Raw genomic sequence first — 121,896 nt, 5'->3', positions numbered from 1 at the left:
CTACATGACAGACTCACCCAAGCCATGAAGTGGGCGGGGTAGTCCAATTCCTGGAAGTCTCCACCCCTTCCCCCAAAACAGCTGGAGTAACCCTCCCACTCGTTGGCTTGTGGAATTATGCAGCCCATAAAAAACTAACCACCCCAGATTTGGGGGAGCTCTCATTTTCCCACTTACCCCTGCCCTGAGGCCGCTCTCACCTTCTGAGACAGACCAGGCAGACTGCATGCTGCCTAGGGAATGTGTACGTGCGTGCGTGCTCAGTTGCTGAGTCGTGTCCAACCCTATCCCGTGGACTGTAGCCCACCAGGCTTCTCTGTCCATGGGATTTTTCAGGGAAGAATACTGGAGTGGGTTGCCATCTTCTACTCCAGATGGAATGTGTACCTCTCTCAGTAAACCTACTTTCATTTTACCGGGGCCGCTCTTGAATTCTTTCCCGCGCAAAGCCAAGGACACTCACTTGGGGGTCTGACCCAGAGGCTCACCCAAGCCTGGGACATGACCGTCTCCTTGTGCCCCATTTTCCTGCAGCAAACTGGCCAGACCTTGGTAACACACCAGAGGGCAGTGGGGACTGGGGAAGAGCTGAAGACAACTGTTTTCCGAGGGCACAAGTGTCTGGATGGTGGTGCCCTTCCTGGGCTTGGGGAGCATGGAAAGGTTCAGGTTAGAGGGTGAAGACTGTGAACTGTAGTCTTGGGAATGCTGAGCTGTTTTGGCTCCTTCAAGGTTAACGGAGCTGTGGTACATTCGGGGAGGGGGAGGTTAGGGTGTGGCTCTGAGAGAGGGCAGCACAGATACAGGAGAGGAAGCCCTCAGCTGAGAGGCTGGAGGCAATGGCAGGGCCGGGAGCTTCCCATAGCGTGAGAAGGGAAGTGGGCTGAGGAAGGGACCGGGGGTGAAGCTGGGGGAAAAGGCTCCCACAGCAGGATCTGGAAGTCACTGCCAGCGGGGAGGAAGGAGAGCCTGGATTTGCAGGAAAAGAGTGATTCAAAAAGGAGGTCCAGGGGACTTCCCTGCTGGTCCAGGGTTAAGAGTCTATGCTGCCAATGCAGGAGGCCCAAGTTCAATCCTTGGTCAGGGAACTAGATCTCACATGCCGCAACTAGAGATTCCACGTGTGGCAACTAAGACCCAGCGTAGCCAAATAAATTAAAAAAAAATTTTTTTTTTTAAAGAAAGAGGTCCAAAGGCCCCGGGAGCACTGCAAAGTGGTTGTTGGATTTGGCAGTGAGGGAGCCAAGTGACCTTGGAAAGAGCAGAGTCAGGGCAGGGGTGAGGCTGGGGTGGAAGTGGGGAGGGAGGAGGAGCCCAAAGGCAGGGGCTGGAGGCAAGTGGGAGGGGAGGAGGGGGAGAAGGCAGGTGTAGGCTCTCTTAAGGGAAGGTGGCATCTAGAGGGGGACACAGGGTCAAGGGGATGTCCTCTGGGGACCTTTCTGGCAGGATGAGTGAGTGAAAGCAGCAGAGCAGAAACTCCTAGGAATTGACCTTTCTGAGAGCCTATAAGCCTCTGTCTGCAGCAGCAAATAGCACCTAAAGGCTGGGTACCTCTGTCACCTGCTGTGGTAGTGCTGTGCTTAGTCACTCAGTCATGTCCAGCTCTGTGACCCATGGACTGTAACCCACCAGGCTCCCGTGCCCATGGGATCTCCAAGCCAGAATACTGGAGTGGGTAGCCTTCTCCAGGGGATCTTCCCAACCCAGGGATCAAACCCAGGTCTCCCACATTGCAGTTGGATTCTTTATGGTCTAAGCCACCAGGGAAGCCCAAGAATACTGGAGTGGGTAGCCTTTCCCTTCTCCAGGGCATCTTCCTGACACAGGAATTGAACCGGGGTCTCCTGCATTGCAGGTGGATTCTTTACCAACTGAGCTAGCAGGGAAGCTCTACCTGCACAGTAAAAAGTGGCTAAAAGTAAGACAGCCTGGGTGAGCAGCTCGCGAACCATGAGAACTTGGGCTAGCTAATTTCTCTACGCCTCAAATTTTCGGTTGTAAAGTGGGGACCATAGTAGATAGTAATCATTATGACAACTCTTCCATCAGATTTACGCCAGGGACTGTGGTAAGTATGTATATTTACTCTGCAGTCCTCACTGCAGGCATACTGAGGTAGGTGAGATGAGAATTAAATAAGCGAATATACATAAAGCGCTTAGAATCATGCTTGGAACTCGATGAACGGTGTAGCTAGCCCTGTTATTGTTATTATTATTCTACATAAATGTCAAAGCCCCCAGAAAACTGTCTCCTGTTTCTAGCCAGCAAACATCTCTGGATGGCCTGAGGACATGCGAGGATTCAGGCTTGAATGATAGTTCTCAGCAGAGAGCGGTACAGCTGTGAACATACTCCTCAGAGCCAAGGCCACTGTCTGGTCCATAGCGGGCCCTCAGGAAAGTTTTTTTTTTTTTTTTAATTTACTGGGCTGCAATGAGTCTTAGTTGTGGCATGCAGGATCTTTTAGTTCTGGCATGTGGGATCCAGCTCCCTGACCAGGGATTGAACCTGGGGCCCCTGCACTGGGAGCATCCAGTCTTAGCCACTGGACCACTAGGCAAGTACCAAAATACTTGTTAAATGGGTCAATGAAAGGAAACTCCCTGGTAGTCCAGGGGTTAGGACTCCATGCTTTCACTGCAGGGGGCGTGGCTTCAATCCCTGGTCGGGGGACTAAAAGACGGCTCAAGGTACGTGGTGTGGCTAAAAAAAAAAGGATCAATGAAAGGCTTGAAGTATTGGGGCCATTTACCCCAACTGCCCATCTGCAGCATCAGTTCCTGCTAAGACATCCAGACCCAGCGACCACCCACCCTCTGCTTGCATTATCTCACATGGTGGGGTGGTCACGACCCCCCAAGGCACCTTTCTCCTTCTGGACGGTTCCGACAGACGGCCCTGTCGCTTCCACCCCGTGGTCCCGGCCCTGCCCTCCTCATGCGTGGCAGGTGCCGAGCCTCTCTGAACCTGCCCGGGACCACAGAGGGAGGATCTCCAGGCTAAGTGCTGAGTCACTCAGTCGTGTCTGACTCCGTGACCCTGTGGACTGTAGCCCGCCAGGCTCCTCTGTCCATGGGATTTCCCTGGCAAGAATACTGGAGTGGGTTGCTGTGCCCTCCTCCAGGGGAATCTTCCCGACCCAGGGATCGAACCCGAGTTTCTTAAGCCGCCTGCCTTGGCAGGAGGGTTCTTTACCACTAGTGCCAGCTGGGAAGCGTCTCCCTGCTGCCACCCTTTACTCCCTGCAGCCTATTCTCAACTCTCCACCAGAGGGATCCCATTAAGGTCCCTCTGATCTTGTCCCACCCTTCAGTCAAAGCCCTCCAGGGGCTTCCAGCTCAGAGGACAAGCTAAGGTCCCCTCGTGGCCAGCGAGGCCCTCTACAAGGCCACAACCATTCTCTCTCCATCCCAGAACGAGACACACTGACAGTCCCTGACACTTTCTGTTTTTATTGATCAAGAATTCTTTACAAAATACACATACACACACACACACACACACACACACACACACACACACACACACACACACCAGATACCTGCCCTGGTTTGGTCACCCCCCTGCCCACTCTCTCCTGGGATCAGACTTTCCTGGCTTCATCCGGGGACATCACCCTGTGGCCTCTTCCCCTACCAGCGGAGGAGCACAGAGAAGGAACTTCCTTTGTTTCCCTGATTAGAAACACAGCCTGGGGCCCCACCTGTGGGGGAGCAGGTGGGAGTGACAAGGAAGCATCACCCCCTTCCCTCTTTCAAACTCCATGAGTTTCCAGGTTAGTCTCCCAAGCACCACAGCTGCTAAGGCTTTGAGATCCTCTTCCATTCGAAGCTTCCCCATCCCCATGTTGCAGACTGAAAACTGGAGGTCCAAAGAGGGAGGAAGAGCCCCTCTTACCCACCCCTGCAACCTCCCACCCCCACCACCCACGCCCAGATCACAGCATTAGTTGCTATAGTAGAACAGGGACTGGAACACGGTTCTTCCCAGCTTCCGGGAGATGAGAAGGAACCCTGCTTGACAGCCAGGACTCGGGGCAGGAGGGAAAGTAGCCCCAGGGTAGCTGAGTGAGCAGCAGGGTCTGTCCAGCACTATAAAGATTTGCCAAGGGTGCCCTCTGTGACTGCCCGTGTGGCTTGCTCGGGTATACAGTCTGGATCCGTCAGGATGCTGGTGGATGTACTCAGCTGACGTAGGGAGTTCAGAACAGCTGGGAAAAGAGAGAGAGAGGGAGAGACACTTTCGGGGGTCAGGGGTCAATCTACACTTGGATGCTAAAGACAAAAGGATCAGGGGAGGAACTAGTTAGCAAGACTGTCAGTCAGCCCCTCCTAGGAGCTCTGTCTGCGGGTGTCCTAGTGGTCCACCCCGGAGCGTGGTGGGGGATGGACAAAAGTCTAGGCTATACTGAGGGCAGGCTGGACTGCGGTCTGAGCAGGGTGGGCCCCCCGCCCCCTGCTCTGAGGCTTGGACACTCTGCTGGGCAGGCACATACTTGGTCGGAGAGCAGGCAGGGAGCAATACTGGTCCAGCCAGGCCAGGGAGGTCTGGCGGAGGCTCTGCAGGCTTGCTGTAGACACCATCCCGTTGAAGGACTCAAACAGGGGCCGGATGAGAATGCTGAACTGGAGCCAGGTCAAGGAGCAGGCCTGGCCTCTGGCTGGTACCCTCACCCACTTCACATGGAGCCCTGATCTCCAACCACTGTCCAGCCTTGAACCCCAAGGACCCCTACTGAAGCCGCCCTCCCGTCTGCCGAGGTCCTCCCGCAGCTCTCTGCTCCCTCCGCCAGCTCCCCCATGGCCTTCCCTGGGCTAGCCCCCATCCGTGGGCTTCCTGCTCTGGCTCAGTCAAAGGCTTGACCAGGTAAGGGAGTGAGAGATTTGAAGTCTTCCTGAGGGTCCACCCCAGTCATCTAACTCAGAGTCTGGGCCTTCCCTGGTGGCTCAGATGGTAAAGAATGTGTCTGCCATACAGGAGACCTGGGTTCAAGCCCTGGGTGGGGAAGATCTCCTGGAGAAGGGAATGGCTACCCTCTTCAGTACTGGGTTCTCCCAAACTGCCCCTAGGACCTTCTGAGGGCAGGGCTGTGGTCCTCTCACCCAGTGGCTCCTCTTCAGTTTCCCTCCACTCCCAGCCCATCACCAGGCAATGCTGCTGGCCAAGGTGCCAGGGGGCTGGCAGGAGAGGGTAGAACTGGAGCCTCTTCCTCCAGGAGCAGCCCTGAGACCCTGCCTGGCCTGGGGAGCAGGGACTGCATCAGGTACAGCTTGATCTGGCTGCAGCACACACCGGACTGCTGGCCCAGTAAGGATACTACCCAGAACTTCCAGTTGTGCAGCGTGCGGGTCCGGACATAGTCATCGAACATGTCTCGCATTTGGTCGAACCGCTGGTGTGTGATGGGCACCCCGGTAGCAGGCAGCTGCTGCTGGCACAGGCTGGGGGCACGGGGTGGGTCAGGGCGGGGAGTCAGGCAGCAGGCCCCCTGCTGGCCCTGCACACCCTCCCTGCCCCCACCTACTTAATGGCGGCATTGAGCTCCTCGATCTGGTCCCGGAGCTGCTGGGCCTCCTCCTGCTTGGCCGCGCGCTCCTGCTGCAGCATGGCAATGTACTCGGCCGTCTTCTGCAGCGTGGTGGCCTTGCTCATCTACGGCGGCACCAACCAGGGTGGCCTTGGGTACTGGGGCCCCGGGGTGAGGCACTGGGCAGGGCGGAGGCCAGTAGGTGTGTGGAGGGCCTGGGGGTTTGGCCTTGGGTGGGTGGGTGGGGGTCCGCGTGCGGCTGGGGGGCCTGGGCACTCACCTTGAGGTTGGGCTGGGTGCTGAGTGTGCTCACCAGCCCGTGCAGCGTGTCAAAGCCCAGCTTGATGTTGAAACGCCTCTTCTGCTCCGCAGAGATGTGTGTGATGCGCCGGTTTTCTGTCTGGCGGTTGGGGGAGAGGCAAGAGAGCCGGCGTGAGCCTGGGAGGGAGCACGGGAGGGCCTGGGGTAGAGCAAACAGACCTTAGGGAAAGAACGGGTGCCACCTTGCTGTCTGGACGGCCCCGGCTCAGCATGGGTTGTGGGGGAGAGATACAGATGCTCAGGGCCCCCGGGCCCGGCAGCGAGGTCAGCTCCGCAGACAGCCGCCGCTCACCACCTGTGCCGGGGACAGATGGACTCACAGACAGACCCACACAGGGCAGAGAGTCCTGTGGCCCTGTCCCTCTTATCCTGGCCCCAGATGTCGTCCCCTACATCCCCCTTCCCCTCCTTCCATCCCGCAGACCGCCCCCCCACCACCAGCTCCTTCAACCCCTCTTTACCGCTGGGCGCTGGGGGCGAGAGCCGCTCCACTTTGGGGACAATCAGGGGCCTGGGAGGGGCCGGGGTGGCCGAGCCCGGAGGCAGTCGGGGTGGTGTGGGGGCCGGGGTCGGGGGAAAGAAGGTGCAGGGGAACTCGGGGAGAGTGTCCTGCTGAGGTGGAGAAGGGCAGAGAGTCGGGGTGAAGGCCTGGGGTGCAGCCCCACCTCCCAGTGCCCGCTGTCTTACCGGTGACCCTGGGGGCCGGAGGAGAGCGCTGGACACAAGCGGTGGCTCCAGGGCTTGCTCAGGCTTGGCTGTGCACAGACAGCATGCTGGGGGCCCCATCCATCATCTCCCAGGCCCCACCCCTCCCTTCCTAATAGCCCACACCCCTTTCGGGTTCAGGGTTAAGGACCCAGGACCTCCGGCTGAGCCAGCCCCTCACCCCCCACCCTCTAATCCCACAGGCTCTCGGTGTCCGCACTGGGTCCCCATCTCGCCGGTGGCCCCACTCACCGGCTGTCAGCAGCTGCGTGAGGCAGGGGTTGTTGCTCCCGGCAGTGGCAGTGGGGCTAGCAGTGGCAGGGGCCACGGCGGGGGCGCCGGGCTTCCGCCCTCTGGGGGACGGGGCAGGGGGCTTGCCTCTGGGCCGCGTGCCTTGGGGTACCGGGAAGTGAGGCCCAAATGGGGTCTCCGAATAGCCGGAGGGTAGCAGGTCTATGGGGAAGGGGGCGGGGCCTGGGCCAGGCTGCGGGGTGGGTGGGAAGGCCGTGGGAGCAGACAGCCCGGACACTCCCGGGGCAGGAGGAACGGCAGGGAAAGCGAACCTGGGCGAGAAGAGGGGCTCTTCTTGCAGCAGAGCAGGCGGCGGGGCCATGGGAGGGAAGGGGGGCGGGGGACAGGGCTCCAAGCCCAGCCCCTTCGCAGGGCTAGGGTACTGGAGGAGGGGTGGGGGTGCAGGAGTGGGTGGGAGCTTGGGCTTGGGGTCTTCAGGAAGGAGGAAATCAGAGTTCAGGTAGGTGCTGGAGTCCAGGGAGCCAGGGCAGCTGCTCCGAGCCTGGTTGGGGGACAAAGAGCAGGGGAGAGAGCTGGCCTTTTGGGGGGCCTCCCAGGAAGCCTCCTGCCTGGCTGAGCTCTGGATTGGGCACTGTGGGAGTTGAATAGTCCTTGGCCTCAGACACACACATCAGGGACATTACAATCTAATGAGGGGAAAGAGTAGGGCGCATTTATACACAAATTTAAGCACGAGAAAGAGCATCAATCTTTCTGCCTGCTCATTCATGCACTAAATTATTTATCAGTCCATCCACCAACCCATCCATCCATCCACCTATTTATTCTCTCATCTATGAGCTAGCTTGTCCACCTATATTTCCACCAGCCCTCCAGGTACTAACCCATTCACCAATCCATACAACCACCTATACTTCCCTCCATCTATCCACCAGCTACATATCCATCCACCAGCCCATTTATTGATCCACCATGTACCACGTGGTTGTCGCTCAGTCGTGTCCAACTCTTTGCAACCCCCTGGACGGTAAACCCACCAGGCTCCTCTGTCCACGGGATTCTCCAGGAAAGAATACTAGAGTGGGTGGCCATTCCCTCCTCCAGGGGATCTTCCCTTCCCAGGGAATGAAGCTGGGTCTCCTGCATTGCAGGTGGATTCTTTACCATCTGAACCGCCAGAGAAGCCCTTTATTGATCCACGAAACTACTTATTCATTTACGAATCCATCCACCAGCACATCCACCCAACCAACCACTCACCTAGCTATATATACACCAACTGTACAAGCATCTACCCCCATCTACAACCCAGCGATCTATTCTCCAACACACCCACCCATTCACAGACTCATCCATTCACCGACTTGTTCAATCACTGGGCAACCATCTTTGCCTGCTGTGAATGTGCTTATGAACGGTGCTCAGGACGGGAAGACGCAATGTAGCCAGTGTGAGGATGTGGTGAGTGAAGCAGAGCGCTTCCAGCAAGGAGCCCACCATCTAGTCCAGTAGACAGACCTCCAAACAACAAACCAAGACAGTGCTGGGAAAGTCTGATGATGGAGGAAAAAGGCAGCTACCCTAGCATTGGGGGGGGGGGGGGGGGGGGCAGCACCGGATTTGGGCCTGGAGGTCCTGAGCCAAACTGACAAGAGTCATAGCTTCCTAAAGGCATGTGCCCAGCTTCCGTCTCCATGAGTTCACGCTTCTCCTCATATCCGGCATACCGTCTACTGGTCTCTTCTGCTCAAACCTGACTCATTCACAAAGCCCAGGACTGCCCCCTCTTCCAGGAAGCCCTCCAACAAGCAGCCCAGCCCCATGCTCCTCTGTCCTCAGCCTCCCCCCCTTAACCATCTTGTCAGCCCTGCTTCACGAGGGTCTTTCCTCCCCAGCTGAACCATGCCTCCATTCTCTCTTGATGGACCAAGAACATACCCAGGAAGTACCCTGAAGGCCTCCTGGGCATGGGCAGGTGAGCTGGGCAGGGTGGGGTGAGGCGGGTGAGCTCACCTGCAGGCGGTTATGCCCTGAGAGGTGGGTCATGCCCGAGCAGGCAGGGGGCACCTCCGAGCCCAGGATCCCACTGCCGAGGACGGGGTCAGCCATGGGCCCGAAGCCGTGGGGCTCTGGGAAGTTTGACGGTGTAGGCGTCTGTGGGGGGCGGTAGTTGGTGAAGAAATCTGGAATTCAGACGCACAGGGTGGCAGCCGTCAGGGCTAAGGCCGTGGCTGGAAGCAGCGGGCTGGCCCTGTCCCCGGGCTGGGTTGGCGGTGGGGTGGGGGCCGGCAAGAGAAGGGGGCCTTCCAGGGGAGATTGTGAAACTGGGAGAGTTTCTGTCTCACTCAGGGGAAGCAGCGGCAGAGGCTTGAGTGGGATGGGCCTGAGTGGGAGACAGCTGAGGAAGGGCGTGGGGGTGTCAGCAGGACCCCAGGAAGCAGCCCTCCCACCGAGCCCCCAAACTGGTCCCCAAACTGAGGACCCCATTCCACACCCCCAGACCTGGGAGCCCCAGGCCTTGTCTGCGCCTGCTGGGGACACAGAAAGTGTATTGGGGGAAGAGGGGGTGATTACAGATTGCCAGGGAGAGAGAGGGCGAGGTCCCAAGGGGAGGAGGTCTACGATGGGGAAGGGCATCATCAGGGTGTCAGGAGGTCATGGAGTGAGTCGGGGGAGACAGAGGTCAGAAGGGCAGTGGGTCTGGGACAAGTTGGGTCTGTTGGAAGATCAGTGGGTAGGGCTCCAAGGGTGGAGGCCAGGAGTCCGGGGTGAGAGGCCTACAGGGGTCTGAGCAGGGTCAGAGGGTGGGCTCAGAGCGGGGGCAGGGGTGAGGGGGCGCCAGAAGGCCTGAAAGAGCTGGCGGGGTGGGGGAGAGGCAGATTGTTGGAGGTGGGGGTTGTGTAAGCCCCAGGCTATTCTGGTTTTGGGAAGCAGCTGTCCGCGGCCTAACCACATCCCGGGCCTGGTCGCCGCCTGCCCACCCGCTCCCTTCCGGGCACCTTTCTCTGACCCTGAGCAGCCTTCTGTCTGCACCAGCTCCCAAGGCCTCCTGGTCTGGTCAGAGGCGACCCACTGGCCCCAGCCACCCCGGCCAAGACAGCCGGTCAGGCTTTCTCCCAGGGGCCCCTTGAAGGAAACCCAGGAGTGGGATAAGCCGGCATCAAGCTGCGAGCCCAATGGGGTCTTATTTGTGCGTCTTACTGGACGGTGGGGCCCAGGTGTTGCTGGGCGGCTGGTTCCGCCTGTGTCCGTCTCACGTAGCGTCTGCCTGTCTGCCTCCTGCCGTTGGTTGCTCTGTCTGAGCCTGTGTGTACCTGCCCTGGTGTGACTTGGCGTGTACATGTTTGCCCCATGCTCGTGTCTGTGTTTGGCTGCGTGTCTTTCTCAGCCACGAGATCAGGATTCTCCAGCCTCCCTTCAGCAGAAAGACTAGGAGGTGGAGGGTGAACGCCCACAGACCCCGCACCCCCAGGCCCACGGGGACCACGGGGATGCTCAGGGTCTCAGAGCAGCTCCCCCTCACAGCTGCCACCCACTCCCCAGAATCAGGCGGGGCTTACAGACCAGCAAGCTTAGCCCGGCCCGAGTCACCAGGGTCCCCTGGCCATAGCCGGTCCCCACCCTACCTAGGTTGGCAGAAGTCACTTCCTAGCCCCAAGCCACCCAGGGAACCCTCCCTGGCCTGTTCCCCTCCACTGACCTGCCATCCCCCGGCTGAGCACCACCCCCCACACCCCCCACCAAGCCCCTTCCCTCCAGAGAGTTATGGCTCCCTTCCTGGGTTTCCTCTCAAGTGAGGAGCTCTTGGGGGTCAGAGCGGCAGCTCTGAAGGCCCTGGTGCTCCGGACGCTCCCTGTATGACCCAGGCCCCCTATGGCAGGTCACCCCAGCTAGACCCCACTCCCGCAGCCACCCTGCACTTCCTAATCCGACGCTCAGATTTTTGCCCAGAGCCCCGGGGTGGGGGCCGCTGGGCTCCTACCTGTGGCAGGAGTCTGTGGGCCCCGATGGGGCCACTGCCCTCCCAGGCGGGTCTGCTCCCAGGGCACTGCCATCAACACGGCTGCAGTCCCTGCAGTGCCCCCCCACCCCGCCCCCAGGCAGGGGTGGGGGTGGTTCCTCATTCCCTCGTCCCCGCCCCATGGGCCTCCACCTCTCAACTGACAGGCCGAGGACCCCGCCAGTCAGGAAAGAGTGGAGCGGTCACCAAAGCCAAGCCTTTATGCCAGGAACCCCTTTTGTGTCCCCAAGGCCTCGGCTGAAACAGGTTGGGCCCCAGAGTCCCCTAAGCGTGTGACCATCGGGAGCAGTCTCCAAGGCCGAAAGCTGAGTGAAGAAAGCAAAGTGGGAAGAAAGCTGCCGTGAAGACCAAGAGACATTTGTCCACGTGTGCTGTACAGGCGGGATGTCTCTGGAGGGACACGAGACACCAGTGCCCGGTGGCCCTGGGGCTCAGGAGAGGGAGGTAGGGCAAAGGGCTACTTTAAAGAATGCTTTATAAGATAAGATTCCTGGGATTAAAAAAAAAAAATTACATAGGAGGAGAGAAGTGGGTGAGCTCTAGATGAAAGAATGGCCAAGAGTTGATAAATGTTGATGTTGGTGAGGGTTCCATGGGGATTCTCTCTCCCTACCTGTGTGGATGCTTGAAATGTTCTTTAATAAATAGTTCTTAAAAATGAGTTATATAAATACGAATAAACAGGCTCAAACAAAGGAGAGGGATCAAAGCCCTTCTCTCCCTTGAGAGAGTCCATGCTTTCCTGTGTACTCCCCAGAGCTTGTGGCTTCAATGGACCTGATCCCCTGTCCCCCGCCAGGTACCCTGATCTCACAGGAGGCTACTCTGGCTGTATCCCAAGGCCCAGACAAAGGGAGACCAGGAAGATCCCTCAGAAATCACCCAGATCATCTACCCTTTCAGAGGGGCCTGGGACCAGCCTGAAGTCTCAGTCATACTGGGGCCTTCCTACCACTGATCTGTGGCCGCCCACCCAGGGGGCGGGGCCTGGCCCACCTGAGATCTCCATGAAGTCATCCAGGCTGGGCTGCAGCGGCGTCAGGTCTGGCTGGATCATGTCAGCATTGCCCACGTAGGCTGGAAGGGGGCAGGGATGATGTCAGGAGCATTGGGCAGGGTGGAGGTACCCATGCCTGGCCATCTGCCCCTGGCTGCCTGGATCCCTTCAGGCCTCCCTTCCCTGGTGCAGGCCCTCACCATCCTCGGGGGGCAGCTGCAGGGGTGTGGGGGTGGGCTGCGTCATGGTGAAGAGTGTGTCAGAGATGTCAGACAGAAAGCAATTGAGATCCAGAAGCTGGCGCCCGCTGGGCTCCTCCTCTGGGCCCCCCAGCAGCACGGGTACCACGCTGGTGAAGAGCTGCTCGCACCATCGCTCCGGTGGCTGCCACCCCACTTCCGCCTGGGGAGACAGAGCCGTCAGCAGCCCCAGGAGACCCCCCCACCACCACCCCATTCCTTACAGGCCTGGAGACCCAGGGCTCTCCTACTGCCCCTGGGTCTTCCAGGTTGCCCCCTGCCTGAGGGGAGGGGGTGATCAGCCATCTAGACAGGCTGCTCTACTCTCCTCTCCTCTCTCTGGTGGACTCAAATTTGCTGCCTGAAAGGCTAGGGTCACCGCACTGGCCTCTGACAACTCTCCCCAGGAGATAGACTGAGATGGGCTTGCCAAAAAGCTAAGGGTCCCCTCCTGCCTCCTGCATTTTCCCCTACCTGGGACCCCGGTTCTTACAGCCCTCTGTTCTCCCATGCCTCCCCACCACTTTGCTTAGTCAACCAGAAGTCTTGGGGTCTTCCCACTACTGCGCTCCAAGGCTGCCCTCCCATGGGAAGAAGAGGTCGATTCACCAACCACAGGACAGCAGCGACGCCCACTCCCCTGCCCTCCCTCCCGCATCCCACTGCCACTGCCTAGCCCACCCAAGGGCAACCGTCCATCCTCTGGGTCCAGGGAGCACCCACCTGCTTTGGGGCAAGGAGATCCCCTTCCCGACTGGACTTACGGAGCTGCGGGAACACACAGAGGGGGACACTGAACCCTCTGCCCCCATCCATCCCTCCCGGCCAAGGCCTCCCCTACTCTCGGGCTCCCCCCCAGATACACCAGATCCCTCGCGGCCCCTCAGGAGCTCTTTGGCGGTAAGGAGGCTGCGAGGAGGTCCTGTGGCCACGCGGTGGCACTGTCGGCCTGGGTCTTAGTGGAGGGCCGGTGGGAGGTGGGTGGTGCAGGGTGTGTGGGAGGAGGGCGTTCCCCCAGGGCTCTTGCAAGCGACGCGGTGGCAAGGGAAAGGGTCTTCCCCGCCGCGCCCACTGACCCGCTTCTTGTAGTAGATGCGCCACTTGTGGTACTCGCGCATCACCACCTCGATGCGCCGCTTCCAGTAATTTCCCTCCAAGACGACGGCCTGGGGAGGGCCGAGAAGGGGCCTCAGTGCGGGGGTAGCACTGACCCCACCCTCACCCCAGTCTCCCTCTGGCCCAGTCCCCTCCCGCTCAGCACGAGGAGTGATGGGCAGGAGGGGGCCCGGTTTGGCAGGGCGGCAGGTGATTGGTCCAGTTGGTCTCGGCTACCTGCGGTTTCCGGTGCTCATCAGCCTCAGGCCCCTGCAGGGGGGTCACGAAGCCACACACGGGGCTCTTCCTCCGCTCCACATCTGAGAGAAGGGGGCCAGGTCAGGGGTGCCCAGCTCCCTCATCTGCCACACTATGAAATCCTGCCAGGCCTTCCATGCTCAGATTAAGTGCCACCTCCTCCAGGAAGGCTTCCAGGCTGCTCTGGCCCTCCCAGATCTCCCTTTTCTATGAGACCCTGTGACACAAACTTCCCACGCGCCATCTGCTCCTTTGAGAGCTTAGGAGGTGTGCAGGCAATGCTTGCTGAGTGGGAACTGTGGGGCCACAGGGAATGAATTGTCCAGAGAAGGTCTTGGTCAGGCTGGCTGGCTAAAGGTCCAGAGCCTTGGTCCCTGCCTCAAGGTGCCCATTCCCATCTCAGAGAACCATCCCTGCTCCACTTTAGGCCATCTGCCTGAGCCCTTTCTCCGCCTCCTCCTCTCCCATCCCTGTCTCCAGCCTTGATCTCTCCCCAAGCTCCTATTTGGCCAATAAACAAGTGCCAGGCTCTCCTTTACCTCTCAAACCTTCCCTTTGGCTTTCCTCCCAAACTCTGGAAGAGCTGTCACTCGCCACCTCCACTTCCACGCCTCCCAGTGGCATGGGCACTCCTATACCCCAGCATCTGTTCCCACACTCACCCCGCTGACCCTGCTCCTGAACTCAAGGCTCTGGCCCTCCCCAGCCCCATGCTCCTTGACCTTGGCTTCAGGGCAACCCCCTCCTCCTCCCCAGGCCCCAGGAGACTTCCCTCTGTTCTCCTGTCTCCCTGACCACTTTTCACTGGCCCTGCTGCCAGCCCCACCCCAACCTCTGACATCCTGCTCCTTTGCAGCTTCAGACTCATCTTCCAGCTGCCTGGGGGAACCTCCACTAGACTGTCTCAAAACATCCCTCTCAGATGTTTGGGGACTTCCCTGCCAAGCCAGAGCCTCCTCTGGACTGCCCACCTGGCCTCCCAGTGACCCAACCTCCCATCACCTCCCAGCATCCCCATCTAATCCATGGACTGACCCTCTCAGCCTCAAGGATGTGTGACATTGCTTCCACCATCCCCTCCCCTCCATATGCTCTCTGTTACCCCCTGGTCTGGTGTCATTTCTCACCTAGGCCTCCCTGACTCCAGCCTCACCCTCTCCAGTTCACCCTCCTCTGTGGCCAGGTCAGTTCTTCCTACCTCACTGGCAGTACAGGCCTAAAAGCCTCCATGGTTCCCTGAACCTCCTAGATAAAGTCCACGCCCCCTAGCCTGACTCCCAAGCCCCTGTGACTGGCCCCGCTGCTTCTCCTGCCTTTCTATCTCCTTCACAGGCCCCACCTGGAAGCCAGACACCAACCCCACCCCCTGCCCCAGCAGCCCTGTGGTTTTATTCTATGCAGAATGCCTTTCCCTTCCCTCCTTTGCTTCATCTACCCACATCTATGCCCCCATCAGGATAGCTCAGGACACTCTCTCTTCTGGGAAGCCTTTCTTCATCTGAAACAACCCCTCGGTCCCACCTGCCTCACTCTCCGCCCTGCCTCGGCCATCTCTCTGCATGCTGGCCTCTCTGCTGGGAGTGAAAGCAGGGGCAGTGCCCTTTAGCCCCAAATCCTTGCATCTGGCACAGAACTTGGCAAACAGAAGGCCTTTAGAACCCTGGAACCCGCCCCCCCCGACCCCACCCCATGATGAAGTGACTTTTCCTGGCAATCTTAACAAAGAGGACTTCTGGGGTGTCCGTGGGGCCCATCCTGCTTCAACCCACAGCCAGCTTCCTCTGACACAGAGGAGGGGGCGCCACCTGACCAGGGAATTTCTTGGGAACTTCAGCATCATTTACAAAGTTCTGTCCTAAAGGACATTCTCCAAGACTATCCCTGTGGGAGTGGGGATGGGAGTTGTCCCAGTTGCTAAGCACGGCTTGAACAGAAAGCAAAGGGAGGGCCCTTGGTTGTGTGAACTCCCGGGGATGAGAGCAAGGAGGATCTCAGGGTCTCTGCTCCTGGCTTCATCGTTGAGGATATGAGCCAGGAAAGATCGGGCTTGTCCAGGGTCCACAGAGAGTCAGCGCTGAGCAGGCCTGGTCAGGCTCTGCCCTCCCCAACCCGGTGACCCTGTGCTCTGGATGGAAGGGCAGGGATCATGTGACTTCCTAGGGCTGGGGCATGCTTTACCTAACAATGGTAAATTAATCGGTTCGTGTGGCCTCCTAGCCCCTTGCACCTGTGCTGGGACAAGGGACCCATGGAGGAATCAGGGATGAACCTCCCAGCTTATGGGGAGAGACAAGGAAAGCACACACATCACAAGAGCTAAAGCAGGGTGGCAGGTCTGCCCAGGAGAGGCCCTGGGAGCTCAGAGGTAATACGACGATTTATGGAAAAAGGATTTTGTGGAAAAAGAAGGGAGCTCAGAGGCTCAGAGCCTGCCCAAAGGAGGCAGGTGTGAAGGGGAGGAGCCAGGCAGCCCCCCAGCAAACCCACTCCTCCACGTTTCCTGAAGCCCACTTTCAAACCTTCCGGGCTCAGGAAGGAGGAGTCCTGATACTGGGTTTCAGGCCTGCTGTGTGCTGTGGTTATTATCACAATAATAGTAATCAATCCCAGCATTCACCTGAAGGGAGCCCTTGTGTGTGTCAGGCCCTGTGAGGTGACACAGATCATCTGTCTTGCTGAAAACCCACAGCAAGCCCGAGCAAGAGGGTGTATTATGATTCCCACTGTACAGATGAGCAAGCTCCAGCTGGGGGAGGCGAGGGCCTTGCCCAAGGTCCCAGAGCTAGGACGTGCGAGAACTTGACTCAACTGCCCTGGCTCGGAACTCGGGGTCCTTCCATCAGCTTGTGCCATAGTCTGAGTGAGGACCCCTGGCTGGCGTCAGAAATTCCTTCTGCAGAGAGAGAAGGGTTTGCATCCCATCCTGCTTTGGAGGGAAAGCCTAGAGGGGGCAACCTCAGGATGGCATGGGGTGGTGAGGGAAGTTAGAGACTCCTTCTCCCCCTAGCCCACCAGCTTCCTGGTTTGGGCAGGGCCTGTCCTGAACATTCTCACTGGAAGCCAGTCAGCTGGGAGCAGTGGAAGGGGCATTGGGCTGAGCTGGAGAGCCCTGAACTCACAGCCAGTCATAGCTCTGCTCCTTTTATGCTCCGTCACCCCGAACACGTCAGTATTCATGCCTGGAGAATCCCCATGGACAGAGGAGCCTGGCGGGCTACAGTCCATGGGGTGGCAAAGAGTCGGACACGACTGAGCAACTAAGCACCTACACCCTGAACAAGTCACTCGCCTTCTGGGCCTCACCTGCTCATCCATAAAATGGGGGTAATAATAACCTGTCTCCCAAGGTTGCTTGGAAGCCTTAAGTAAGATGATTTATGAACCTGCCAGGCACATAAGGCAAATAGAAACCAAAAAACAAAACAAAACAAAAAAAAAACCACTCCTTTTCTCTGCTTGAATGGAACCCAGTGGGGCCAGTACAGAGAATACATGGGTGAGCCCTTGTGGGCTGTGTGTTCCCAGCTCAGCACAGCCTTCGATCCTGCAGGAGGACCTTACTGAGCTGGACAAGGTCCAGCACGGGATTGACCGGCCTCTCAGCCTCTGCTGCCCTGCCATCGGGGATGGGTGGATTTTGCATCCCCAAATGAATGACCATGACTTCCTCAAGGGTACATCAGGTTCAACCATCATTTATTAAGCTCCAGCTTTGTGCCAGGCCTGTTCATACCTGTGACCCCCATGCCAGCCATGAAAGTTAGGACTCTTGGCCTCCTTTTATAGATGAGGAAATGGGTTCAGAGAGGTCAGACAACTTGCCTGCAGTCACACAGCCAGCAAGGGCCAGAGATTGGGTGGGAAACCAGCCCTGGGTGACTCTGAAACCAGAGTCCCTTCTACTCGACCACGTGGCCTCTCTGGGCTCCCTCCCCTCAAATCTCGATGGCAGAGGGGGCACCTAAGGACCTCACGGGATAGCTGGTGGAGACCCACCAGGATCTGAGTTTCCCCTTTGCGATTGGCCCAGATAGTGCTGAACGCTTCTTTCTACCCTGGCATTTGAGGTGCCTGACTACACTAATGGCGTGCAGAATGGGCTTTCAACTGTTCCCCCATCTCAGCCCACTTTAGGACTTCTAAGGGGTGACTCCTGCTGTGCCCAGCTTCACAGTGGGGAGCACCCTTCGGGACAGACATGTCCCCCGTGACCCTCTGGGTTTAGAAGCTGTCGAGGGGTACTGATGCTGGGGACCCCAGTCTCCCCCGAGGTGCTCTGCTGGAGCCGGTGTTGAGGGTGCCCAGGGCAGCCCCCGCGTCAGCCCTCCTGCCGGGCCCGTGGTGCCCACTCACACTGGATGTACCAGGCCCTCCAGATGGCGTTGTTGAGGCGGATCTTGTCCCGGCACAGCAGCTTGAGGCCTTTGAAATTCTTCCACTTGGGAGAAACCAGCTTGCCACTGTCAGAGGGAGAGGGCTGGGTCAGGGTGCAGGTGTGGAAAGTTGAAGGGGGTGGTGGGCTCCACTCTCTTCCTGGGCCCTGGGGCACTCATCTATGGTGGGCCATGTGAGGGACCACCCCCAAATCCTGCCCCTCACTCTTACCTGCCTGAAATGACTACCTTTAAAATATTCTCCCAGGCCCCACTCCAGGCCTCTGTGTTCCTCTGGCGAGACCTGCTGAGACCTGTTTCTGAGCTCAGTCCTCGGAATGACAACGTCTGTCCATTTCTTACTGAAGAAAACTGAGGGTCAGGAAGTAAAGGCGACGTGCCCAAGGACACGTGGTGGAATCTCACTCAGGCCCTGTGTTTTTTTTCTCCATCCATCTCACTGGCCCCCTGAGCCCCCGGGGGGTGGGTAGGGTTTGTCTGAGTACAGAGGGAACGGGTTCACCACAGGCGACCTCCAGGCAGCCAGCCACTGCCTTTTCGCTGCCTGTCTGGTGTCTGCCCAGCCCAAAACCCCCGCATGGCAACCTGGACTGAGCTGGAAGGTACTGTTTCCCAGAGTATGCGCAACATGACCGCCACCAGGGCCCAAAGGAAGGCAGCTAGGATGGTGGAGTGATGGGCAGGGGCTGAGACCCTGACCCTGACCCAGGTAGTCAATCAAATCCACAGGATGGACTGGGCTCCACCAGGTGAGGGGCTTGACTCTCAGGGTCCTGATGGTCACAGGCCAAGTCTGCCACCCCCAAGGAGCAGGCCTAGCAGGTCAAGATGTTCAGGGTCTTAGGACCCCTGCTGGTCCCTCCCTCTTCCCTTTTCCCTCCTTCCTCATGGTTCACCAGCTAGGGTAATATATGAGTCCCCTCTGGCCCACCTTCTCTTGCTCACATGGAAGGCTGAGGCCCCAAGGCTTAGTCTTCCAGAAGACCGGGCCTGCCCTCTCTGGGGGCCTCTCTGGCAGGCTGGCTCCTACAGCCCCTTGAGTACCTGAGTCACTGGGTCCCCTCTGCTCTCTGGTCTCCCAGCTCCTGTGTTTGCTTTGGGGTGGGGTGGGGGGACCGCTACCCCAGGGCACAACAGGCCTCATTACCCAAATAGGGTACATGGCCCAAGCACCCAGCCTTCTGACTGCCCACCCCCATCCCTCCTAAGTTAGGTAAACACCATCTGTCCAGTAGGGAGACAGACAGAGGGGGCACTCTGATACCTCCCGGGCCAGCTTCTTTTGTGGCACCCCAGCCTGTATCCCAGCAACCTCCCAGCCCACTCTGATCACCCAGTGCCCGCCCCCATCCCCCACCTGCCTCCCTCCCTCTGCCACTTCCCCACTGGGGTTGTAGTGTCTGTGGCCAGGCAGGGCTCGGGGAGGTGAGACAGTGACATCCAAGCCCAGGAGGAAAGGATTTGGCTGGGAGGGGAGGAGAGGGGCCCAGCCTGGAGCAAAGAGCCTGTGGCCAGAGTTCAAAGGATTTTTTATGACCAATAGAAATTCTGGGAATTTAGGGAATGAGAAGACGAAAATGCAGAACTCCACCCCTCACCCCACGTGTGTACCTTGCAGAAATTCCTTTAGAGTTTTCCCTGATAACGTCCTGTTTGTTCTCACTCATCCCTGAGGCCATTCTTTCCTTAGCCAGCCAGCTCTGACCATGAACAGGTATTTTCTCAGAACTTTCAGAACTTGCCTCCCTGAGACTGCCACCCACAGAACCGTGCAACACGGGGCTCCTGCCCATGAGAGCGAGCCTCTCTCTGCCCACACGGCCCTGCTGAGCGTGAGAGCTGACCAGACGTCCTCAGGCTGTCCCTCGGGGTCAAACTGACCAGTTCCACCCAGCACCCCTGGCCCCCCTGCCTTGCTGTCCCTCCCCATCTATTTTCTCTCTTGGGACACCCCAGCTTCATCACTGCTCTCCCCTCCAAGGAACCCCTATAATTAGAAGTCTTTACGGGCTAAAAACACTGTCCGTGTCTGACTCTCAGTTTTTCCCTCTGCCAAATGGGAGAATTCAAGAGTCCTCTGGTACTGAGCCACTCCCATCCCTACTCCTTAGGTCCCCACTCAGGGCCAGCCACAGAGATGGAATATTCTTGGTGTTTAGGGAGAAAGCCCAAATCTCCCTACCCCAGCTTCCCCTAACTGGGGTCACAACAGTGTCATCAGCCTCCTAGTGGGGGTGGTTCTGGGAGTGGACTCTGTCCCCTGCCTGGCCTTCTCCCCTGAATCTCCCCTTTGGGTTACCCATGGTCTGTGATGGTGGGGGGTGGGCCTGAGCCAGCCCAGGCAGAGCAGTGTGTGGTATAAAGCAAGAAGCATAAGTTGGGAATGGGTGGGAAAAGGGGACCCTGGAGGACCCTGGGAGCAGGTGCTCCCCCTGGCTGGACCCCACATCCGGTGTCCCGTGACCTTAGATGCCCTGTCCCCTGAAGTCCCGTGATGTCCGAGGAGGGGAGGGAGGAATGGGATGGGAATTTGAACTTTCCACACAGGTCTTGCTCTCTGGGCGATCATATTGCAACATGACCTGGGCCCGAGGCCAGAGCGTGTGGGCCAAGGTTACAAAGCGTCCAGCCAATGGGGTCCAGGCTGGGCACCGCAGCAGGGGGTGGGCAACACTCCCCCGTAATCCCCACCCCTGCTCCCCGGCTCCCAGTCAGTGCCGTCTCTAGCCAGCAGTTCTCAGAAGAGGAGGAGGCGCCGTAGAGGAAGAGGAATATTTGCACAGAGAAAAGATCAAGGCCGGCCGATCCCCCTTTCTCTCCTACGGGTTTTCGGTTGATAATTTATCCTGGTCCCTCCGCTCCGGGGAACTTTGCTCCGGGGCACCGAGCCAGGACCCTGGTTCGCGCCCTCCCTTGGGACACGGGCGTGGAACTGGGGCCGGGCGCGGCCGGCGTGCTCTGCGACGCGCCGAGCAGGGGTCCTAGGCAATATTAGGCGCAGAACCTCGCGCGGCGACTAGGGGAGGCTATCCCAGACACCCCCCTCCCAGACCCCGGTTCCCCGGGACCAGCCCTGCGCAGCCTGTATCACCCCATGCCGGACCCCGCTGGGAAACTGCGAGGGAGCGCCTCCTGGGTCCTCCCCAGGCACTCTCTTCCCGCCACCCTCGACCCAGGAGGTTAAGAACAGGTTAATTGTCCCGCAATCGAGGGGTGCAGGGTGGACGTGAGACTGGGTTTCAATCGACGTTGGCTGTGAACTGGGACAACCAAGGCGCGAGGAGTATCGCGCGGGTGCAAGAAGAGTCGGCCAGGGCAGGGGCTTCTGTATTGGGAGCAGAAGGCTGCAGGTGGTCGGGTGGAGTGACCCCCGGGGTGAACGGTGGGCATGTTAGGACCGCCTAGGGTCCTGGGAGTGCGAGGGATGCCCTGTTGGCATTCTTTGGGGGCGGAGGGGTCAGGACTAGGAGAGAGGGGCCGGAGCGGGGCCTCCGGAGGTCGAGGCGGAGGGCAGGAGGTCCCTGCCCTACGGAGGGAGTCTTGGTGGAGAGAAATGGGAACCCGGGAGGGATGCAAGTCGGGGGGCCAAGTGGAAAGGGCGGGATCAGAGACACTCCGGGGTGGAGGAGAAGAAGGGATCCAGGATGTGGCCCGAGTCTCTGAGAACAGCCGGACCAAGGCTTGGGGCCGAGTGGGTTGGCCGGGAGCCCCAGAGCGAGGTCCCGCCGTGGAGGGCCGAGGCTGTCGGCCCCGGAGCCGCCCTCACCTGTAGGCCAGGCTCATGCACTCGAACAGGCGGGTGAGTGTGGGGTCGATGCTGCGCGGCCCGAAGTCGGCGTGCCCCAGGGACCCTTCCTGGTCGCGCCGCCGGGTCAGTGAGTCGCTGTGCGGCGACGACACCATGAAGTGACCGCTGTGGATGACCTGCGAGCGAAGCAGCCCACCCGCGCTGCGCCGGGTATTCGGGTCCTCCGAGTCTGTGTCTGAGTCCGAATCCGGGCTGGGGACGACCCGCGGGCCTTGCAAGCCCGCGACCAGACCCGCCAGCGCCCCGGCCATGGTCATCGCCGCCGCCGCCTAGCCTGGGCTCGGGTCAGCAGCAGGCGCAACCCGTGTGGCCAGACCGGCTCATTAGCATATGCCCGCCCGCCGCTTGTTAGCATAGCCCCGCCCTCCAGCCGCGATAGGTCGCTGGAGGGGGCGGGGCCTCGGGGCGCGCGGGAGCAGACGGGGCGGGCTTATATTAACAGTCAATACGCCAGGTGTGAGGACGCCGGGTCAGAGCTCCCGCAGGTCTAGAGTTTGGTCAGGAGGGGGTCTCTTATCTCCTCTCCCGTCCTTCCTTATGTTATGACCACCTGGAGTCCTGGTGGAACCGCCCCTACGTCACCAAAAGGGCTCTCAAGAAGAGTCGTTCACGCCTGAGCCAGAAAGTCGTCGGTGCCAGGGATCCCTGCTCCCCGGTTCGCCCTCCCGTGAGTCCTCTCATCTAACTCACCCGCTGCCCTCTCTGACCTCCCGGCTCATATTCACTCCCTCTCCGTGCTTCACACAGCTGAAAGCACCAAGTGTTGCGTGGCCTGACCCACAGGAAAGTCCGGATACCTCCAGTTATCATTGTAACCATCACTGCACCTGCCCAGAGGTCCTGAGTGGTTTACCCGAGTGTGAATCCTGCCTGGACACGCGGGGTCCGTACCAGTGGTGAAGGGGAAAGGAGAGCCGTGGTCACCCTCCCCTGAACACCCCCTAGGCAGCCCATCGGTCTGGGCCCCCTCCTCTCACAGACCCTGTGGTCCAGCTTGTGTTCTCGTTTCTAAAGGCCCTGTTCTCACCCAGAAGAGACAAACTAGGCCGTTTGGTCTGAGGCATTTCACACCTGTCACCTCACTGGCGCCTCTAACAACCTTCAGGGTGGGTTCTTACCCCACATCAGAGGGGCCACCAGAACCCACAGGCAAGGAAACACCCAGGGCCATCTCTGCTGGCAGTGGTGGCGAGGCAGTCGGTGAGGGCTGGAGGCAAATGTTAACCTCCCTTGACTTTGCGGAGGGTGTGGTCTATGTTAAGTCACAGGCAGACCAAGGGAGGATGTGGTCAGTTGGGGGCTGAAGGCTTGGACAAGGCTCCCCACACACTTTCTTCCAGCCCATGGCAGGGTCACACAGCTCCCTGAGCAAATGGCAGTGCCCTGAGGGCCACTGGGACCGCTTCAGGTGCTGAAATGGTTACCCAGGCTGGTCACAGGCCAGCCCTTCCACCCACCACGTCCCCTGGACAGGTTCCCTCTGTCCCTGCCAGTCACCACATGTTCCCAGGAGCCCCAGCGACCCTGCACCACTTCCTCCCTGCTGCTCTCTGCAGGAAGTGGATTCTCCCTGCCCACCTCTCCCAAATTCTGGGGAGGTGGGTCCTCACGTGCCCACCTCAGCCTGCCCTCCTCTGGAGAGAGGGCCATCTCTAAATGGTCCTTTTGGAATCCTTGGCTCAGTGAATTATCCTTCATGTGCCTGTCTGACTTCTCCTCTGGCCTCTGGGCCCTGAGGCGAAACTGTGTCCTGGAGTATCTGAACCCCCACACTGGGCACCCAGGGACTTGGGGGACACACTGTGGGGCTAGGGGTGGGAAGCAGGGCCTCCTCTCCCTTGGAGCCTCCTCGCTTCAGGTGGTGATTTAGTCGCTCAGTCATGTCCAACTCTTTGTGACGCTATGGACTGTAGCCCACCAGGCTCCTCTGTCCATGGGATTCTCCAGGCAAGAATACCGGAGTGGGTTGCCATTTCCTTCTCCAGGGGATCTTCCCGACCCAGGGATCAAACCTGGGTCTCCTGTATTGCAGGCAGATTCTTTACTGACTGAGCTAAAACAGACATCTGAATTGATTCTTCTCTGCCACTAATTCCATGAATGACCCTGGGCAAGTCTGTGTCTTACGGAGAATCTGTCTGTAAAATGTGCTCAGTGTATTGCTCATTCACTTCAATCGTGTCCGACTCCTTGTGACCCCATTGACTATAGCCTGCCAGGCTCCTCAGTCCATGGGATTCTCCAGGCAAGAATACTGGAGTGAGTTGCCATGCATGAAACTCACTAGGGGATCTAGAGAGGAGGGGATCTTCCCAACCCAGAGATCGAACCTGGGTCTCCTGTGTCTTCTGCATTGCAGGATAGCAGGGACTTAGAACCAAGAGTGTTTCAAGTTCCAGGACCCTAAGACAGGGGATCCCCTGGAGAAGGGAAAGGCTACCCACTCCAGTATTCTGGCCCAGAGAATCCATGGACTGTGTAGTCCATGGGGTTGCAGAGCTGGATACGACTGAGTGACTTTCACTTTCTTTACTCATTGAGCCACCTGGAATGGGGAAGTTGAATTCAGTGATGTCTTAGGGTCCTGCAACTTGAACCACTCTTGGTTCTAAGTCCCTGCTATCACCATTCCAGCTCACACTCCCATGCTCCTCCAACCTCCTGTCCCAGGAGAAAATCTAAGAGTAGTGTTCTGTGGCTCAAAAGACTTTCCCCTGGGGGCTTCCCTGGTGGGCCAGTAGTTAAGACTCCATGCTGCCACTGCAGTTCAATCCCTGGTCGGGGAACTAAGATCCTCCATGCTACACAGCATAGCCCAGAAAAGAAGCTTTCTTCTGAGCTAGTTCTCACTAAGGTGGGTTATCTCCTTTACTTCATGCCTCTCTCTTTGCCTAGACATTAGTTGGCTCTCCACAGGCATCTGTACCCCATCTCTGTCTTCCTGAGGCCTGAACACCGAAAATATAATCTCTCTGCACATAATTCAAAACAAAACAACACTGCAGGAAATAAAAGGAAGTCCACAATAAACGAGACCCTACTTGATAGCATAGAGAGCTATATTCATTATCTTGTAATAACCTGTATCAGAAAGGAATCTGAAAAAGAATATATGTGCGTATGTATATGTATATTTTATTGTTGTTTAGTTGCTAAGTCCTGTCCGATTCTTTTGCAACCCCATGGACTGTAGCCCACCAGGCTTCTCTCCATGGGATCTCCCATGCAGAATACTGGAATGGGTTGCCATTTCCTTCTCCAGGGGATCTTCCCGACCCAGGGATCGAACCCAAACCTCTTGCACTGGCAGAGAGATTCTTTACTTCTAAGCCACCTCGGAAGCCCGTGTGTGTGTGTGTGTGTGTGTGTGTGTAACTCAATCACTATGCTGTACACCTAACAATCTAATACAAACTGTAAATCAACTATGCTTCAAGTAAAAAACCAAAAACCAACTTGACTCCCAAAATACAAAACAGTTACCCAAATGAATTTTGGAAAAAAAAATTTTAAAATTCATTTATTTGAATTTAAAAAATGTAGTCCACAAATTCTGACTTCTCCCATGATGACATCTTCAATTTTAAAAAATGTGTGTATCAATTACTAAAACTTAAAAAGTGTTCTAATGCCTTAACCTTGCTGAGGCCTTGGATATATGCCTCATTCACCTTGTCTAGTCTCCTCCAACCTATCTGTTGACTGTTTAAAAGGAGTTTTCTTTTTGGCTGTGTCACGTGGCTTGTGGGATCTTAGTTCCAGACCAGGGACTGAACCCGCACCCTCGGCAGTGAAAGCTCAGAGTACTAACCACCGGACTGCCAGGGGAGTCCCTGTGTCCAACACTTTTGAAACATCATCTCCAACCTACTGAAGTTAGGTGTCACTACGTTCATTTTACAGTTGAAGAGACAGGCTTGGAGAGGGGAAGCAGTCGCTCAAGGTCCCCAGCGGAGAAAAGACAGAGCCAGATCTGACTCGAGAAGTCCAGGTTCCTTCACCTGTGAGGCTGCCACCCAAAGCTCACCCATCCCAGAAGTGCCACTCTGGCGTCTTCCCCAAGTTACCACAACTCTTGTTCAGCTGCAACTGCAGTTTCATTCGGCCCTGGGTTCACATGCATGTGCCTCTCTTTCCCACTAGATGGCAGCGTCTCTGAAAGCAAGACTCATCTCACTCTCCACGGACCATATTCTTCTCCAGTGCAAATGTGGAAATGGGTATTTGCTGAATGAATGAGTTTATATCTATCTAGACTAAATGTGCTCTCCCTATCTATCCATCCATCCATCCATCCATCCACATCCACACACATAGATAATATTTATTAAGTGCACATTATGAGCCTGTCCGGCCTGGCGTGCTGCGATTCATGGGGTCGCAAAGAGTTGGACACGACTGAGTGACTGAACTGAACTGAACTGAACTGATGAGCCTGTCCCAGCGCTAAGTAGTTCGCTTAGTTAAAAACCATAAAAAGGCAAAGATCTGGCACTTTTATTTATTTATTTTTAGCCACACCTCGAGGTGGGATCGTAGTTCCCTGACCAGGGATCAAACCCATACGACCCGCATCGGAAGTATGGAATCTTAACCACTGGACCAACAGGGAGGTCCCTGGCACTTTTGATATCTATAGGGTAGGAAAATGGAAACTGACTACTTCAGGTACAGGGTTTAGCTCTAGGTGTTGAAAATATTCCAGAATTAGACAGTGGTGATATTTGCACAACTTTATAAATATACTAAGAGCCAGTGAAAAAGGGTACATGCGTGAGTGCTAAGTCTCTTCAGTTGTGTCCGACTCTTAGTGACCCCATGGACCGTAGCCTGCCAGGCTCCTCTGGCAATGGATACTCTAGGCAAGAACACTGGAGTGGGTTGCCATGCCCTCCTCCAGGAGGAGGTCTTCCTGACTCAAGGATTGAACCCGAGTCTCATGTCTCCTGCGTTGGCACTAGCTGATCACTGCATGGCCTGCATCACTAGCTGACTCCTGCACTGGTCACTGCATGGCCACGAGCACACCTGGGAAGCCCCGATGAGTGTATTATATTTCAGGAAAAAAAATTAGGTACTTTAATATATTTAATTTATATTTAAATATATTTAATATATTATTTAACTGACTGGTAATCTGCTCCACTGTGTGCGTGTGTGAGTGTGTTCGTATTTTCATTGCCATTTTACAGAAGGGGAAACTCAGGCTCTGGAAAGGGAAGTGATTCAGAGGTTGTTACGAGAATTAACCATAAATAGCTAATGTTTATGGAGCCTAAACTGCTTGGTCTAGGGTATCTTTCTAACAGTCCCATGACTTTCAACTCATTTTGTAGACAAGAAAAACAGGCTTTGCTGAAGGTCACGAGTAAAAAGAATGGGATTCAATCCCAGGCAATCTGATGGGGGAAGCCTGACTCCCAAATACCCAATTTCTCAAATGAAAAGGACTAACAGGGACTTCCCTGGTGGTCTACGCTCCCAATGCAGGGGGCCCAGGTCTGGTCCCTGGTCAGGGATCCCACGTGCGGTAACTAAGAGTCTGCATGCTGCAGCTGAAAGATCTCACATGCTGAAATGAGGATCGAAGATCCCACGTGCTGCAACTAAGACCCGGTGCAGACAAATAAATAAATAATTTTAAAAAAGACAAGCAATTGTTGGTGAGGATGCAGTGTGTGCAGAACCTCCTCCTCTGCCACCACCGCTGTGACTTGGCACAATCGTTTTGGAAAACTATTAGTCAGTATCCACCAGAGCTGAACATCCGTGTACCTTATGACCCAGCAGTTCCACAGATATGTGCACATATGTGCACCAGAAGACATGTACAAGACTATTCAGAACAGCATTAGCCTTATTAGCTTGGTACTGGAAACAATGCAAATGTTTATCAACGGGCGAATGCATAAATATATCTCAGCGCAGACACATGACAGAGTCTTAACACAGCAAAGAGATGAACACTCTACTACCAAATGCAACCATATGGATGAATCTCACTGACAACATGCTGAGCAAAAGCAGCCTGACGTGAAAGTGTGGATGCTGTAAGGCTTCGTTTATATAAAGCTCCAAAACAGGCTGGTCTTCCCAGGTGGCACTAGTGGTAAAGAACCCGCCTGCCAATGCAGGAGACGTAAGAGATGCAGGTTCCCTGGGTCAGAAAGATCTCCTGGAGGAGGACATGGCAACCCACTCCAGTATTCTTGCCTGGAGAATCCCCGAGGGGCCTGGCAGGCTACAGTCCATAGGGTCGCAGAGTCAGACACAACTGACTCAGCAGACTTAGCATGCACTTACCAAAAGAGGCTAATCCCTGGTGTTAGGCTGTGGTTTAGCCTTGGGGTCACTAGAGGGGATCAAGAAGGGGCCACTAACATTTTGTCTCTTTATCTGGGCTCAGGAAACGTGCGTGTTCATTGTGAGTATTCACTGAACTGGACACTTATGAACAGTTTTTATATGGATGTTGAACTTACAAGTTTTTGAAAAGAGAGACTAAGGGACTTACCTGGAGGTCTAGTAGTTAAGACTCTGTGCTCCCAATACAGGGGGCCCGGATTTGATCCCTGGTCAGGGAACTAGATCCTGCATGATGCAACTAGGATCCTGGCGTGGCCACAAAAATTTTAAACAGACAGAGAGAGCTAAAGTTTGCATGTGCAGCCTCATGGAAGCCTGCCTGGCCTGGGAATGGACTGGGCATCTAGGTAGTGGCAGGAGGAGGAATCACTGAGTGAGTTGAGGGAATAGAGGATGGAGAGGTAGGTGAGAGAAAGAGGAGTCTTAGCTGGGTCTCTAACCGGTGGCAAGTTGGAAAGTCATTTCCCCTATCTGGGTCTCAGTTTCTGTATCTGAAAAATGGGTGAGCAAGTCACGAAGGGAAAATTGATAAATATGATAAATATTCCATCAAAGTGAGGAAGTTGGACTGAACGATTTTTCATATCAGAAGCACTCAATTGTTCTATCAAAAAATATGAGTCTCATACTTCCCTGGTGGTCCCGTGGCTAAGAACCTGCCTTCAGGAGATGCAGGTTCAATCCTTGGCCAGGGAACTAAGATACTACATGGGGCAACTAAGTCTGTGTGCTGCAACTAAGACCCAACGCAGTCAAACAAATAAATCTTAAAAAAAAAAATATATATATATATATATATGAGTCTCATCGTAGGAGGAATGAAAAAAGTCACTTCCCTTGGCAAAAATACACTTCTTGCTACAGAATTTCTGCTTCTGTATTTACAGTTAGTGATATTACAAGTAAGGTCATATTATTATACTTTAAAAAAATTTTATTTGGCTGTGCCAGGTCTTAGTTGCAGCATGTGGGATCTAGTTCCCCGCCCAGGTATAGAACCCCTGTGTTGGGAGCACAGAGTCTTAGCTACTGGATGGCCAGGCAAGGCCCACTAGTACAGCTGGATGGTAGAGAGGAGAGGAACGCAGCCCCTAGTAGGGCAGGGAGCGGGTGGCTGGTGTGCAGGGCCAGCTGGGGGAGAGCGGGGAGGAAAACAGCGGCCTGTGGCAGGATCGGGGGGAAGGGGTTATCCGCCTAGAAATTTTCTTTTTCTTTTTGGCTGCACCTTGAAGCTTGTGGGATCTTAGTTCCCCAACCAGGGACTGAACCCAGGTCCTCGGCAGTGGGAGCTTGGAGTCCTAATCACTGGCTGGCCAGGGAATTCCCTGCCCAGAAACTTCTTTATCCAGCACTGTGGCTGCTTCCTTGGCAGCCAGAGAACACTGTTCCAGGCCAGGAGGAGGCAGGAATGCCATGGGCCAGATTACAAGCTTTTCCCCTCTTCTGCTGGCAGACCAATAACATGGGATTCTATTTTTGCAGGACCATTTGGCAAAATCTACTACATCAAAAATGTTGGTACTCTTTGACCCAACAAGTTCAACTGTAGGAATCTGTCCTATGAAATATCTCCATAAGTGTGCAAAGATGTACAAAGACGTTCCGGGCAGCACTGCTTATAATACTGAGAAACCAGAGAATGGATGAATAAATTCTGATAAATCTCTACCATGAAATACTATGTAGCTGTTAACAACCTCATGTGTAAAACAGGGATAATAATAGGATCCATCTCTTATAGTTTTCATGAGGATTTAGTGAATTAATACCTGTAAAATGCTTCCATAGTAATGCTAGCTGTAGAAATAAGGAAAGATGCAATGTTGATTAAAAAAGAAATGAGAAATGTGATCCCATTTGAGTAAATTAACAACAGTAAACACACATTAAAAAAGAAGAAAAGTCTGGACATACAAGTATCATATGATGACACTGGTGGTCTTTAGTGGAGGGTAGGGTAATGGAGACATTTATTTTGTAAATCTCAATAAATTTTTAAGTAATACCTGTGTATTGCTTTTGAAACCAGCGGGGGGGGGGGGGGCGCGGAATCCTCCAAAACAGTAAAGGAAACAAGAGGAGATAGTGGAGGAGAAGATGGCATGAGAGGGACTTCCTTGGTGAACCAGTGGCTAAGACTCTGGGCTTCCAGTACAGGGGGCCTGGGTTTGATCCTTGGTCAGGGAACTAGATGCCACAACTAAAATCCTGCATGCTGTCAAATAAATACTAAAATATAAAATATATATGGCATGAGAAACCCCCTCCCCTCTTCTTGAGGACCCGGAAGTCCAGAGATCAAAGCCACCCAAACAGGCTCCCTGGGGAATTAAGGGCCCGGGTTTGATCCCTGATTGGGGAATTAGGATCCCACAAGCTTCGAGGCATGACCCTTCAAAAAAAGAAAAGGCTCACTGTTTTGGCTGATCAGACACTGCGGGGTGCAGCTTCCCACACAGCTTGTCTGACACTTTATTCTCATTCTGGACCCCATGGGGACATCTTCTCTTTAGGGCACAAGGACGGGAGGTTGGCTCATGGGGGAGGCTGGGCCATCTTACACAAGCCGTTTGCCCTCTCTGGGCCTCAGCTGCCCTCCTTGCAACATGAGCAGAAGCAGCCCAGCCTCTTGGTATGTTGTGAACAGCTAGGGGAGCAGAATGTGCCACTGGCATCAGAGCAGAGTGAGGGAGGGGGGCCAGCCCGGAGCTGCTGCTTCACCAAGAAGAGCCGCTATGCCAAGAGTCTGTAAAAATGCCGACGGCTGCCATTTGTCAGTGGGCAGTTTGTACTCACAACACTGCTGACACCAAATGCGCGATGTCTTCTCCAGTTCTCCAATACCAGCTGGGTGTCCTCCAATTCAATTCAGCTCTGACACTGTCTACCCGGAGTTAGTGTCAGATCCCACAAGTTAAGGGCTCGGTCCCGCAAGCCTGCCTTCGCTTCAGACACGGAAGTACTGACCGACTGGCTATAAACAGGGGGATCCTTGACCCCTGACTGAGGTTCCATCATTTGTTAGAAAGGCTCACAGGACTCAGGAAAGCTCTTATATTTTGCGGTTCTTCGTAAAGGAGAGAACTCAGGAGACGTGAATGGAAGAGACGCATAGGGCAAAGTATGGGGGCAGGGGGTATGCGGAGCTTCTATGCCCCCGCCTGGTGCGCCACTCCCTGCAGTACCCCAACCCAGAAGCTCTCTGAACTCCTTCATTTAGAGATTTTTATGGAGGTTTCATTTCATAAGCACGATTGATTAAATTGCATAACCCTGGGGACTTGCTGGCACTCCAGTGGCTAAGACTCCAAGCTCCCAATGCAGGAACCCTGGGTTTGACCCCTGGTCGGGGAACTAGATCCCCACAGGAACTAGACTAAAGATCCTGTGTGCCACAACTAAGACTTGGGTGCAGCCAAATAAATAAGTAGAAATGAAAATAAAAACAAATCATTAGCTCTTGATGGTTGAACTCAATCTCCAGCCCCTGTCCCCCCACCACAACCCTGGAGCTGAAATTCCAACTCTCTAACCATGCCTTGATCTTCCTACTGACCAGCTCAAAACTGTCTAGGGGCCACTAGTTATCTATTAGCATACAAAAGACTCTGAAGTTTCCAGGGGTTTTAGGTGCTGTGTGCTAGAAACTCGGAGACAAAAACCAGGTATATCTGTTTCCCAGTGGACCACAACCAGGCCTCCCAGTGGCTTGCCAGGCTCTGAACACTGGGTCTCCTGTCTAAGCAACACTCAGCCACGGGAGCACGCCTGGCTTGGAGTTGTTTGTTTACATGTGTTAGAGAGAGTAGGATGGTTGTTCCAGGTCATACAGTTAATGAGCAGTGTCACCTGGATTTGAACCCGGTGTGTCCGATGCCAGAGTCCCAGTGTGTCCTTCCACTGGGCTGCTCGGAGGCACTGAGGGCTGATCTGACCTCCTGAAAACATCAAGTAGCAGAAGGTGCACATACCAGGGTGGAAGGGGCAGCCGGCACACAGTAGGCGCTTTGTGAATACTTGCTGAGTCAACAAAGGATTGGCAAGTCCTTCTCCCCACACTCTCCAGGGTTCAGGGTGTCATCAGCTGCACAAGACTCATATCCATGATCTAGAAGATTGTAGGTCAGCGAGGGCCACAGACCTCGTGTTACTCAGAGGGAGAGTGGGGATTGGTTGGGCTCAGGGGCTGTCTCAGACCACTGGCATGGTGCGTCAGTGACCATGCCAGGCCTCTTCCCCGCCAGCTCTGGAACCTTCATGCTGCATCACTGGAGTCTCACAAGAGCAGGCTGGGAGAAGTAGAATGGGGACAATTCCACAGAGGAGGAAAGAGAGAGTTGGAAAGCAGGTGTGCAAACTCCTTCTTTGTACATTTCTGGCCACCTGTGTGTACCAAGTTGAAGTCTTGGTGTGGCCCAGGGTCAGTCCCTGGAGAGTAGAAAGGGGGGTACCTTGGAGGGGTGGAATCACCGTCAAGGCCGAGACCTTCCTGGCCCCTCAGATCCTTGCCTGGCTGGGAAACATTAGGGCCAGAGGATGCCCAGCCCGTCTGGGGCTCCCTGGCCCAGAGCTGTGGACGGTGGTGCCCAAGCTGCGCCTGATCTGTGACTTTGGGCCCCGCTCTGAGTGCGATCCCTGTATAAGGAGCGAGTGCTTTGAGCACTGGTTTCTCATCTTTAAAATGGGTGTGGCAGGACGTCCCTGGTGGGCCAGTGGTTAGGACTCTGGGCTTCCAATGCAAGGGATGGAGATTCAACCCCTGGTCAGGGAATTGAGATCTCATGTGCCGTGTAGCCAGGTTGATAAAATAAAAATAAAATGGGTGTGTGATATGATGTTATATTTAACCTTGTGAGGATCAAATGAAGTGAGTGACAGCCAGTGGTCGGCACTGATAAGTGTGGTTTCCTTCTTCGTTCCCTCTCTGCCTCTCCCACCCCTGCCCTTTCTTTTTTCCTTCCTTCCTAGCCAACACCTCTGGGCATGGTGTTAAAGAACTAGGTGCTCCAGGACACAGAGAACAACCTCCACCAGGGGACCTGGGGATGGAAAAAGCCTTGTCAGACCAGCTGTGGACGGGTGACAGACAGCTCAGCCCTGCCCAGAATCCCCCGGCCCCTCCAGTGCTGGGGAACTCTGGGAGTCACACCAGCTGTGGCCCCTCACCAGCTCCATCAGGGCTTCAGGCCCCTGGACTGACATAGAAAGGGTGTCCCAGGGAGGCACATTTTTCACCCAGAGTCTTACAGCCAATGGGGTCCCTCAGCAGCTGACCATTACCTGCCCACCCACCTGCCAGCTGACCACCAGGGCCAGCCAAGGGGATGCATCGCCTACTTATTGGTGCCAGGCCCTGCCGGAGGAATGCCCTGTTCCTTCCTGCTGGGGTCGGCCAGGGTCCCCTATGCAAGGTCAGCCCGTGTGCATACGAAGTCGCTTCAGTCGTGTCTGATTCTTTGCGACCCCATGGACTGTAGCCCACCAGGGTCCTCTGTCCTTGGGATTCTCCAGGCAAGAATACTGGAGTGGATTGCCATGCCCTCTTCCAGGAGATCTTCCTGACCCAGGGATCAAACCCAGTCTTCTTCATCTCCTGCATTGGCAGGTGGGTTCTTTACCACTAGCACCACCTAGGAAGCCCTAAGGTCAGCTCAGAAAGGAGAGACAATAGGAGCTGCCTCCTGTCCCTGTATCTCAGGAGGAGGAAAGACAGATGGGGAAATGGATGCGGTGGGCACAGGCCATGAGGACACCTACGAGCACCCATGAACACACCCCTTCTAGTGTGCTGCGTTTTGAATACAGAACACACACACACTCACGTTGCCCAGCAGTCCGGGTAAGAATGCTTAGACCCAGGTTATAGATGAGCAGAGTCATCTATAGATGAGCAGAGAGGACAGGGTCACCTGGAGAAAAGTCAGAGGCAGCAGGGGGAATAGAAGCTTTGGAATTAGGCTGCCTGAGTTTGAATCCCAGCCCTGCCTGACTTTAAGCCAGTGCCTTGACTTTTCTGAGCCTCTGTTTCCTCATCGGTAAAGTGGATAGAATACCCTTTCCATCTCAGGTTATTAGAAAGAAAGAAACAGCGACAGAAAAGCCCCACACAGTGCCCAGCACACAGTAGGTGCATGCCTGTCACACAGTAGGTGTACAAGAAATTTTGGTTCCTGCCCCGACTCCCAGCTCCCTTGAGTCTCCTTCCTCTGCTTCACATCCGAGCCCAAATCTCTTCCTCAGCCCTGATCAAGGAGTGAGAATTGACCTAAAGATGGCTTCTGCCAGCCTGACAGCTCCAAAACCTATTTTTGCCCACCACAGGGCCAGCAGCAGGGTCAAGGGCAGCCTCAGAAGGAGGACCCTGGGAGGGGAGTCTGAGTGTTTTCGCAAGTGAGGTCATGGAGCCTCCAAAAAGCCGCCCCTCCCACTTCCATTTGCCGGTGCTTATTACCATCCACCTCAGTTTACAAAAGTCACGTGCACCCGTATCAGACAGTTTCATTCACAGCATTCCAGGACCCCAGGTGGGGCCCTGACCCCAGCTCCCAGCAGCCCTCTCACCTAGGCCCAGGTTGAGTCCTGATCCCCGCCCGAGCCCTGAGCCCAGGTCTCAGATAGACTGTGTCCTTACAAGGGTAATACGTTGGTCACCTGATACAAAGAACTGACTCATTGGGAAAGACCCTGACGCTGGGAAAGATTGAAGGCAGAAGGAGAAGGAGACGGCGGAGATGGCTGGATGGCATCACCGACTCAATGGACACGAGTTTGAGCAAGCTCCGGGAGTTGGTGATGGACAGGGAGGCCTGGCGTGCTGAAGTTCAGGGGGTCGCAAAGAGTCGGACACAACTGAGTGGCTGAACTGACTTAGGGGATAAGGGGGGGTGTGGAGGGGCACAGTCAGAAGAGTCACCCTCACAAAAGAGGGAACTCCTGGCTGCCACATCTCAGAGCTCTTCAGTGGGATTCTCCCTCTCCTCCAGGAGCCGTCCCTGCCCTGAGGCTGAGGCGCTAAGCCTCCCTAGGGTGGGCCTGAGCCCACTGCTCAGGTTCCCAGACCTGAGAGTCCCAGCCCCCTCTTCTGAGGATCTGAGCAGGTGTTGAGAGGATCTGGGTAAGATAGAGGCAGGGGCTAGATCCTTGGCCCCGTCTGCCACCTGATTCAGCTGAGCCTCCAACATCATCCCCCTTGGCAAGGACCAGACCCACCTGGCTTGGAGGGGGCTGCCCGGTCCTCTGAAGTGGCCCCAATTTATTCTGTCCCTGTTTCTATACCATTGGCCCAGGAACAAGCCTCCCTAAGTCCCAAGAGGGAGAGCCAGGCCCAGAAAAAGGAGGTAACGTGCCCAAGGTCACACAGCCAGCCACAGACAAGAGACCAGGCCTGACTCTGGCTTCCTGACCCTGCAGGTGGACTCAGCAGACCTGGAATGGGGGCAGGGTGGCTGGGGAGCCGGTGGGAAGCTCCTTCCCATGTCGGTAGGAGCCAGCATGGGTGCCTTGCACCACTTGCCTGGCTCCTGCCTGTTGGCTAGAAGCCCGGTGGCTGGGAATCCACATGGCTTCTCCCTGTCCAGCCAGGAGAAGTCTGGGTCCTTGTCCCTGACCCACCGGCCCACCTGGAACCAGCTTCTCTACAGGCACCCACACCTGCCCAGGGCAGGGGGCGACAATAGGGAGGAAGGTTCTTCCTCTTGCTTCCTGGCCCACACTCAGCTCCCTGGAGAGCCCCCTGGGCACCTGACCTCTCCCCTCATCCTCACCCCTGGCCCGAGATTCAGTCCCACCCAGCTGGTGGGACTGAGACAGCGGGGAGCCTGGGAAGCAGGATGAATTCTTCTCCGATTCTTGATCTCGAGCCTTCTCTAGGGTATGAAATTGCCTCCTTCTCGAGGCAGCTGAACTTCAGGGAGGCAGGCAAGTTCGCGAGACTATTAACCCCTAATGCTCGGGAGAGCCATAGGAGCGCCCCTCCCTCTTTGACAGGTGTGGAGACTAAGGTCCGCGTGAGCGAGGCTCCGACTCCCCTCGGGCTAAGCACCTGTCCCCCCCTGCCCCTCCATACCCCTTACTTGGATTCCGCGCTATCTGCGGGCGGGGTGGCGCCCAGCCAGGGCCACCGGGTCTCCCCGGGCGGCGTCGGGGGCGCACGCGGGATGCTCGGGGCCGCGGCCGCTGCCTCTCGGTGTCTTCTCTACGCCGGCGGCAGAGGGCTCTGTGCACTGCGCTGCGTCGCCGGCCGGGCTTTTAGCAGTGGGTGTGGACTCTGGCACTGCCGGGGCCCCCGCCCTCCCCGCCTGCTTGGGATGTCCTTTGCCCCTTGATCCGGTGCCTCCTTCTCTCCTTAGCACGTGGGTGGCAGCCGCTCACCCAGCTGGCGGGCCGTGGGGCAGCCGTGGCCCGGGCTATGGGCTCAGGCGCCTGCCACTCCCCATCTGCGACCCGCTCGTGCCTGATCACCTTTAACCGCCCCCACCCCACCCCACACACCCCCTCCCCCGGCTCCGCGGGGGCTTGGTGCCCGGCGCCCAAATCTAGGGCTGGGTTGGAGAGAGGAGGAGCCACAGGTGTGGAGCCAGGCCCAGGTGGGCAAAGGCAGCGCCTGGGAGGCCGCAGTTACACTCTGAGCCCCAGCCCCTCTTAGCTCTCTTGAGTTCCCATCAGGCTATCTGAGCACCATTCATTCCCCTGGAAGCCAGCTCCATGCGGTGCTGGGTTCCGACCACCTCCGTCTCTGATTTCCCTTCACCCTTAGGATCCCCACTCCCATTCCTCCAGAGCAGCCCTCCCCTTCTCACACCCCGACCCCTTACTTCCCTAACCTCCTCCTCCACAGCCTCTACCTCCTTAAGCTCAGGTTCCTCCTGGAACCTCTTTCTGACATCTTTTCCCGCTGGGTCCCTGTGTCTTTCTATGACCCTGCCCTCTCCCAGAACCACTCCCCACCTTGTATGCTCATCCTTGAGGCTCTGTCCTCCTCCCTGAACCCCACCACTTTCCTGAATCCCCTTCCCTCATCCCCCCTTGCCTCCTAGGGCCCACTGACCTCCCCTTGTGTGACCTCCCTTTCTGGGTCCCTACATTCCTCCTGATTCTTAGCATTCATTCCACAAACACCCTGGACACTCACAGGGTAGCAGCCCAGAGAGACGACAGGGACAGGCCAAAAAGTATTCATAAATAAGAAATATTTTTTAAGTTCGAGTATGTCTCATGCACTATTTAGGGTATGTGTGTGCTTGCATGCTAAGTCACTTCAGTCGTGTCTGACTCTGTGTGACTCTATGGACTGTAGCCCGCCAGTCTCCTCTGTCTATGGGATTCTCCAGGCAAGAACTGGAGTGGGTTGCCACGCTCTCCCCCAGGGGATCCTTCCCCTCCCAGGGATTGAACCCCGTCTCTTATGTCTGCTTGCATTGGTGGGCAGATTCTTTACCACTAGCGCCACCTGGGAAGCCCTCTTTCAAAGCTAGTGGAGGTGATGGAATTCCAGTTGAGCTATTTCAAATCCTGAAAGATGATGCTGTGAAAGTGCTGCACTCAATATGCCAGCAAAGTTGGAACACTCAGCAGTGGCCACAGGACTGGAAAAGGTCAGTTTTCATTCCAATCCCAAAGAAAGGCAATGCCAAAGAATGCTCAAACTACCGCACAATTGCACTCATCTCACATGCTAGTAAAGTGATGCTCAAAATTCTCCAAGCCAGGCTTCAGCAATATGTGAACTGTGAACTTCCTGATGTTCAAGCTGGTTTTAGAAAAGGCAGAGGAACCAGAGATCAAATTGCCAACATCTCTGGATCATGGAAAAAGCAAGAGACTTCCAGAAAAACATCTATTTCTGCTTTATTGACTATGCCAAAGCCTTTGACTGTGTGGATCACAATAAAGTGTGGAAAATTCTGAAAGAGATGGGAATACCAGACCACCTGACCTGCCTCTTGAGAAATCTGTATGCAGGTCAGGAAGCAACAGTTAGAACTGGACATGGAACAACAGACTGGTTCCAAATAGGAAAAGGAGTACATCAAGGCTGTATATTGTCACCCTGCTTATTTAACTTCTATGCAGAGTACATCATGAGAAACGCTGGGCTGGAAGAAGCACAAACTGGAATCAAGATTGCCGGGAGAAATGTCAATAACCTCAGATATGCAGATGACACCACCCTTATGGCAGAAAGTGAAGAGGAACTAAAAAGTCTCTTGATGAAAGTGAAAGTGGAGAGTGAAAGAGTTGGCTTAAAGCTCCATTCAGAAAACGAAGATCATGGCATCCGGTCCCATAACTTCATGGGAAATAGATGGGGAAACAGTGGAAACAGTGTCAGACTTTATTTTTGGGGGCTCCAAAATCACTGCAAATGGTGACTGCAGCCATGAAATTAAAAGACGCTTACTCCTTGGAAGGAAAGTTATGACCAACCTAGATAGCATATTGAAAAGCAGAGACATTACTTTGCCAACAAAGGTCCGTCTAGTCAAGGCTGTGGTTTTTCCAGTGGTCATGTATGGATGTGAGAGTTGGACTGTGAAGAAGGCTGAGCGCCGAAGAATTGATGCTTTTGAACTGTGGTGTTGGAGAAGACTCTTGAGAGTCCCTTGGACTGCAAGGAGATCCAACCAGTCCATTGTGAAGGAGATCAACCCTGGGATTTCTTTGGAGGGAATGATGCTAAAGCTGAAACTCCAGTACTTTGGCCACCTCATGCGAAGAGTTGACTCATTGGAAAAGACTCTGATGCTGGGAGGGATTGGGGGCAGGAGGAGAAGGGGACGACAGAGGATGAGATGGCTGGATGGCATCACTGACTCGATGGACGTGAGTCTGGGTGAACTCTGGGAGTTGGTGATGGACAGGGAGGCCTGGCATGCTGTGATTCACGGGGTCGCAAAGAGTCAGACACGACTGAGCGACTGAACTGAACTGTCTAACAAGAGGGAGCATGGATGAGTCTTTAATGACTCTGGCACAGGTCAGGCTGGGATCGGGGCTGGGATAGAGTGGGCTGGGAAGGAAGGATGGATTCTGCCTGTGCAGGAGGAGGTATGTGCTGAGCCAAAAGGATGGGTCTGTTCTTCAATAGCTTTAGGATAAGGCATTGAGAGGAAGGCATTCTGGGTGGTGGGACATCTAGGGCAAAAGCAGGAGAGGTGCAGAGATGCAATGTGAGACTGAGGAATGGTCAAGAGTCTGGCATGACTGGAAGAGGATCTAGAGGTTGAGTATGAGATGGGCAAAAGGAAAAAGGAAAAAAGAGGAACACAGGCATTAGACAAAGTAATGTAGTCTCCATCTGGGAGAGGATAGGGAGCTGTAAGTTTCCATCAAAGGCAAGACTGGTCAGATTTGCTAGAACTAGAGGGAGGCAGTGGAGGGCCAGAAAGGGGTGGGGAGCTCAGCCCAGGAGTGGTCAGTCCGCCTGAGCTGGGCCAGGACCACACAACCGTCTTGGGGAGGTGGGTGGAGGATTTACCCAGCAGAAGGGACTGACTGTCACTTGACCAAAGTTCTTGGGCCTCATTCAAGATTCTAGATTCAGCCCCAGAACAGATTCTTTGTTAACAAAACGATACACTTGTAAATGTCAGGAGAACTGGCTAAAGAGGGGACTTCCCTGGTGGTCCAGTGGTTAAGAATCCACCTTGCAATGTGGGGACTGGGTTCAATCTCTGGTTGGGGAACTAAGATCCCACACGCACACGGGGATAAAAAAGGTGACGGAGGAGTGATAATCCCAAATTCAGGGGTGTGAGCAAGCAAGGTAGGAACACCCAAATGTAAGGTTTTGGTGAGGTTCCAGTTCTGGGGTTGAGTGGTAGATTCACTGGTGCTCATTATAGATGAATAAATCCACAAATAAATGAAATAAATGCAGGCCAAGTAGACACCAAAGAAAAGAGTGTATCAAAAAATAAGAATTACTATTAATCTATTTCTGTGTACCTGCCTGGGTGTTCTTTGGAAGGAATTATGCTAAAGCTGAAACTCCAGTACTTTGGCCACCTCATGCGAAGAGTTGACTCATTGGAAAAGACTCTGATGCTGGGAGGGATTGCGGGCAGGAGGAGAAGGGGATGACAGAGGATGAGATGGCTGGATGGCATCACCGACTCGATGGATGTGAGTTTGAGTGAACTCCGGGAGTTGGTGATGGACAGGGAGGCCTGGCGTGCTGCGATTCATGGGGTCGCAAAGAGTCAGACATGACTGAGCGACTGAACTGAACTGAACTGAGGTCCGGATTTTATTTTATTGCCTTTTCTTTTTTTAATATAAATTTATTTTAATTGGAGGCTAATTAAATTAGCCAATACTGTATTGGTTTTGCCATACATTGACATGAATCCACCACAGGTGTACATGTGTTCCCCATCCTGAACCCCCCTCCCAACTCCCTCCCCATCCCATCCCTCTGGGTCATCCCAGTGCACCAGCCCCGAGCACCCTGTATCATGCATCGAACCTGGACTGGTGATTTGTTTCACATATGATAATATACATGTTTCAATGCCATTCTCCCAAATCATCCCACCCTTGCCCTCTCCCACAGAGTCCAAAAGACTGTTCTATACATCTGTGTCTCTTTTGCTGTCTCGCATACAGGATTGTCGTTACCATCTTTCTAAATTCCATATATATGCGTTAGTATACTGTATTGGTGTTTTTCTTTCTGGCTTACTTCACTCTGTATAATAGGCTCCAGTTTCATCCACCTCATTAGAACTGATTCAAATGTATTCTTTTTAATAGCTGAGTAATACTCCATTGTGTATATGTACCACAGCTTTCTTATCCATTCATCTGCTGATGGGCATCTAGGTTGCTTCCATGTCCTGGCTATTATAAACAGTGCTGCAATGAACATTGGGGTACATGTGTCTCTTTCAATTCTGGTTTCCTCGGTGTGTATGCCCAGCAGTGGGATTGCTGGGTCATATGGCAGTTCTATTTCCAGTTTTTTAGGGAATCTCCACACTGTTCTCCATAGTGGCTGTACTAGTTTGCATTCCCACCAACAGTGTAAGAGGGTTCCCTTTTCTCCACACCCTCTCCAGCATTTATTGCTTGTATACTTTTGGATAGCAGCCATTCTGACTGGCATGAAGTGGTGTGAGGTCTGGATTTTAAAAGAGGATGTGTATGTATCTGTTCTAGAATAACTGGATGTCCACATGCAAAAGTATGAAGTCAGACCCCTAACTCCCACCATATACAAAGATTAGTTCAAAATGGACCAATGACCTAAATGGAAGAGCTAAAAACTATAAAACCTTAGAAGAAAACATAATGGTGAATTTTTATGATCTAGAGTTATAAAATTATTTCTTAGATATGATGCCAAAGCACAAAGCAGCGGAAGAAAAAAATAAATAAGACTTCATCAAACTTTTTGTAAAAACTTGTGTGCATCAAAGGGCCCCATCAAGAAAGTGAAAAGACAACCTACAGAATGGGAAAAATTATAAACCATATCCCTGATAAAGGACTAGTGTCCAGAATATATAAAGAACTCTTACAAACTCAATAATAAAGAGACAAATATGGGCAAAGGATCAGAGTAGACATTTCTGTAAAGCAGATATTAAAAACAACAAATCGCATAAGAAAAGATGGTGAACATCATGAGTCATCAGAGAAATGCAAATCAAAATCATGAGACAACACTTCATACCCACTAGGAGAATTATAATTTAAAGAAAGATAGACAATAACAAGTGTTGGTGAAGGAACTGGAACCTTCTTTAAAATGATTAAAATGGTAAATTTTGTGTCACGCACGTACCACCAAAAAGTCAAAAGGAATTGAGCTCAGCTGGTAAAGAATCCGACTGCAATGCAGGAGACTCCAGTTCAATTCCTGGGTCAGGAAGATCCCCTGGAGAAGGGAAAGGCTACCCACTCCAGTATTCTGGCCTGGAGAATTCCAGGGACTGTATAGTCCATGGGATCGCAGAGTTGGACACGACTGAGCGACTTTCACTTTCACTTTTTCTCAAGAATGAATCTTAAAAACATTCTGTTTTTAAAGAAGTTGGCCACGAAAGACCACATATTAAAGAATTCCGTTAATGTGAAATGTCCAGAGCAGGCAAGTAGGTTAGTTGTCTGGGGCTGGTGGTGGGAGTGGGGGTTTGGAGGAACTGGGGAATCACTGTTAATGAGTAGAGAGTTTTGGTTTGTTTTTGTTGTTTCGCCTTGTGGGATCTGAATTCCCTGCCCAGAGATCGAACCCATACCCCCTGCAGTGGAAGCATGGAGTCATAACCTTTGAACCACCAGGGAATTCCAGGTACAGTTTCTTTTAGGGGTGATGAAAATGTTCTAAAATTGTGCCAATGGATTCACAATTTTGTGAATATACCAAAACCCATAGAATTGTACAATTTAAATTGTTGACTTGTGTGGTATGTATCTCAATAAAGCTGCTTTTTTTTTTTTTTTAAGGGGGTAATGATTGAATCCTTGGAGAATAATGAATTTAAAGACTGAACCAGGGAGCAGAACCCCAAGAATAAAGTGTCCCCTTTCTTCCGGCAGCCCCTGGGAATCCCTGGCCGAGAGTAGGTGCTCCATAAGTTAAATCGAAGGAATTGTTTCTAGAAAGAGGAACCCATTGCAGCTGCTGTTTCTGGAGCACGACCAAGTGGCAGGCATTGTGTTAGATACATAGCAAGTCACTGAATCCTTCAACCATCCACTTCAGAGATGGTATCATTGAGACTCTGGGAATTAAGGAATTTGCTCTTGGTCACATAGGAAGCGGCAGAGCTCACAAAGGGACCCAGGCTGACTTCAAGCTGTCTGACTTCAAAGCTAAGGTCTAAAAATATACCCTTAAAATTATTGGGTGAGCATGTGTGCTCAGTCATTTAGGCATATCCGACTCTTTGCGACCCCATGGACTATATAGCCCACCAGGCTCCACTGTCCATGGGATTTTCCAGGCAAGAGTACTGGAGTGGGTTGCTATTCCCTCTCCAGGGGATCTGACCCAGGGATCAAACCTGTGTCTCCTGCATCTCCTGCATTGGCAGGTGAATTCTTTTACCTCTGAACCACCAATTTTGTATAAAAATTTTCAGTTCAGTTCATTCAGTTCAGTCGCCCAGTCGTGTCCGACTCTTTGCAACCCCATGAATCGCAGCACGCCAGGCCTCCCTGTCCATCACCAACTCCCAGAGTTCACCCAGACTCACGTCCATCGAGTCAGTGATGCCATCCAGCCATCTCATCCTCTGTCGTCCCCTTCTCCTCCTGCCCCCAATTCCTCCCAGCATCAGAGTCTTTTCCAATGAGTCAACTCTTCGCATGAGGTGGCCAAAGTACTGGAGTTTCAGCTTTAGCATCATTCCCTCCAAAGAAATCCCAGGGTTGATCTCCTTCACAATGGACTGGTTGGATCTCCTTGCAGTCCAAGGGACTCTCAAGAGTCTTCTCCAACACCACAGTTCAAAAGCATCAATTCTTCGGCGCTCAGCCTTCTTCACAGTCCAACTCTCACATCCATACATGACCACTGGAAAAACCACAGCCTTGACTAGACGGACCTTTGTTGGCAAAGTAATGTCTCTGCTTTTCAATATGCTATCTAGGTTGGTCATAACTTTCCTTCCAAGGAGTAAGCGTCTTTTAATTTCATGGCTGCAGTCACCATTTGCAGTGATTTTGGAGCCCCCCCCCAAAAAGTCTGACACTGTTTCCACTGTTTCCCCATCTATTTCCCATGAAGTGATGGGACAGGATGCCATGATCTTCGTTTTCTGAATGTTGAGCTTTAAGCCAACTCTTTCACTCTCCACTTTCACTTTCATCAAGAGGCTTTTTAGTTCCTCTTCACTTTCTGCCATAAGGGTGGTGTCATCTGCATATCTGAGGTTATTGACATTTCTCCTGGCAATCTTGATTCCAGCTTGTGCTTCTTCCAGCCCAGCGTTTCTCATGATGTACTCTGCATAGAAGTTAAATAAGCAGGGTGACAATATACAGCCTTGACGTACTCCTTTTCCTATTTGGAACCAGTCTGTTGTTCCATGTCCAGTTCTAACTGTTGCTTCCTGACCTGCATACAGATTTCTCAAGAGGCAGGTCAGGTGGTCTGGTATTCCCATCTCTTTCAGAATTTTCCACACTTTATTGTGATCCACACAGTCAAAGGCTTTGGCATAGTCAATAAAGCAGAAATAGATGTTTTTCTGGAAGTCTCTTGCTTTTTCCATGATCCAGCGGATGTTGGCAATTTGATCTCTGGTTCCTCTGCCTTTTCTAAAACCAGCTTGAACATCAGGAAGTTCACAGTTCACATATTGCTGAAGCCTGGCTTGGAGAATTTTGAGCATTACTTTACTAGCGTGTGAGATGAGTGCAAGTGTGCGGTCATTTGAGCATTCTTTGGCATTGCCTTTCTTTGGGATTGGAATGAAAACTGACCTTTTCCAGTCCTGTGGCCACTGCTGCGTTTTACAGATTTGCTGCCATATTGAGCGCAGCACTTATCCCAAAGTATTCACCTGTGTGTACCTACACTCAGCCTAAGAAACTGAACTATCTCTTTAATTCTAATTTAAAAAAAAATCTTTTGGGATCTTAGTTCCCTACCAGGGGTTGAACCCATACCGCCTGCATTGGCAGAATGGGGTCTTAACCACTGGACTGCCAGGGAAATCCCTGAACTATCTCTTAATGCCATTGAAGTCCCCTCTGTTGCCTTCTCAATTCCATCCTCTGCCAGACTGCCACACTGCTGAATTTGGTTATTTATTGTTCCCGTACTTTGTACATATCTCCAAGCAATATGAAGTATGGCTCTGCATGTTTCTAAATTTTACATAAACATTATTATACTGAGTGTACTCTTCTGAGACTGCTGCCTTTATTTGAGGTATTGTTTGTGAGATTTAGCCAGATTGACATGTGTAGCTGCAACGTGCCCATTTCTGTGTGTAGTATGAAGTCTTCTGTTGCCCTGGACATTTGGGCTGTTTCTAGTTTCTTGTTATTACAAGTAGAGTCACTGCAAACATTCCTGTTCTTGTCTTCCAGTCCAAGGCAGTGAATGTTCCAAGAAGTCTGTATTAGCTGCTTATTGCTACTATAACAAATTGCCAAACAACACAGATAATTTATTTATTCATTATTTGTTTGGCTGCCCTGGGTCTTAGCTGCAGAATGTGCGATCTCGAATCTTCGTCTCGGCATGCAGGAAGTAAGTTGCGGCATGTGAACTCTTAGTTGTGGCATGTGGGATCTAGTTCCTTGACCAGGGAGTGAACCCAAGTCCCCTGCATTGGGAGCACAGAGTCCCAGCCGCTGGACCCAACAACACAGACAGAATCTCTTACAGTTCTGGATGTCAGGAGTCTGTGATAGATGTCCCTGGACTGAAGTTAGGATACTGGCAGGGGCGCACCCCCTCTAGCATGTCTCGGGGAGAACCCACTTCCTTGCGTTTTCCAGTTTCTAGAGGCTGCTTGATTGTGGCTTCTTTCTCCGTCTTCAAAGCCAGCAACGTACTGCCTTCAAGTTTCTCACTGACTCCAGCACTCCAATTTTATTGTTGTGTCTTCTCTGATTCTGACCCTCCTGCCTCTCCCTTCTAAGAACCCCTGTGACTACAATGGGCGCACCTGGGTGATCCAGCATACTCTCTGCATCACAAGATCGTTGATTGAATCACAGCTGCAAAGTTCTTTTCACCATGGAAGGTGACATATCCACAGGTCTCAGGGATGAGTACGTGGCCAACTTTGGGGTCTATTACTCTGTCCACTGCACATTGAATGTTCTTTACGAGTTTGTCAAACTGCTCTCCAGTGAACTGATTCTCTCTCCCACTAGCAGCATGTAAGCATTCCTGTCACTCCCCAACCTCACCAACACTTGATATTACCTGACTTTTTAATTTTTGCCAACTTGACACTTGTGAAATGTCTGGATTCTGACTGCTATATGCTCAGGAAAGAGATGGTGGTCGATGGTGTTGAATGTGAGAAAGAAGGGCTCTGGAACTCAGAAGCGGTCTGTGACCTTGGCTAGAGCAGGGTCCTTGAAGTGGTGGTGGGGTGAAGTCAGAGTCAGTCAAGGAATAAGGGGAGGTATAAGGAAATGGGGGCTTCCCAGGTGGCTCAGTGGTAAAGAATCCACCTGCCAATGCAGGAGGCATGGCTTCGGTCCCTAGATGGGAAAGATCCCCTGGAGTAGGAAGTAGCAACCCACTCTAGTATTCTTGCCTGGAGAATTCCGTGGACAGAGGAGCTTGGCGGGATACAATTCATGGGGTTGCAAAGGGTTGGACACAGCTGAGCGCACACACATGCTGATGAGGAAACGAATGCACGGAGTGCAGGGTGTAGATGGCATGTTGGTTGGCTTGGACTGTCACAACAAAACACCACACACTGGGTGGCTTAAACAAAAGATGCCTATCTCATAATTCTGGAGGCTGGGAAGCCCGAGATTAAGGTGCCAGCAGATTTGGCTTCTGGTAAGGGTTCTTTTCCTGATTCGAGGATGGTGGCCTTCTAACTGTGACCCCATATGGTGGAGAGAGAAAAAACTTTGGTCTCTTTTCCTCTTCTTAGAAGGACACTAATCCCATCATGGGAACCCACTTTCATGACCTCATCTACTTACCTCCCAAAACCCCACCTCCAAATATCATCACATTGGAGGCTAGGATTTCAAAATACCAACTGGGGGGCGGGGTACTCAGTTCATACAGAGGGAAATGGCAACCCACTCCAGTATTCTTGCCTGGGAAATCCCATGGACAGAGGAGCCTGGCAGACTACAGTCCATGGGGTCGCACAGAGTTGGACATGACTGAGCACACACTCAGTTCATAACCGGGTACTTTTTAAAATACTGGGTGGGGGTGAAAGGGATGTATCAGTCTAAAGGCAGAAATTAAACATGAAAGAGACAGAGAAAGAGAGACATATGAACTTCCTTGGTGATCCAGTGGCTTAGACTTCACACTCCCAATGCAGGGGGCCTGGGCTTCGATCCCTGGCCAGGAAACTTGGACCCCACATGCCATGACTAAGAGTTCGCATACCGCAACTGAAAGATTGCACATCCTGCGTGCCACATCTAAGACCAGCGAAGCTTAATAAATATTTTGTAAACATATTAACTAAAAAAAGAATCCGTTCTGCTATGCAGGGTACACAGGTCGGATCCCGGGTCCAGGGCGCCCCAACTACTGAGCCTTCATGCAACAACTAGAGTCTTTGCACTACAATGAAAGACTGTTCATGTGGCAACAAAGATTCTGCCTGTTGCAACTAAGACCTGATGCAGCCAACTAAATAAGTAAATAAATAATTTTTTTTAAAAGAGAGAGAGAGACATAACTAACCACAGTAGGGGGGAAGGCTCTCAGAGGAGGCAAGGTGAAGGTGAGACCCATAGCAAGGGTACTTCGTTAACTTTGGAATGAGGGGAGGTTTCTCTTCCTGGAGGCGAGAGGGAAGGAAAGGCATTGGGGTGGGTGTAGAATAAAGAGGGGTTGGTGATGAAGAGGGACAAGCTGAGGGAAGAGCTCCCATCAGATCTCACCAAGGCCTCTTAGAGTGAAGAAAGATTGGAGGAGGGGGGCCAAAGGTGGGCCAGAGAGGAGAGAATGTCTAGGAGGCCCCTGGAAGAACGGCGGAAATAGTGGGTCTGGAGGAGACACAGCAGAACCAAGGAGCTCATAAACTGGGACCTGTGGCAGGGCTCTTGATAATATCCAGGATCCTGATGGAGGGACAGCAGGGACTGTGGGGCACACAACGCCGCCTGGGGAGGTAAAGAGGGTTTCCTGGAGGTGGTGATGTTCCAACTGAGTCTGGAGAAGGAAAACCAAATTTCAGTTACCATAAAAATGTGGAGGAAGGGGACTTCCCTGGTGGTCCAGTGGCTAAGACTCTGCACTCCCAATGCAGGGGGTTTAGGCTCAATCCCTGGTTGGGGAACTAGCTCCCACATGACGCAACAAAAAAAGATCCCACATGTGGCAAGTAAGAACCAACACAGCCAAATAAATAAAAATAAATGTTTTGAAAAATGTGGGCAAAGCATTGCCTTCACAATGCATCAGCAAGCTTGTCCTGCCCCATTCCATCAGTTCTGTCTCTTTCTCAGACATCTCCAGCACACCCTCTGTCCTCTAGCTGGATTGAGGACCTGCATATACAGGAAGAACTGAGATTGTCTGTCTTTCACCTAGAACGTGATTTTGGGTAGGTGACATCATCTCTGAGAATCTGTATCCTCATCTCTGAAATAACAGTAATTCATATCAGGTATTCATTTAACTACAGGTAAGAGACTCTACAGGCTTCCCTGGTGGCTCAGTGGTCAAGAATCCACCTGCCAAAGCAAGAGGCGAGGGTTTGATCCCTGGGTTGGGAAGATCCCTTGGAGAAGGGAATGGCAACCCACTCCAGTATTCTTGCCTGAGAAATCCCATGGACAGAAGAGCCTGGCGGGCTACAGTCCATGGCTTCGCCAATGAGTCCGACATGACTTAGCGACTAAACCAAGGAACTCAACATTCACTGCCTCTTTTCCTCACTTTGTGTATCATCGCCCCATTTTGTAGAAGGGAAAACTGAGGCTGGGGGAGGTGAATGACTTATCCAAGTCATCAGCAGGTCAGGAGCTTCTGGAGCCTGGCCAAATTCAGAAAATCGTTCGAATTCAAGGGGTAAATGTGAAACAGCCTTGCAACCTGTAAACGCCTGGGGTAGGAGAGTCCGTGCCTGGAGGCGTGGTGACTGAAGGCCGAGAGAAGGGGAGCGGAGAGAGGCGGCCCTAGAGATCCAGACGGCGGAAGGATGATGGGTTGCCAGGATATCCGCGGGTGCGGGAGGCGCGCCGCCACCGGGGTGGGAAGGGGTGCGGCCCGCCCCCTCCGCGCCCCACCCCCAGCCTCCACGCCGCGGCCCCTTTAAGAGCGGGCGGGGCGCCCTCTGGCGGCGGAGCGCCGCGCGCCGCCGGAGATCGAGCCCGAGCCGGATCCCGGAGCCGGAGCCGGAGCGGAGCGGAGCCGGGGCGGAGCGGGCCGAGCGGGCCGAGCCAGCAGCCGAGCTGGGGGCGCGGGCGGGCGGCATGTACCGGGCCCGGGCGGCGCGGGCGGGGCCGGAGCCCGGCAGCCCGGGGCGCTTTGGGATCCTCAGCACCGGGCAGCTCCGGGATCTGCTTCAGGATGAGCCCAAGCTGGACCGGATCGTGCGGCTCAGCAGGAAGGTAGCACGGGGGGCGCGGGCGGGGGGCGCGGGGGACGGGCCGCGGCCTGTCGGACCTGCCGACCGACCGAAGGGCCGCGCTGGCCGGGCCGCGGGGCCGCCGGAGCCTGGCACGTACGAGTGGGCCCGGCGGAGCCGCCCCCGGGGGAGGGGGCGCCCGGAGCTGGCCTGGGGCGGGTGGGGCGCGCCGGAGACCCAGGGAGGCGCCCGTGCACCCCAGGGATGGCCGCGAGGCGTGTCCTACGGCGGATGCTCCAGGGAGGTGTGTTCCGGGGGGCGGCTGTGTTGTGGGGGGCCCTGGCTCGCACACCCACGTTCTGTAGGGCCAGAAAGGGGAGGCGCCTTCCATAGGGAGAACTAGGGGCCTGTTTGACACCTGGGGGCACCGTTGGGAGGGTGTCCGTATGCCGGGGGTGGAAGAAGGGGCTTTGTGTTTTCCGTTGGGGAGGGGTACTGAAAGCTGAGGTGTGTGTTCCATAGGCCACCATGAGAGAAAGTTGTATATTTCACAGGAGATAGGCCCGGGCTGGTTGTCTGTGGGGGGCGGAAAGGGAAAGTGTACATTGGAGGGAGGCAGGCGGGAGGGCCATGTGCATCCTATAGGGGACAGATGGAGGGTAGTGCGTTCTCCAGGGGCAGGGAGGGGAGGCTTGGCCCGCCTAGTAACAGAAGGAAAAAGCCTTCTCCAGGACCAGGAAAGAAAGGGGTCTGCTTTCTGCAAGAGAAGGAGAGCTGGGAGCAGGTGCTAGCGGATCGGGGAGGAAAAGGGGGTGTGTATTCCTTGGGGTGTGGGGATTCCACTGGAGGGCAGACGAGGAGTGCGAGGAGGGGTGTGTGTGTGTGAGGGGGTGCTAGACAGGGACAGGGTGAACACCTCACTCTGGAGAGTCAGAGCAGGGGATGGGGAGTGTTTTCGGAGCAAACACCTGAAGAGGAAGCAGACAAAGGCCTGGAATGAGAGGGAAGCTGCCCATGCATGGAAAATGGGACAGAGGAGGGAGGGGGGCTCCTCGGGGACCTGAGCAGACATATTAATTGAAAAATTAAAAATTAACTAACATTTGTAGAGACCTTCGTAGTTTTCCTCACTTCAGTCTCCCAACAACCCTATAAGGGAGACGTTTTTAGCTCACTTTGTGGACTAGGAAACCGAGGCAAAGTGGGGTCTGGGCTCTCCCAGCGCCTCCACCTGTTGGCTCGCCATCCTGAGGTTGGGGCGCCTTTGGCTTGGCCTGTGGGCACTGCCGCCTGGGTGGGGGGGCGGTCGGCGGCTGTGGGGAGAGTCCCTGAATGGGCCTCTGGGCTCTTCCCCGCCGGCAGTTCCAAGGCCTGCAGCTGGAGCGCGAGGCGTGCCTGGCTTCCAACTACGCGCTAGCCAAGGAGAATCTGGCGTTACGTCCCCGCCTGGAGATGGGCCGCACTGCCCTGGCCATCAAGTACCAGGAGCTCCGGGAGGTGGCCGAGAGCTGTGCAGACAAGCTGCAGCGACTGGGTGAGGGATGGCGGGGAGAACTGCCCGGGGTGGGGGTGGGGGGTGCCTGGGAATTGCCAGGCTCTGAAGGTTGGGAACTTGGGCACACCTCTTCTTCGGGCAAGCTTGCAGGGGTGCTACTCCTGGGAAATTCCCAAGTTGGGAAAGTGAGCAGTTGGTGAGTATAGCTGGGTTGGAGAGACCAGAATGGGTCCCTGGGAGAAGAGGGGACCCGCTGCCCAAGGGCCTGGGGTGCTCTAGGAGACAGCCTCTGCTTCCTCTTTCGCACCAGGACGGGGTGTGGGGGGCACACAAACTGATGCTGTGGGGCGTTGTCCAGGTGAGGAAACTGAGGCCCCAGAGAGGGGAGGGGAAGCGTAGAGGCACACACGGGTCAGGGAGAGAGTCAGCAGTGGGCCCTGGGGCTCCGGCCTGTCTGTCCAGGGTGACAGGCCCTGAGGGCAGGGGCTATTCACTGCGTCCCTCTGCGGCCCTCAGAGGAGAGCATGCACCGCTGGAGCCCCCACTGCGCGCTGGGCTGGCTGCAGGCTGAGCTGGAAGAAGCTGAGCAGGAGGCTGAGGTGAGAGGAGGGGGCAGCTGGGCCTGGGGACCCGGAGGGGGAACCCAACCTATCATCGTCCCCTCCCCTTGATTCTTACATTGCAGGCGTGAGAGCCCCTCTTCCAGGAAGCCTGCCCTGAGTGCCTGGCCCCCAGGAGGGCCTGCTGAATTGCTGTCCGCCCTGGACACAAGGCCCACCGTCCCCACCTGTGACTTTCCCCCGGCTTCCTGTGACCATCTCCGGCAGCTTAGGCTGGGGCTACAGAGGAGCCGGGGCAGTCAGTCGTCCCAGAACAGTGGGAGGGAGCACAGTGCTCAGGGTGTGGAGGGGTGGAGGTGGAGGGCCCTGGCCTGGAGGAGATGGACACCCGTCCCCTTCACATGTGTCCCCATCCCTAGACCCCCTCGTCCCTGCCCCGGCAGGTCTGGTGATCGTGATCAAGGCTTGAGAGGAGAGGACTTGGTCCACAGTCACTCAGCAAGGGGCAGGCGAGGCTGGAACTCAGTGCCCCATCCCAGACCGGGGTGGTGGGGTCCATTGGAAGGGATTCAGGATGGGGGAGAGAGGACCAGCCCTGAGTCTTCGGTCATGGTCCTCCTAAACTGTCCCATCCCTCCTGTCCCAGGAGCAGATGGAGCAGCTGCTGCTGGGAGAGCAGAGCCTGGAGGCTTTCCTGCCCGCCTTCCAAAGAGGCCGGGCCCTGGCCCACCTGAGGCGCACCCAAGCGGAGAAGCTGCAGGAGCTGCTGCGGCGCCGGGAGCGGTCTGGCCAGCCAGCCCCTACGGCTGCCGCGGAGCCCCCCAAATCCTTCCCCGCTGCCGCAGTCCTGCCCACCGGGGCCGCCCGGGGGCCACCGGCAGTGCCCCGGAGCCTGCCCCCCTTGGACTCCCGCCCAGTGCCCCCACTGAAGGGCTCCCCCGGGTGCCCCCTGGGCCCAGCCCCTCTGCTGAGCCCTCGGCCCTCGCAGCCAGAGCCCCCCCACCGGTAGGATCCAGGGTATGGCCCCCCCATGGGGGGCCCAGACAAACTTGATGCGTGGCTCCTCCTCCTCCCCCACTGCCTGGGTGGGGGGAGGGGCAGGCCCCTCCCCCTGGCCCTAGGCAGGCCCTGGCCCTGGAGGCTGAGCTGGGGAGGAGGGTCCACTGGGAGATGCCCAGAGAGAGGGCTGGGGGTGGGGTGGGCAGGGTCTGATGCCTCTGGCGCTGAGGAACCTCTGCCTTTTTTTTCTCCCCGGCTGGGGCCTCCCGGGTGATGGGCCAGCCCCAGTGCAAGAACTTGACTCGAAGGGGCCTGGGAAGTTGCCCGCCTCCTTCAAGGGGCCCTGCCTAGGGGGCCCTAGCGCCCCTGCCCCTCTGCTGGGCTCGCACAATGCCACGGCTGACCGGAGTGTTTTCCATCATGTCCTGAGCCTACCTTTCCCCCAGTGCTGGGGTCCACCACCTAGGAGCCAGGGGGTCAGGCCCCAGTGGCAGGGGCAGGGACACCATGGCCATGGGGCTACCACTACCTGCCCCACTCAGGCTCCAGACCATGGGGCGAGGTAGGCCAGGGGCTTCTGACCTGCAGGGGTGAGAGTGGGCCATCCCCTGGAAAGACCATTCTGTATTTTTCTGTCCCGTCTCCTTAGAATGGAACCTTTTTGAGGGCAGGTCCTTGTCTTTGTATGTTCTGTCCCCAGCCCCGCCTCCCAGGGGCCGTCAATAAATGTGATGATGAAGATGACCATGCTGCCCGACTCCTCTCTGACCCCTCACCCGGCCTCTCAGCTACTGCAGCCTCATCTCAGGTCCTGAGCTGCCTACTCTTGAGAGGCCCTCCTTTCCTCTCTGCGCATGCAAAGCCCAGCTGTCCTTCGGGTCCAGCACTGTTTCCGCCTCTTTCATGAAACCTTCTCTGATTGCCAACCCCAGAGAGTCTTTTCCTAGCTCTGCACTTCCCAGCCCTGCTGGACAGAAGCACACGCTGCGTCCCAGTTCTCAAGGGCCGCACCGCTGTGCACCCTCCTCTCCTCAGCGCCCTGTAGGCCCCATCAGGATGGCCCTGCTCCTTCTCTGGCCTGTCAAATGACCGCGCCCACTGGGTGATGGAGGGGCTCCCCGAAGGCTGAGGCTGTCTGTCTTCAGCTTGGCTGATGACGGTGGGACAAGACGACGGGAGAGTAGGAGCATGTCTTGGATCCGCTTAGGTCAAGTTTGATGAGACGAAGTTTGGCAGGGAGTCAAGGAAGATCCTCTCAGTGAGAGGAGTCAGAGTGCTGTAGAAGCTACTGTGACCTCGGTCCACGTTAGTAGGGAAGTAACCATCTAGACCGAGGCAAGTGCTGGGTTGGCACTACTTCTTACTGAAGTTTTAAACTCTAAGGGAACCCCACAGCAGCAGCACCTTTGATACAGTGAGTGTTAGTCGCACAGTTGTGCCTGACCTTTGCAACCTCATGGACTGTAGCCCGCTAGGCATCTCCGTCCATGGGATTCTCCAGGCAAGAATACTGGAGTGGGTTGCCATGCCCTCCTCCAGGGAATCTTCCCGACTCAGGATTGAACCCAGGTCTCCTGCCTTACAGGCAGATTCTTTACCCCTGAGCCACCTGGGAAGCCCGCCTTTGGAGTAACAATAAAGAGAAAAAAAGGACTGGGACTGAGTCCCCTGCAGAACAGTTGAGGATCTGTTTGGCATACAGGTAGGTGATGGCTGCCCTTTGAGTCTAAAGGGCTGCTTCACATAGAGCCAGAGGTCAGTCAAGACCAGTGGGTGGAGACCACAGGGAGCCAGATTTTGGCTCAGGATGAGGCTCTAGAGCCATGGCTGCTACTAGAGGTAGGTGGTCCCCGTTCCTAAAGCTGTCTGAGCAGCACCTGAGTGACTGCTTGATGGGATCTTGTTTTTTAATAATTTTGTTTTTGGGTTTTTTTTTCCCCTTGGCTACACGGTGCAGCTCCTGGAATCTTAGTTCCCTGACCATGGATTGAAACCAGGTGCCCAGCAGTGGAAGTGTACAGTCCTAACCACTGGACTGCCAGGGAATTCCTCTGATGGGATCTTTAGAAACGTAGGCAATAGTTAAGAGGGACTGGCCCATTTGAGCTTCTGACAGCCCGTCAAGTCCAGTCAGATCCCTCCTAGCGGGGGCAAAGCACTGCCAGTGCCCGCTCAAGAGGCTCCACCCCACGGCGGCCTCGGCGCTCCTGCTCCTCCCTGCTAGCACTTGAGCTGCTGGAGGTGAGGGACGCCAAGATGACACCTAGTGCCTGCCTGAGACAGCAGACAGAAGACTGAGCAGCCTTGGAAGAACTTCTGCATTCTCAGCAGGGCCTGGTGCAAGCTGGGCCCCTCTCACCCTGGCCTCCCATTCCTGGTCCCTGCTTCCAGGGTGTTTTTCCAGGTTTGTAACCACAGGAAGAAGGGCTAAGGATGGGGATGCCGGAGCCTACCTCCACTACTGTGAGCTGGGCAGAGGCTAATGTCCACAGTCTGGTTCAGCCTCCCCTCCCCGAGGCAGGTCAGAGGAAGAAATGACCAGGCAAGGGCGGGACCAGAAAGGGAGAAGAGCGTTACCATGGGACCCAGGTGGGGGCCCTCAAAAGGGCTTCCACACCCCTCCCCTTCCCCAAAGAGCTCAGTTTTAGAGGGCACAGGGAGTGATGCCCCTCAGGATTCAGCTCCAGCATGAAAAAGACCAAAGACCTGAGGGAGGTGGGTACAGATGCCGCCAGAGTGCCTGGCCCTAGTTCTGGGCCACAGGAAAGGCTTAGAGTTGGATGGTTAATAAGCTTTATTAGCCTCTCTGCTTAAAGGAAAATGGAATGTTCTGGAAAGTTCCAAGCAGTCTGGGCTCTCCTGCCAGATCACTTCTGGAACTGTCTAGGTTCTGGGGTACCAGGGAATGTTCTTGGCTATCATCCTCTGTGAGAGAGAATAAACTTGAGGGGCTACATCAAGGGGCCCATGAGAAAAGTTCTATTACAGACCACTGGTGCGTTTACAAACCAAACCCCCCAAATCGCCCCAGTAACAAAACTCCCACCCCTTTTTGATAAACACGTGTTCCTGCCCCTCAGAAGTCTGTTATGTGCATCTCCTTGCTTGGAAATCACTAGCTTCTGTGTCCTTTCTTAAGCCTCCTGCTTCATCTTCCAAATATGAAACACTACACGTAACTTCGTGTCTGTGTGCGCGCGAATCAAGGCTCACTGAGCTAAGCAGGCCTGAACCACAGTGAGCTCAAATCTCTACCCCTGAATCGTGTGGTCACTGCAAAGCCATGGCTAAGAAACTGCCCTTGACCTCCAAGGCTAGAGAGAATCCAGTGGTTTCAGAGAGACCAAGTAGGACTAGCTGAGGGTTTATCCCAATTTATACAAGGATTTTACATGAAAGACCAAGTGCAGGGATGGCATTATTGTACCAAGGGACCTCTGGCTTTGTCTGGGACCTTGCCCCTGCCACAGGCCTCTCGAGAGATTCTTCCTGTTCCACAGAAAGTAAGATTTACACTCTGCCTCCCAAAGTGTGAGCTCTTACAACGACACAGGAGGTTATCTGGGGATCTGCGACCTCAAACGCCTGGAGGGGCCAGGAAGGTCACAGTGCCAAGCAGCACCATTTCCACAAAGCACACCCGCCCCTATTTTCCTGGAAATGTGAGACCCCTTTTGTCTGTCTATTTTCCCTCTTTATAGACATGGGATACAGAGAGAGATTTCTTTACTAACAGCGAAATGGTTTCAAGTGTGTGCATTATGGCTTCTGACACATCCCTTTGCTGGTCAGAGTGCAGCAGCCTGGGGAGGAAGGACTTTGTCTACAAGGCAGACCTGACAGCTCTTCCCACGCGGTCATGCGGGTATGGGAGGAAGCTTAATGGTGGCATTTTCTCATTTTTTGGAGCGAAGTCAGAAAGCTAGATTTTTATGCAGTCTCCCAAGTTCTTAATGTTTGCTAAAGTTAAGACACCGTGCTAGCCACAGCCAAACACTACGTGCAGGTTGGCTGTGGCCTGTGAACCACGAATCTGGGTCAGTCCTTGGTTCTCCTAAAACAGGCCTTCTTTGGTCTAGCGGCAGCCCCTCCCAGGACCAAGGGTGTGAATGCTGAAGGGACAAAGGCCGAACGGGAGGGCTGACCTCCCTCAATAGTAGCGCCCAGGCCCCAGGTTGAGACAGCCTTAAGAGACACTGGTAAGATGGCTAGATCCATTGATACTATAATCTTACGACAGACGGGGAAGCGGCGCCTCTGGGGGATGAGAGCACTGAGCACCCCCGCATACACAAGTTTATGAGGCCCAGACTCAGGTCTTGCTATCATCCTAAAACCAACAGACGGATCCTCAGCTGCTTTGCTCAAACCCCATGGCCACCAGGGCTCCAGAGGCTGGCTGAGAGCCAGGCCGCTGAAGGCAGGTGAGGCGGGCCTTCTACAGTCCTGCTCAGAGGCAGGTGATAATGTGACCACATTCATCACAGGGCAGAGGAACGGACGGGGCAAAGGCCATGAGAGAGTGCTGAACTCAGAGAACTGAAGTAACCCTGCCACTTACCGGCTTCCTTTCTCAGCCTCTCTTCATGGGACCTGATGACCTTCCAGGAAGCCCAAAGGCCCGAGACAAGACCCCTCCTCCTCGCCATTTTCCCAAAAGTGGGTGTGGTGGCCACTCACTTGGGCTCCACCCTTGGTGTCTCAGCTTCAGGCTGTGGCTATAAGGGATGGAGATATACACATGGTCAGTGATGACCATCGGGCAACTCGCTGGCCTAAGATAGGCTATTCTTCTTTATCTTGGCTGAACCATTACAGAGGGTAAGGTGCACCCAGAGAAAGAAATGCCAGAACTTCAGAAGGAAGCAAGAAATCTTACTCCTTTAGCACTGTGAAGTGTAAAGGATCTTTTCACCCAGCAATTAAAAAAAAAAAAGGACAATGGAGGGGAAAAGTTTGGCTCAGGAGGAATAAAGTCCTGATTAAGCCCAAAGGCAGTATCACAACTGCCTAGACATACACACCTTTGATTCCTGTCTTCTCGTTCAAGTCTCTCCATTCAGGATCTGTGCATGCTTCTCACTGGGCCTGGTACTGAACTACACCCCCACCCACCCCAATGAGCGCAGCCTGGAGCAAGCTGGACCCCTCTTGTCCCAGTCTCTCTTCCTCAGTCCAAACTTCTACTTTTTAGCTTGTGACCAAAAGGAAAAAAGGGACTAAAGCTGACCATGTCTCAGGAACACGGGAGCAGCCCCTGAAAGGCAGGGGCTAATGTCCATGGCCCGGTTCAGCCTCTCCTCCCAAGGGCAGATAAGAAACTGAGAATGGACAGATGCGGGTGGTGGTGGGGAGAGAAATGATGTAACAGGAACCAGTGTGGGAGGGTACTTCAGAAAGCCTCCCACACACCTCCTTGCCCATGATGAGCCCAGACTGTTTGAGGGATGGTAGGGAGTGGTGTCTCTGAGTTCAGCTCTGGCCTAAAAAAACCCCAACAGGCAAGACAGCACTAGAGAGAATAAAGGGGGGCGGAGTGGGGCGCCTAGTTCTAGGCCTAAGAAGAGGCTTAGAGGTGGATGGTTAATAAATTTTATTGACTGCCCTGTTTGGAGTTGCATGGAATGTTCCAGAGGTTTCACAGAGTCTGGACCCATCACCCCAAACCTTCTGGAATTTTCTATTCACCTCCATGTTCTGGGGCCCCTAGGGAATATTTTTGGCTGTGATCTTCACCGAGAGAAAACAAACTTGAGAGGTATATGTCACAGCCAATGAGAAAGGCCCTGGATATCACAGACCATTAATGCTTTTACAAACAAAACCCCAAAGAACCCTAACCCCATTTGATGGAAATTTGGATGAAATCTTGCCTCACAGACTGTTCAATGGCACCCCACTCCAGTACTCTTGCCTGGAAAATCCCATGGATGGAGGAGCCTGGTAGGTTGCAGTCCATGGGGTCTCGAAGAGTCAGACACGACTGAGCGACTTCACTTTCACTTTTCACTTCCATGCACTGGAGAAGGAAACGGCAACCCACTCCAGTGTTCTTGCCAGGGACGGGGAAGCCTGGTGGGCTGCCGTCTATGGGGTCGCACAGAGTCGGACATGACTGAAGCAACTTAGCAGCAGCAGCAGCACAGACTGTTCAGTCCCAACTCTGGCTGAGAATTACCAGTCTCTGTACCTTTCACTAAGCTTCACTTCCTGTTGTCTGTGCTTTGAAAGAACAGACTTTCCCCACCTGTTTTCCAAATATGAAACATAATAACATTAAATGTTCTTTTTAAAAGTACACATGCCCCTCCCTTCAAACCAAGGCTTGCTGAGCCCAGCAGGTCTGAACCAGAGTGAGCTTAAAGCCTTACCACTGAGTTACATGGGTCACTGCAAAGCCATGCTGAAGAACTTGCGCCCAACCTCCAAGGCTAGAGAAAAGACCCAAGTTGAACCACCTATGGGTTTATACCCAAATTACACAAGAATTGCACACACAAGACTGAGTGCAGGAATTGGTGTTAATATAGCAAAGCACCTCTGGCCTCGTTTAGAAGCTAGACTTAGGTCCTGACTCTTGTAGTAGGTCTTCTGCACAAGTTTTCCTATCCCATGGCTTTCTGCTCAACAGCGCATACATACTTGAGTTCCTACTGCCTCACAGCTAATCCACACCCCGTGTGCAGAGATTCAGGGTTAAGAGGGCTGGATTACAACAGCTCTAGCAAGTGATCACCCACTTGTTTAGCACCAGTCAGGAACAGAGGAGGGGAAAAAACGGGGGGAGGGGACTTCTCTGGGGATGCAGTGGTTGAGACAGGAACATAGGTTCGATCCATGGTTGGGGAACTAAGATCCCACATGCCTGAGCTGTGCAGCCATAAAAAGAAAAAAAGGCCTCAGTTAGCTCTGAATAAGGAAGTGCATTTCTACATGTCCCTCCTCTCCCTCAATAATCTTGTTTACTCAAACTCCCCCAGTTCCCACAGCCTCAAGTAGCCATGTTTCAAGGACTTGGCTTGTGGGGCCTGTGATAAGCGCTACCAGCAGAATGGGAGGCTGGGCCACTCTCACGCAACTCTTACCTCCGCTTTTGTTGCTCTGTTTCTAGGAGGGGAGGAACTGCACAGTTAGCAATGAGGCTGGCTGGTCAAGGAATGACCAGGTGCCAGGCACAGTGTCCCAAGGATAAATCTGGCTCTACCGACATCAATATTTTAATCACTGAGCCTACTAGAACATGGATAATCAAGTATGACAGATCTCGAAAGAGCAAACAATTTGCTCCCCTGCCATCATGCCCACAGATGAATTTTCTGCAAGGTCATATATTCGACAAGTATGGGCACAGGAAGACTCACGACCTCGCTTTCTTTCCCACTCCCAGAGGCCACCAACAGAAGGCCAAGTGGGATCTGACTACCCAAGAATGGCCAAGTTCCCACGGATTACAACTTTATCCTACATCAGGTCTCACCTGTGGCTTGGGGAACTCACAGAAAGGCAAGTTTCGTAAGACCCCAGATTTTTTCGTTTGGACAGCCACGATTGGTCACATTGCACGTTTCAAGGTTACACAGGAGCCCCACGCTACACGCACGGGGCAGGAGCAGACGAGTCTTGCTTGGAGCTTTACAAGAAAGCCAGAGCAAATGTTCCAGAAGTTGACAACATCTGGAAGCAGGCACCCCAGGGCCTCCAGAAAACCCCTCACTCTCAGGCTTTCAGGACTCTTCATTAGGGGCCTGTTTTCTCGAGCATCGAAAAGCCTCCTTTTCTGGAGCGGGGCGGGGGTAGGGACGTGCAGGTCAATGGCTAAGTTGGACAGGTGGGCAACAGAAGGGGGAGAGCAGTTCCTTCGGGCCCCAGCAGAGGTAGACAATGGGAGGCAAGGGGTTCAAGAAGACACGCAGGGTCATTTTCTTGGGGGTGGGGTGGGGCGGGGGGGTGTTGGCTGGGGGCTGCTCCCCTGCCCTCCACTCCGATTAAATACGAGAGCTCACGATGAGGAAGACGGTGAGCAGAACGAGGACGAAAGCCAAGTCTCGGGTCTCGTCCCAGCCTAAGCCCTTCTTGGCCCGGTCCTCCTGCATCTTGCGGAAGGCCTCCCGGCGCGCCCTCAGGCGCCGTTCGCGTTCTAGCTGCTCACCGTAGTGCGCCTGGTAGAAGGCGTCAAAGTCGAACATGGTGCGCTTGGCTCCCGGAGAGGCCGGACCGCGGCCGTGGGCCCGAGGGCCGGGCGGAGGGGTACGAGGCTTCTCGGGGTCGGCGGCGGGAGTCTTGGAAGGCCTGACACCCGGACCGCGCAGGTCCTCGTCGCTCAGCAGGCCGCGGTCATACTTGCGACGCAAGGTGGTACTGCCCAGCACCACGTAAGCCTGGGAGATGCGCGTGAAGCGCTCGGCAGCCTCAGCGCTCCCCGAGTTGCGGTCCGGGTGGTAGAGGAAGCTCTGCCGGTAGTAAGCCGCCTTGATTTGCGCCTGCGTGGCCGTGGAGGGGACGCCGAGCAGATCATAGAGCGCCGTGCGCGAGTACGGGCCGTCGCTCCGGGTATAAGTCCTCGCTTCTGGGCCTAGGCCCGATCTCGGGTTTTGGGGAACCCCCCGGGGCTGCCACAATCTCCACAGTAACAGTTGGGACCACTTCAGGTCGCGCCGGGCTGCCATCTTGAGTGAATCTGGCGGGCAGTGCAAGATAAACTGGCCAATGGGAGACGTGCGTTTTTCGCAGCCGGTCGGCCCTGTAGCCAATCGAGTAAAAGAGAAGGCGGGGAGAGGGGGGGGTGGAGCATGCGTGTTACGGGGCGGGCGCCCGGCCGATGACATAAAAACCGGGCTCCGGAGCCACTCGCACGAGTTCTGCTGTTGCGGCGTGGTGATGGCTTTTCGCGGGCGGAGACCTGAGCTCCGCGGGCCCCCGGAGCTGGTGAGGGCTGTGACCACCCCCGCCCCTCTCTTTTCTCCTAGGGCGTCCGTGTCTTGATATCTTACCCGACTCCCCCCAACCTTTTTCTCGTTCTTGCAGTATTACGACAAGAATGAAGCCCGGAAATACGTGCGCAAGTAAGGGAAGCCTGGATGTTGCTGGGTGTCGGGGGTCGGGAACCGGCAAGTTGCCCTGAATGCGGAGGTGCTTGGAAAGCACGCAGAATTTGGGGGTGGCGGAAGGAAGAAACTTGAATTGATCCATTGTTGACACCGTCAAAGTCAACTCTTCAGTAAACCAAATTCTCTGGGTCTCGGTAATCTTAGTATTAGGAAGGGAGTGATCATACCTGCTTTGTTTAAGGTGACAGCTTATTTCAAGCATGTGAAGAATTAGGTAGGACGGAGTGGTGATGTGTAAACTATCAGTGCTGTCTGTAGGGGGGAGAAATAATACCCGTAGAATGTTTACTGTATGTCTCTAAAGAAAATGAAATATTTATTAATTTTTTTATGTTACATATTAAAATGATATTTTGAGCATATTGGATTAAGTAAAGTATAATATTGAGTATACTGGGTTAGGTTAAGGACTACTACAGTTAACTCTATGTATTTAGTTTCTCTTTAAATAGGGACTCAAGAATGTCCTGAGTGGCTTGTGTTGTATTTCTCATGGAGAGCACTGTTATAATTTTTACTGTGCATTGTTGACCCTTCTACATGGGAGTAGCTACAGTGGATAATTCTTCTAGAAAACATGTTTTTAAGTAAGAGGATGTCAGAGCTTGGTAGAGTTGAAAATACCGAATGATGCGTTATGAGGTAAATGATATGTTCCCTTCATAGTAGCTCTGCAGCTGGTACAGTTTAATCTGTGTCACAGTAGAATAACACGTACTACACGGTCTTTGGGGGTTACTTTTAAATAGTCATAGTGCAGTTTATTGGCTGGGAAAGAGTACCTCAGAATGATTGTTTCCTTTGACTTTTCTTGGTCTGGGTGAGGTTTTAGCCCAGAACCCCTTTACCACGTTCTTGTGTTTTTAGCTCACGGATGATTGACGTCCAAATCAAGATGACTGGACGGGCACTGGAGCTTCTTTGTGTGCCTGAGGACAAGCCCTGTTACGTGTTGGATATTGGGTGAGATCCTGGGGCCCAGTTCAGACAGTCCAGGTGAGGGGATGTCCTTGGTCCTCACACTGTTGAGTCTCTGATTGTCTTCCAGCTGCGGTACTGGCCTGAGCGGTGATTACCTCTCAGATGAGGGGCACTACTGGGTGGGCATTGACATCAGCCCTGCCATGCTGGGTAAGTATGCCCTGTTTAGCACTGGGGTGGACACCCTTCCATGAGTTTGGAGTGGTGATGCAGATTGTCCCGATTCCTAACCCACTCTTTTCCAATGTAGATGAGGCCTTGGACCGTGAGACGCAGGGAGATGTGATTCTGGGGGACATGGGTCAGGGCATTCCCTTCAAACCGGGCACCTTTGATGCTTGTATCAGGTAAGGGTCTTCATTTCCTGCTTTTAGTCCTGCAGGTCAGTGCTTCCCAAAGCAGAGTTGTTCAGAATACATAAATATACACATTCCCCAGGATTCTCAGGTCTGTTAGATCGGAGCAAGGCCCCCCAGATGAGTCTTTTTTGTGTTACAAAACTACTCCTATGCTTAACTTGTCCTGCTGGGTTTAGGTACCATGGTGTATAGATTTCTCTGCTTTGTGTGTGAGGGCTTCTAAGATGGCTCTGGGAGCCATCTTGTGGGCCCCAGCAGCCATCTTGTGGGCCCCAGCCTCCATCTTGTTGACTTCTTTTCAAGGAGTTTTATAGTGGAGAGTGGCCCTCAGGCTCCAGTCTTTTCAGTGGCTTGGGAGTCTTTTCTGAGGAGTCAGGGTCAGGCTTTGAGTGTGTTGTACATAGTACTTCGATAACATATTTTAGAACATTGGGCCCACAAGATGGCTGCTGGGACCCACAAGATAGTTCCCAGAGGCTCAGAAGCCCCCACCCTGCTACACGCACAAAGCAGAAAAATCTATATACCCTAGTGCCTGAACCTGGCAGGACAAGTTAATCATAGGAGTAGTTTTGTAACACAAAAGAGAGGACTTTGGGGGTCTTGTTCTAATTAATGTTAGAAACATGAAGTTGTTCTTTGTCTTCTGTGGTAAGCTCTGTGGAGTATTTGGTTTAGTGTTTTGTTGCTGGGGTGGAAGTAGGGGCTAGGAGAGGATGTCAAAGCTGAATCATTATCTGGGAGGCGAAGACCTTCCTATGATAATAGATTGAGCTGTAGGGCTACACATTAAGAACCTGAATGAGGAGTACAAATCTACATTTAAATGTTTTTTTAGGGTAAGTGATTAACATATATGTGGAAACAAGATTGGAGGAGAAAAAACGTTTCAAAGATAGCAACCGTGTTTTAGTAATGATCAGGTGAGATGTTCTAAGCTGCAGAGAGTCAAAGACCAGCAATATGATCTTGGGAGTTTCAGCAGTAAGCAGTCATTTTTAGTTTGTTTTTAAAAGGAGAAGGTGGTTTGGCCAGCATTTTTGTCTCAACATTTGTTACATGTAAGAAATTGTACTACATGCTATGGAGTTTATGGAAATAAAATTCCGTGTTTTTAAGACTCTCCATAGTTTTTTTGGTGCTATAAGGTGTGGACCAGGGGATTTCCCTGGTAGTCCAATGGTTTAGACTCTGCACTTGCTCTGCAGGGGTTGCAGGTTCGATCCATGGTCGGGGAACTAAGATCCCACATGATGTGCGTTGTGGCTGAAAAATGAAAGATGTATACCAAGTTATTAAACATGAGCCCCAGGGTGAGGTGTACACTAGGAAGTCTGGGGACCCACCACAGTTATGAAGAGAAATAAGAGCACAGGAAAACTTTGAGCAGGAGGGGCCGGGGCTGGGCCTTGAAGGCTGGAAGGGATTTGGAGAGCCAAGGGAGAGGGTTTCAGAGTGAAGAAGCAGTGTGAACACAGGCATAGAAGTGAGTGGGAAAAAGGCATCTCATTGATGTAGCGATGAATGAGAAATTCCCTGGAAGCTGAGATCATGTGGGTTTGGTTCCTAGAAAGCTTTTTACTCCATCCTAAGAAGTTGGGTCTTTATTCAGTAGTTGTTGATGGAGCACTGGTGAGTGATGAGACTTGGTCTGTGTTATAGGAACAGTACTTAAGGGAGAAGATGCAAGAGAAAAGTTCGGTTGTTGAAGCAATCGAAGTGATAATAAATGCTGACCCAGGAGAGTGGTGGAAGGACGTAAAAGCTGGGAGAGGCAGTTGGGCACACCACCTGGGTTTGGGGTTCTGTGTTATGTGTGTGCTCAGCAGTGAGGAGGGGAATACTGGAAAAGAGGGCATATTCGTTGCTAGAAGTTTTACTTCTTTAAATATTTATTTGCTGCGTTGGGTCTTAGTTGCGGCATGCAGGATATTTACCTGTGACTCGCAGGCTTAGTTGCCCTGTGGCATATGGAACCTTAGTTCCTGGAACAGGGATTGAACCCACTTCGCCTGCACTGGCAGGTAGATTCTTAACCACTGCACCTCCAGGGAAATCCCTGCTTGAAGTTTTAAATCTGGGGATCGTGGAGACCCCTAGCAGGTAGAGTTGAAGGAAATGATTTAGGAGGAGAGTGAATGGCTTTGTGGAAGCCGGAAGCATATTTCTTTTGAATGGAGGAAGGGTATGAAGGGGTAGGTGGCAGGGAGAGCCTTGACCTGCTGAGTGATGCTGAACCAAACTTGAGATGCGTGAGAAAGTTTGAGGATGTGTTTCCTTGGACTGGCAGCAAGGAAACCTTTCATGCTCACCTTCTGGAGGCCCTGTTTGGTCCAGTGTTGTAAGATAATGATCCGAGGTGCTTGTGCCAACAGAGTTGTGGGCAGGCGGGTTTCATCTGGAGACTGAGGAATGTGGCATTGGTCACGAAGAGGCAGGGGTGGGCCGTGCATGTCGCTCCCTTTCCTGATGTGGTCTCTTCGTCTTGCAGCATTTCTGCAGTGCAGTGGCTCTGTAATGCTAACAAGAAGTCTGATATTCCTGCCAAGCGCCTGTACTGCTTCTTCTCTTCTCTTTACTCTGTTCTGGTGAGTTACGAGATCTCCCTGTCCCTCCCTCGTCCTGCAGATAGCGTGATGAGGCAGAGGCACCCCGTGGGAAGGACACAGAATGGCAGGACCTTACTGTGGCTAATGCTGTCCCAGTGGACAGCCTTAAAAGAAGGGGGTGGGGTGGGGACCCGACACGCCAGTGAAATGCAAAGACACTGATGACCGAATCTGAGACTGATCACAACTGCTGTGTCTATGCTGCTGAATTTTAATCCTACGTTGGCTTGGGGGCCTGGACTCCCCAGATCAAGGACAGGGATGGCATATCAAGGCCACACACAACACTTTCCAGAGCTCACATCCTCCAGCTCCCACCTTCCTTCCCCCTCCCACCAGTGCTCAGAGAGGAGAGCAGGGTGGCTATTTACTAGTGAGAGAACTTCTTATTAGCTTTATCATATCTTTAGAAATGATGGCATTGATTTCCATTGTTTACTAGGATTAGATTAGAGTGAGATTCGAAGTCCTAAAAATCTGTTGGTTCTTTTTTTTTTTGGATCCAAGTGTTTGCTTTCTTTTATCAAAAATTTGGCTGTGCTGGGTCTCAGTTGCAGCACCCAGGATCTTTGGGCTTAGTTGCAGCATGTGGGATTTATTAATAGTTCCCAGACCAGGGATGGAAGCTGGGCCCCCTGCATTGGGAGCACAGAGTCTTAGTCACCAGACCACTGGGGAGGTCCCAGATCCAGGTGTTTCTTGGTGCCCTTAAGTCACCTTCCTTCACCCCTGACTCTTCTAGAGTGGGTTTGGGCAGATAGTTTACTAGTCTTGTGCATTATGTAGTCTTTTCTCTGCTCAGGCTCTGGGGTTAATCCTGAAGTTCTGAGGGCCTCGGTGTTTACTTTTCCCTCTGCTGAAATGTTCTCCTCTCAGACATTTCCATAGCCACCTCCATCCTATAGTCAGGCCTCTGCTCCAGTGTCCCTTAGAGAGAGGCCTGCCTTGAAAACTGAAAGTAAGCTGGATAGTTTCTGTCACTTACCATCCCTTGTTCTAAGTTGTTTATCTTTTTGGCACTTAATCTGCTGTGGATTAGCTGCCTGAGCTGCAGACATTGGGGACTGTCTCTTTTGTTCATGGCTCTTTCCCACCCCCAAGAACAGTATCCCTTGCACACAGTGGGAACTCAACAAGTATTTTGTGAAGAAGAAAAGGGGAAGCATCTGGGTCTGGACCCCACGGATTATTTGAGAGACCACCACGTTTCTGTTGCAGGTGCGTGGAGGCCGAGCTGTCCTGCAGTTGTACCCTGAGAATTCAGAGCAGGTAAGCCCCTTGGCTAGTCGGGGTGCATGCAGGTAGGGGGAGCCCAGAACAGGTCAACTGTCCTGCTTCTCACTCTCCTGTCCTTCTGCTGTTGGGAAGTGACAGGACAAGCCACCTTAGGCTGCTCGGTGGGAAGGGAGGAGCTGAGAGTGGTCCTCCTCGCCGGCCATTTTATGGCCTAAGTCCTAAGGAGGGAGGGGTACCTGGGGCAGGTGGGGGATAGGGTGTTTGTCTCCTCTTGACAGACCCTCTGGTATTACTCATGTCCATAACTGAAGAAATAATGGGGGTGGGGGAGGGGATGTTAACAGTTGAATGCTGTGGAGTGTGATGCACGAGCAGAGGTGGGTCAGAGGTACCAACTCCGATGGACAAATATCGAGCTGTCCCTGAATGAGTCTGGCTCTCAGCTGGTGATCATTCATTGCCGGAGATTTAAGTGGGGAGGTGGGTCCCTGGGGTAGAAAGTGAGAAAAACGGGGCGGGGGGTGGTGGTTGGTGGTTCTGTGATCCCCGAGGGAGGTGTCTGCCATGGCTGGCTCCAGCCTGCACCTTCCCTGCATGGTTTTTGGGGACTCAGAATTGGGAACAGTCAATAAAGACCTTCAGTTCTCCCAGGCGAGGTCCATCCTGGGACCAGATGAGGGCCCGGGGGATGAGCAGAGAGCCGCTGTTAGCCGGCTGCCCTGCCTGACTCCCTGCCGTTCTCTCCCCAGTTGGAGCTGATCACCACCCAGGCCACCAGGGCCGGCTTCACTGGTGGTGTGGTGGTGGACTACCCCAACAGTGCCAAAGCCAAGAAGTGAGTGCCGGGGGTCAGGGTGCGCCCGTGCAGCAGGAGAGAGGGTGGCGGGCTGGCCCTCACAGGCCAGTGACGAGTGGACCAGAGCAGTGCTGGCTTGGGTCACTGGGGCCCGGGCGTGTCTGCATCTGTTTGTGGCGGGGTAGGGTAAGGGTTTCACTTGTCCGTTAAGGCTTTCCGAGCCCAGCCCTCACTCTTCGTTTTCTCATTTCAGGTTCTACCTGTGTTTGTTTTCTGGACCTTCAACCTCTCTACCAGAGGTGAGGGCCCTTGAGTTTGTAGGCCCATCTGTCTGGGGTTCCCTTCCTGTGGGGTTAGGCCGTGGACCTGCTGGAAGGACTCACAGGCCTGGGTGCCAGGCCTTCGGGGTGGAGCGGGCGGGGAGGTTGAGAGATCTCCATGTCACCAGAAAGCACCTTGGTCTCTGCAGGGCCTGAGCGAAGATACCGAGGAGGAGAAGCCTGCCGAGTCCACGTTCACGGCTGATAGGTGAGAGGCGCCAACTCGGGGCAGGTGGTCGCCGTCCCCAGGTTCAGGCAGCAAGACTCTTCCATGTCTCTGCTTTCGCCAAGTCTCTCAGGGTCTGATGTGGCAGTGACAGCAAGGTGGAGAAGGGACTGGGGAACCCTTTGGGATGGCGTTTGCACCTGCCTCTGGCTGAGAGAGTAGAGCCCTGCTGGACGTCCATGGGCAGCAGGTGGCCCCCTCCTTCCCAGGCTGCCTCTGTCCCCTGGATCCCAGGCCCCCTCCCTGTGGCTCCTGCAGCTCCCTGTCCCCCTGCATCCTCATCTTCACCCTCTCGAGTCATGGCTCTCAGCACGTGGCAGTGCTGCGCAGTTTATCCCGACTTTAAAAAAGATCCTCCCTTATTCCCGTAACGGCTCCTGACTGCCACTGCATATCCACCCCTGCTTATTGGCTCCCACTGCGGCAGAACTCCTCGCACTGGCCCTCTGCCTTTCTCAGTCCTCTCCTGGCTCAGGCTTGTCTCATCGCAAATTGCTCTTGCCACCACAAGCCTGTCTTAGCAAACCCATGAGCCTTTTTTCCTTCTCCATCTTCATTGTAACTTGCTTGGTAAGTAGGAGCTAAGGCAGCCAATTGCTCCCTTAACGCTTTCTTCACTTGGCTTCCTACCTACCTCCCTGGCTGGTCCTTCTCCGTTCACTGTGCAGCTCCGCCTGGACCCCCTTTCTCTCCGTGCTGCTGCCTTAAACACCAGCTCCAGGTTGAGAACATCCACGTGTATAGCACTGGTTTCAATCCCACCTCTGATTTCCAAACCACCCACCCTCCTGAATGTCCAGACCTGGACTTCCCACAGGTCTCCAGAGCAAAACAGAGCCCTTGGTTTCACCCCCAAACTTCCTTCCTCCATCCTGCCTGTTGTCTACCCTTCCTGCCTTACATCTCACATCCAGTCAGTCCACCCCTTTCCGCCATACCTATGTGGTCTCCATCCCCACTGCCCCGGTTTCTGAAAGCTGCGTCCCTGGTCTCCCTGCTTTGGACTTTGCATTTGAATTCCCTGGCCGTGCAGCCAGACAGATCCTTCTCTTTTGCTTTTTAAAAGTGTACATCATATCTTGCGATTTTCCTGTTCAGTATCTTCAGTTGAGTTCTTAGTTTTACTTCCGTAACACTGTTCACAGCTCTGAATCAGAAATACTTCATTACATGGCATTATTTCTACCCCCAACTACAGTGAAAACTCTGTGGGGACTTGTATACCTGACACCAGAAGAATGTGTTGTTAGCGAAAGGTGTTTAGTATTTGTTGAAGGAGCAAATGATTATAAAGAGTAAAGAAGGAGATTATTTCTTCATTCTGATTAGAGTGAAAGGTCTTCAGACTTTAAGACATCAAAGAGGAAAAATAGGCGGAGTAAGGATGAGGTAGAAAGGCCCAGAGATGCTGAAAAATCATGAGTCCAGTCCTTGTATCTGCCACGCACTGATGCCTCCTGACCCCTTGGCCCTTCAGGCTCATCTCCCTTAGTTTCCTCAGCCCATTCCCCATGGGGACTTGGGGGCGCTCTCCTTGCTGTTTCTCCTCCAAGGTACCCAGCACTTGCTCCCAGCAAGCAGTCCCATCTCCTGCTTCACAGGGAAATTCAAGTGGTTTAACTCCCTCCGTCCACCTTAGGCTCCCTCTTGTCCTCACAGCGGTGTCTACAGACAACATGTCCTAGCTGTAAACTTAGGTAAGTTGTGGGACCTTCAGCAGCCGTTTCTCATCTCTCATTTAAAAATCTGGCGAGGGGGACTGTGCCCCCGGCTCAGGCAGCATGTTGAGGAGTCGAGGGCATGTCTGTGCAGGACTTGGCGCGGTGCCTGGCTCAGACCCTGTCTCCCTACAGACTCTTCCCCTTGAAATCCTCCGATTTGGGAAGGGTGGGGAGGAGGCTGTGGGCTGATGGGGCTTTGCTCCAGGTGCTGTCACTTTGGTCTGATCACATTTGAGCCTCTTAGAAATATTGTTTTGGCCAAAAAGTTCATTGAGGTTTTTCCATAACATCTTGCAGAAGTGAAAATTTTGGCCAATCCAATACATAGATAAATTAAGAAAAGGTATTCTAAACCTTTGCCAACTCATTTCTAATTTCCTCCCCCCACCCCATCAACTTTGCTTGACCGATGTATTCCTCACCCCTCGCCACCCGGCCTCCGCCCTGCCACTCATCACCTGCGCGCTCCGTAGGCGCCGTCCCCTCTGGCCTTTGCCTGTGGACACCACTTACCTCTTCCTGTGGTCTGCACCGCTCGCCGTCCTTGCTGCTCCTGTGGCTCTCCTGATGACTCTTTCCCATCGACCCTCCTGCAGCTCACATCTTGCCCCTGTTTGCTGTGCTACCCCGGAGCTTGTCCTTCCTTACGAACTCCTGGGGTTCAGTCCTGCATCTTTAGCTGCTTCCTGCTTTGCATCTAATACACTGGACTCCTGCCCCCTCACTCTGAGCCTGTTAACTTTCTTCTGTGAACTGTTGTCTCTACACCCTGAAGTCTAGAGTATGTCATTCCTTTGGTCTAAGGCCTTGCTGCTTCCTGGAGAGAGGGCACGCTCCTTGCTGGTGTTCACAGCTCCATGAACTGGTTCAGACAAGTGGGAATCTGAGTTGTTTTTTTTTTTAATCTGACTTTTATTACTGGGTTAGAACAGATGAGACGTAGCAGCAGGAAGATTGTGTCACCCAGTCTGGCTTGGAGTAGACTTCCAAGGATGACTCGATCCTCAGCGGACTCTCAGATTCTCCCTGGGACCCTCCCCTTCTTATACCCGTCGCTCTAGGCACCAAGACTCTTCTACTCCCTAACCTTCCCCTTCAGTCAACTCAGAGCCTCGCTTTCATGTATTGCTTCCTGTCTGGACTCTGCCCCATCTCCTGCATGAAGAAATACTCACAGCGGCTTAAGCTCGGTGGCGTACTCATTGCCCACCTCACTCCCTCAGCTGCTCCTGGCCTCTCTGCACTCGGCCAGGTGTGGGTGGTCGCTGCCCCTGCCCAGCCATGGACTCTTCACGGGCAGGGCTGGTTCGTACCCGCTGTAGAACACCCACAGGCTGGGCCCACCCAGGTACCTCGAGACGGTTGCTCACATGGCAGACAGCCTCCGTGGCGTGTCATCGCTGAAAACAGTTTCATTCCGGCTGCCAGGTGGGGAATGTGCCTTGAGGACTCGGCCTCTGCCCTTTCTCAGGGCCTCTCTCCCGTAGAGCTGAAGAGAAGAGTTCTCCTCAGCCGGGACTGGAGCCCAAGATGAACTCTTGAGGGTTGTTTTCGGGGCTGCTGTGAGCTGGGCAGCCGTGTTTTCCTACCTCGGACATTCACAGTTGCTGGAAGCCCCAGCTTGCTTTGGCTAGGCCGTGTTTTTGGAATGTCTTTGTCTGGCTGTGCTGGGTCCTGCTGGGTCTCCCTTGCTGCAGCAGCAGGGCCTACTCTCTAGTAGTGGTGCAAAGGCCTCTCATTGTGGTGGTTTCTCTTGTCGCAGAGGGCGGGCTCAGTAGCCGTGGCACCATGGCATGTGGGATCTTCCCAGACCAGGGATCGAACTTGTGTGGACGGCCAGGCTGATTTTTAACAATTGGATCACCAGGGAAGCCCTGGGGTCTTTTTTTTAAAGTTAGTTTTATTTTTGGCCATGCTGCACAACATGTGGAATCTTAGTTCCCTGGCCATGGGGATCGAACCCACGTCCCCTGCAGGGGAAGTGAGGATTCTTAACCCCTGGACCGCCAGGAGAGTCCCTCCTTGGATAGGCTCTTATGAGCTGATCCTGGCCCCAAAGTAATTTGGCCCCTGCCTGCCCCGCAGGCACTTGTATGTAGGCCTAACACACGGTTCCCAATCTTGAGGATACTTGCAAATGAGGGGGACCCTCACCTCCTGCTGAATAGCTGCTCTGGCCCCAGCAGGTGTCACCAGGAAGGGGCTGTCCAGAATGGGGACCACAGAGGCCGCCTGCCTGGCAGGGGGACTTGCCACATTTCTCTGCCCGGCTACACCTGGGTGCCAGCTTAGGCTGCTCTGTCCCCTTCCTGACAGCTGTGTTCCCCCACAGGATCCCGTACAGGATAGCAAGACGGGGTGTGGTGAGGAAGAGCCGAGAATGGGTCCTGGAGAAGAAGGCACGCCGCCGCCGGCAGGGCAAGTGAGTGCTGGAGGGGTTGGGTTGTGGGCTGGAGGGGGGCTTGGCCACCCAGGGCCTGGGACTGTCTTGCCTCCAGGGTCCCAGGGGTTCATAGTTCACTTTGCTGAGCCTGTTTTGTCCTTCCCTCCCCTGTTCTCTCTTGGCACAGGGAGGTCTGCCCTGACACCCAGTACACCGGCCGCAAGCGCAAGCCTCGCTTCTGAGCAGGTGACTGCGTCCACGGGGACCCCCCGGGCAGAAGCTGTGCAATCCAGCACAGATGCTTGCCTCTGCAGAGTTCTCTCTATTGAAGTGCCTACTTCAGCTGCTGACAAAACGCGTTTTTCTTAGAAGAAGTTTTAGAAAAAGTTCGAAAAAGTTTTAATGTTCTAAAAGCATTTTCTTCACTTAAAAAAAAAAAAATTTTAAGAGCTTCTTTGTTCTGAAAGCAATAAACCACTTTCTGTGGAGCCCTGGCTCTGGCATTTTTCCCTCCCTGACAAATTTCAGAAGTTCTTCTGTTGTGGGTGGGGCTTTATTCCCAGGTGTGAGTTAGGTTTAAAGAACTTAAACGTGTGAAAGCTTTATTCTAACCTACAAGGAACAAGGTAGATTCCTTTAACTTCAGTTCAGTTGCTCAGTCGTGTCTAACTTCTTTGTGACCCCATGAATCGCAGCACGCCAGGCCTCCCTGTCCATCACCAACTCCCGGAGTTCACCCAAACTCAGGTCCATCGAGTTGGTGATGCCATCCAGCCATCTCATCCTCTGTCGTCCCCTTCTCCTCCTGCCCCCAATCCCTCTCAGCATCAGAGTTTTTTCCAATAAGTCAGCTCTTCACATGAGGTGGCCAAAGTACTGGAGTTTCAGCTTTAGCATCGTTCCTTCCACAAAGAACACCCAGTGCTGATCTCCTTCAGAATGGACCGGTTGGATCTCCTTGCAGTCCAAGGGACTCTCAAGAGTCTTCTCCAATACCACAGTTCAAAAGCATCAATCCTTTAAGAGTGCTTATATGTTAACTTTGGTAAGACTGTATTTTGTTTTACATCATCAGGCAAAGTTGGGAAGCAAGGGCAGGGTGACGTGTATCCGTGGTACCCTGGGCCTGAGGCCACTGCCCAGTCATGGTTTCCCAGTGGCCTGGGCTGACTTTGACCCTGAGCTGCTGCCTCAGGTGTTGACGGGCCAGCACTGGGCTCTTGCAGGTCTGTCTGCTCTCCAGTCACTGGTGGTCAGAGGTTCTGCCATGGGGTTGGCTGGGGACTGTCTAGTGGACTGGAGGGGATGCAGTGGTGGTTTGTGATTCCTGGTAAAGTGTGAAGAGGGGGTCCGTCTGGGCCCACGGTACAGAACAGGCAACAAGCTGGAGCTGGGAGGTTCAAGCTGCTGGGGGGCCGGCGAGAAGGCCTGGAGGTTGCAGGCGGAGGGAGGCGGCTGGGATCCTTGGCCTCCTGAGCCCCGTGGTGCCACTCAAGTTCACCCCCAAGATCTAAGGCCGTGACACTAAGAAAGCTGGAGCAGAGGCGTGGTACAGATACAAATGTTTATTCTACATAAAAACTTCACAAAATGGGCAGCTGGTTGTACCAAGACCTTTGGTGAGGGGTGGGGGTGGGGTGGGGAGTCGCTGTTCAAGAAGGCAACACGGACAGTGGTCACAGTCACTGGGCAGGAGCGAAGCGGAGGGCGGGTGGGGCACAGGCCTGGCCCCGGCCCTCGCTGCATGCGCACGCATGCACACTCCTTGCCTGTCGACGAGGAAGAGGGCTTCTGGGCAGGGAGCACGTTTCAGACTTGAGAAGTCCCGGGCCGGTGGGGAGGAGGGAGGTGCCCCCTCCCTGGCTGAATACTGCATCTGAGACATCCAACACCCACGTGGTGGGGATGGGGGGCAGGCAGCAAGGGTGGGACAAGATTGCAGGCCTGAAGTGACACTGACTTCTCGAGCACAGGAGAGCCGGGACCACTGTCCCACACATGCAACACACAATGGCTTGAGGACCCAACCCGGGGAGAGCTGATGGCCCGGGCATGGGCTTCGCCAGTGCAGAGGCCCGACTAGGGCCTGCCCTGCTGCCCTAGCTCCAAGGGCAGGAGACCAGGCCCCCGGTCAGCCTCTTCCAGAATGTTCCCTGGGGTCAGCTATAGCCCTCTGGGGGCTGGAGGAACTAGGGAAGGAGGGAGGCTGAGGCAGCCGAAGACCTGTTGGGACTCGGCCCCCAGGTGGGGGAGGAAGCCGGGTCTTGACTCGGCCAGAAGCCACCCGGCCACGGCCCCTGGCAGTGATCGGCTGTTAGAGGCTTAGAGCTGGGCTGTCTCTTAGGGCCACCCCTCCCCTAAACCAAAAAGCAGCACCATGTGGCCAGCTGGTCCCCAGCCCTCAGAAGGGGGTGCCCATTCAGGGGGACAGCTGGAGAGGACACAGGACGGGGCAGGTAGGCTGGTCAAGAAGAGGCAAGGTTGGGGTCCAGAGAGAGCCTTGATCCAGAAGGGGGCAGACCCTGGGATGGAGTGGAACTACTGAAGGTTGGGGGACAGGAGCATGGCTAACTACCCTGGGGCAGCCCTCCTCGATCAGAAGGGCCTGGGCCTGAGTCTCCCTTGCTGGCCCGTCCCCACCCGGCTGGCTCTTTCCCAGCCTGGCTCCCCTCTGCCTCTTCGGTACAGACGCACACTGTCACAAGATCATGCACACGACGGCTCAGGGCGGGGTGGGAGTGGGGGTCCCTGTGGCAGAGAAAGGAGCAGTCTGGGGCGGCGGGGAGAGGGCTCCGAGCCAGAGGCGGGGCAGCAGCCAGGGGTCTCCTGGGGGTGGACCGTCCAGAGCAGAGTGGCAGGCGGGGTGGTTTCTATCCGAAGATGCCCCCGAAGGTGGAGGCGATCACGATGCCCAGAACCACACAGCAGATGACGATCATGATCTTCTTCTGCATGGGGAGACACAGAGAAGCCTCAGAGAGCATGGAAGAGGGTGCCGGGAGGGAGGCTGAGCCTCCTCTGAGCAGAGCTTTGAGGGGTGGGGGGCTGCTGGGGAGCGGGCTCTGGTCAGGGCTGAGGGTTGGAGAGTTTGGGGGACTGGATGAGAAAGAAAGTGATGGCCCGGAGTATGTCTGGGTGGGATTTTAATGGGGTGCTGAAGGTCTGGGACTCCGGTATTCTTGCCTGAGAAATCCCATGGACAGAGGAGCCTGGTGAGCTGCAAGTCCACGGGGTCACAGAGTTGGACGTGACTTAGCAACTAGACAACAACAAGGCCTGGGAGAGCCAGGTGGAGGTTCTGGTCGGAGCTGAGGGCCGAGGGGAGGCAAACGGGGAGGGACTTGTGATGCCTGAGGGCGGGGGACTCTGGGTACGTGAGGATGTGGGCTCCGGCAGGACGGGACTACTCACCCGGCGAGCCTTGCTCTGGTACTTGACGGCCTTCTTGGTGTCAGACACGGCCCTCTCCACATAGTCCACCGAATGTTCCACGTTGTACTCAATCCTGTCAATCATCTCCCCCTGCAGGGCCAGGGGCACCCCAGCTCCAGAGGGGCCCCCTCCAGGCGGCGAGGGGGCCCGAGGAGGGATTTTGGGAAGACAGCGCCTGGGGTTAGAGAAAAGGGGAAGGTGAGGAGGAGGGGGGTCCAGGCACCCCAAGCAGCTCCCCAAAATGCAGCCATCCAGGGGCGGGAACTGGCCATGCAGCCTCAGCCAAGGGGGAGGGGACCATGCAGAGGACACTTGTCTGGGGCTCTGACCCCAGGGCCAAACAGAGGACAGCGCCAGGCAGAGCAAGGCGGGGGCGCGAGTGGTGGTGGGCGGGAGTCTGGCCATGGTGAGCCCTCCCCAGGCATGATGGTTCCATCCAGTCCTGACAGCTTTTGATGCCCCCGCCCAGTCCCACAGCCCTCGTGGGCCTGGTAGGAGCCCTCAGAGGCCACTCGACCATGCAGCTGACCGCTCTCTCCAACTCCACGGCCCCCACTGGTGGCCACAGCACCTCTCACCCCAATGGAAGCAGCAGCTTCCTAAGGTCTCCCTGCTTCCCCACATGGACCACGTCCCTCCCACACTAAGATCCTCCAACTAGAAAGGACTCCAGGGCCCAGCACCGCCTGCCAGGACCCCCGTCCCACCCGTCTCCATCATTTCCAACTCTCCCTGGGCTCTAACTGCCCGGAACGCCTTTCTGCTTTTCGGGGAAGTCAGGCTTTTGCTGGTCCTGATCACAACTGTGGTGTTTCTGGCCCCTCTACTTGGGCCAGCTCTTTGCTCTTCCCCTGGGGAGTCTTTGGAGTTCAAATGCCACCTCCTCAGAGAGGGCCTTCCCTGACCATCCCGTCCAGTGGTCACTGCAGTGACTGTCACTCCAAGCGTGGCCCAGGGACTAGTAGCATCGGGATCACCCTTGAACTTTAAAGACATACAAATGTATGACTCCCTACCCCCAAGTCAACCCTAAAGGAAATCAACCCTGAATATTCATTGGAAGGACTGATGCTGAAGTTGAAGCTCCAGAACTCTGGCCACCCCTTGCAAAGAGCTGACGCACTGGAGAAGACCCTGACGCTGGGAAAAATTGAAGGCAGGAGGAGAAAGGGGTGACAGAGGATGAGATAGTTGGATGGCATCACTGACTCAACGGACGTGAATTTGAGCAAACTCTGGGAGACGCTGAAGGACAGGGGAGCCTGGTGTGCTGCAGTCCACGGAGTCACAAAGAGTTGGACATGACTGAGCAACTGAACAACAAACCCCCACCTGCGAATCTCTGGGAACGGGGGCCAGCACAGGGAAATGTAGAACAAGGGCTGTGAGTGTGGCTCTTGATCACTTTCAAGGCTGAGAACCACTGCTGTCAGGCTGCCGCCCTCTAACACCCGGTGCGGGTAGAGACCACGCCACTCGTCATTCACTGATGCTGCCCTATTGCCCAACAGACATCCGCTCTGGGAAGCAGGCCCTCTGTGGTCTTGCTCGTTGCTATTCCTCTGACTCCTAGAAAAATGCCCTTCCACGTGCCCACGTGACAAACAGCTGGTGAACGAGACAGGACAAGGCCGAGTGAAGGTGGGCAGGGCCATGCAGGGCCTGGGGTCCTGGAGAGCCAAGCAGAGCCATGCAGAGAGGATCCTTCAGGTGGGCAGTTTCAACCGCACGCAGCGAGTTACCTGAAGACTGGGTCCCTCCCAGGCAGGGGCAGCGTGGCGGGCAGAAAGGGGAGGGTTAGTGCAGCCCTGGGTGCTGCTAGGGGTGGGATGTGGTGGCGGGGGGGGCCCGGGCACCCACCTGGCTCTCCACGAGCATGGCCATGTCCATGAACATGTCGTGCAGCTCCCGGATGCTGTTCTCCAGCTTGATGATCTCGCTGTGGCGTGTCTCAATCTCACTCAGGGCCTGCTTCGAGATGCTGGAGTCCATGATGATCTAGGGGGTGCGAGCCGTGGGCTGGGACCCGGGGACCCATCGAAGGGGGAGGGGTGGGGGCCAGGGCAGCAAGAGGCCAAGGGCAGAGGCCACCGGGATGGGCAGTGGCCTGAGCAGAATGTTCTGGAAGCAGGGCCTGCTGGAGGCTTTGTCCTTAGCCACAGCCCTCCCCCCACTTTCTGTTAGGCTCCCACCATTGTTGTTTAGTCACTAAGTATGGTCTGAATCTTTTGCAACCCCATGGACTGTAGCCCACCAGGTTCCTCTGCCCATGGGATTTCCCAGGCAAGAATATTGGAGTGGGTTGCCATTTCCTCCTCCAGGGGGATCTTCTCGACCCAGGGATCGAACCCAAGTCTCCTGCACTGGCAGGCAGATTTTTTACCACTGAGCCACCATCGAAGCCCAGGCTCTTACCAGCTGTTACCAGATTTCTCTGAGACCTGATTTCCTACCAGTAGGTTCCTACCTGTAACGTGGGTTAATAACAGTCCCCACCTGCATCTGCACACCTTTAACAGCCGAGTGGTAGTTCTCACCACCGGTGCTGTAGGAGCCCAAAATGACTGCGCGAAGGACCCAGGCCTTGAATGGCCTTTTTCCTGAAACCTCTCCTCCTGTTCTTCCTCCCACCCTGAATGTAGCTGATCCCTCCTCCTAAAATCACACGTCCACACTGCATCCCTTACCTGTATGCCACCTCCTTCAGGAAGCTCCCCTGCTTGGCAGCACATGGAGCTTCACTTGAATATAGAGAGGCCGAGGGCACCGTGTCCTCCCAGGTGGGAAGGGTCCTCAGGATGGTGGAAGGAGCCCCCTAGCTGGTGGCAAGTGAGCACAGGGCACAAGAAGCCGGCCCGACTGGGAGGAAGCAGGAGACGGGTCTTACTTCCACCTTTGGCACTAAAGTGGGACCTCTGCTTGTCCCTTGCCCTCTCCAGGACTCAGCCTTCTCTTCTCTAAAACCTGCCTCACCCGGTGATGGTGTCCAAACACTGCCCAGACATAGCACTTCGCACACACACCCGGGACTCCGGTGGGAGGGGTCCACACTTACCCCGGAGGCAAAGATGGCGGGGTTCCCACTCTCCAGCATGTCCTCCAGCTCCTCGCTGGTCGTGGTCCGGCCGGCTGCGATCAGGGGTCAAACTGAGCCAGGCCCTTCCCCAGAGTGGTCAGCGGCAGTCTGGCCCCGCCCCGCCCCCGCCCCTTCAACTTACTGATCTCCAGCTGCCTCTGGATGCGGCCCTTGCAGCGCTCGCGGTAGTCAGACTGCGTGGCGTTGTACTCGGACATCACCTCCACGAACTTCCGGGACAGCGTGGAGTGCTGGGGTCCCGAGACGGGGGTATAGGTGTCAGGCCCAGCCCATCGGGGCCCCAGAGCCTCCGGCGCCCGGCTACTCGCCCCGAAGACCCCTCCCATACCTGTGTCTTACGGATCCTCAGGTCTGCGGAGGAGCGGTTCAGGCCTTCCTCCTGCTCGATGCTCTGCTCGATGCCTGGGGAACAGCCGGCTGCTGATAACCTGCCCCGTTCGCCGCTCCCTCGCGGCCCACACACCCGGGATCGGGTTCGGAACCTCCCCTGGAGGGACTCGTGTTGTCTGTTGAGTGGGGTCACACAGGAAGCAGAGGAAGGGGCCGCGCCACGCACTGATGCAGGAGGGGCCGGCAAAGGCTATTCCAGGCAAGATGTGTGGGTGTGTGCATGTACACTCACCTGTGAGGCCCCAGGCACACGCTAAGCTGTGTATCTGTAAGTGTGTGAGTGTGAGCATCCACTATGTGCTAAGCCTGGTGGGGCAGGCCCACCCCGTCCTGATTATGAAGGTTGTACGGAACACCGGCTGGGGCATGCCACGGGGGCGGGGCAGGTGGCCACAACCACAGGGCACAGACATGACCCCGGCATTCCGCAGGGCATGTATACCTGTGCTCCCAGGAGTGCATGGGGCTCCTGCGTGGGATCAGGCAGTACCAGCCACTCCTCTAACACTCTAGCCTAAGTGGGGGACAGCGTCCAGAGTGTCCCCGGCAACATCCTGAGGCCCAGCCCAGTGCCTGGCACAAACAGGTCTCGCCAGGTAGCTGCTGAGTGAATGGCACATGGTGGTACCCTCACAAGGACAGCAAGGAAGACCCAGTGTACCCCTCTGAGTCAGTGAAACCCCCTGGGCAGTGTGGGGGAAGCAGGCCCGGAGTGCCCCCCACACCCCAGCTGAGGCCTGGAGCCCAGACTCACTCTTTAACTTAGAGCGGACTTTGTTTGCAGTCTTCTTTATGTCGGACATGAGTTCCTCCAGCTCCTCCTTTGTCTCTAGGGAGGTAGAAAGGGTGGGGTAGACACCCTGGGCTCCCCCGTGGAGGGCCGAGGAGGCGCTCCGGGCAGACCCTGGGTCTCCTTGTCCCCTGGCTAAGGCCCTGCCTGTTCTCCCATCCTGGGCTGGCCCACGCCAGCTGCAGCCTCACCCCTTCTCGCGCTGTCTTCCAAGGAGCCTCCCTTCCTCCTTGGCTGGCTTACCCCCCCCACCCCCTGTAGATAACAGATGGGTCTAAATTTAAGGCAGAAATAATTGTGGAGCAGCTGGCGATGCTGGAGTTGGCACTGGGGAACATTTAGCTGATACTTGCCGGAGTCGAGGGTGGGGGGAGCGGGCTCACCTAGCGCTACCTGGTGGCTCAGGAAGGGCTGACGGGCCAAGGGCCAAGGAGGCAGAAGGCAGACCCATCGAGCACCCTGGCCAGGGCAGACCTGTTCTACTCACAAAGCCCTGCTCCCCAGGTCTGAGCTCAGCGAAGGCCAACCGCTGAGGGCCAGGTAGGTGGGTGGCACCTGGCCTGGGTGGGAGCTGAGAGAAGTGCTGGAGAGAGGGGGCTCCTGGGGTACGGTTGGCTCTGGAGGTGGCATGCGGCTGGGCCTAAGAGAGGGTGGAGCTGGGGGAGGGCAGTGGCATAGTTTCTGGCCCTTGTTCCAGCCGGTACCATCTCCCTAAACCTGGCAGAGGCCATGGGAGTGCCCAGCTTGCCCTGCTCCCGGGGAGGGTCCACTGGCAAAGTGGGGCAAGAAGGCTCTTCCCGCTGGGGAGCTGGGTGGAGCTCAGCCTCAGGGCACCCCCGGACTCCACCCCGGAGAAACCCAGACTGAACGCCTGGATTCAACCTTTCACGCCCACCCTGTGTGTGCTTCTGGGGCTGGGGCTTCTCCCCTGGGGGGACTCAGGAGGGGCACTGACAGTGGCCAATTAAGTGTGGGCAGGGCACTTCCCAATTGGCATGTGAGTAAGGTGGAGTGGGGGGCTTCCAGGAGCGGGGGTGCGTGCGCCTTATTCGCAGGAACAAAGGAAAACTCGGTTACCAGCTGCTCTGACGTCTCAGCCTCTTTTGCTCAGACCCAAAATAGCCCAGCCTGGATGGCAGTCCCTAGAGAAGGCAGAGCAAGCCTTGGCCCGGGAAAGCCCCCCACTTCCTGCCAACTTTCCTTGTGATGCCTTGGCGACCCTGCTCCGCCTCTGCCCCAGAACCCTTCATGGGGAGCCCCTTCCCGCTTGGGAAGTGCCAGGTCCTGACTGCTCAGCTCACAGGTGGCAAATTCTGAAGTGGTCACTGCTGATATCCGATGAAGGCAACACAACACAGCTAAGGTTGGGGAGCAGGGCAACTCTGTCTCCCCATCCTCCCCCTCCCCCCGCCTGCTCCATCTTCCGGCAGGTGAGAGGCCAAATCCAGCTCTTTACAGTCTCACCCCACAGTCAGCCCTCCTCCTGAGCCTCACCAGGAGTGACCCACCAGGGACATGCGCTGACCCAGATACATGTGGGCATGCAGACAAACCATGTCACGTGACGCCGTCCCTGACACACCTCTAGGTGGGGCGGGAGGGGAGCCAGGACGACCTGAGGACCACACTGGAGGTATGCCCTGCTCTGGGGGGTCCCTGTCTCCTCTCCAACCCTTCCTGGTTCAGTCTCCCCCGCTCCCAGTTGACTCGTTCTGCCTTCCAAGGGCCTGGCGCTGGGCTTGGTTGGTGTGGCACTGGGCTCAGGTCCAAACACACTTTGGGGCCGTGGAGAGATTTATTCTGGGTGCTTGAGGATGCCTGTGGGCCTGGGGTTGAGAGGCCACGGATAGAGAGGCAGTGCTGGAACTGAGAACGGAATCAAGCCTTGGGTGCCTGGGTAGGGGGCTATGGGCTGTAGGCCCTTCCTCCTGAACACCTGGGCAGCAGCTGGACCCTGCCCCATGCTCTGTCCTGGGGCCTTCCAAAAGAGCTAGAGAAGGGAGAGGGGAGGTGAGCGAGCTTTGAGAACAGGCAGGCGGCAAACACACCCAATCTGATGAGTCCAGGCAGCTGGCCTGAGCCCTGGCCCATCACTGCCTCCCTGGGCTGAAGGTGAACCCCTTCTAGGGGAGGGGATCCCAGGCCAGCATGCTGTCAGCCTGGCCTATTATTACTGTAGTAGTAATCAGTGCCTCACAGGTCAGGGGGACCTGCCCAGGGACAGAGTAAAACAGACACACACATGTTCCCTGTGCAGGGGGAGAGGTGACTTCCTGGAGCCCTGAGAATGCCCGGCTCCGAGGCACCAATGGCCGAGTGCCAGGGCCGCCAGCTTTTTCCGGAAACTCTGCCTGCTTGGCCGGCTTGCCCTCCCACAGCGCTGATGCCTCAGAGCAGCCATCTGCTCCCCAGGGGAGGCGATGGAAAGGGAGGGGCTGGGCTGGGACGCCTCCTATTGATCACAGGCAGCTCCTCCCTCCATCCCTCCCTCCCAGAATCCAGGGCTGTCCTAGAAAGCAGCCAAGTTACCTGGGGATGGCGGGGCCGCCCCTCCCACCAGGCATCCCACGGTGATTAAGGGCACTGAACCACCCCTCAACCCAGGCCTGGGAGAGCCTGTGTTTCCTGACCCTCCCCAACCTGGCCAGGCCCCTCAGACGGCCAGCAAGGCAGGGCGTTCCTTCCCTGGCTGCAGCGTCTTTCTGGAGGCCTGGGGACGGCCTCCAACCCCGCACACCCACACACTCACTCTCGTCAGGGTTGGGGGAGGCCAGGATGGCGCTGTGTTTCCGCTTCACCTCCTCCACATTCTCCGAGATCTTGTCAATGAAGGCGCGGATCTCTTCCACCTGTGGGCCGAGGTCAGGTGCTCTGGGGGCGGAAATCCAGGGAGGGGCCTTCTGGGGCCCAGAGTAGGGCCGGAGGAGGTCAGGGCCAGGCTGGGCAAGGTTCAGGTGTGTGTGTGTGGTGAGGGGGGTGGGTAGTGCTGATCCAAGGATTCTTCTAGATTGGGGTGGGGGTGGGAAGGAGTGGGCAATCCCCACTTTTGCTCCCCGCTGAGCCTGTCTATTTACCCTCAAAATGGGCTCACTACTTGGTGCCTGTGGGCTGCTGAGCTCAGGCGCGGGTATGTAAGCGCCCCAGGCCGGCTGAGAGGTGAGACATGGCCGCCCCAGGTCTGCCGGTGTTTGGGGAGAGGCGGGGGTGCGGCTCCCACCTGCTCGAAGAACTCATCCATGAAGCGGTCTCGGTCCACGGTGACAGTGACGTCGTCATCATCGTCGCTGTCCTTGGCCTGCAGGGGGGTGGACACACAAGCGCCCCTGTGGTAGGACCACTGGGTCCCATGGGTCCTGGGACCCCAAGCTGCCCAGGATCCCCCTATAGCAGGGTCTTCGGTTGGAGCTCCGAGGCCCGGCCATCCTTGTCTGTCCCCTTGGCAGGGACAAGGCCTGGCTGTGCCCTCAGCTCCCAGCCTCAGTGAGACCTGCAACATCCCTGGGGTTGTTCAGTCGTGTTCGACTCTGTGACCCCATGAACTGCAGCCCACCAGGCTCCTCTGTCCATGGAATTCTCCAGGCAAGAATACTGGAGTGGGTTGCCATTCCCCTCTGCAAAGCATCTTCCTGACCCAGGGATCGAACCTGAGTCTCCCACATTGCAAGCAGATTCTTTTACCTACTGAGCCACCAGAGAAGCCCCTAGGCCTAGGCACCACCAACACCTCCCTGCTAAAAACTAGGATGGCTCAGATACAGGTCATGCCCACAGCACCCAAGCTGGTCTGATAGCTACTGCCCATGGAGAGCTCTGGGAACCTCCAGGCCTGCTCCCTCAGACTGCCTGGAGACCTCTCTTGTTAGTCTTTTTTTTTTTCTAAATATTTATTTATCTATTTGGTTGTGCCGGGTCTTAGTTTTGGCACATGGGACCTTCGATCTTCATTGCAACGTGAGGGATTTTTAGCTGTGGCATGTAGGATCTAGAACCCTGAGCAGGGATGGAACCCAGGTCCCCTGCATTGGGAGCACGGAGTCTTAGCCACTGGACTATCAGGAAGTCCCTCTCCCTGTTAGTTTTGGCATTGACATTGATCCTTTCTCCTTCCAGGCACAGAGTTGGGCCTGGCAGGCACCAGAGGCCAGTCATGTTGTTATTTGGCTCGGGGCCTGCCTTGGGTCTCAGCCGCAGGTGTCGGCTCGGCCCCTCGGCCCCAGGAGCCGCCACACAAAAGCCAGCCCATCACAGGGTTGGAGGTAATTACATCTCTGACTTCCCAGCATGCCGGCCACGCTCATTACTGTCCGTCTCACACCTGGAGTTAGCCAGGGTTGGCTCGCTCTGCAGGCAAGGCCAAGGCCCCTCACAGCCAAGGCCAGGCTACTCAGGGTAGGACAGGCACCTGGGATTCTCGGGCTGGGTCCTGCCCCCTCATCCTCAGTGCCCCACGGGGAGGAGGCACTGGCCCTCGGCCTGATGCTCTCTTGTGAGGATGCGAGCAGGCAGAGGGGGAGGAGAGGGGGTGCTGGGGCCCCGCCACCTCCAAAGGGACTGGGTTCTGTGCCCAGACAGACACCGACGGGCTGAGGGACTTCCTGCGGGGTCTGTCTGCTCCTCTATGAAATGGGGACAGCGATGCTCTGCTGGGGGAGGGCGGGCCCACGAGTGATGGGGAACCGTAGCACGTTCTGCAAAGGTCTGGGGCTCTTGGGGTCCCACCACCCCACCCAAGTGAGGCCAACCAAGAGAAGGGGCTGGTTGGGAGCTTTATGGAGGCGGCCCCTCTCATCAAGAGATCACACCTCCTCCCCCAGCAGCTAAAATAAGTCCTTGCTCCCACAAGTGCCTGTGGCTGCCACCAGGTGGTCCCCATCCCCCACCAAGCCCACCCTTAGCCACAGAGAATCTAGAAGCCGAGCTGGAGGAGGAGCACTCCCTAGGGAAACCAAGGCAGGGTGCGATGGGGGCACCCAGGGCCCCCTCCACAGCAGCTGGCCAGCTTGGGAGGTGTCCTTGGGAGCTCCTGCCATTCAGCATCCTGGCCTCTCTGTCCTTCCGGTACCCAGAGGATAGGGGTGAGCGGAAAGAGGTGGAAGGAGAATTTTCCAGCTCCATTCCCTCTGGGAGTAATGACCAGCTGGAGCCCAAGACAAGTCACCAGAAATGAGACTCATCTCTGAGTCACCAGAGACGAGAGTCACGGCCAGGGGCTCCAGGGCTGGTGCCCCCCACCCTCTGGGCCTCAGCTTGCCCACCTGCAAAATGGACTTGTCTTCTCCAGGCATCCAGCCAGGTCTGACCTGCTCCCTGCACGGCCTCCGTGCACAGAGGCTGGACTCGGGTAGTTTCTCCAACAGAAGGATGGCAGGGAGATGCCACATCCTCCTCCACGCTCTCCATCAATTAGGTGGCGCTAGCAGTAAGAGTCAGACACAACTGAGCGACTTCTCTTTCACTTTTCATTTTCATGCATTGGAGAAGGAAATGGCAACCCACTCCAGTGTTCTTGCCTGGAGAATCCCAGGGACAGAGGAACCCGAAGGCTACAGTCCATGGGGTCACAGAGAGTCGGACACAACTGAGCATGCACACACGCACACATATACATTAGGGCCTGACCTCACAGCCTGTGTCAAACCAACCGTGGCTCTGAGCAAAACCGGGAGTGGATGCTCCCAGGGCATCCCTTCCAAGTGCTACAACTTCTTCCTCCTCAGGCTCTTTTCACTCTCACCCCTCCACCCACCTCCACTTTATCTCACTGCTCCAGTCTGAAATCTGATCCCAGCACACCCCACCTATAACCATCCACTCCTAGAATCTGCCCACTGTCCTCCCTGCGGTCCCCAGGCGGCTCCCGCTGCCTGCAGTGCTGATTCCATGAAACCGACATTCCCTTCTTCATTAGGTGCCACCTCTTTCGGAAGCCTTCCTCATCTCCCCAGGGATGGGATCTCGCTCCTCTCATTCCCCACACCCTATTCACATCCCTACTGGAGCCACTGCAACACACTCTCAAGCCCTGGGAGACCTGAAAAGCTACCTTGGCCACAGCTTCTAGTCTCAGCTTTCACACCTCCAGTGGTGGAGAGCTCACTAGCTCCCCCAGGCTCTTCTGTCTATCTGGGGCAGCCCCAACTGTTAGAAAGCCCTTCCCTTTCCTCCAAGCTGGCCCCAGGCCATAAAGAACCTGTTGGTGCCCTCTCCCTGGGCTGGCCCCGCCAGAAATCTGAGGGTAGCATCTGCATCCTCCCTGGTTTTTTTTTCTCAAGTTGACCAAGTTCCCTCTGCTTCAGATCCTTCCCAGAGGCCTTAAGTTGAAGCCCCTGCCCCAGATCTGTTCCACTTAGTCTCTGTCTTCTCCAGCAGGACAAGACAGAAACTGAATCTGCTGCTGACTGTGGTCTGAGCAGGGCCAAAGGTCTGACCCACCACCTCCCTCTTTCTACAAAGTCGACCTCTGTTAATGCAGCCAGAGATCACAGAAGCCAAGGAAGAAGCCCTTCCCCTCCCTGTTTACTTGGTTGGCTTTTGGGCTCAAATGAAGGATCTTCATTTGTTCTGACCCTTGTCCCAGTCTGTGAGAATCTGATGGTTTATGCCTTTGTTGCCCCCTCCTACTTTATCCCCATCTATGCCAAGGCCCTGATTGATTAGTGCCCCAGCTCCCTTGGGAACCGGCCAACCCTCTCAAAGTGGCAGTCACAGCTCCAGAAAGACGGCTGGACTAGAGTTGGGACTGGAGAGGCTGTGGTGCGGAGGCAGCAGCTGGAGTCGTGAGGCAGTTACAAGCTCCGAGGTACAACCGTCTTCCGGACAAACTCCCCCAGACATCACATGGGCACCTTGCCAACCACCTGGCCAGAACTAAGTTCCACTTTTTCCTCCTGAGCCCCCGTTCTTAAAGAGTCTCCGAAGCCAGAAACTGGGGGGCATCCACACTCTTCCTCCTCCTCTCATATCCAACCAACATCCAGTTGGTCCTGGTGTTTGTTTTTTGATCCTGGTGTTTTTAATTCGTGGCTTCCCAGGTGGCTCAGTGATAAAGAATCTGCCTGCCAGTGCAGGAGATGTGGGTTTGATCCCTGGTTTGGGAAGATCTCCTGGAGGAGGAAATGGCAACCCATTCCAGCATTCTTGCTCGGAAGATCCCATGGACAGAGGAGCCTGGTGGGCTATAGTCCATGGGGTCACAAAGAGTCGGACATGACTGAGCATGCACGCACATTTTTAATTATCTTTCAGGGGTTCTCAACCTTGGTCCAGCAACAGAGCCCCTTGGGGGTAGGGTGTTTTTTTTTGTTTGTTTCTTTTAAAAAAAAAACTTCCAGACCAAATGAGAATCTATGGGGGTGGCGCGGTGAAGTTGTTTTTTTTCCTTAAAGCCCCTCAGGATTGGGAACCATTGGCCTGGTCTCTGGCCAGCTGGCTATCTTGACTCTGGTCTCATTGCCTCCAGCCTGAGCAATCAGAAAAGGAAGTCAGGGTGGGTGTGAGCACTGCCCCCACCACAGGGACCTGTTGAGACAGGGGAGGGGACCCCACTAGAAGCCCCCGCTGCGCAGCCCTGATGGTATCTCTAGGCAGAGGCACCAGGATTCCACGATCCCTTCCTGGAAATAAGAGTGTGATTCCTCCAAGAGGTGCGGAGGCCAGGCAGTCTCCAGGCCTGTCCCGGGAGATGGCGGCTGGCCAGCAGGCAGGGTTGATTCATTGCTGCTGGAGCAGGAGTTGCTGTTGTCTGTCTCGAGGGCTATTTTCTTTTCCCCCTTCTTTTTAATGACTAATCAAAGCCTATCTCACTAAAGCAGAGAGGCCCAGAGCTGAGTCAGGGGTGTGCCAGAGACTGAGATAGGTCTCTAGAAAGAAAGGACTCTCTCTGACCCCTTCCTCTTTTCCCCACCCTGCAACCACCCCCCCACCCGCCCCCCAGATCGCCTCTGCCAGTCTACCCCTTAGCAGGGCCCCAGCACAACTCAGGGAAGCAGCTTCAGGGTGTGGGGAGGGGCTGGGCTCTGCCTCCCTCCAGGTGCTGTGTGACCTGAGATAAACTCCTGGCCCTTTCTGGACCTCAGTTTTCCACTCTGTAGAATAGGAAGTTGCACTAGATAGTCCCTGGACACCATCTGCACCTCAGATAGACATGTGCCCAAATTCATTATTAATTTTTTTTTTTTTTTTAAGAAATCCCAAGGTGATGGGAAGGAAGGAAGGGCCCCTAGCCTAGGTCTATTCTTACATCCCCCCTTTCTTCTGCTCTGCAGGGTGAAGCCGGCCGGCTCCATTATGCAGACAAATGAGCACGGAGAGGTTAAGGCACCCACCTGCCTGTTCTTGCTCCGAGACCCTCAGTCCCTTCAGAAGTCGGCAGAGGGGGCACTGGGCTTCACCACTCAGGCCTGCCTGCTGCCCCGGTGAGCGAGGGGGGACCCTGGGTGTCAGACCCAGGCATCGCCAGCCCCTCTGCTGTTTCTCACACGGGTCCCTTCTTTTGGCCCACCCTCCCTCCCTCCTCCCAGTCAAATCCAGCTCCTCCCCCTGGCGATCTCAGACCTCCTGTTCCAGGAAGGTTCCTGCTCTGACTGCCCCACGCTCCCTCCCCTCTCTGGCTTCTGGCTCCTGCACAGGCCCCCGCTGTGTCACATGGCCCAGGAGGTACAGAAACAGAGTTCTGCGCCCAGGGAGGGGTATCAGCTCTGAGCAGTCCTGGGAAAGAAAACCGGGGAGGCCTTTGAACTGGGGGGCGGAGGTGGCTGCTGGCCAGGCTGGGGCTGCCTGGGGACACCTGTCCCCAAAGTCCCCCTGGTTTTATACATTCTGGTCGCACACGTCCGCACCCATCTCCTTGGGCTCCAGGTTGCCCTTTTGATCTCCGAGGGCTGTTGGACGCTTTCAGGCCCCCACACTGGCCGTGGATGACCCCTTCCTTCTCTCTCTGCAGGAGAGGATCAGCCCCCGTGAGAGATGAGGAGGGCTGGAGAAGGCTGGAGGGCTGGGCCAGGCCTGCAGCACGGAGGAAACATGCCAGCTCCTTCCCCAAGTGTGACTTTTATAAATAAGCTCCCTTCTCTTGCTTTCCTTCTTCCAAATGTGGTGGCGTGGGGTGAGGAAGGAGGAGGAGGGGGGAGGGAGGGGGAGGGAGGGTGGGGATGGTGCAAGCAGCTGTCCCAAGCACCACCCTCTGTCCAGCCCAGCCAGCACTGGCCCTCTCGGTTCCTTGGGGATTCTGGTTCCTGGGGTTCAAGGTCTCCCTCAGATATAGAATTGGAGTCAGGAGACCCGTGACTGCTTGCCCTAAGAAGCTGGGTTCTCAGTTTTCCTATACCTACTTCCTAGATGGGAATCTGTGCAGCCCAAAGGAAGACTTGTGGGAATGGCCGCCCCCCCTAGACTAACGGTTGCACCCCACTCAGTGTGGGCTTCTGCCAGCTGATCCTCAAGGGTGCTAGCAGCCCCTAAGGGACAGGGCCACCCAGCCACGAGTACGGCAGCCTGCGTGGGCAGTGAATGCCTGGAGTGGGGGAACGTCTGGAGAGGAAGCCTCAGATTACTTTAGAGAAGCCAGGCCTCATCACCTAAGGACCAGTCTGGCTAGCGTGTGTGCGTGTGTATATGTGCTGGGCTCGGGGAGGGATTCACCAGAGCAAAGACCTAGCTTCAAGCTCCTACAGTCCAATGTCTCTTAGCCCTTAGGTCTCAGCCGCGTCTAAGTCTGACTGTTTTCAGGCCTAGGTAAAGCCCCTTCATCCCACCTGATCTGCCAGGCTAGCCACATCTCTCTCTCTCATGCCTCTGTCTTCCCTTCAGTGAAGGGGATGAAGGGGATGAAGGTGATGAGTCAGAAGACGTCAGATGTCAAGGGCTCTGATCCCCCTGAGCACTGGTTCCCACAGACACTCTGGTCTGACCCACCAGGCACCCAAACACCAGGAAATGCACTACACGCCCTTCATCCCCAAGATAACAACGCTCCTTCTGATTCAACTGCGCACAGGAAACTTGAGGGCAACCGCAAGCCTGGCAGGGGAAGTGTTTATAGACACCATATTCGACATGAGGGACCATCTTCTTCCTTTGAAACCTCCAGGGGTTTACCCTGAGGTGGGGGGTGCTGGGGGGGGGGGTGCTGGGCACTCAGCCAGGAATAATACAGGTCTAATGGGAGAGTGGGGCTGGCAGCCACAGCAAGGGGGTGATGGAGGCAGGAGAGCACAAGTGCCAGCCCCAGGCTGCCCAGGAGGCAAGACTGGTACGATGGGGGAGAGCCAGGCACAAGTCCAGGGAAGCTGTGTGCAGAGAGGACCAGCCATGGGATCACAAGCCCAAAGGATACTTGGGACTTTCCATATAAGGGGTCCAGGTCTCTGGCTCTAAGCTGGGTAGCAGGGGAAGGGTTCTAGGGAGACTCTGCCGCACCCCCCACCCCCGCAAGAGATCAGCAGGGTGGTCAGCCAGGGCCTCAGAGGAGCCTCAACCTGGTCTAGAGCCCTGATGTCCGGGTTCCCCGCAGGCAGGCTTCACTTCCTTCTGTGCACGGTCCCGGCCGCGTAGCCCCTCCCAAGATTGCCATCTTTAAGGGCAGAGGTTCTAACACCCTGGTTAAGAGCAGAGGCCAGGGGAGAGGGGCTTTGATGATAAGCAGCAGGCAGCAGGGATCTCTGTCTGGGCTGGCAGAGGGCGGACTCTGACTCGAAACCTTTGCGCATCCTTCTGCTCCCCCCACTGGAACCACGCCCCAGAAGCCACACCCCAGTGGCCTCCGAAACACAGGTGGAAAAAAATAGGTTCAAGTCGGAATACGATCTGGAAAACCAGGAAGGGTCTGGAAACGCCGGCTCCCGGCTGCCCGGAAGCCAAGAAGAGGGAAAGACAGCGGGCCTGACCCTTCCCGGATCGGGGAGGGCAGCAGCTGCCGATCACCACCGGCTGGGGAGCCACAGGTGATGGGAGCTACAGGTGACGGAAGGTGATGGGGGCGGCGGCCGTCCCGCGAGACAGCGCCAGCCCGAGAAGCCCGGCCCCACCCGACCGGCCAGGTTCCGCAGCGCGCCCTGCAGCCGGGCTCTGGACAGGGGACCGCCCCCGGCCGTTCCCTTCGCACAGGTCCCGCCGTCGGTCTAAACCAGAGGGAGGGCAGGAGGGTCAGTGAGGAGGCACAGCGGGGAGACAAGGGTCGGGACCTGCTCCGCCGGGCGACGGGAGGCCAAGCTTCGGTCCCGCCACCGATATTCCAGAATATCCCTCCGAAAACAAGGGGGGCGCCGAAAAGTTTATCTAGGACCCCAGGTTCCAGCCGCCAGCCCGCGGGCCATCGGAGCCGAGCTCACGCGAGCTCGTGACCCCAGTGGGTCCGAGGGGCGGGACCCGGGGCGGTCGGGGTCCCCGGCTTGGCACCGCTCGCTCCCGCCCTGGCCGGGGACGCAGGGGCGACCGCCCCAGGGGCCGCTAGAGCCGCTCGGGAAGCGGACCGGGCGCTGGGCGCCGGCGGCCAGCGGCGCCGCGCAGGGGTCGGACTCACCGTGCGGAGCTCCTGGGTTCGGTCCTTCATGCTCCCGGGAGTGGCAGCGGCGCCGGCTGCAGCCCGGTGAGCCCCGCATGCGCGGCGGCCGCCCCGCGGCTGCGCAGCGCCAGCCCGGCCCCGCCCCGGCCCCCGGGACCCCGGCCCAGCCCCCAGCCCGGCCCCGCCCCGCGCCTGCTCCGCCCCGGTGGGTCCCAGCCGAGAGCCCAGCTCTGGGGCTCTTGATACCCGGGCTCCTACCCCATCCCGCTTAAGGTGCTCCGAAGGGGCTGAAGGGTCACAGACCCCGGGACCTCGTTCCCTTGCGTTCCCAACGTCCGTTCGACCCCGCCCGGAGGTCCCATCCCAATCCTCCCTCGACTCAACCGCTCAGCATCCCTCCTTCTGGACATAGACAGTGTTTTTGGATCTTCACCTCCAGAGCTCCTCACATCTCTGCTAGAGGCCAGACACCACCTCCCTCCTTAATTTTATTGCCTTGGGGTCTGCAGCATCACCCCACTCCACAAACCTCCAGAGTTCCAGCCTTTGTGCCTCCCACCCCTTCGGCCTTCCCCCCAGTATCTCATCCAGACTCAGGCTCAGGAGGATTTCCTCTTTCCCCAGGATTTCTCGGTTCACAGTCTGATGCTGAGTGACCACCTCCTTTAGTTTCTACTCTCAGCAAGACTGCAGGAACCCCTCCATTTAGGGGGAAGGAGATCTAGGTTACTGCCTCATCTCGTTCTCCTTCCCCTGTATTCCCAACCCTGCATCCCAGCCCCGAGCCTGAGAGCTTATTTCCTGTCTAGAAGCTGAGGGTAGCTAAGCAGGGGCCCAGCTCCACTGGACTAATGGGAAGATCTTCGCAGCGCTGGAGAGGGATGGTGGCTGGGGGTTAGTCAGTAGCAGATGCTCCTTTCCGGGTTCCTGCCGGCCTCTTGTTGAGCAACAGCCACTTGCACACCCCCAGCTGCCCGCTCCGTGCCCTGGCCCAGACGCTCTTGACCTGGAGCCAAGCATTCCCCCTTCCCCTCCCCGGGGGCTGCCAAAGGTGTTGCTCTGGAGTTGAGCCAGCCCCCTGCTGCACAGTGTGTCAGAGCCTGGCACTTCTCCCAGACTGTGGGCTCAGGTTAGCTGCCTGGCAGACGGGCTGGAGGCACTGTTCCAGCCATCCCTCCTTCCCTGGAAAGTCCCACCCAAGGCTAGCTCAGATGTAGCCTGGCCTGAGAGACAGCCACACCCCTTCCACTTGTCCAGACCTCAATCTTGAGTAACCCACACAGCAAGTGCTGGTGGTGCCCTGTTTGACAGATGCAAGACCGGGACTCATCTACTAGGGGGCTTGCCCAGGGTTCCAGGGGACAGGTGGCAGGGAGAGTGCTGATTCCTGGTCCAGAGTGCTTTCCTGTGTGCAGGGTGACTCAGTGGGGTGAGTCATGGGTGCAGCCCCGGAGCTCGTTGTCTGGCCCTGTGGGGGAGAGGACAGGAAGGGGAGACACAGCTCCTGCCCTCAGAGAGTCCTGGTACCATGTCAAGCATCCCTTATTGAGATGCATATTAAATGGTAGCGTGAAAAATTAATAAAGAATGAATGTGTGCCCTTCACCTTAAACTACCTTTCTGATACAGGTCTTACGCTCATTCATTCATTCATCGAACATTAGCTGGGAATGCATGTTCTGGGGCCACTGTTCTGCTCTTAAGGTGCTCCTGGGTTGTGGGAGGGACATGATTTCAGTGTGTAAGGGATTCAGGGTGGCTTCCCAGAGACAGTGATGTTCAAGCTGGATGTTGAAGGAGTGGTGTGCAGCAGGCAGTGCTGCAGGCTTTCTGGACAGAAGGAGCATGCCCAGACACTGGGGGTGGGAGTGGGGAGCAACCAGAGAACCTCAGGAACCTGCTGTGATGCTCAGGCACAGGGGTAAGCGTGGGTGGGAGATAACACCAGTGAGAGAGGCCTTGAATGTTAAACTTCATCATGCAGACAAGGTTGGAAGGCAATCAAAGGTCCAACTTTCACTCCCTTAATCAAAAAGTATTCATTGAGCATATACTGTGCTGTGCTAAGTTGCTTCAGTTGTGTCCAACTCTTTCCAACCCTATGGACTGAAGCCCGCTGGGCACCTCTGTCCGTGGGATTCTCCAGGCAAGAATACTGGAGTGGGTTGCCATGCCCTCCTCCAGGGGATCTTCTCTAGCCAAGGATCAAACCTGTGTCTTTTAACATCTCCTGCATTGACAGGTAGATTCTTTACCACTAGCGCCATCTGGGAAGCCCTGAGCGACTGACACTGTCACTGAGCATCTACTATGTACTGGTTATTCTAGATGTTGGACACATGACAGACAAAAGTCCTTGTGCTCATGGGGTTCTGGGAGAGGAAAGAGATGATAAATAAACAACATATATAATGATGATAATAAGTTATGGAGAAGATAAAGTAGGACAGAAGGGTTAGGGTGCTGGCTTTGAGGGAGGGAGCCACATCGATCTCTGGGGGAAGAGCATTCTGGCGAGGAAGCATCAGGTGCAATGGCCAGGAGCAGGGAGTATGCCTGGCATATGAGAGAGACAGTAAGGAGGTGAGGATGCCTGGAACGTGGTAGGTGAGGAAGAGCTCCAAGGAGGTAGTATCAGAGTAGATGGAGGGGCCTTGAAAGGGACTGTGTCCCTTGACTTTGCCTCTGAGAGGGATGGGAGCCCCCAGAGGGTTTTGAGCAGAGGACCTGATCCATCTTGGACTTCAGCAGGATCGCTCTGATTGCTGGGTGGAGAATGGATGGAAGAGGACATAGGAGGAAGCAGGGATGTATTTAGGAAGTGATTGCTATTGTGTGTGTGGCTGGGACAAAGGTGATGGCAGTGGTGGTGATGAGAAGTGGTCACATCCTGGAAACATTTTTAAAAATTTATTTAGCTTTACTTATTGGCTGCATCTTGTGGCTTGTGGGACTTAAGATCCCTGACCAGGAATTGAAACCAGGCTATGGTAGTGAAAGGGTTGAGTCCTAACCACTGGACCTCCAGGGAATTCCCCTGGATACTTTTTTTTTTGCCTGCACCACGAAGCTTGTGGGATCTTAGTATTTATCCTGACTACAGCACTTATTGTACTGTTTGGATATAGTGTGTGTTAGGTGTCTGTCCCCTCGTTGGATGGGGACACCTAAAGGAAAGGAGGGGCTTCCCAGGGGGTGCTAGTGGTAAAGAACCTGCCTGCCAATGCAGGAGATATGAGACTCGGGTTTGATCCCTGGGTTGGAAAGATCCGCTGGAGGAGGGTATGGCAACCCACTCCAGGATTCTTGCCTGGAGAATCCCATGGACAGAGGAGCCTGGTCGGCTACAGTCCGTGGGGTCACAAAGAGTGGGACACGACTGTGCAATTCAGCAGCACAAGGGAAGGAACTGGGTCAGGCTCCTGTTGATTCCCCAGGAATGGCACAGAAAGTGTGTTTGCGGAGTAAGCGATAAACATTGGCACGTGTGGATGAACTGTGTTCCTGTAAAGGAGCAGGGACAGGTTGGGCATCTGGAAGCCCTCTAAGCCCAGGCACAGTTTGGGGTTTCCATTTTACAGGCTGGGAGGGAGCAGGTGGCGGTCCTTGCCCACCAGATGGCTGATATTGGCAACTGCTGCCACCTGCTGGGCAAAGCCGGTGTTGCCTCGGCCATGCCCTTGCCTTGGAGCACCTGTGTGCCCAGGTTGGGATGAAGACAATCATCACCTGTCCTCCAGACTGGTGGGAGAGACACCCTGACCATGACAAGACAATGATGGGGAAGTCTAGGGGCTGTTGGGGTCAGGAGGAGGAATGGAGGCAGTTTATATAGGATTTGGGAGCAGAACTGTCCTTGGGGCCAACTTGTGGGGGCTGCAGAGCAGGAAGAGGCAGCTGACCCAGGCTCCATGGCTGGGGGAAGTGTGTGTGTGTGTGTGTGTGTGTGTGGTCAATGTTCTCCATTGTGGCTTTTCTGCTGCTTTCTGGCAGGATTTCTCCTTCTTTCTCCTCTCCTGGGTAGTCTGGCCCCAGCCCATTGTTGTACAAAGTGCTGGCCATTGTGTAAGCCTCACCCTTACTGTGACCCTATCAGGGACGCCCTCCTTAGTTTCAATTCACAGACGAGACGATGAGGCTCAGAGAGGTAAACGCACAGCAGGCATTGAGGGTTAGGTGACATGGTTTCTAAGCCACCTAGCCCTTGCAACCCAAGCTGTTTTGACCACCAAGCCTGGCCCTGCCCAGCAGGCAGCTCTCCTTCTTCTTCCAAGCTCCAGACTCCCAGCCCACCGTCAACCTGTAACCATCTTCCAGTTCAGTCTTGAGGCTTGGGCTCAGCCATGCTGGGGGTGCAGTGGAGGAGGGAGACTCAGGGAGTAGGCAGCTGGGGAAGGAGTCTCACTGCTCAGCACGTGATACTGGAGGTAGGGTGGGTGATGGAATTGACAATATGCTTGAATACATTGCCCTCCTTTTCCCAACAAGATATTTTTAAAAAAGGAATTTGGCCCACTATTCTAATTAAAACATTTAGGGATGCAGATGAAACACGTAACTCCCTGGTTATGATATTTAGTGAAAACATTTCATATTTAAAGTTATTTTTTTTCAAATTGTAAGATTTTAAAGCACATATTTTTAAGAATAACTTTATTTCAAAGGCAATTCTTTTCCATGCTCACGGTTTGTGAAAGTTGATTTAAACCCTTCACTTGCATTTGTGCTGCTCATTGGCATCTGCCATGAGCCATACCCAGCCCCTCGTTTGACTTCCCCCATACAGTTTTCTCGAATGTATCATCTTCACTTGTGTGTGGAAATACAGACCTTTTGAATTCATAAATGATGCTGTTGCTGGAAAAATTATTATTCCAAGTCATGAGAATGGCTATTTTTCATCTAAGTGATAGGTTAATATTTGCAGTTTCCCTAGGGCCCATGGACGGAGGAGCCTGGTGGGCTGCAGTCCATGGGGTCTCGAAGAGTTGGACACAACTGAGCGACTTCACTTTCACTTTTCACTTTCATGCATTGGAGAAGGAAATGGCAACCCACTCCAGTGTTCTTGCCTGGAGAATCCCAGGGACAGAGGAGCCTAGTGGGCTGCTGTCTATGGGGTCGCACTGAGTCGGACACGACTGAAGTGACTTAGCAGCAGCAGCAGGGTAGCACAGAATTACATAAACTAGCAGTCTCCTAGTCTTTTCTTATTCTCCTTCTCTTTCTTCACAGAACTTCTTACCATCTGGTGTACTTTTTTGTATATCATCTGTCTCCCTTCACTAGAACGTGAGCTCGGGAGGCCAGGGAACTTTGTCTGTCTTCCTGCTTTCCATCACCGGGAAACAGCCTGAAGCAATAGTAGGTGCTCAGTAAATACCTGTGGAATGAATGAATATAAGGCTCTTAGAGGGCCTTCCCTGGTGGTCCAGTGGTTAGGTCTTGTCTTCCAGTGCAGTGGGCGTGGGTTTTATCCCTGGTTAGGGAACTAAGATCCCACATATAGTGAAGCACTACCTCCCCCCCCGACCCCGGAAAAAAAATCTCTTAGAAATGTCTGATAGCCCAATGGCAGCCAGGGCCATGTATGCAGATAGGATTGGGGTGGGGTGAGAAGGAAGCTCTGCTGGACCCAACCCCTTGAAAGGAGGGCATTTAAGTCAGGGGCAGCCTGTTGTCTCAGGGGATTACCTATATACAGGATTAGCTACATACATTGAACAAATTACAAGAATGTATTGAAGACAACTGGGGAAAAGGGAGTAAAAATCTGGAAAGGGGGAAAGCTATGATGAACCCAGTGCCACTGGACTGGAACGTAATGTCTGAATGACCACTATCTTTCAATACATGGAAGTTGTATTTGTTTGGGTTTTCGGAGAACCAAAACCAATATGATAAATATAGAGAAAGAAATTTTATTATGAGGAATTGACTCATGCCATTATGGAGGCTGAGAAGTCTCACAGTCTGCTGTCTGCAAGCTGGAGACTTGGAAAGCGGGGTGCTGGAGTTCCAGACTGAGAAAATAGGCCTGAGAAGGGGCAGTGCCCTGGTGGTGCAAGTACCAGCCCAAGGGCAGGAGAAGACCAAGATCTCAGCTCAACAGGCTGGAAGAGAGAATTTAGCCTTTCCTCTGGCTTTTTGTTCTATTCAGGCCCTCAATGGGTTGGATGATTCCTGTCCATCTTGGGGAGGGCCACCGTTTTATTCAGGCCACCAAGTCAAATGCTAATCTCTTCTGGAAACACCCTCACTGACACACCCGGAAGTAATGTTTAACCAGATAACTGGGCATCCAGTGACTCAGTCCTAAGTTGACACACAAAATTAACTCTCACACAGATGAAGGAACAGAGGTATAAATGTGCATGTTTATGTGTGTATGGAGAATGTGAGTCTACTGAGTGAGCCTGGCAGGAGACGTTACCTTAACTGCATTGAGCACAACTAACACCCACATCTTGGTTTCTAAATACTATTCACCACCAAAAAGAAATAGGTATTCTTGCCAAAATGGATAATTCTAGGGCTGGAGGCAGGGAAAAATAAGGTGAACCTGGAATATCTTCTTGAGCCAGAAAGAATGGAAGATTCCAAAGAAGGATGTGACACATTAAAATGAAGAGGTCAGTAAGGGGTACCCACTGACCAGTTCTGGACAATATGAGCATCAAAATAAATGATAAGAATGTGTTATAGCCTACTGAATATATTAGAATATCACAAGTCCACCTGACATAAGTAAAATGAATAAATGGGGTGAAGTAAAAGTTCTTCTTTATATTAATAATAGAAGACCAACTAATAAATGCGGAAGAAATTATTAAACTGGAAAACTCCATTTGCAAGCCATTGTATTAATTCAGACAAGATACATCAATGGATGCTGAAACCTATGATCATAAAATACCTCATTTTCTCAATACTAATTATGATCAAATGATCAATATTACCAGCACCACCAGTCATGGTTCCAAATGATACTGGATGTAAGAACACAGCATCGGGAATTCCCTGGTGGTCCAGTGGTTAGGACTTGGCACTTTGGCGCTTTCACTGCCATGGCTTGGGTTCAATCCCCGTTCAGGGAACTAAGATCCCACAGGCTCCGCGGTGCAGCAAAACAAAAAAACCCACAGCATCTTTTTTTTGTGATATTTCTGCCCAAAATGTGTAACAGTTGTTTAAATGCGCGGGAGGAACGAACAAACCCATATCAAAGAACAGGCCAGTCTACAAAATAACTTCCCTGTAATCTTCAAACACGCCAAGGTCAAAATTCAAAGAAAGTTTGCAAAGTTGTTCTAGATTGAGGGAGAGAGATGTGACAACTGGGAGCAATGTTTTACACTAGATTTTTTTTTTTTTTTTTTACCCTAAAAGGAATTTTTTTTTGGGGGGGACATTACAGTTTGAAATTGTTTCAAAGAAAAAAGTTAAAATAAACATCATGAATTTTAGCCTGGCATGAATGTTAGCCCTTCTGGCTGACTCCGGCTGGCCTTCAGGACTCATTTTCAGACAAGCTCCTGTGGAATCCCCATGACTGGATGTGAGGGCCCTCTGTGCTCCCCCTGTCCCTGGGCTCTCTAACACCCTTCTCTGATAATACCCAGAGTTCCGAGAGCAGGGGTCCTGTCTGGATCATGACAGAGTAGCCTCCTCCGGAAATACACTGAATGCAAACTTCCACAAAAGGGGTGTTTAGGGGTACAGCTCAGTTCTACCTCTTCACCGGGGTTCAGTCAAAGAAACTGGGATGTCTGGCTGTTGGAGGTGCACCTGGCTGAGTGGGACCCACGGACCATCAGGAGTCATGTCTGCAGGGAGCTTCCTAGTGGGGATCTTGGAAGGATATACTGTTTAGAGCAGGACCGAGGGTCTAATGTCCAAGGTGGACATGTGCTGCAGAGGTCTCTCAAAGGGGAAGCCCTTTTATATCTTTGATGTCACCTGGGCACTCAGCGGTTGCAGCTAGGAAGGTGTGGGATACTGAGATTCCGAGACCTCCCCATCCCCACCCACGCTCCAGGATCAGAATGTGGGGAGTATTCGGGGGATAATGAGCAATAATGTAGGAATACTGGAGGATATTTCTAGGGAGGATGGATGTTCAAGATGTTAGAATTTTTTTTTTTTGCTATGCAACTTGTGGGATTTTAGTTCTCTGACAAGAGATTGAACCTAAGCCCCTGGCAGTGAGAGCATGGAGCCCTAACCACTACACTGCCTGGGAATCCCCAAATGGGAACTGTTTTTGCTAAGATGTTAGGAGAAATTTGCCTAGTTAGACCTATTTCCCTTCTGGTTCTGGTTATATGGATGATGCCGTTCATTCAGGGTTCCAGGATGCCAGCTCTGCAGGATAGGGGGGTGGGGCACCAGTCTCAGCACTGGAGCCAGCTGGGCTCTGTCCCTCCTTTCTCATCTGGCTTCCCAGGTGGCTCAGTGGTGAAGAATCTGCCTGTCAATGAAGGAGCTGCAGGAGAAGTGGGTTTGATCCCCGGATCAGGAAGATCCCCTGGAGGAGGAAATGGCAACCCACTCCATTATTCTTCCCTGGAGAATCCCATGGACAGAGGAGCCTGGGTGCTGCAGTCCACAGGGTCACAGAGTCTGACAGGACTAAAGTCACTGAGCACAGGCTCTCACGCTCCTTTCTCATTTCCTGATATGAGTGGAGCGCCCCCTTGAGGTGCAGGGCATGAATGACTGGGCAAGGAAGGGGCTGAGAAAACTGGGTCTGGCCAGAGGGTTCCAGGAGGGGAGACAAGGGCACCGCCAGCCGGCCGGGGGTGGGGCCTGACAGGGAGTGCCCGGACAGGAAGCAAGGGCAAAGGGCCATGTCCTCCGCCTGCCCCACCCCGCTGACAAGAGTCCCAGTCGCCAGGCCACCCTCTCAGTCTGGGGCCCTCGAGGGGTAAGTTGTCCTTCGGAAGCCACTTCGCCCCTTTCGTGGGGATCGGATAAGAATGCCTTTCCTCCCTGGGGGTCCAAACACCCAGCCCCTCTGCTCCCTGTTAGGTGGAAAGAGGGGGGCCACACCTACTATCCCCTCAGCAGGAAGCAGAGACTAGGGCACTGGTGGGCAGGTGCAAAGTGTCTCAGACCCTTCCCCTCCTGACATCGGCATCAGGATCAAGGTCAGGGCGGAAGGGCCACGTGGGGCACCTCATCCAGGCAAGACCCAGAAACCCCTGTTCCCTCCTCTGTCGCCCGACTGCAGAGCCAGGAATCCCAAGCAGCTGGAGCACTGGGGGACACCCAGACAGAGCCTTCGCTGGACCAGGTCCTCCGGGAGCGAGATGACGCTATCGCCAAGTGAGAGGCAGCTGCTTGCGGGGGTTGGGAGGGCGGTGGATGGCTCCCCATCGAGGCTCTGTCCTGCCAGGAGGGGAAGCGGGGAAGTCGGGCATTCCTGGGAGGAAAGCTGCATAGATACTTGTACGAATACTGTCCCAAGGCAGGGGGCTGTGGCCACACTGGTCCACCCCCAGGGCCCAGAATTATGTCTGCAGGGCCTGAGCCTCAGGCTGCTCTCTGCCCCCATCAGGAAGCGGGCCGTGGAGGCTGAGCTGGACACCTGCAGAGCCAAGCTGCGTGCTGTGGAGGCCCAACTGCTGGAAGTTCTGGAGGAGAAGCTGAGACTGAGGCAGGAGGTGGAGGCCTGGGAGGTAAGGTGGGTGTGCCGGCCGGGCCTGGGAGGCAGGGCCAGACAAGCACAGGCCTGGCCCCTGACCCTGCTCTCCTGGCCCCCAGGAGGACATGCAATGGCTGGTGAGGCAGCAGGTTGAGAGTCAGCTGCAGAGAGAGTCCCGGGGCGCTCCGGGAGCCCCCGCAGACCCTGGAACTGCCAGGACCCCCTGGATCCGATTCCCCCTGAGTCGGTGGGGACGCTGGCGGTGAGAAAGCTCAGCCCAAGACCTTGGGAGGAGTGTCTTTATTCATTAAAGTTTGAGGTCTGACCCCTTCTGAATCCTCATGCCCTTGGAGTGCCCACCTGAGTGCTTCTGTACAGAAACAAGGAGCAGGATACAGAGCCTTGACGCCTGGGGTTTCACGTCCCCTCTGGCCAGCAACCCTTAGGCCAGGAAGCTTTGGACTGCCGCCATGAAGTCCTGTGGGCGGTCGCTATGGACCCAGTGGCCAGCGTTCGGCACAGTCTGCATCTGGGCCCGAGGAAACAGCCGCCTAATCTCAGGGTAGTGGCTGGGACTGAACACCAGAGAGAAGGCAGCCGAGAAGGGATGACAGGAGGAAAGTGGAGAGAGAAGGAGGGACACAGAGGCCAAGCGGGGAAAGAGGGAGAACCACGTGAGTCTATGTGCCCAGTGGTGTTTCCGGTTTTCAGGCACCCCTTACCCACACCCCAGCCCTCCCCAAGGCAGGCTGAGGGGCTGGGTAAGTCGGGTATGCCCGTCCCTACCACCCAGCCTGGCTTACAGCAGGAATTGAGAGTTTCCACCCCGGAGGAAGAGGGTTGGCCCAGAGTAGGTTTCTTGTCGTGAGGGGAAGTCCAAGATCTTGTCCAAGTGCTGGGCCAAGGCGTCCAAGTTCAGCCTCCACACGAAGCGCCCGTCCACCTCCACCAGGTTGGTGAGCAGCAACTGCCGAATGCTCGCGCTCTGTGGGGGTCCCGCAGTTGCGGGGTGGGAGGTTCTGTGTGAGGCCTGGGGCTGCCACTCTTCCTCTGCCCACACCACGCAGGGGCTTGCGTGCATTACCTGGATAACAGAGCGGAGCCTTTCATCGGCCAGTTTTCGGGCGCCGGAAAGGGACGCCTCATTCGCCATGTCCACGGCCCTCATGGCTGCAACGTAGTTTGGAAAGTTCGAGCTGGATGTGGTCTCCACTTGGCTGATGTCCACGGCAATCAGGCGCTCCACCAGCTCTGGCTGCGGGAGAGAAGCAGACTGGGTACCTTAGGGCAGGTTCCTGGATCTGGAACTCGGCCATCCAAGGCTCGCTGGAGTTCCAGGCTGCCTGCTGAGCGCTCAGGGTCGACAACAGATAGGAGGAAGCCCTGGAGAGAGACGGCTCACCCTCTGAAGTGCCAGCAGCATGGCGGTCCTGCCTCCCATGCTGTGGCCAATGAGGACGCAGGGCACCAGGCCCAGGTGGGGTAGGAGGTCTTGCAGATCCTTGCTCATGGCCTCGTAGCTCATGTCTGGGCTGTGGGAGCTCTCACCATGGTTCCGAGCATCCACTGTCAGCACCTGGGGAAGCGGGAGGTGGGGAGCAGCGCTAGCATCCAGTCAGGGCAGAGCCAAAAGCCTGGCAGATCTGCAAGCTGAGGGAGGTGGAGAGCCCGGGGTGGGGGAGATCCAGAAGGGGGAAAGGGCCCGGATGGTGAGAAGACCCCCGTTCTCAGACCTTGGTGGCCCAGATGAAGAACCGGAGCCACTGTGCCAGAAGGCCCAAGGAGTGTGACCACATCTCCAGACATTTGGCCTAGCTGGCTGACAGCTACAGAGAAAGCAGACAGCAAGAACTGGCAACAGCTGGAGCACAGCAGGGCGGGCAGCTGCAGGAGGTGGAAAGCCCGTCATCCCCTGGTGAACAAGCAGGGTCTGGCCCCCTTAGCGGGCAGGATGTTGGTGCCTAGGTATCTGAGAGCAGAGGCTAAGTCAGGGTGGATCACACAGACGGAGATCTATAATACGAATGAAGGACTGGGTGGGTGAAAGCACCAGGGAATGAATGGGGTTCGTCGTGGGCCTGGGTCTGCCCTGGAGCCTCCAACCTCAGAAGGTCAATCTCTTCTTTGATTTCTTATCAGAGAGACCCGCCGCTCCCAAGCGTTAGGGACAGAGAAGCTGGCCACACCTCGGCCTCCTCTAGGGCCCCGCCCACCCAGACCCCACCTCCCTCAGGGCCCCGCCGACTCCAGAAGCTCACCCTCCGGCCTGTCTGCTGAGCCAGGGCCTTGGCGACGAAGTTGAAGTTGGTTTTGCTGCCGAAGAGCCCATGCAGAAAGACAAGGGCGGGGCTAGCTGCCTCGCCGTCCAGAAGCTTGTAGGAAAGCCGCACCGGTCTGGCGGGAGGAACGAGGGTGGGAGAAGTGTCTGAGCCAGCAGGGGAAGCGAGTGGCCTGGGAGAGGGAGGGCCCAAGCGGAGGAAGCGGAGCCAACTGGGACAAACTCGGGGGGCGGGGGGTCGCGGGGGGAGGAGCGAGGGACGGCCTCCCAGCGGACGCCCTTGACTGACCTCGGCTCGGTGCCGCCTTGACTGCTGCTGGGTGCGATAGGCAGTCTGGAGAAGCTCGAATTGGAGAGGCCGATCCCCCTATAGGGGGCCGTCCAAGCACGCGTCCAGCGGAGCATCTCCAGGATCTGCTACCCGGCGCGCACCTCGTGCTGTCCCCTTGGCTCCGCCTCGCTCAGGGCCTCGCCCAATTCCGGCCGGAGCTCCGGCTTCTCCCCGCCCCCTAGCGCGGAGCGCCCCGCCTTCGCTCACGTCTCCTTACGTAATCCCGGAAACATGTCTCTCTTCTAGGCTCCGCCCCTTTCGCCCGTACGTAACCCTGCGGGTGCCACGCCCACAGGCGAGAGCCCCGCCCCTGGCCACGCTCCGGGCGGAGCCACCCAACACCCTGACCCCGCCACGCTGAGCTCCCTCTCGGCTCCTCCCAAGTGGAGAACCTATGCCGGGAATCAGAGCTTTCGTTTTGGAGTCTGGTCTCGGTCGCTCAGGATGTAGTCACGGGGTTTGGGCTTGAACTCTGGTCGCGGGGCAGATCCTTGGCAATCCGCTGAAGTCCGGCCTGGCCCTGCTGCGGCCTGCTCCTCTGCCCTCTAGCGCCGGCTTGGGTAGATGCGGTATTTTCTGTGCGGCGGGCGGCGGCCGGAGTGGCTCCCCTCGCCGAGACGCCAGCTTGGAGGCGCCGTGCTCCACTGCCGCGGGCCCAGGCAGGCCGGAAGGAGCAGAACAACTCTCACTAATCTTGAAGTCGACTCTAGAAGGAGCTCGGAGAGACTCTGGAGGTCGTCTCCAACCTTCCCGCCTCCCCGCCCTTTACAGATGGGGAAACCGAGGCAAATAACTTTTACAAGCAGTAGAACCGGAATCTCTGGTCTTCGAGTCAAGGTGGGAGGCCAGTTGTTTGTACTAGAGAGGGCATTTGCTTAGTGCACTGAGCTGTATTGGGTTCAGCTGTGCTCACCACGCCCCCCATTTATCAGCAGAGAAATAATAAATAATCCTCCCACCCGCTCAGCACATCGTGCAGGGATGTCACCCCCTTTTTGGAACCCTGACGGGCTGCCATGTTCTCTTCCTTGTCTGGGCTAATGTGGCAGTGGCGACGTCTCAGGTCTCAGCTGGCTTCCGCAGCAGTAGAACCTTCAGCAGTTACAAGAGTAGCTGCTCTTTCTAAGGCATTCTTCTGCTCAGAAACCATCAGGGGAGGGACTTCCTTGGTGGGCCAGTGGCTAAGACTGTGCTCCCAATGCAGAGGCCTGGGTTTGACACCTGGTTAGGGAACATGCTGCAACAAAGATTCTGCATGGGCTTCCCTGGTGGCTCAGTGGTGGAGAATCTCTGCCTGCGATGCAATAGATGCCAGTCTTATCCCTGGTCTGGGAAGATCCCACATTTTACGGAGTAACTGGTCCCCTGCGCTGTAACTATTGAGCCTGTGTCCTAGAGCCCAGGAGCTGCAACAAGAGAAGCCACCACAATGAGAAGCCCTTGAATTGCAACAAAGTGTAGCCCCCACTCGCTGCAACTAGAGAAAAGCCCGTGCAACAACGAAGACCCAGCACAGCCAAAAACAAGCAAATGAAATTATATATATATATATGATCCTGCATGCTGAAACGAGGATTAAAGATCCTGCATGCTAAGACCAAAGACAGCCAAACAAATAAAATAGCTTATCTGTTTAAAAACAAACAAACATCAAGGGGAATTCCCTGGTGGTCCAGTGGTTAGGACTCTGCGTTCTCACTGGTGAGGGTCCTGAGTCAATTTCTGTTGGGGAACTAAGATCCTATAAGGCATGTGGTGCAGACCAACCAGGCACCCCTAAAGACTACACTACACACCTCCCTTCAGGTCCTTACCCTGAAGGAGGAAACAGACAGAACAGGCTCCATCTTGAAAGCAGGACTTCATCTTGGGCCGGGCTGTGGACTTTGAGCTCTACGCCCAGTATCTATGGAAATGACATACCAACTGGAAAACCAGGCACCCTGGATGGAAGAACCCCAGGGCTCATACCTAGACTCTCCATTGCCTAAAAGAATACCCTAATTATCTGTGTAACCAAATAGAATCATAAGTTCTATTATGCTTATTGGGGTATGACCACAGGCCTATTGATAATTGTCCACTGTTAACTACCCAGACTTAAGGCATATGAATCGTGGGTTAACTTTGTATCTTTCTCTTCCTTTGTTCAGACTAGTTTCAGGGAATTTGGGGACGTGGGTTTGGGCACGTACACTTAGGGTATATAAGGTTTTCACAAAAACTGGTTGGGGTCCTTGGCTAAGAGGAGACTCTGCCTTGGGCCCGCCGGTGTAATAAACTTCACTCCACTATCTGCATTGTCCTTCTGAGTGAGTTTGTTTCCTGGAACCCGTGGCTACAAAAACCCCTGCTACTTCCCACTGGGGAGCTGTGTTGTTCTTCAGTCACTCAGTCTTGTCTGACTCTGCGACCCTGTGGACTGCAGCACACCAGGCTTCTCTGTCCTTCACCATCTCCCGGAACTTGCTCAAACTCATGTCCATTGGGTTGGTGATGCCGTCCAACCATCTCGTCCTCTGTCATCCCCTTCTCCTGCTTTCAGTGCTGTACCACCATCCAAATAGCCAGTTGGCCATCCTCCACATCTTTTAAGGTCCAGGATAACTGCCACCTTTTTCTCAAACCTCTCCAGATTTACCCAGTTGAAACTAATCTCTTCCACCCCATGTTCTCAAAGCATTTGTCAAGAGTCCGACCTTCTATATGTCCACCATAGGCTGGATGTTCCTGGAAGCCCCTGGTCATGTTTTGTTCATCTGGTGCAAAGAGCAATAGTAATTTTACTTAATGATCATGGAGAGAGTCAGGCACCAGCTGAGGCTTAGGTGTCAGTTCAGCTGGTGGCTGGGTCACTCCTTCAAGGACATGGTACCTGGGCCAGCCAGGGTTACACTGGCTTCTCCCCTACCTCCTTAGGACAAGCCTGATGGAGTCAGTACAGTTACAAGCATCCTAATTACATGGCATCATCAATGCCTTGCCTAATAAAGTGGCCCCCATCTTGAGCCAGCTGGTGATAGGCCGGTGTTTTGTTCTAATCTGGGGAGGGCTCTGAGGTCATTGGGGACTCTAAACACACCAGGTGGTGTAATCATTTGTTGCCAGCATAGTCATTAGGGGAGTGAGGAAAACATCTGAGCACTGGAGAGGGGGTTGGCCTAAGGTCTGGGAGGGGTCCTTGGAGGAGAATGGGCAGGATGTTTTTCTAGAATTGGTGGGTAAATGGGAAGGGGGTTGACGTCATGTTAGTGATTCAGAAGCGTAACATTTCAAAGGTGGTTTCAAGTGAGTCCCCACCCCACCCCAGCCTGCTGTCTAACTGGGTAACCTGAACCTGGCCCTCAGCCCTTGACCATCTGCCTCCGGCTGGAGCCCTGGGTCTAGGGGCAGAAGCAGTCTTGAGATGTTTCTGAGTTCTGGGCCCCAGCTGTATCACGTGGCTGGTTAGGGCCTGGCTGGCTGGCAAGCAGAAAAACCAGTTGGCTTGAGGTTTTCACTTGAACACTCCAGCAAAAGCTGTGGGGCCAGGAGAGGGGTTTTTGCTACCTCGGAGGGACTCTGCTGATGGGGTGTTGGGGAGGGGTCCACCTGAGGGCTGCCCACCCCTCCCTTCCAGCATGTCAGGAATGGGCCAGTGGACTCGCTGGAGGTTGGTGAGGGTCTCCCTCTTGGGGAAAGTGGCAAGCCCCTGATATACTGAGGCTGATGAAAGGGAAGAAGCGGGGTACAGAACGAGGATGCTCTATGTCTGCGATGGCTTTCCACTTCCGCATCTCTGTTCCAGTGGTCCAACCTCCCTGGGAAGGGGGAGGGTGTTAGCACCCTCATTTTACTGCTGAGAGAACAGAGACGCGGGGGGTGAAGTGACCCAGCTGCAGTCACACAGTCCCCGCTTGGCCCAGCCCGAAGTCCTTCCCGGGTTGTGACTCCCAGTCAGTGCTCCGGGGATTTCGTCACCACCCATCTGGCTGGGGACAGAGAGCCAGGGGGGTGGGGCCTGCAGCGGCAGGGACACTGAGGTGTTGAATGGGTTAAGACAGGGAGGCGGCGGGTGTCCCTTAACCGCACCTGGCCCAGTATCGGTCACGTGGCCGGGGTTTCACCTGCCCCGCTGAGCAGGGACAATCAAGCTGCTTGTTTGGCGATTGATCACCATGGTGACAGGAGTGTGCCTGGGGAGGTCACCAGGGCAAATTCCTGCCCCCCCCACAACTGCCCCATAGGGTAGGGGTGTCAGTCAGTCAGGCTGGGGTCGCTGAGGCTCCTGAGAGACCCCTTACGGTTTCCCCTGGGTCTGCCCCAGTGGGTGGCCCCGCTCACCCTGTGACACCCGTCTGGCCTCTTCCCACAACACTCCCCATCCTCAACCCAGCTTCTCTCTTCCTAGATTTTGAGCCCGGGGGTATTAAATTGCCAAGACTTTGTCTTGTTTAATCCACACAGGAGCAGTAGTAATCCCCTGTGCCTCCGCCCCACCACACACACACTCAGGGAACACTTTGAGAACGTTTGCTCCTGCCTGCCTTCATTCAACAATCGACAGATATTCCTGGAGCCTCACGCCTTTATAGACACAGGCACCGTTCTAGAGATGGGGCAGCGGGGTGGGGGCTCGGGGGCGGGGGGCGGGGTTTCCTCAGTGGCTCAGGCAGTCAAAAAACATCTGCCTGCAATGCAGGAGAACAGGGTTTGATCCCTGGGCTGGGAAGATCCCCTGGAGAAGGGCATGGCAACCCATTCCAGTATTCTGGCCTGGAGAATTCCACGGACAGAGGAGCCTGGCGGGTTACAGTCCGTGGGGTCACAAACAGCTGGACACGACTGAGCATCTAACACCTTTCTGAAGACAGCCAGTGAACTGAACAACAGACTAATGAGCCACACCACAGTGGATGTGTGTTAGTGAGAGCTTCCCTGGTGGCTCCGTGATAAAGAACCCACCTGCAATGCAGGAGACCCGGGTTCAATCCCAGGGTCGGGAAGATCCCCTGAAGAAGGAAATGGCAACCCACTCCAGCATTCCGGCCTGGGAAATCCTGTGGACAGAGGAGCCTGGCCGACTACAGTCCATGGGATCGCAGAGTTGGACAGGACTGAGCGACTGACACCCACCCCTGGTTTGTTATTTCTTTTCTTTGGAGCAGATGGCGAGGAGACTCCTGGGGACCTGTGCAGAGGAAAGAGACTGCACGTTATCATCCTCCAGTCCTGCTGTCCAGAACACCTCTGGGGACACTTTCTGCCACCTCCAGGCCTGACCTGTGAGTCCTCCCCTCTAAGCTTCCCGCCGGCCCCCAGCTCCTCGTCTCCTGCTTTCACCTACTGGCTCCTTGCTCCAGAACCCCCGACAGGCCCTGCTAACTTTTGTCAACATTTTTCCTACCTCACGTGCACACTGTACTCCCAGTAACAGCCTCATCACACACACAGATTCTTAAAGTAGGTCGAGTGAGGACACCTCCTCTTTTGAGGGTGGAGGAGTCTGTGTTTTGAAATCAGCAGCCTACACTCCCCTACACTCCCCTTGAGAAACAACAGCCAGCATAACGCACATGAGCCTCCTCTGCCTGCATTTTGGAGCTTTCATTTCATTTTGGAGCCTTCTGTGCCAGGCACTGCAGATGCAGGGGAGAACTCCGATCCACTCACACACCTGACGGTGGGGAAGACATGAACGGATGTGTGATCACACGCCCAGTAAATATGCAAAGGAGAGGGAGCGCATCAAACCGAAGAATGTGACTGGCCCTGCAGAAGTAACGCTTGGATGGAGATAAGAAGGAGTGGGACTCAGTCAGGACTGCTCAAAGGACTCAGTAACTTCGGTGAGGAGGTTACAGTGGAGGAGGATGTTCCAGAAGTGGGGACTCCATGTGCAATGGCAAAGCCATCCTGTTTCTCAAGATTGAATCAGGGCTCATTCCTGATGCCTCCTTCCTTACCTCCCCCACCCCGAAGCAGTCCCTCACCTACTTCTGCTGATTTTTATCTCCCAGATATCTCTGAGATCCATTGGCTTCTGTCCATCTCCAGAGCCCCATCACTCCCCTCCATCACTGTCACCTTCTCACTGGACTTGTCCATTTCAGTCTCCATAGTCATTTCCCTACACAGTAGGAAGCTTGATCTCTCCAAACACATATTTCTGTGTTAATCCAGTTTTTTTCCCCCTTTTTTTTTGTGCTCTGGGTTCTGTGTTCAATGCTCCTGGGGATACATATGGCAAATGTTCAGTTGCCCAGTGGTGTCTGACTCTTTGTGACCCCATGGACCACAGCACACCAGGCTTCTCTATCCTTCACCATCTCCTGGAATTTGCTCAAACTTATGTGCATTGAGTCAGTGATGCCATCCAACCATCTCATCCTCTGTTGCCCCCTTCTCCTGCTCCTTTCAATCTTTCCCAGCATCAGGGTCTCGGAATAATAGAAAAACTGGTCTCTGTGTTTCAAAAGCTGAAGTCCAGAGGGGAAGAAGATGCCTCAGTAGTGTTAACTATCTTGGCCAAGAATGCCAAGGGGGGTCTGCCACTTACCTCTTAGCAGGGTCCCCAGAAAGAAGTGGCTCAGGGGTTTACTAGGCAGGCAAGACCATAGGCAGCTTGCAAAATCATTCTCAGCTCTGACCCCAAAGCAGACACAGTGCAAACCACAGGACCAAAAGGGTCAGGGGGACAAGATGGTGATGTTTTAGCAGGGATCACTGTTGCCTGAGGTCTGGATACTGTCCAGCCTGGCCGCCCTCCCAGCCTCCTCCCTCATCTACCCGCTTCTCCACATGTGTGTGCTTGCTAAGTAGCTTCAGTCATGGCCAACTGTTTGTGATCCCATGAACTATAGCCCACCAGGCTCCTCTATCCATGGGATTCTTCAGGCAAGAATACTGGAGTGGGTTGCCATGCCCTCCGCCAGGGGATCTTCCCAATCGAGGGATTGAAACTGCATCTCTTATGTCTGCTGCATTGGCAGGCAGGTTCATTACCACTAGGGCCACCTGGGAAGCCCCCCGCCCCGCCGTCTGCCATACCCCCAGCAAATTTGACCCTGCTGAATATCCTGGAATTGTAGTCCAGCCTCAGAAAGATTGAAGTCCATCCTCTTTCTAACTGCCTCAGCAGCATGGAGCATCAAGGAAATAACATTATTGCACTGCTCAGTTTATGGACTGACTTTCATAATTGCCACAATGCCATATACACTGATTTCCTTTATGAATCAACAATCCAATAATTCATTCCACAAATATTTACCAAGCACCTGCAGTTACCAAATATGAATTTTAGAGCCAGGGATGTGGCAATTACGTGGCCCTCTTCCTCAAGGAACACAAAAAGGCAACCCCTGCTGCCAACCTATCTACTCTCAAGTGGCGAAGACAGGCCATCAACAAAGAAACAAGCAGATAAATTTGTAAGTACAAATTGTGTTAAGTTCAGTGGGCAGGGTGCTGTGTTCAGTAGTAACAGGGGTAGAGGATATTAAGTAGGGTGATAAGGAAAGTTCTCAGGTAAGATGAAGTTTGGAGGATAAGAAGGAGGCAGTCATACAAACATCAGGGAAAAGTGTTTTAGGCAGTGGGAATAGTATGTGCAAAGGCCCTGAGGTACATAAGACTGTATCTTGTTAGAAGAACAGAGAAGAAGGCAGAGGAAGCTCAGGCAGAGAAAACAAGAGGAGAAAGGCATATAGGAGGTAGGCTAGGGTGGGTCCATGTACGGGTCCATTATTAAAGAGAAATGAGAGCCAGTAAGGGTTTAAGTTTCAGAGAAGGCAATGGCACCCCACTCCAGTACTCTTGCCTGGAAAATCCCATGGACAGAGGAGCCTGGTGGGCTGCAGTCCATGGGGTCACTAAGAGTCGGACACAACTGAGCAACTTAACTTTCACTTTCCACTTTCATGCATTGGAGAAGGAAATGGCAACCCACTCCAGTGTTCTTGCCTGGAGAATCCCAGGGACGGGGGAGCCTGGTGGGCTGCCGACTATGGGGTCACACAGAGTCGGACACGACTGAAGTGATGTAGCAAGGGTTTAAGTAGGCATCCCTGGTGGCTCAGTAGTAGTACCATTCCAGTATTATTGCCATGGACAGAGAAGCCTGGCAGGCTACAATCCATGGGGGGCACAAAAGAGTTGGACACAACTCAGCCACTAAACAACAAGGGTTTAAGCAGGGAGAGACATATTTTCCATTTTCTTTTATTTTACTTGTTTTTTAAGACTGTGCCCTGCAGTATGCGGGATCTTAGTTCTCCAGCCAAGGATGGAACCTGTGCCCCCTGCGTTAGGAGCACAAAGTCTTAACTACTGGGCTGCCAGAGACTCCCCTGGATGAAGAATTAGATGGGGAAAAAAAAAAAAGAATTTAGATGGGTAGAGAGGAAGATGGTACAAAGGAAAAGGAAGAGATCAAGGACAACCCCGTTTCTGAGGGTAGTTGTGTCATTTATAGAGATGAGGAAGGCTGGAGAGGAATTTTTTTCTTTTCTTCCCTCTGTTGCTGCTGCTAAGTCGCTTCAGTCGTGTCCGACTCTGTGCGACCCCACAGATGGCAGCCCACCAGGCTCCCCCGTCCCTGGGATTCTCCAGGCAAGAACACTGGAGTGGGTTGCCATTTCCTTTTTCCCTCTAAAGCATACCAATAGTAAGGGAGAATCCAGAGTTCCACTTGAGGTATGTTAAGTTTGCGAAGCCCGTGAGATACCATGATAGTTAATATTTACTGAGTTTAACATGCCAAGCACTGTTCCCACTGCTACATATTCATTGACTCATTTACCCCTCATAATGACAGTGAGAGGGTATGTGTATTATTTAGCCCCTCCTTTAACAGCTGAGAGAACTGAGCCACAGAGGGGTTAATTAATCACCCATGGTCACACAGCTTGGAAACTGCAGGGCCAGGATCCAAACCCAAATGGTTGGGCCCAAGGGCCACACTGTTAACCACTGCCCTCCACTGTCGTCGAGGCATTCGGGACACAGGCGATGCAGGCAGTGGGGGGCTTGGAGGAGAGGTGTCAGGGCTGGAGGATGTTAAAGGCGAGGGAATGGGAGAGACACTCAAAGGGGATGATGGTGCACTGGAGGAAGAGAAGAGGACTGAAGACAGAGGATCCTGGGAAGACGACAGGAAGGGATAAGGACGGGATGTGTAGAGGGAGGAGGAAGGCGAGGCTGGTGTCACAAAGGCCAAGACAGGGGAGAGTTCAGAAGGGGAGATCGAGCAATCAGCTGTGTCAAAAGTTGCTGAGAGCATTTAGAGTACACTCTGGATAGAAAAGTTAAGTGACCGTTGGCCGTGGCAACCTGGAGGCCTCTGGGACCTTGCCAGGAGCAGCTTGGAGTGGAGAAAAAAAGGGTGGGGGCAGGAGCAGACAGGAGTGGCCGAGGGGCAAGTGGGCAGGAAGCAAAAGCAGGGGTGAGATACCGCTTGACATGAACAGAGAAATGGGCGGCATCTCTTTGGAGACGTGAAGGCAAGGAGACTTTTATTTTTTAAGATGGGAGATATTCAATCATGTTTATATGTTGATGTGAAGGATATAGTAGAGAGCGGGTGGAGTTTGACAATGCAAGAGAAAGAAGGTATTTCAGAGGGAGATTTTTTTTTTCTGTCTACCTTCTAAAATTTTTATTTTTAAAAGTAAAAAAAATTTTAGTTTATTTTTATTATTTATTTATTTAATTTACTTTGTAGGATCTAACTTTTAAAATTCTGGTAAATTTTATTTTGGCTGTGCTGCATGGCTTTCGAGATCTTAGTTCCCTGACCAGGGATCGAACCCAGGCCCATGGCAGTGAAAACCACTGGACCACCAGGGAATTCCCTGGCTCTACCTTTAAAAAAAAAAACACCTTTTTATAATGGAAAATTTTAAAGCATACCTGAAGGGAGATAGGATCACCATCACCCAGTTTCAACAATTGTGATGAATTCAACAGTTCAACAACTCAAAGCCAATCTTGTTTCATTTGTCCCCATGTATCTCCTGTCTCATCTCCACATTATTTTGAAGTAAATATCACACATTATACTATTTCATCTATAAATAGTTCTAATGTTTCTCTAAAAGCTAAGGACTTTCTGTTTTTTAAACATAAACCACTGTATCATTTACATCAGGGATCCCCAACTGCTAGGCCACGATGGACCAGTATCAGCCTGCGGCCTGTTAGCCACCTGGCCATACAGCAGGAGGTAAACGGCTGGCCAGAAAGCGAAGTTTCATCTGTATTTACAGCTGAGCTCTCCTTCCTTAATGCGCTTGAATCATCCTGAAACCATCCCCTCACCTGTCCATGGAAAAATTGTCTTCCACGAAACTGGCCCCTGGTGCCCAAAAGGTTGGGGATGACTGATTTACATGCTTTGTGTTAGTCCCTCAGTCATGTCCAACTCTTTGTGACCCCATGGACTATAGCCTGCCAGCCTGCCCTGTCCATGGAATTCTCCAGGCAAAAATACTGGAGTGGGTTGCCATTCCCTCTCCAGGAGATCTTCCAGGGATCGAACTCAGGTCTCCTGCATTGGAGGTAGATTCTTTACTGTCTGAGCCATCAGGAACAGTGACTTATATACTTTAAAGAGTAATAATTTCTTAATGTTATCAATTATCCATTCAATGTTCACTTTTCTAATTGTCTCACAAATGCCATACTTTATTTTAACAGGCTGAATCTGGAATCAGTTGAGACCCACATCCGTGGTTGGTTGATAAGTCTTTTGTTCTTTTTTGGTCTATTGGTCCCTACACCTCATTTTCTTTTTTTAAAGTTTTTTATTGATGAAGAATCCATTTGTCTGATAGAGTTCTCCGCATCTGAATTTTGCTGACTGTATTCTGTGTATGTATGTGTTCCTCTCTCTTTTGCATGTGCTGTAAATTTGTCTTCTGATCAAGAAATTGACAAGATTTAGAGTTCATTTAGGAGAAGTCAATGGCACCCCACTCCAGTACCATGGATGGAGGAGCCTGGTAGGCTGCAGTCCATGGAGTTGCTAAGAGTCAGACATGACTGAGCAACTTCACTTTCACTTTTCACTTTCATGCATTGGAGAAGGAAATGGCAATCCACTCCAGTGTTCTTGCCTGGAGAATCCCAGGGATGGGGGAGCCTGGTGGGCTGCCATCTATGGGGTCGCACAGAGTCGGACACGACTGAAGCGACTTAGCAGCAGCAGCAGCATAGTTCATTTATTTATGATTTTTATTTTTCTTCAAGACTATTTAACAAGAGATGTTGAACTTGATTCTTCTTTTATGGCAGCCAAGTCATACTAGTTAGGACACCTTTGGCTGGAAACCCCTGGTCAAACCAGCTTAACCAATGAGAAAACCCACATCTCCCACAACCAGAGATCTAGAGGAACTTGAGAGCCCCAAAGAGGAGGCAGTTACTGGATAGAAAATGTTTCCAGGGCTCCAAGTTCCTCCTCTCCAGATACAGGTCCTCCTCATTGGTCTCAATCCTCAGGCTCGTTCTCTTTGGGGTTCAAGTTGGTGATAGAATTTGATGTCACCACCTGCCTGAAGAACATCTGGGGAAGGAGGGGAGTGACTTCTTTCTTAGGCAAGTGGAGGCTGCCTGCTGCCTGGCAACAGACCTTCCCTTCTGTCTGATAGGCTGCAACTGTCACATGCCCACTCTGAGCCAATAACCATGGAAGGAAGAGACCAACAGCCACCGGCTTAGGCTAATCAGGAGTTATCATTGAAGCTGGAGGTGGGGGTGTATTCCAGTTATCTAAAAATGTATAAGATGAATATCCTATATCCTTGGACACTGAGTATTTCTGAAGAATGTTACTTAGAAGTGGAATTGCTAGATGTCAGACTTTTTATATTTATAAGGTCTTTATTTTTTATAGAAGTGGTCAAATTGCCCTCCAAAAAATCAGTTATTGTATCAATATATATATACTGCACCAACTAGGGAAAAGGAAAACAAGAGTCAGAGGAGTGCAGTGGTTAATAACTTGGGTTCTAGCAAATCAGATACCTGTGTTCAAAGCCCAGCACCTCTGTGTGATATCTGTGTGAAGTCTGGACAACTAGTGTAACTTCTCTGTGCCTCAGTTTTCCTATCTGTAAAATGGGGATGGTGCTAATAATGCCACTATTCAGACACTTGCTCTTAGACATTGTTAGTTATTATTCTATCATATGGGATATCATCAAAGTGCAGGCTACTGTCCCCAAATCCACTTTCTACTCTTGTCTGTGTTTCTGGGAGGTTCACCTTTGCAGGATGTATTAGCCTTGCCTTCTGGCTTCTGAAGGTGAGAAGAGAGAGAGGTGCTGGCCTATTCTTTTCCCCTGCTGCTCCCTGGTTTGCTGTGGTTCCAGCAGAGGGTGTGCCCTCCTACAGCCGTGGCTACTGTCTGGTAACCCTATTTCCCACAGCTCCATGTTTCAACCTGGCTCCTGTAACTCAGCTTCCTCCCATTGCTTCTTTAGGCTTACGGGTGATAAAGGGTCCCCACTATTGTTAGTTTCTTGATACCTCAATATTCTTTACTAAATTCCCTAGCTCTACCCATGCCTCTCTATACATAGTCCCTCCGTAAAGTCTCATTAAAACACAGCATGTGAGACTTTCCTGGTGGTCCAGTGGTTAAGAATCCACCTTGCAATGCAGAGGACTCGACTCCGATCCCTGGTCGAGGAACTAAGATTCCACATGCCACAGAGCAATGCAGCTGGCGCACGGCAACGACTGAGCCTTTGTGCTGCAACTATGAAGCCCACAGGCCTAGAGACCTTGCTCTGCAACGAGAAGCCACTGCAGTGAGAAGCTCACACACCACAACTGGAGAGTAGCCCTCCCTCGCTGCAGCCAGAGAAAGCCTGAGCGCAGCGAGGAAGACCCAGTGCAGCCAGAAATAAATGCAAAATAAACAAAAATTAAAAACAAAAACATAACAGGGAAAAATTGATTTCACTTAGAGAATTTAGAGAAATAACACTAAATAGGGAAGTTGTGCATCCTTTCATACCTTTATTAGGATAAATAGTTACTTTTATAGTTGCTTCTTTTCCTTTGCAGATTATTCTTTTGGATTGCTATACTTTCTCTTATTGTTTTGCAGGAACGCTTTTTTACTCTAATGAAAAGTTTTTAAAATTAGAGGATAATTTCTTTACAGTATCATGATGGTTTTTGCCATGTATCAACATGAATCGACGTTAGGGATACGTATGTCCCCTCCCTCTTGAACCCCCCCAACTCCCTCCCCATCCCACCCTTCTAGGCTGTCACAGAGCACTGACTTTGGGAGGAACTCTTCATATTAGATATTTTAAGCATTTTTTTCTGTTACATATGATGTAAACTTTTCTCCCTGTTTCTTGCTTATCATTGACATTTGTTGATTTTTCTCTGCTACATAATTTTTTATTGTGGGAAAAATACCACACAATGTAAAATATACCACCTTCAATTCAGTTCAGTTCAGTTGCTCGTCTTATCTGACTCTTTGCGACCACGTGGACTGCAGCATGCCAGGCTTCCCTTGTCCATCATCAACTCCCGGAGTTTGCTCAAACTCATGTCCATCGAGTCTGTGATGCCATCCAACCATCTCATCCACTATTGCCCCTTCTCCTTCTGCCCTCAAGCTTTCCCAGCATCAGGTCAGTTCTTTGCATCAGGTGGCCAAAGTATTGGAGTTTCAGCTTCAGCATCAGTCCTTCCAATAAACATTCAGGACTGACTTCCTTTAGGGTTAACTGGTTTGATCTCCTTGCAGTCCAAGGGACTCTCAGGGGTCTTCTCCAACACCACAGTTCAAAAGCATCAATATACCACCTTAATCATGGGGTATAGCTCAGTCATTTTAAATAAATCTATATTAGTGTGAAACATATATTCAGAACCTTTTCACCTGAAAATCTGAAACTATAATCATTAAAGGACAACACCCCTTTTCCTCCTCTTCCTGCCCTTGGGAGCTATCATTCTACTTTCAAATTTATCATTGAATTTGACTATTCTATGTATTTCATATAAGTGGAATCATACAGTATTTGTCTTTTCATGGCTGGATTATTTCAATGTAGCACATGTCCTCAAGGCTCATCCATGTGATAGCATGTGTCAAAATTTTCCTCTTTGTTAAGGCTGAATATTTCATTTTACGTTTATACCACATTTTGCTTGTCCATTCATTCATAGGTGGACAATTGCATTCCATCTCTTGACTATTGTGAATAGTACAGTGAACATAGGTGTGCAAATATCTGTTCAAAACCCTGCTTTCAACTCTTTGGGGTATATACCCAGAAGTGGCATTATTGGGTCTTATGGTAGCTCGATTTAAAATTTCTTACTCCCACACTGTTTTCCCCAGTAGCTGTGCCATTTTCCATTCCCACCAACAGGTCATAGAAGTTCCAGTTTCTCCATATGCTTGCCAACAGTTGTTATTTTGTTGGCTTTTTTTTTTTTCTTCAAGTTTTAGGAATTCTCTATATAATCTGGATATTAATCATATATCAGATATATGATTTGCAAATATATTGCAAATCCATCCTGTGGATTGCTTTTTCATTCTGTCCACAGTGCGTTTTGATGCATGAAATTTAAATTTTCATCAAGTCAAATTTGACTATTCTTTTCTTTTGCTGCCTGTGCCTTTGATGTCACATTCAAGAAACTGTCACCAAATCTAATGATGCAAAGTTTTGCCCCACATTCCTCAAAAAGTTTTATTGTTTTACCTTTTGTGTTTACGTCTTTGATCTAGCGTGAGTTAGTTTTTGTATATGGCGTTAGGCAAGGGTCCAACTTCATTCTTTCGCTTGTGGTGATCCAGGTGAAAAAATTGTTCTTTCCTTGTTGAGTGTTCTTGGCATCCTTATTGAAACTCATTTGAGATTTTTGTGCGTATGTGAGAGTTTATTTCTGAGTTCTCTCTTCTATTTCATTTGTCTCTATGTCTGTCTTTATGCTGCTACCACACTGATCTGATTACTCTAACTTTGTAATATTTTCAAATCCAGAAGTGCAGACCCTTCAACTTTGTTCTTCTTTTTGGCTATTCAGTTCCCTTGAGAGTCCATATGAATTTCAGGATGAACTTTTCTATTTCTGTAAAAAAAAAAAAAAATGGGATTTTTCATTGTATTGAAACTGTAGATCACTGGGTGACATGGATCTCTGAGCAATTATAAGTCTTTCAATGCATAAACATGGGATGTCTTTCCATCTATTTGTGCTTAATTTCTTTCAGTAGTTTTTTGTGTACAAGTCTTTCACCTCCTGGCTTAGGCTTTATTTCTAAGACTTTTATTCATTTTGATGCTATTGTAAGTGGCATTGTTTTCTTAACTTCCTTTTCGGTTTATTTATTTTATATTTTTTATGCACTCAAATCTTAGCATCTTTTCTTTCACTTTTGGGGTTTGTGTCTTGCTTAGGGAGGCTTTCCTCAGTTTGATATTATAAGAACACTCTGCATTGCCTTCTAGTTCATTCCTAGTTTGTTTCGTTGTGTTAAACCCTTAATCCATCCAGATTTTCAGTGAATTGCCAACTCCCTGGTGATGATTAGAACGTGGACAGAAGGCAAGGTGGAAGGATAGGGACTGCAAAACGTGTTGGGACGTCCCTGGAGGTCCAGTGGTTAAGACCTCGCACTTCCGTTGCAAGGGGCATGGGCTCGATTCCTGCACACTGCACACTGCACACTGAGACCCTGCACACTGCTGCACTGTGTTCGAGCCCTGCACCCCGCACAGCGAAAAGTTACTGTAGAGGCTGGAGGCGAGAGGGAGGGAGGAGGAGCAATAAAGGGGCAAAGGATTAAAAGGTACAAACTGCTAAGTGTGAAATAAGCTCCAAGGCTATGTCGTGCAACACGGGGAATATAGTCAATACTTCATAGTAATTACAAATGGAGTACAACCTCTAAAAATTGTGAATCACTATATTGTACACCTGTAACTTATGTAACATTACTGTGCATCAGCTGTACTTCAATAAAAGGAAAAAATGTGGGGGCTGGAACAACTCCAGGGGCTCCATTGTTGGGTCTGGGAAGGAGGCAGTGAAGGGCCTGGGATACAATACCAGCCAGAGAAATTTGGCTGGAATTGTCACTCCATGTCCCTATTCAATCTTTTCTCTTACTGACTTCCATACAAATTTTCAACTTCAGCCAGGTCGGCCTTTTGATCAACTCCTGACTTCTGGCCTGACTCTGTGCCTTTGTCCAGTCTGTGATTCCTGCCTGGAAAACCTTTTCCTCTCAGCTCTGCCCATCTAAGGCAGATATGTTCAATTAAAGTGATAAAAGTATCTTTAACATGTAAAAGTGAAAGTTTTGCCGTTCCATATAAATATAATAAATATATCAAATGAAAAGCAGGCAAAGGCTATATCAAAGCAAGTCATAAAAAGAAATAGTCAGTCTATGTGTCAGGCAGTCGATTCAGGTCTGCTTTGTAACCCAATTTGTATTTGTCAAGTTCCTACTTCATAAAGGAACTCTCCTTTATACTTTACGAAGAATGCAAGGATAAGCAAGACTATTTCCATGATCAATAAATTTTACAATCTAGAAAAGAGGTAGGACAGTACACAGATTGACCATAATTGACAAGAGAGAAAAGAAGTCTTGAAAAAGGAGTCCAAGAAGAGAGAGATTACGCAGAGTTCAGTTAGAAAAATTAATAAAGGGACTTTCCTGGTGGTCCAGTGGTTAAGAATCTGCCTGCCAATGCAGGCGGACGTGGGTTTGATCCCTGGTATGGGAAGATCCTACCTGCTGCCAGGCAACTAAGCCCACACACTGCAACTGCTGGGCCTGTGTGCCCTGGAGCCCAGGCTCTGAAACAAGAGAAGCCACCTCAGTCAGAAGCCCGCATACCGCAACTGGAGAGAAACTCCTGCTCGCTGCAACTAGAGAAAGCCTGCACTCAGCAACTATGACCCAGTGCAGCCAAAAATGAATAAATAAAAATTTGAAAAAGAGGGGATATATATAAACATAGATCTGTTCACTTTGCTGTACAGCAGAAACCAACATAGCACCCAATAAGATGTCAATAAATACACTCCAATATGCATGAATATAAATTAATAAGAAGTAATAAAAATTGATAATAATTAATAAAATTACTGGACTGTGTTAGTCACTTACTCAGTCATGTCCAACTCTTTGCAACCCCATGAACTGTAGCCCGCCAGGATCCTCTGCTCATGAAATTCTCCAGGCAAGAATACTGGAGTGGATTGCCATTCCCTTCTCCAGAAGAACTTCCCAACCCAGGGACTGAACCCTAGTCTCCTGCCTTGCAGGCAGATTCTTTACCATTAGAGCTACAGGGAAGTCTCCTCCATCAATGCAGGTAAGTAGTTTTGATTAGAACATTGTCTAGATCTAACAAAAACTCCATTAATGTTAAAAAAAAAAAAATAACAGGGGAGGATTGAGAGTATCAAGAGGGATTCTAGAGATGGAAGATCCTCTTGAGACTGTTACAGAAAGATGGTGACAGCCTGGTTGGAGTCCCGGCAGTGCAACTAGGGAAGACGGAAGTAATAACAGACGTAATTGACAGGAGGCGGCAGGGCCTGCAGCCGAGCCCTGGGGGTCTCCTTGTGTAAGGCCTGCCTTGCAGAGTTCTTAAGGGGATCAAACAGAAGAGGGGCAACATCCGCCTCTTTTACAGAGGAGGGTGAGAGCTGGCCAGTGACTCGCCCAAGGTCCCTCAGCGGGCACCAGGGCCAATGCCCTCACTCTCTGTACCTGCTCTGCAGTGCATACTTGGCAAGGATGACCTTTCATGAAGCCCTGGCAGGGCAGGGAGAAGGAAGGTACTGTCTGTTCCTCCAGGCCTGCCACAGACCTTGAGGGAACCACAATAAATGCTGTGTTTGTTTGATAAAGCACTTGGCTTTTGGTCTCAGTAGGAGGAAGAGCTAGAACAGGTGTGGCGAGCCCAGGGCAGCCTGCAGCACAGGTGGAGGGTGGGGTGGGACAGAGCCCCAGGGCCTGGCAGGGGGCTCCAGGGGCCGTGGATTTTGAAGAAATCCAAGGACTTTCTCATGAACCAACCATCTCTCTCATGTTCCCAGACTCCTGCCTGGCAGAATACACCAAGATCTTTTTTTTTTTTTCCTCACCAAAATCGTAAGGATACCGGCTCACACTAATTGAGGTCTTACTGAGTGCTTAGCTTTGTGGCAGGTGCTTTTCATGCACACAGACATGCCATCATTCCATAAATGGGTGCTGACTACACTGGGTGCTGCAGACAGAGGGAAATTTGGGACAGTGTCCCTGAGCTTGGGAGATGACCTTCTGTAGAGGACATTTCAGAAGAAACAGAACAACAATATAGTGTCGTATGTGCTGTGATGGGGTGAAACTAGACCGCATGGGAATCCAGAGGATGGCTGAGCTAATCCTCAACACAGCATACCCATTTTGCAGATGAGGAAGCTGAGGCTC

At 53.8% G+C, this 121,896-nt stretch overlaps 6 protein-coding genes, 2 long non-coding RNA genes and 2 other non-coding genes across 17 annotated transcripts; 6 read left to right on the top strand and 4 right to left on the bottom strand.

Annotated features, from left to right (window-relative positions):
• Positions 1 to 3,435: 3,435 nt before the first annotated feature.
• Positions 3,436 to 21,877, bottom strand: MLXIPL (MLX interacting protein like). 3 transcript variants are annotated; one of them, XM_061401905.1, is made up of 17 exons: positions 21,579 to 21,877; positions 17,772 to 17,878; positions 13,398 to 13,480; positions 13,142 to 13,231; positions 12,789 to 12,833; positions 12,027 to 12,228; positions 11,826 to 11,906; positions 8,822 to 8,991; positions 6,809 to 7,349; positions 6,539 to 6,606; positions 6,313 to 6,463; positions 6,034 to 6,146; positions 5,811 to 5,930; positions 5,528 to 5,655; positions 5,321 to 5,444; positions 4,499 to 4,628; positions 3,436 to 4,213 (listed from the first exon to the last, which is right to left on the bottom strand). In XM_061401905.1, exons 1-17 carry the CDS (start codon positions 21,875 to 21,877, stop codon positions 4,095 to 4,097), a joined length of 2,571 nt encoding a protein of 856 aa, XP_061257889.1. In that variant the 3' UTR covers positions 3,436 to 4,094. The 3 variants fall into 3 exon arrangements, with proteins under 3 accessions (XP_061257889.1, XP_061257890.1, XP_061257888.1); XM_061401906.1 differs by having other exon boundaries at positions 6,313 to 6,460; XM_061401904.1 differs by having other exon boundaries at positions 6,313 to 6,606.
• A 322-nt stretch (positions 21,878 to 22,199) lies between these two features.
• LOC133238613 (uncharacterized) lies at positions 22,200 to 29,991 on the top strand. Of its 2 annotated transcripts, XR_009733580.1 has the most exons (3): positions 22,200 to 22,287; positions 25,524 to 25,840; positions 29,469 to 29,991. It is a non-coding gene; the product is annotated as an uncharacterized LOC133238613 (long non-coding RNA). The 2 variants fall into 2 exon arrangements; XR_009733579.1 differs by lacking the exon at positions 29,469 to 29,991 and having other exon boundaries at positions 25,524 to 26,756.
• A 19,001-nt stretch (positions 29,992 to 48,992) lies between these two features.
• Positions 48,993 to 52,975, top strand: VPS37D (VPS37D subunit of ESCRT-I). Of its 2 annotated transcripts, XM_061401900.1 has the most exons (4): positions 48,993 to 49,220; positions 50,540 to 50,711; positions 51,189 to 51,271; positions 51,879 to 52,975. In XM_061401900.1, the coding sequence occupies exons 1-4, from the start codon at positions 49,083 to 49,085 to the stop codon at positions 52,239 to 52,241; spliced, it is 756 nt and encodes a 251-aa protein (XP_061257884.1). In that variant the 5' UTR covers positions 48,993 to 49,082; the 3' UTR covers positions 52,242 to 52,975. The 2 variants fall into 2 exon arrangements, with proteins under 2 accessions (XP_061257884.1, XP_061257885.1); XM_061401901.1 differs by lacking the exon at positions 51,189 to 51,271.
• A 4,832-nt stretch (positions 52,976 to 57,807) lies between these two features.
• DNAJC30 (DnaJ heat shock protein family (Hsp40) member C30) lies at positions 57,808 to 61,056 on the bottom strand. Of its 2 annotated transcripts, none has more exons than XM_061401898.1 (2): positions 59,709 to 61,056; positions 57,808 to 59,101 (listed from the first exon to the last, which is right to left on the bottom strand). In XM_061401898.1, exon 1 carries the CDS (start codon positions 61,054 to 61,056, stop codon positions 60,217 to 60,219), a length of 840 nt encoding a protein of 279 aa, XP_061257882.1. In that variant the 3' UTR covers positions 57,808 to 59,101; positions 59,709 to 60,216. The 2 variants fall into 2 exon arrangements, with proteins under 2 accessions (XP_061257882.1, XP_061257883.1); XM_061401899.1 differs by having other exon boundaries at positions 57,808 to 58,478.
• A 13-nt stretch (positions 61,057 to 61,069) lies between these two features.
• BUD23 (BUD23 rRNA methyltransferase and ribosome maturation factor) lies at positions 61,070 to 72,457 on the top strand. The gene is made up of 12 exons (XM_061401893.1): positions 61,070 to 61,156; positions 61,256 to 61,293; positions 62,206 to 62,301; positions 62,387 to 62,469; positions 62,570 to 62,666; positions 65,170 to 65,266; positions 66,506 to 66,556; positions 67,273 to 67,358; positions 67,573 to 67,618; positions 67,789 to 67,847; positions 71,919 to 72,008; positions 72,157 to 72,457. Exons 1-12 carry the CDS (start codon positions 61,109 to 61,111, stop codon positions 72,209 to 72,211), a joined length of 846 nt encoding a protein of 281 aa, XP_061257877.1. The 5' UTR covers positions 61,070 to 61,108; the 3' UTR covers positions 72,212 to 72,457.
• LOC133238981 (small Cajal body-specific RNA 20) lies at positions 71,058 to 71,186 on the top strand. Its single transcript, XR_009733714.1, has one exon. It is a non-coding gene; the product is annotated as a small Cajal body-specific RNA 20 (non-coding RNA).
• Positions 72,458 to 73,519: 1,062 nt separating the features above from the next.
• STX1A (syntaxin 1A) lies at positions 73,520 to 91,312 on the bottom strand. Of its 2 annotated transcripts, XM_061401896.1 has the most exons (10): positions 91,197 to 91,312; positions 82,896 to 82,973; positions 82,428 to 82,527; positions 79,643 to 79,717; positions 78,827 to 78,900; positions 78,620 to 78,728; positions 78,457 to 78,530; positions 77,262 to 77,399; positions 75,381 to 75,491; positions 73,520 to 74,917 (listed from the first exon to the last, which is right to left on the bottom strand). In XM_061401896.1, the coding sequence occupies exons 1-10, from the start codon at positions 91,224 to 91,226 to the stop codon at positions 74,840 to 74,842; spliced, it is 867 nt and encodes a 288-aa protein (XP_061257880.1). In that variant the 5' UTR covers positions 91,227 to 91,312; the 3' UTR covers positions 73,520 to 74,839. The 2 variants fall into 2 exon arrangements, with proteins under 2 accessions (XP_061257880.1, XP_061257881.1); XM_061401897.1 differs by lacking the exon at positions 73,520 to 74,917 and having other exon boundaries at positions 75,394 to 75,576; positions 91,197 to 91,303.
• Positions 91,313 to 98,195: 6,883 nt separating this feature from the next.
• TRNAQ-UUG (transfer RNA glutamine (anticodon UUG)) lies at positions 98,196 to 98,275 on the top strand. Its single transcript is given in 2 exon segments — positions 98,196 to 98,232; positions 98,241 to 98,275. It is a non-coding gene; the product is annotated as a tRNA-Gln (tRNA).
• A 1,609-nt stretch (positions 98,276 to 99,884) lies between these two features.
• Positions 99,885 to 101,149, top strand: LOC133238607 (uncharacterized). The gene is made up of 4 exons (XR_009733578.1): positions 99,885 to 100,104; positions 100,411 to 100,505; positions 100,738 to 100,858; positions 100,944 to 101,149. It is a non-coding gene; the product is annotated as an uncharacterized LOC133238607 (long non-coding RNA).
• ABHD11 (abhydrolase domain containing 11) lies at positions 101,110 to 103,691 on the bottom strand. Of its 2 annotated transcripts, XM_061401894.1 has the most exons (6): positions 103,392 to 103,691; positions 103,083 to 103,218; positions 102,227 to 102,400; positions 101,909 to 102,079; positions 101,628 to 101,809; positions 101,110 to 101,399 (listed from the first exon to the last, which is right to left on the bottom strand). In XM_061401894.1, the coding sequence occupies exons 1-6, from the start codon at positions 103,505 to 103,507 to the stop codon at positions 101,267 to 101,269; spliced, it is 912 nt and encodes a 303-aa protein (XP_061257878.1). In that variant the 5' UTR covers positions 103,508 to 103,691; the 3' UTR covers positions 101,110 to 101,266. The 2 variants fall into 2 exon arrangements, with proteins under 2 accessions (XP_061257878.1, XP_061257879.1); XM_061401895.1 differs by lacking the exon at positions 102,227 to 102,400 and having other exon boundaries at positions 103,392 to 103,607.
• Between the last annotated feature and the right edge of the window lie 18,205 nt (positions 103,692 to 121,896).

This window comes from Bos javanicus, chromosome 25 (assembly GCF_032452875.1).
Source record: "Bos javanicus breed banteng chromosome 25, ARS-OSU_banteng_1.0, whole genome shotgun sequence".
Taxonomy (NCBI): domain Eukaryota; kingdom Metazoa; phylum Chordata; class Mammalia; order Artiodactyla; family Bovidae; genus Bos; species Bos javanicus.
Note: the sequence above shows the minus strand (reverse complement) of the source record. Positions and strands in the feature narration are given on the sequence as shown.

Excerpts from the sequence above, each read along its gene's own strand:
- STX1A (XM_061401896.1), bottom strand. The coding sequence starts at position 91,226 with ATGAAGGACCGAACCCAGGAGCTCCGCACG. Across the intron at positions 77,400-78,456 it reads CCGCCATCTTTGCCTCCGGG|ATCATCATGGACTCCAGCAT; the intron begins GTAAGTGTGGAC and ends CGCACCCCCTAG. Across the intron at positions 74,918-75,380 it reads ACCAGAGCAAGGCTCGCCGG|AAGAAGATCATGATCGTCAT; the intron begins GTGAGTAGTCCC and ends CTCCCCATGCAG.
- MLXIPL (XM_061401904.1), bottom strand. The coding sequence starts at position 21,877 with ATGACCATGGCCGGGGCGCTGGCGGGTCTGGTCGCGGGCTTGCAAGGC. Across the intron at positions 11,907-12,026 it reads GCAGCTGCCCCCCGAGGATG|CCTACGTGGGCAATGCTGAC; the intron begins GTGAGGGCCTGC and ends GCCCCCTTCCAG. Across the intron at positions 4,629-5,320 it reads ACAACTGGAAGTTCTGGGTA|TTCAGCATTCTCATCCGGCC; the intron begins GTATCCTTACTG and ends ACCTGGCTCCAG.
- DNAJC30 (XM_061401898.1), bottom strand. The coding sequence starts at position 61,056 with ATGTCATCGGCCGGGCGCCCGCCCCGTAACACGCATGCTCCACCCCCC.
- ABHD11 (XM_061401894.1), bottom strand. The coding sequence starts at position 103,507 with ATGCTCCGCTGGACGCGTGCTTGGACGGCCCCCTATAGGGGGATCGGC. Across the intron at positions 103,219-103,391 it reads CAAGGCGGCACCGAGCCGAG|ACCGGTGCGGCTTTCCTACA; the intron begins GTCAGTCAAGGG and ends TCCTCCCGCCAG. Across the intron at positions 102,401-103,082 it reads CTCAGCAGACAGGCCGGAGG|GTGCTGACAGTGGATGCTCG; the intron begins GTGAGCTTCTGG and ends CCGCTTCCCCAG.
- VPS37D (XM_061401900.1), top strand. The coding sequence starts at position 49,083 with ATGTACCGGGCCCGGGCGGCGCGGGCGGGGCCGGAGCCCGGCAGCCCG. Across the intron at positions 49,221-50,539 it reads TCGTGCGGCTCAGCAGGAAG|TTCCAAGGCCTGCAGCTGGA; the intron begins GTAGCACGGGGG and ends CCCCGCCGGCAG. Across the intron at positions 50,712-51,188 it reads AGACAAGCTGCAGCGACTGG|AGGAGAGCATGCACCGCTGG; the intron begins GTGAGGGATGGC and ends TGCGGCCCTCAG.
- BUD23 (XM_061401893.1), top strand. The coding sequence starts at position 61,109 with ATGGCTTTTCGCGGGCGGAGACCTGAGCTCCGCGGGCCCCCGGAGCTG. Across the intron at positions 62,470-62,569 it reads CATCAGCCCTGCCATGCTGG|ATGAGGCCTTGGACCGTGAG; the intron begins GTAAGTATGCCC and ends TTTCCAATGTAG. Across the intron at positions 72,009-72,156 it reads CGCCGCCGCCGGCAGGGCAA|GGAGGTCTGCCCTGACACCC; the intron begins GTGAGTGCTGGA and ends CTCTTGGCACAG.